Below are 144,179 nucleotides of genomic sequence, written 5' to 3'. Positions count from 1 at the left end.
AAGCTGAATCCCGTAAATTATTTTATACTGGGTTGCCTTTTGGGTTTTATAATGTAAGTGGGGATCTCACGATAGAAATTTAATGGGGTATAGTTTTAAGTTATTTTATTGGTATGCTTACTAAATGTTCAGCCTGGATGTGAGTGAATTTTATCTTAAGGCATATACAGGGTGGATTTTTTTTTATCTCAAGACGAGAAAATATCTCAAAAACTGTGCAACGCAATAAACAACGGAAAAATAAGTGATAAATATTTTTAAAAATTCTATCTGGAGACACCAATGTTAACCTCCTGCCCCTGCGTCACTGCCTGGCGGAGGGCAGCTTTGAAATCTTAAATAGGAACAGCCCATTTTTACTATAGAATCGGATTCCTCGGAAAAACAACATAAATTTTGTATTTAGCACTTTTCTCGTTCGATGACAGATGGTGCTGTAATCGACAAATGACACATCTGAGTTCCAAAACGATATTATCTCGAGAAATATTCATTGGATCGAAAATATGAAAACAGACGTGTATGGCAAACGACACAGTATTTTGTATTTTTCTGTCTGAAACTGCTGTGAAACATTTGTTCATTCATTATTCAGCTTGATCTCATTGCGTGCACATCGTCCTTCATTTCTCTAATATTTTCCTTCATTACATGAGTGTGTTAATAATTAGTATATAGGTTATGACAATAGAAGAGAAAATTATGCTCAAAGTTTTCCAAACAAGGTGCGATCACGAGCCTCAATCTGTAGGGTTATTCGACTGTTCTACACCAAGGGATCTATTGAACCATATAAAAGGAACCGTCGAAGAACAGTTACTGGAGAGATTTATGGAACTGCGATATTAGCTGCAGTGAATAACTACCCCCACATTAGCGGTAGGCAATTAAGTTGTGAATCGGGAATTAGACTACGGTTTGCCGAATTTTGAAAAGTAGACATTATCACCCGTTTCATATTTCCACAAACGAGTAACATTTTGCCAGTGGTGTCTTCAGCAAATACAGAGAGACCTCAGTTTGTTTGTTTGCTCGAGTATTGCTCCCCGATCAGGCGAGTTCCACCAACCACTCTCGGTACGGTTAATCGACACAACATGCGCTAATGGAATGTGGAAAACTCATATTGGTTACGCCAAGTTGAACATTACTGTCAGTGGAATGTGAGTGTTTGGTGTGAAATAATTGGTGACAAACTCATTGGTTCATTCTTTATCAATCGCACCTTAAATGGTAGAACATTCTTGGAGGACAATCTTCCAGTAATGCTTACTACTAATGAGATGGTTGCAACATTATGGCTGTTCAGCTCATTATTCTGTAGTGGCACGGGAAGTATTAGATCGCGCCTACAATCGTCGGTGGATCTGAAGATACGGATCAGTGTCTTGGCCTCCAAGAACGCCAGGTCTTACTTCTCTTGACTTATGTTTGTGGGCTTATTTGAAGAGTGGAGTTTATAATGAAGTGCCAAAATTAGTGCATCGAAGAGGGCGGGGTGGCGACACTTTGGACGCTTACTGCGAAATAATTCTTACAACGAGCACCCTGTTGGTGAGAGACGTGAGGAAACTCATCAGACAAGCAACCCGTTCGTAAGAGGTGAGAGGACACACCTCAATCAAACTTTTTTCACGCTATTTACGAACTTCCAGCATGTTGCAGTAGCTTGGGTCAGGACTTCTGTTTTCCTTCTATTTTTTCGCAATTACTGAATGGAATGTAGTCGAATTAAGCCATTGACGCTATGGGAATTAGATTAGGAAATGAGACACTTAAAGTAGTAAATGAGTTTTGCTATTTGGGGAGCAAAATAAATGATGATGGTCGAAGTAGAGAGGATATAAAATGTACAGTGGCAATGGCAAGGAAATCGTTTCTGAAGAAGATAAATTTGTTAACATCGAGTATAGATTTAAGTGTCATAAAGTCGTTTCTGGAAATATTTGGAAGTGAAACATAGACGATAAATAGTTTGGACAAGAAGAGAATAGAAGCTTTCCAAATGTGGTGCTACAGAAGAATCTTAAGATTAGATGGGTAGATCACATAACTAATGCGAAGGTATTGAATACAATTGGTGAGAAGAGAAATTCGTGGCAAAACTTGACTAGAAGAAGGGATCGGTTGGTAGGACATGTTCCGAGGCATCAAGGAATCACCAATTTAGTATTGGAGGAAAGCGTGGAGGGTAAAAATCGTAGAGGGCGACCAAGAGATGAATACACTAAACAGATTCAGAAGGCTGTAGGTTGCAGTAGGTTCAAATGGTTCAAATGGCTCTGAGCACTATGGGACTCAACTTCTGAGGTCATTAGTCCCCTAGAACTTAGAACTAGCTAAACCTAACTAACCTAAGGACATCACACACATCCATGCCCGAGGCAGGATTCGAACCTGCGACCGTAGCGGTCTTGCGGTTCCAGACTGAAGCGCCTACAACCGCACGGCCACTTCGGCCGGCCTTGCAGTGGGTACTGGGAGATGAAGAAGCTTCAACAGGATAGAATAGCATGCAGAGCTGCATGAAATCAGTCCCTGGACTGAAGACCGCAACAACAACTGAATACGTCTAGTTTCCTTTGTTTGATACAACGCCTTTTTCTCGAGGTAATGCCCGTGGGGGGAGGGGGGAGGATGGGGTCAAAACTGGTATCGCTGGTTAACATTTTTAAAAATACTGAAACAGTATTTTTCCTTTTTTTAATCCGATGCACAGTTTTTGCATAATAATCATTTTAAGGCGTATGGTTTGTAGATATTTTTAGTGTATTCTGGAGAGTTAATTTCGAGTTGGGGCTGGGTTATAATAACCGCATCTGGGGCCGAGCTGGAAGGATGTTAATAGCCATAGGTGCTTCTGGCTTGGCCAGTGCTAATATTGTTTGTTTTTCAGATGCCCAAAGTCATTTTCTCATGTGAACTATAATTGAGAACCCAGTGTGGAGCGTAAGTGTTAACGTCTTGTATCCTGTGGATGCAGCCTCTGTCTAAGTAGCTACCAGTGCTACTCATTGTATTATTGTAAATTGTTTTGCTATATTCCATGGCTCATAATCTTTGTTTCTTAACAAAAATGTTACTGTCAAACTGTATCTGTTTAATTAATTGATGTTTTGAGTTGTCATCCTGCACTTTAATAATCCAGACTTAGCTCCGTTATACCCTATGGAACAGTCTCAAGACGTTAATGCTGTGAAAATTTCCTAGGATACTGAAACAGATAATTAGAGTTATACATTTATGAGCTTGTCATCTTAGAGAAAAAGCTACTGTTTTGATGACGTAGTGGTTCTTACGTTGCTCCGTCTTCGCCGCTCTGCAAAAACAATGGGAAATGCTATACTCTGGCGCCTTGGATAATACCAGCATGATGGAAGAAAAGGTCGTATTACAGAATATTCAAAGTACTTGAGCAGTAATTATTAACTGAAAAAAACCATGCTATTTTGCTCAACAAACAAAACTCAATTCTTGTATTACGAAGATTTTGTAGCGTACACTGTGTATAATTCACTCAATGAAATGTCTTTTATAAGTCATCGGGCCGCATAATGTGAAGGCTAGCATAAGGAGGCAGAAAGAGAGAGAAAGAGAGACAGTGAGAAAGAGAGAGATTGTACATAATCAGACATCGAAGACGAAAATGGGGAAATTTAGCAAGGGGAAGACCCGTCCATATTTACTTCTTATTTGGATTTCATAATGTTATTACTCAAATTCCATAATTTCCAGCCATACTTTAAAAAGTTAATATTCGTAAGCGTTAAGTTCGTCTGATGCTTCCTGGACATAATTTTTCTGCCGTACATACGGGAGTAAGCCTTTCAAATAGAACACGCCACACTTCGCATTTTCTCAGCCGTTAAGAAGTAACAGCCGAAGGAACGGCTCGATTTGCATACACATCTAGACACGAAACACGAACCAAACTGCTTCCGCGACGTAACGCGGTACAATTTGTTTCCGCTGCGGCAGCCATTATGATGAATAATTCATGGTGTTTGGAAATAAATGCGCAGATATTTAATACCGACGCAACAACTGAATGAGGCAAATAATGACCCAAGAACTGTTGAGCTTAAAACGAGACACGTTTGCTATTTGCGGTTTATGAGTTTTAAGAGAACAGATTGCATTTTGGAGTGCTGTAAATTTCAGGTCTGTACGATGTTGCAGCGTAAAAACACAACAAAACTGTTTTCACAGCCGCGTTATTCAAGTTGAGTCCATGCTGGATATTCGTGCAGTTAACTATGTCATATTTCAAGATTCATGGGTAACCGTGCACTCTGTCTTGATTCTACATTTTCATCTATGTTTCTACTTGGTATACTGAGTGGTGGCGGCTGCACTATTATTAACGTTTTTAAGTTATGCAATCTTTGAAGAAGCAAAAACTTGATCGATGTTGTCTGTCTTGTCCAATTTTGCCTTTTTATACCTATAGATATGCTCCGCCCAGTAACCTTGACAATCTGTTACGCATATTCAAAACTTTATCTGCCCTAGAATATTATCCCACTCTTCCGTGTCATCTGTATCAGAGCCACCTATTACTAGATACCGTAGCAGATGGTCTCAGTAATAAACATCCCTTCTCCTCCTACGGACTTCATTGCCAGCCTGTTCTTTCCGCTAGCTCTTCATCTCAAATTTTATCTAGCTACTTGATGTTTAAGGTTCGCCTATGGCACTGGGCAGCCTGTCACTTACTTCTACATGCTCTATCAGAGTTTGCTGTTTCAGTACTACACTATGTGATCAAAAGTATCCGGACACCCCCAAAACATACGTTTTTCATATTAGGTTCATCTACTGCGAGGTACTCCATATCAGCGACCTTAGTAATCATTAGACATGGTGAGACAGCAGAATGGGGAGCTTCGCGGAACTCACGGGCTTCGAACGTGGTCAGGTGATTGGGTGTCGCTTGTGTCATCCGTCTGTTCGCGAGGTTTCCACACTCCTGAACATCTCTAGGTCCACTGTTTCCGATGTGATAGTGAAGTGGAAACGTGAAGGGACAAATACAGCACAGAAGCGTACAGGCCGACCTCGTCTGTTGACTGACAGAGACCGACGAAGTTGAAGAGGGTCGTGAAGTGTAATGGACAGACATCTATCCAGACCATCACAAAGGAATTCCAAACTGCATCAGGATCCACTGCAAGTACTATGTTAGGCAGGAAGTGAGAAAACTCGGATTTCGTGGTCGAGCGGCTACTCATAAGCCACACATCACGCCTGAAATGCCAAACGACGCCTCTCTTGGTGCAAGTAGCGGAAGCATTGGACGACTGAACAATGGAAAAACGTTGTGTGAAGTGACGAATCACGGTACACAATGTGCCGATCCGATAGCAGGGTGTAGGAATGCCCGGTAAACGTCATCTTCCAGTGTGTGTAGTGCCAACAGTATAATTTGGAGGCGGTGGTTTTATGGTGTGGTCGTGTTTTTCATGGAGGGCGCGTACACCCCTTGTTGTTTTGCGTGGCACTATCACAGCACACGCCTACATTGATGTTTTGGTTCAAATGGCTCTGAGCACTATGGGACTTAAAATCTGAGATCATCAGTCCCCTAGAACTTAGAACTACTTAAACCTAACCTAAGGACATCACACACATCCATGCCCGAGGCAGGATTCGAACCTGCGACCGTAGCGGTCGCGCGGTTCCAGACTGAAGCGCCTAGAACCTCTCGGCCACACCCGGCCATTGATGTTTTAAGCACCATCTTGCTTCCCACTGTAGAAGAGCAATTGGGGGATGGCGACTGCTTCTTTCAACACGATCGAGCACCTGTTCATAACGCACGGCCTGTGGCGGAGTGGTTATACGACAATACCATCCCTGTAATGGACTGGCCTGCACAGAGTATTGACCTGAATCCTTTAGAACACCTTTGGGATGTTTTGGAACGCCGACTTCATGCCAGGCCTCACCGACCGACATCGATACCTCTCTTCAGTGCAGCACTGCGTGAAGAATGGAATGCCATTCCCGAAAACCTTCCAGCACCTGGTTGAACGTGTGCCTGCGAGAGTGGAAGCTGTCATCAAGGCTGAGGGTGGGCCAACACCAGAGAGAATTCCAGCATTACCGATGGAGGGCGCCACGAATTTGTAAGTAGTGTTCAGCCAGGTGTCCGGATACTTTTGATCACATAGTGTATGTCACGACTTGCAGCTCCTGCGGCTGACCGCAGGTACATCGCTGACACAACCGACCTGAAACCTGAGCTAGAAACGGTCAGACAATTCCTTCTTTGGATACCAGGTCGCTGATAACCGGTCCTTTCTGCTCTTTCACCGTTCAGTATTTATTAGCGGGGTATGTATTTATTCCACTTCTATTAGTCCCCCTTTTCCTCTCTCCTCTCTGTCCATTTGCTCCTCTCCCATTTCTCTGTCAAACTCCTCTTCCCTCCTCTCTCTGCCCACGTTCTCCTTCTCCTCTTCTCTGTCCACTTCTGCATCCCCCTTTTTCTGTTCATCTCCTTCCCCCTCTCCCCCACATCTCTGCCCACCTCCTACTTCCCCATTTCTGTCTGTTCATCTCCTCCTCCCGCCTTCTCTTTCCACGTTACCACGCACATCCCAATAGGGGGTTGCTGGCTCTTACCCGTACAGTATTTATTTTCGGATAGTAACAAATATGTGTACCGAGTCTAATTGAAAGTACCGAGTTTGAAAAGGATTTAGGAGGGTCTCATTGCTCACAGCTATGTCCCCACACGTACATGTTACATAGATTTCATATATATTTAACACATTACACACATATTTGTAAAATATTTCACCTGTATCTATAGCGAATTTCGTCTTGCAATTTCGTTTCAATGCAGCTCAGTGTTTATGACGTCATCTCTCTTGAATGATGTGTCGTACAATGATATATCTTTGCACGTACATCCAACGGTATATATGAATAATTTCTGGAAACGTGTTGCGAATAGCCGGCCGGAGTGGCCGAGCGGTTCTAGGCGCTACAGTCTGGAACCGCGCGACCGCTACGTCGCAGGTTCGAATCCTGATTCGGGCATGGGTGTGTGTGATGTCCTTAGGTTAGTTAGGTTTAAGTAGTTCTAAGTTCGAGGGGACTGATTACCTCAGATGTTAAGTCCCATTGTGCTCAGAGCCATTTGAACCATTTTGTTGTGAATAGAGTTGTCAGTAAAGAAGTAATAAATTAAAAGGTCATATCAGATGCAGCAGTTTTACTGCATGAACAGCGAAAATGCAGTAAGTGACAATCTTGTTTCCTTTCAACATTATGTGGAAAGGGGGAGGGGGGAGGGTGATGAGTGAGAAAAAGTCTCGTAAAGGTATGAAATTATGTGTAAAGTTTGCTACAACTCACTAAGTGCTTTCATACTCAAATACGGCATGAATAAAGTCTGGCTATTTACCAGTCGCGAGCTACGCTTCTTTTCACCCACACCCCCACCGCTTTGAGAAGTAAGTGGTTTTTATCCCCACCTATTTTTGACATATTTTTTATCTGTATATTTCTATGTCAATTTGTAGTATTGCTTATGCATAATATTTTATCTGCCATGGAAATTCTTTTACTATGTATACATTTTTCAGGTATGTGAATTTTTGAGCGATGTTCTTTAAATTATGCTTGTGAATTTAAATAATTACTGAAATTATTGTCATGTAATGTTCTGTAAATGATTTGGTCCATAGTTAGATAACATATGGTTGGATGTAAAAGATGTGGGGAAGCCCAGCGGCTACGGAAGTAGCCTGGCGAAGTGGAACAGGTGTGGTTGGCGCGCAAGTGGCAACTCGTCCTTTGTGACGGGCAAGGAGTCTGGACTGAGCAGTGCTGTGGTCAACATCTCGTTAGCAGTAGCAGATAATTGTGGCTCATGTTCCTGGAGTTTTGAGGTCAGAAGAGCTTTACGGGCCTCGGATGCTGCATTTGGTGATACCATTATCATTGCATGGTTTTTGGCCCTATAAAAGTATGATTTCAACGCCAAGAAGATATGTGACGGGGCAAGACCAACAGTATTACTATGACTGCATCGCTTCCATGACAACAGCCACTGCAAATTGCGCCACTAGTGGCACCAGCCCTGTTTATTGTTTATATTGGGCACTCTGTAAATGGACCAGGTATTTGTGAAATTTTATTGCTTTTAATAATAATCGTGGTGTTACTAAAAACTCTAACCTACACCCGCGATTATCACAAACCGGCACAGGACCGAGCGAGGTGGCGCAGTGGCTAGCACACTGGACTCGCAACTCGCATTCGGGAGGACGCCGGTTCAAACCCTCGTCCAGCCATCCTCATTTAGGTTTTCCGTGATTTCCCTAAATCGCTTCAGCCAAATGCCGGGATGGTTTCTTTGAAAGGGCACAGCCGACTTCCTTCCCCATCCTTCCCTAATCCAATGAGACCGATGGCCTCGTTGTTTGGTCTCTTCCACCGAATCAGCCAACCAACAAACCTGGACAGGAATTCTATCCCAGTGAATTTAATTCCTAGTGTCCTAATTTATTATGAGAAAGTGGTTGAACTTGAATTTAATGTTGTGTTGTCAGCTGCACAACCAATTATATCTTTGATTAAGTCAAAAGACTGCTTACGACAGCACATTTGCTTTGTATCCCGCCTGGTAGGCGGCGCGTAGGTCTCCTCCTGAAACTGAAGGGTAGGTCGAAAGTAGGAAGTGAGTAGGACCAGGAAAAGGTGAAATGCTTCGGTACTGCGTATAGGTCATAGCTCTTTACTGGTGTATGAACATATCCAATTGATAATACTTAACTTCGGCTAAGATGAGCACGTAGGCACGAAGTTGTACATCAATCAAATCTAACAGCTACTAGTAGTTGGACAAACTATCAGTGAAGTAACTGAAGTAACAAAGTATACAGTGGCTAGCCCCTTATGAAGTAGAAACAATGTTGCTAGGTCGTCTCCTCGGAATCAAATGGGCTGAATCTGGAGCGGAGCTCGTGGATCTGCAAAGAGCCGGCTAGAGGGCGCTGTCGTCTGTGTCGGTGTCGTAGTGCCAACTTACGAACTTTCACCTACGCCGTGGCATCGTAGCTATCGATACCAGAATTTGTTGTTTAAAGAGTTGTGTGCTTTACTTAATTAATGATAATAATACTTACCATTTATCTTACATACTGGTGTAGTTTCGTTAATAAGCATGGTTCTTCAAACCATGAAAGTTTAAGGGTCCTCATGTACAAGGCTAGTTAGTTAATGAAGCAATGCAAAAGCTCCTTCAGAGTCAGTGTAGTTAGATTTCAATTCTGTTTAGTTGCCTCAAGCCTAGTTTAAGAAAGAACTATTTACTGTGTTGTCTTTTCTAATGCAAGCTGGTTAATGCATAGGCATAGATACCCTGTACCAAGCAATGAAGTAACAGACTATTATCATTAGCAGACCCCCTGACATAAATTTGGAATCATTTCAAGCTTTTTCCTGCTCAGTATTGCTACTAGTTTCATGTATGTTGGTAATTGGTTTTATAAACAATTGCACCTAGTTCATTTAAGGAACGTGTTGTTGAGAGGCATATGTTGCTGTTTACTATCTCATTGGCCATTCGTTTATATGACTTGCTGGTTAGTAACACATTTATCTGCAAGGTTAGGTTACTGTGTGAACAGATATAAGTAAAGAGTCTAGCGAGTGTGTCAGGGAAGGTTAGGTTTGCTTTAGCACTGCCTTCTGCTTTATCATTCTGCTTGACACAATATGCCAAATTAGGCTGGTGACCGATTTTAATATGTAATGTTACAACTTGCATTTGTGCTGGGAGAACATCTGTTCCTGACCCACCTGTTTACTGTTAGTTATACTCTGCTCGAGTATTTCGGAAACTAATCCCAGTTCGATTGTTCTGTTTCCATTAGATTATCTCACGGTCACATTTCAAACATTCCTAGCAGAGGTTAACATCGATTGCCGTTTGAAGGTGATCGGTGGTACCGTTACAGGTTCTGTTCAAAGTGTATAAAATTCGGCTGAAATCGATGCAGTGATTTAGGGGGAGATGTGGAACATATGTACATACACAAACATATATACGTTCTTATAGTGTGTATGGATGTAATACGTGTGGCTGTAACAAACTTTAATTTATTTTCATACAACTAGTTAGAAATAAACAGGCATTATTATTATTAAATTTATTTAAAAACTCTGGGTTAATTAACATGCCCATTTGTTAATACATGTGTAATTTAAATAAAAGTAAAATACAGTTGCTACTAATGAGATTAGATTCCGGCGACTTTACGATTAAACATCTGATTTACATTTTTTTGAACTACCGCTGACTATGTTGATAACTTTTAAATGTTTTGTAATTAACAGCGCTTGGAAACCCACCAAATTTAAAGTCGATTACCGAATTTTTTGTGTGCTGTGCAGTCCTATTGTTAGATAAATATTGCTTATATTGAACCTCTTTCTGTTGAATTGAATAGACAGATTTAGCAAAGTGTGGATGCTGAATGGCATACACAAATAACTAGAGACAGATTTTGAGAATGGTTTGAAACTGAACAAGAACAGGCGAACATAATGAAAGAAAGATATTACGACTCAATAATGACCGATGGCGATGGGGCGATGAACGAGTGACCACCCGAAAAATAACAAGGCTGATCGAACAGGACCAAGGCGGGAACGACGAACGGCAGAAGTAGAACGGAACTGAATGAACTACAGCGCGACAGGAACGAGGAATGGCGAAGCTGAAGGATGTGGCGGAACCGGTTTACAGTACTTCGTGACTTTAATAACTCATAAATGATATTTCAGGTAGATAAAAAAAAACCAGTTACCTATTGGCAGCGTAACAATTCGTTTGATCTCAAAAATAATTATCCCGGCTAATATTTGTCACTCCGCTAAAGAAATCTCCACTTGACGTTGTGTAGAAATGTCTGTAAAGTCGTGTGAGTGGGACTAAATTGCATATCATTTATCAGATTTTACACAACTGTTATTTAAGGTGGTAGCAATTTTCTCTAGCAAAAGGAACATTTAGTCACAAAATACTACCCGCACACAACACTGATGTATGTCTCCTATTAAACTATTTCATGTAAATTGCCCGAAATAATTAGGCTTCATACATCAGCAAATAAGAAATTGATATTACGTAACGTGCCGTGAGCACTATTTTTAAAGATTCAATCTGAGTTGACTACTGTCTTTTAAAGTAGATTCGGGACCACCGGTGAACATTTATTTCCATTCATTTATATCTAGCAACATTTATGTTGGTTAAATTGCCCGAAATAATTAGGCTTCATACATCAGCAAACAAGAAATTGATATTACGTAACGTGCCGTGAGCACTATTTTTAAAGATTCAATTTGAGTTGACTACTGTCTTTTAAAGTAGATTCGGGACCACCGGTGAACATTTATTTCCATTCATTTATATCTAGCAACATTTATGTTTGTTAAAATTCTAGAATCAAAACTGCTGCAGAGATAATTTTGCTAAGATGGCGGCAGACAGACGATAGTCAATTTGACTATTGTTACTCTCGATTCCTTTTATATCAAGTTAATATATTTAGATAAAATTCTTTAAGCCTTTTGCTTTCTATTCTTTACCATTTAAAATTATTCTCAATGAAAATTACTTCATATTTTTTATTCCAGCTACCAGTAAACTTCGCTGTAAGTTACTAGCGCTAATGGCTGTTCTCCTAATTGCGGAGCTGAAGATTAACACTTAAAAACATTAATTAGATTGGATAACAATTGAAATAAATACAAATCCATGTCTAGACATTAGCGAATCTATTTTTGAAATAATAATTAACAATATAGTTACAGGTTTTCTCTTTACAGACCTCACACGTCTCACGTCAGAGCAGTTCATCGGTTAGCACAGGAAGAACAACTGAACCACAGTTATCACAGATAACAAAAAAAGATTAGAATTGTCGTTGTCTATGAATGTTGTTCTCTGATAATAGTTTTAATTCATAGAGAAATAAAATTATTACAAAAATAATGAAATAGTTATCGTCATACGATACAGTTTTTTTATACGTAGTATCGATAATATCTGTTGAAGTTTGTACACTTAGTTCATTTTAACACCTTGTGGCTAGAACATAGTGTCGTGGATATTACAAGGAAGAACGAGACTGACCGAACGAGATGGAGGTGGGGATGGGGCATGGGAGACTCGAAGAGGAACGAGACCGGCCGAAAGAGACCGAGGCAGGAACGACGGACGACATAACGTGAACGAGGAAAGAGACCAACTACAGCGAACCATGAACGACCAATGATTACAAGTCGTTCTCTAGTCCTTCCATTCAGTTTAGCGAATCATTCCTTTGGACTCGTTCCTTCGCGAGCAAAGGAACCACCTCTATCTTTTACGCCACTTCTGAGAAATCCATAATGGATCAACGAAGACTTCTCAGAAACTCTGACCATCTCACATCTGTTCGTGGCTCGTGGCTGCTGCCCATAGCAAGCAGATGGCGTCCATCTGCTGTACAGTCGTGTGGAGTGGTATAGAACTGAAGAACTGAGCCTTTGCAGGTCTTGCTACATATACTAGTTACCACATAAGAAGTAATTCAAATCTCTTCAGTCAGTCTTGTCATAGGTGCAGAGTTACGTTGCAGAAAGTAGTGAAATCGCCATTGTGTCGGTAATTTACTGGACTAGCCTATCTGAGCCTGCGGAAGGTGGCTGTTCTCACTGCATGCAGCCATGCAGGCTCACAGTTGTAACTTCCCACATTGCAGCTCGTTGGATGTATGCTAGGCTGACTATCCTGACAGCACTGTCTAAACGACTCTTTACAGCCGTTGCAGGAAGCACAGCAGCATCCAGTGGGAGAAGCTGTCCAATCGACGCCAGTAGCTGATTTCGTTCAGGAACTAATGGAGCGAATGTTAGCGGGATGTGTAACCTGTCTGAGGACTTCTGTCCCCATCCATAATATCCAACAGTCACAAGATATCGAGAAAGTTACCACACAAGAAGCAGTGCAAATCTATTAAATGGCGTCTGCTGCTTCGCGCAGATAGCCGAAGTTTGAATGGGGAACACCTGATCCATGCTGTCCGTTTCCCCAACACTGGATTTCATAATTTCCACTTTGGTAACACTTTTTGGGGTGGGTGGGAGAAGGAGGAGATCAAGGTTTTCTTAGGGTTGTAGCGACCTTGGATAAGTGGTTCCATTAATTTCTGAATGACCCGGGCTAATTGTGTCGATTGGACAGCTTCTTCCACTTGATGCCACTGTGCTTCCTGCAACAGCCGTAACGAGTCTTGTAGACACTGCTGGTAGGTGACGTGCTCCTTTTTCTAATGCGTCACGAGAATCTAAGGCGCGTGAGAACTTTTATGGGTTTGGAAATTAGACAGCATGAGCGCTATCAGGTATCTCTAGGGACCACCGAAACTTAACAAAATCTCGATAAAGCGTGAGGAAAGGTCGAAGAATTCGTTGATCCCAATCGAAGAGTCAATAAAAGTACATACGTCCTAACCATGTGTGTAGAAACGGATCTCTCCCAGATGCCGAACAGGGCACACTGTTCGCGTTTATAAGTAGACTACCACTCGAGATGTTGAGGAAAGTGAGAATGGATTTTCCAAATGGTTCAAATGGCTCTAAGCACTATGGGACTTAACATCGGAGGTTATCAGTCCCGTAGACTTAGAACTACTTAAACCTAACTAACTTAAGGACATCACATAAATCCACGCCCGAGGCAGGATTGGAACCTGCGACTTTAGCAGCAGTGCGGTTCCGGACTGAAGCGCCTAGAACCGCTCGGCCACAGCGGCCGGCTTGGATTTTCCAACAAACTTCAGGGAGTGGTGACAGCGACCTAGCGTCCTTTGAAAAGAGGCAACAACACTGCTTGTCGGACCACATTAAAGGCCTCCAATCATTTGCGATCCAGTTTCTGTGTTGTTTGGACTGTTGAAGACGTGAAGCCTTATGTGCCTCCGTGAACGAAGTTTCCGTTGCAATGTTCGCTCGGTATATGGTGGAAGTGGACTTTTACGGTCTGATGTCAGCAATTCCTGTTTGAGCATAGGAATCACGCAGCGAACCGGTTTTGACCTATATACGGTTGCTGCCATGTTTAAAAGTGTAATAATTCCTGTCTGGTTTGAAAGCGACTGTCGTCGAAAAGGCGTCACACTCGTTTCCGGTGCCTGTCGGTTAGGATCTTTGTATGACCACTGTTCTCAGGCTATGCTAAATGGCTGTGAGTGTTACACCATTCTTGGAAGGCACCTTGTAGGATCAGCATTGATACACCTAAAAGTCGGGCACCTTCTTTCTCTACCGTATGTGTTCTTGGGCACATCCTCACACGAAAGCTGCTTTTCCCCATTTCTCGACGGCAAACTATTTTATTGGGCTGATGCCATACAGGATGTCCCAAGACTGTTGCGATAAATTTAGAGGGGTTGAAGAGGGTATCTTGAGAAACAGCTCAAGGATAGGAACCCGTATCCGGAAACCTTATCCAATGACACTACAGAGTGTCGAAGTTTTGGCGTCTGCCTCTGCCACTAGGGTACCCCTTCGGGAGCAAACGTGATTTTGTACGCTGGCGGACCATAGGCGGAAAGTGTCTCAATGTTTGTTATTCAGTGATCGCGATTGACTGCCACGAACGCCAGTGAAGAAGGTGGAGCTAGTTGCTGCATAGAAGGGCTCTGTTGCCTCGGTAGATGACATTGTCGGACAACAGTTTCCATCCATAATCTATTTTTCTCCTGGAACCCTATAAAATCTTCATTGTTTTCCGGTATACAAAGGTAACAAGGCATTGCATTCATAGGAGACAAGCTGCTACGCAGCAACTAGCTCCACATTCTCCATCGTGATAGTGGCCATCACTCGCGATCACTCAATAACGAATAACATTTCCAAACGTTCCGCCTGTGGTCCGTTACTATACAAAGTCACGTTGGGGTGGTGTAGTGGCAGGGGCCAGTGACTGCAACTTCGAGACTGTAGCGTTTCCACACAAAAGTTCCTATCCTCAGTTTCTTTCCCAAGACACACTATACAACCCCTCGAAGTTTGTCTGAATATCCTGGATGCGGCACTTCACTGCTATAACTTAAGTAAACTGTGACTGGTCTCAGGACCACCTGGAACCATTTCCATATCGTCTACAGAGCTCCAAAGCGATTAGCGAACTCTTTTAAGGTTGTGAGTTAACGAGCATTGCGCTCTCATTTAACTATATGGCTGAAAGTGAGCCTACAGGAATTGTGAAACGAACCCTGTCGTCCATTCGAGTGAGACAGAAGAGAACCTACGTCATAGGGAAACCCAATAGAAGCCGTTTGTGGCCGAGGAGACGTAGCAGTGTTAAATGTGATGGACCCAAGATCGGCCATAAAGGGTAAAATTTATGAAAATTATTCAATTCTGTAGTAACGCAGGGAATCAAGCCACAGTAATTTTAATCACCCATTGTCTATAAATTTCCATGGTGATCCCAATAAAACTTGAATATTGATCATATCTATAGCAGTTTAGGACTTACTGTTAAAGTGAAATCAACAAGTTTTGTAACGAATACCTGAATGTTAAAATCTGAACGCTTTGGTCGATCTTAACGATTGACATTTCATATGGAAGCGCATAATTAAAATGACAAACGTTGTAAATATCAAATGTGTAACTTTATTTGTTTAGAAGATATGATAAATTAATTTATAAGTATTTTCAGTTAAGCATCAGATCATCCTTTCCTCCACACAAAACACATTGAACGATGACAGCATGACACTTTGTTGAATCATTAGGTAAAAGAATATTTGTTGTAAAGTTTAGTGCATAATAGTTACTTTTGTTCTGTATTTATTTATAAGAAACCACATTGGTGCAAGGCTACTGGCCATGGCATTCAAAGCTAAAAAGGAAATTGTAATGGTTTTATGTAAAAGAATTTAACGTTTATTATGTAATGGATATTATTGTTACTTTATTTAGAACGTGAAAGTGGTCAAGGTATGATTATTTAAATACCTTAAAATGTAAAATAATGTAGAACAAGCTGTAGCCAATCAGATGGACGGCTTCAGGAAAGGGAACTGCCCTAGTCAGTTGAGCGAGGATATTCGGCGCGCAGGAAACGCGGTCTGGGCCGGCAGAGGGAGTGCTGGTGCCGACGCGAAAGCGGACAGTTCGGTTGGAGACACCAGAGGGTTGTTTTTTTTTTTTTTTAGTCCTCAGTCTACTGACTGGTTTGATGCGGCTCGCCACGAATTCCTTTCCTGTGCTAACCTCTTCATTTCAGAGTAGCACTTGCAACCTACGTCCACAATTATTTGCTTGACGTATTCCAATCTCTGTCTTCCTCTACAGTTTTTGCCCTCTACAGCTCCCTCTAGTACCATGGTAATCATTCCCTCATGTCTTAGCAGATGTCCTATCATCCTGTCCCTTCTCCTTATCAGTGTTTTCCACACATTCCTTTCCTCTCCGATTCTGCGTAGAACCTCCTCATTCCTTACCTTATCAGTCCACCTAATTTTCAACATTCGTCTATAGCACCACATCTCAAATGCTTCGATTCTCTTCTGTTCCGGTTTTCCCACAATCCATGTTTCACTACCATACAATGCTGTACTCCAGACGTACATCCTCAGAAATTTCTTCCTCAAATTAAGGCCAGTATTTGATATTAGTAGACTTCTCTTGGCCAGTAAAGCCTTTTTTGACATAGCTAGTCTGCTTTTGATGTCCTCCTTGCTCCGTCTGTCATTGGTTATTTTACTGCCTAGGTAGCAGAATTCCTTAACTTCATTGACTTCTTGACCATCAATCCTGATGTTAAGTTTCTCGCTGTTCTCATTTCTGCTACTTCTCATTACCTTCGTCTTTCTCCGATTTACTCTGAAACCATACTGTGTACTCATTAGACTGTTCATTCCGTTCAGCAGATCATTTAATTCTTCTTCACTTTCACTCGGGATAGCAATGTCATCAGTGAATCGTATCATTGATATCCTTTCACCTTGTATTTTAATTCCACTCCTGAACCTTTCTTTTATTTCCATCATTGCTTCCTCGATGTACAGATTGAAGAGTAGGGGCGAAAGGCTACAGCCTTGTCTTACACCCTTCTTAATACGAGCACTTCGTTCTTGATCGTCCACTCTTATTATTCCCTCTTGGTTGTTGTACATGTTGTATATGACCCGTCTCTCCCTATAGCTTACCCCTACTTTTTTCAGAATCTCGAACAGATTGCACCATTTTATATTGTAGAACCTGAGGGTACAGTTCGGATTATGCAGCTAGGAAGTGAAACGACTTAGAAAAATTCTTGTTGTGTGGTATTGCGGGACTTTGTCTCTGAGCGGTGAGTAACCGCGCGCCTGGTGTGAACTCTAACTTTTCGCGTAGATGACTTCTGTTTCGCGATGTGATTGTGAATGATCGAACTGTGCCAAATGGATATGCGCTCGAGTGAAACAGTAACTCTAAATACGACAACTTTCGCAATTATATTCCCTTCTGAATAAACATTATTCCAACCAAATCGCAAATGTGGCCTACATAATTAATGGGTCGTTAATTTAGTTCCCCATATTATTATTAGTGTTATTATATGCTATGTTAACTTTGTATTTCGCAAACTTGCCATCAGCCAGACAATTTAACCAAAGGGTCACAAGAGTCTAATTTAGGGCGTGTAATGCGACACGTGCGGTACAACCCCTAGACGACATTTCGATGAAGAGGAACCGCATGTGAGCCCGAACATCTTTGGGATGTTAGCTAGCAAGGTGTTGACCAATATTTAGTCCGGAAAGGTTATCTGTTTAATGATGAAACAAGGATTAAACTATCCTACAAATACATGCAGTAAACAGTGGTGAAGTTCCAGTTGTGATATCGACGTAAGTATGGGCAACAGAAGGCGTTATGCCTTCCTCCATTTTTCTGTAGATACACGCCTGTTTCAATATGAAATCGAAAGCGCGATGTAGCCTCTTTACCCGTAGCTAAGCGACCGGCTCTTCCGCGTCCCAACAGGGGGCTATTGTTTACCACCGACAGCTGGGAGACAGCCATCCATGGGCAAGTTCTGGCGCTAATGGGATACATGGACGCTATGAACTGGAACTGAATACTATTTCGAGCTAGTTGCATCTCTCAACTTGTATATGCCCAAGAAGCAAGTCTCTCAGATTTGGTGAATGACGGACCTAGAACTTAACCCACTGTTTATGGCTACAGATTCACGGGAAAAGTGAATTTTTATATCGTAAACATTGAGGCCCATTGTACTTGATCGATGCGCACGGTAGTATCCAGGATGTACAGAAAGTAGTAGCTGTCTGCTGGGTCGTAAGGATCATTATGTGTTTTAAGTTTGAGTTAATTTGATTTAAGACGTTTACCGGTCACTATCCTACAATGCTAAAAGTTTTCGTCGTTCATGGCACAGCCATTTAGGTTTAGGGGGTTTGAGCCTGGTTTTTAATTTACCGATATCATTGTGGTCCTTGTGTGGTCTAAGTTTGTACTCTGGATTCATTTAACTTCTTGTTGTTTTAATAGAAGCCTTGTAGGCGCTGTTGCTTACATGTTATTTACACATTCTTCTACACAACAATCCTGAGCCATTTCTGTAGTATAGGCAGTTATCGGGCCGGCCGCACTTTCAAATACGTGCCTCGGCGGTTGCGTAGCCGCGTTTCTTACAGCCGCCACCGCGGCGAGAGGGCGCTGCCACAAGCGATTACGCCGCTTTTAATATTTCTTAAATTTAAAGAACCTCTCTCACACCGGCCTGATTTAGCTTCACTGATCAGGATAGTAAAAACATGCATATATTAAGGGAATTTTCATTGACAAAGCAGGCTTATCACGTTCACACAGTTCAATACTGTTCTGTCCTGATTAAATTAAGCTTAACTTAAATTCCATAAGGCAGTGAAGCAATTTCGAAGTCTCGGTGCGACGAAAATTGTGAGTCGATCTCCTGGAAACATTTGTAATAATTATTAACTTTCGGTGATCACATGGGGAAGACCGGAGATCTGCTGGTAAGACCGTGTTAGCCTATTTATTTGAAGTAACTGGATATCTTGAGCATTCAAAACGGCAGGTTCCTCCAGTGTAAAACAGACGTTCCCGACTGATCCCGTGCATCACAGCGTAGTAAGTAGACACTGTCAATAATAATAATCCGTTAAATAATACGCGAACACACTTACTTTAGTTTAGTTCATGTATTAAACTCCTTCCCATACAGAATCTCATCAAGATGACGACTCGCTCAACAATACATACATATATACCTCCTTCTTTTACGACTAATCGGCAAGAAGTTCCTATTCTTTTCATAAGAGAAAACATAGATAGCAGAGAAGCTATTCCATGGAGTAAATGGACGCTCCAAGGAATAATTGGGCTTGAAACTACTTTGCATTGATAATCGGTAAGATAAGAAGAGATATTTCGAGATATGTACTGAGTTATATAATTTCTAAAATTTCTGAAAATATCGTGGAGAGACCGCTGCAAGAGACATTACACGCTGCCATTGACATGCATGCGTCGCCTTTCCCGAGTTTCAGCGACGGGAGTGCTTAAGTTCGCACATTCATGGACTGACCCCTAGCGTTTGTGCCTCTGGATCACGGGGTCCTGGGTTCGACTCCCGGTCGGGTTGGGTATTTTCTCTGGCCAGGGACTGGGTGTTCGTGTTTTCATCATCATTTCATCAAATGGTTCAAATGGCTCTGAGCACTATGGGACTTAACATCTATGGTCATCAGTCCCCTAGAACTTAGAACTACTTAAACCTAACTAACCTAAGGACAGCACACAACACCCAGTAATCACGAGGCAGAGAAAACATCATTTCATCATCATCATCATTCGTGACATTGGCTAGATTCGACTGTGAAAAAAATTGGACAGCGTAAAAATTTGGACTTTGTAGCGGCGCTGATGACCGTGCAGTTGAACACCCCACAAACCAAACATCATCATCAAGGACTGAGCCCATTCTTGCGTGTTTGCCAGATGAATAACATTTACAGACTTTCATAGTGACCAGGGGCCGACATCTTCTGAACTGATATTGTACTGTAGAGTGACAGATCTTTAAATCTTTTGTATCTGTTTATAATTCTACATTCAAACCTACTGGTAGCAACTGACGTTGCTACTACAGCAGCAGGGCGAATGGTCGACTTCAGTTTATTGGGAGAATTTAAAGAAAGGGCGGTTCATCTGTAAAGAAGACCACATATAGGATGCTGGTGCGACCTATTCTTGAACACTGCTAAAATATTTTCGATCCGTACCAGGACTGGAGGAGGACATAGAAGTAATTCAGAGGCGGGCTGCTAGATTCGTTGCCGATAGGTTCGAACAACATATAAGTGTTACGGAACTCAAATGGGAATCCCTGGAGAGAAAGCGATGTTCCTTTCGAAGAACACTATTGAGAAAATTTAGAGAACCAGTATTTGAAGCTGGCTGACGAATGATTATATGCCGCCAACATGTGTCGCGCGAATGACGACGAAGAGAAAGTAAGAGAAATTTGGGCTCATGCGGAGGCATGTAGAAAGTCGTTTCCTCCCTCGCTCCCTTTGATAGCGGAACAGGAAAGGGAATGACTAGTAGTGGTACAGGGTACCCTCCGCCACGCATCTCATGGTGGCTTGCGGAGTAGCTATGTAGATGTAGATAACATTATGTACTGTTTTTACAATTTGATACTGGATGTAGAATAAATTAATATATGAATTCTCTGTTCACAAACAGCACGTATTCCTAACACCTCTATCAGCTACAGAACCACACAGCGTGCAAGGAAATCATATTAATTTCTGTTTTACCTACACAAATTAAGTAATATTTCCCTAATTTAGATAAGTTTATACTTTTACGACTGTCCATTACTTCTTTACATTCACTAGGGTTACAGATCTCAATTGATGTGATAATTACTGATGTTTTTCTTTCTTGGAATAAGCGTTAATTGAAATCTTCTTGGTGTATTCTACTAAGGCCTCGATTTGATGCTGTGTTATTTGACATTGGTTTGATAGAAAGTCCACAGTATCAGGCATCAGCTGAAAAGAAAACGGAATCAGCAATCAGTTGCAAATCCATTCTGGATTTTTACTGCAGATCTAGATTTCTGCTACTGAAAAGCTATCTACTGTGCACTGAAATCGAGTCATATAGACTGGCGAAGTTTTTGATCACACATATATGACTTTACGGCGTACATCACTAGATTCTAACTCAAAATGGCAACTTCCGTTGTACAGTAGTATAACAACAAGTGTAGTTAAAAGCTTCACAAGTCTATATAACTCGACTTAAATGCACTGAAAAAAGCTATTTAATAGCTGAAATCTTTCAGATCTGCAATAAAAGAATAGAATGAATTTCCGACGTTTCGTTTTTTGAAATTTACTACTGTCTTTGTGCTGTTAATTTTTTTTTTGTTTTCTAACATTTAAATGGAATTGTTAAAGTATTTTCAAATATTAACTTAAAGATTCCGAATAGTCAATTATTAAATTTTTGCTTATTTTCTTACATTTAACTAGAATAAAATTGTTAAAGTGCTTCATATATCATTCAATTTTCAATTATTAAATATTTTATTTGTTTGCTTGTGTTTAACTTCAATTAAGACACAAAGAAATGACTGGCATTGGCTGCTAGTGGGCATTGATTTCAATCAATTGCGTAGGTTGAAAATTTGTGCCACACTGGGATTTGAACCCGGGTCTTCTAACTATGCAGATATGTTGTTCGCTGTATCATCCGGTCACAGTGGTCATCGTAGCTGCACGGACTCCCTAGAACGAATCCTATCAGACCCAAAATCTCAACTTATTTACACATTACTGATGCAGTGTCCCTTGCCCATTATCGTCATTACTCACGGCATTTTGCCGGTCCCCGTAAGAGTTCGAGCGTGGTGCGCTTCTGCTCTGAAGTGATCAATTGGTCGTACCCACTTTAATTGTATATGTTGAAACACGTATGTTGTGTGGCGGCGATGGCGAGGCATTGCAGGGTCTCTGAGCAGAGAGCTATTTGTCGTTCCTAGTCTGCGCTTGACCGCGCGAGAGTTGCGAGCAGTAGTCTGTCGGTAGCAGTAGGCCAGTGCAGTCTGTGAGTACTCTGTCGGTAGCAGTAGTCGAGTTCAGTTGCTAATGGCAGTCTGTTAGCAGTAGCGGTCTTATACGGTCGCGAGAGAGTCGCGAGCGGGACGCAGTCCGCGGGCGTCGACATGGGTCTCTGGTCAAGATGCTGAATGAGGTATATTGTTAATTAAGGTAACCAAGCTGCATTGCGCACATCAGATAATGTAAAGTCTATTTATTGTAATTAATTTTCAACAAGTGCCCCAATAATAATTTTGATTTCAAAGCAATTTTTAACAAAAGAACCATTTAATTGAACCAACGATTTCCTTCCATTTCCTTTAAAGAAAAGTTTCAGTTAAATTTCAAAAATAAAAAAAAAAATAATACTTGCAATGCATTTCCTCCAAGCCGTGGCCAACAATAAGAGCAGAACTTTGACATGCAGTTTCGAATGAGGTAAGAAATTAATTATGATTTTTTGCACAGGGCCAAAGACCGATATTTCGGTTTAATTGAGTTTACATTGTCACTGAAGTCTCATTAGCATTGAATTGTTTTTCATTATTTTTGTGAGAGCTTACACCTTGAGTCAGATTGCGATTCTCATTTTTATTGTCATTAAATTTAACTGCTAGGGAGGTTATGCACGGCTCCCATTTATTATTTCTGTCATTTAAAATTTCTGTGGGGAGGTTACACTTGGCGACCCTGCCAGGATCGTATTTCGTTGAGAATCTTTTGAAAAACAGTCAGATATCTGCTCTTATTTGCTTAGATATAATTAGGATTTGGCGCAACGCTTTTACTAATATTGTGACTTTCTTTCTACAGGTCAACGGCAATTCATTGCTCTGTTGTATTTGTGTGTTGTTTTTGCATTGTGCTTATTTGTTTTGTGAATAATTGTGACTATTGCAAAAATGCCGCAAAAGACTGTGAATAGTGTATCGCGAGGTATTATGAATGAAATCACCGACTCAAACAACTTTACCGATAGGACTTGTGACACGCAGTGTAATGATGACAATCCTGCGTTCACTGACAATCAGTGCATTCCAACCAATAATGATGACTTTTACCTTAATAATGAACAAACGAACTCAATTGTCTCTTCTGTTAATTTGACGACAATTGATGACGCGGGATGCTCTATTGTAATGAGCGCTGCCCAGCTTAACACACCCAGTTCGGAAAATTCAAATAATGTACAGACAAATTTTTCTAATGAAAATGGACAATGTACTGAAAGTACGACGGATCCATTTAATTCCGAAATAGTGACCGACAGTGTAAATCCGACTGGCAAACCTTTGTGTAAGTCTCAGAATAACCAAATGGTTACAGAAAGTGAGACAATTCCAGATCCACCATTAAACAGCACAGAGAATAGAAATGCTAATCTTGTGTCGGATCCAATTATGGCATTGTTGCTACAAATGAGTAAACAACTTAATGAAAATAGGGAAGATTCCAAACAACAGAGTGAAGATCTCAAACAACTTAATGAACAGGTCAAACAACAGAGTGTAGATAACAAACAAGATAACGAAAAACTGAAACAATACTTAAATGTAAAATTAGACAACAATTCCAGACAGCTTAGTGAACAAATTAGAGCCATTGCAGCGCAATGTCATGACACTAAGGAACAGTTACGCGAAGAAATTGAGGCTTGTTCAAAGAAAACTAGCGAAGAAATTAGATCTGTTGCTCAAGAATTAAGGGAAATGCAAACAGCCGCAACAGAAACACTTAGAGCGGAAATTAGTACAGTCGCTAAACAATGCTCGGAAAAAGCCACACAATTACGCGACGAGTTTAAAGCAATGACAGCAGAACTTTCGCGCACAATGGATGAAAAGATTGACGCGAAATTCGACCAACAGAACACTCAAATTGATGAGCGCTTTAATCACCACATACAAAACAGTGATACGCGTTTCCGCAAATTTATTCAGGATCAAAATAAAGTAAAACGTCAAGTCATGGAAACAATCACTGCTCAGAGACAGGAAGACAAACGTAAAATGTTTTTGAAGGCAAAAACATATGCAGACAACAATATTGCTACGGTATCGGACAAAATTAATACCATCGAACAGTTGAACGCGGAATTACGTGATGAGATTTCTGACCTTAAAACAAAAACAGATACATACACAACAGATTTTCAAACAGTGACCGACAGATTCGAACAATTAGAACTACACATGATTCAGATGTCGTCAAAGTTGACATTAAAAAACTGAATGTAACTACACGTAAATTGCAAAAACAGATTAATGCGTCTGACACTAAGTCTGATGAGCAGGTAAAAATACTGACTGAAAAATATGATGAATTGGCCAGTCGTATTGATACTATCGAAAATACTAATGACAATAAGTCAAACGATACTTCACCGGTTTCATTTAACCAAACACCTGAATATCAAAATTTACAGCAGACAATTAATGAGATCGATTCGTCTAATAATACGTTGCGTAGGAAGTTGTCAAGTTTACAACAAGAAGTAACAGAAATGAAAAGTATTTCAGTTAATAACACATCACAGCAGACGCCACTTTGCGAACATTTGTCAGACTCGCGCAACGCGTATAATTTGAGTAATCTACAGAGAGTACGGGACCTAGATGCCGAACAACCACAGTTCAATAGATTCTCTTACGATCCTGAACCTGTTCCATCACACAGAGATGATAATTTCGATTACAAACATTTTCTGTCAGTGAGAAAGTTTAAAGTATTTAAAAACGATAGAACGCAGATTCACCCACTGGATTGGATTCAACAATTTAGCTTTGCTCTTCCACCGACTTGACCCGTTACGCATAAACTTGAATTTATTTGCAGTTTTTTGGAAGGCGAACCGGCAACTCGTATGAGACCGATCGCGAGACAATGTTACTCAGTAGAAGAGTTCCAGAATGCTTTTCTGTCAGCGTATTGGTCGAAGACGACACAGCGCGGAATTAAAGACCAACTAATTAGTTTGCCAAATTATGAGAACTCAAATTTTCCCGGTGTAACGCAATTTTTTGAGCACATGGTCCAACAAAACCAGTAATTAAGTGAACCATATAGTGAATCCGCACTCATACAATTATGCATTTCCAAATTACCACGGTCATTACGAGTGTCACTTTTAACGGGTCAGCAAAAGGAAAACATTTCAGCATTCAGAGATCTTTTACAGCTTTTAGAAGTACAGCAATCAGATTATTCTTTCGTAAACAAAAATTTTTCATATAACAACTAAGGCCAACAGACGTACAGCAATTATGATCGGACACGTACTTTTAATAGGAAAGGTAACAGACGCTTTAGGAATGACAACCACCAAAACTTTAATAACAGACAAAATTCTAATTATCAATATCGTCAAAATTTTGAGCAACAGGAATCACATTTTGGTAACAATAGACGTTTTCCACCACAACAGCATGAAAGTCAGCCGGTTGGAATACATAACCAACAATGTAATGCACAAGGTCAACCTAACTTTAATGTTTCGCCGCATGCACGTATAGTCCCAGATCCAACAAATGGTAACGCATGGCAGCAAAGGAACAACTACGTACAGAAAACGCAGTATTTCAATTCCTATCGCAATGCACCGTATAGGAATGACTATCACGACAAACGTAAAAATGATGAGCACATTTATCAGCGTACATATAATAACAGTCGATCTTACCAACAGCAAAATCATCCGCAAGAACATATTCTCATGAATGAACCCGACAGTAGGTATCATCCAGAGCGTAACACGTCTGGAAGAAGTGCTAGAACAGCTCAAATAGTAGAAATGCCACAACATCCTCCTGATAATAGTAACACGTCAAATAGAATCTGACTAGATACTGTACAGATCGCATCTTCCAATAATACAAGCACTACTTTAGACACGCAAAATGTTGTTCACGAAAATGTTATTACCTTTGACGACATCCGAGACACTCTTTTGCAGGAAAGACCATTTGTTCAGAAAACTATTTCACATCCTGTCATCGAAATTAAAGTAGGTTCGTCAAAATTTTCAGCAGTAATTGATTCCGGATCACCTGTATCAGTAATAAATGAAGAAACTTTTAACGAGTGTAACAAAGAGAATACCTATCCGACATTACCTTTAGGCAAAACAAAAGTGAAAGGAGCGGTACCGAGTAAAGGAGTAGACGTTAAATTACAGACGCATTTATCATTCTGTGTTGGAGGTCATACTTTCCATTCAAATTTTTGGATTGTTCATTTATTGACAACAGACGTTATTTTAGGTACGAATTTTCTGGTACAACACGACGCAGTCATTGATTTTCAGAATTCTTATTTAATGTTAAAGGATGAAAATGTACAATTGGCTTTAGAATTTCAGCACTCTTTATCTGCGGAAGAGCAAACAATTAACCGCACAGAGGTCATTTCCGTATCTCGTAACATAGACTGTAATCCCACATTGTTCACAGATACGTACGGACATAACCATAATACTCCAGATCAAGCTGACTACGACGTAATGCAAATGATTTCTGATAAGGTTAAACAAAGCAGTGCAAATACAGACGACGAACGCACGCAGCTACACAAAATTCTTTTACAGCAAGCTCCAGTTTTCGACAACATTCCTGGTACTATGTCCGGCTTTATGTATGAATTTCAAGTCAAACAGCACGACACATTTAAAGCTAAGCATTATCCTATTCCATATATTCATAGAGAACAAGTTAAAAAGGAATTGCAGAATATATTTGACCAAGGAATTATTGAACCGGCAGTTAGTCCGTACATAAACCCGCTGCATATTGTTAAGAAAAAAGATGGCTCACTTCGCCTTGTACTTGATTCACGTCACATTAATGACATTATTATTAACGAAACTGATCGACCACAGACATTAGAGGAACTTCTACAGAAATTTCATGGTACAGCTATTTATTCTACACTAGATTTGAAATCGGGATTTTGGCAAATTCAACTTCATCCGAACTGCAGAAAATACACAGCTTTTCTCTGTTTTGGCGACTGTTATCAATTTTGCAAATTACCATTCGGCTTAACTATTTCTTCTGCAGCTTTCATTCGCGGTTTGAACACAATACTTCCGACAGAACTTAAAGACAGAATTACGACGTACGTAGACGACATTCTTATTGCAGAAGCTAACTGGTTTGAACACAATCTGATTCTAGAACAACTGTTGCAAACTTTTCGTGCACAAGGACTCACAGTTAACCTGAGTAAATCGCACTTCGGCAAAACTTCTATAAAATTTCTTGGACACATAATTTCAGCAGAAGGCATTGCGCCTGACCCGGAAAAACTTCAAGCTCTACGTGATATTACTGTTCCTAAGACAAAAAAGCAATTACGCAGTTTTTTGGGCTTAGTTAACTTTTTTCGTAAATTTATTCATCACTCCGCATTAGACACACCTAGATTATGCCAATTAACAGGTAAAAACAGTATTTGGTCTTGGGATAAGCAAGCACATTCTGAATTCGTGAACCTGAAACATGTTTTGTTGAATGCTCCACTTTTATCGCACCCAGATCTTACCAGAAATTTTTCCATTGCCACCGACAGTTCTAACACCGCTTTAGGCGTACACATTTTCCAGGAAATTGAAGAAGATGGTTCTACAGTAATTAAAAACATCGCATTTGCAAGTCGCATTCTGTCACCTGCTGAGCGAAATTATTCTGTTACAGAACTTGAAACATTATGCGTTGTATGGGCTTTCACGAGATTTAGGCACTTTCTTTATGGCAGACATACCACCGTTTACACAGATCACAGAGCGATACAATTTTTACTTTCAGCTAAATTTACGCACGACAGGTTAAGTAGATGGAAACTTTATTTACAAGAATTTAATTTTACGATTGTCCACATTCCCGGCACACAAAATGTTATAGCAGACGCACTATCGCGTTCTCTCAGCAACAATCAGCAAGACGTAGCAGCCAACTTCTGCAAAGCAAATTTCAGTGTCATGTACATTCAGCAAGTTGCATTTGAAAATTTTATTTCGTCGTCATTACAGGACATAGCAAAAGAGCAAAATAATGACAACGTGTGGAAAGAAATTAAACACCTCTGGCAAGATAAGATTAATGTTACGATTAGAAACCATTACACTGTACGCAATGACATTTTGTTTCGCCGCTCTCATCCTGACAGCAACAATTGGTTATTATGCATTCCTGACGAACTGATTAACAAATTGATTTGGTACACTCATTTAAGTTACGCACATTACGGAGCAAGAAAATGTTTTCTTATTCTGAGACAGAACTGTTATTTTACCAACATGGAAAAACGTATACGACGAGTTTTAGCGTCATGTAAAATTTGCCAGAAAGCTAAGTCAGACACCTCTTCACATATTCCTCCATTACATCCAATTGTACCTGTTAAATTAAGACACATGGCCGCTGTAGACATTTTTGGTCCGATTCCGAAACTAACAGAGGTTTTTGCTACATATTTGTCGCTGTTGAGCTCACTTCAAAATTTGTTACTTTCACTCCGTTACGCAAAGCTACAGCTAAAACTGTTTCGAAAGCATTTGTAAAACATTTTCTATTTCATGTAGGGCATGTGATGAGAATAATTTCTGATAATGGATCACAATTTCGTTCTGCTACATGGACACGTATGTTACGAGTTAGAAACATTTCTCCGATCTATATATCCAAGTACCATGCTTCTTCGAACCCTTGTGAACGATTAATGAAAGAAATTGGTAAACTGTGTAGAATATATTGCCACAAAAGACATATTGATTGGGACACACACATATTCTCATTCCAAGATGTAATTAATTCCATTCCAAATGAATCCACTATGCTATCTCCGTCTGTTATACTGAAAAATGTTGAACCACCTAACAAAATCACAAAATTAGTAAACTTCCCTACAAGTCGTCGCCTACGTCACCATGAAATAATTAACATTGCGCTGAACAACATCAAACGTGCCGCAGAGCGCCGGAGAAGACAGCAAAAACAGGTTTGTACACGCCGTGACTTTCACGTTGGACAGAAGATATTAGTACGTACACACTATTTATCCAGCAGAATAAAAGGTAAGTGCAGTAAATTTGAACTTCTATACGCAGGTCCATATCGGATTCGCAGCATTCCTCACCCCAATGTTGTACACGTGGAAACTTTGAGAACTAGAAAATCGAAAGGCAATCACCATATCTCAAACATTAAACCGTTTATTGAATGAAACCACTTTATGATGTAACATGCTATGATGCCATTTACTAATCTTTATGACCACTTATGCAATTATAATTACATAGTTAACTACTGATGATTATCGTATTTTTCTTGGCAAGTGCCCGGCGAGGTAAGGTTAGCGGTAGCTTTTCTTGTCGTCATATATCAGACTGTGCACATTTTTTTTTTTTTTTTCAGAGACACTTACGTATTTTATGAATAATTATTCAATGCTATCTAATGACATGTTAATTTTGTTACATTTTTCTCCATTAAAGGCTTTAATTCTCGCCTCTATTAACTACACTACATACAAACTGAACACAACGAACGTCGCATTTTTTTTTCTTTCTTATGGATATACGATTTTTTCATGTTTTGTTTGTATGCATTGTGAAATAGTTAAGATATAACACGCACCAGTTGACTTTGACATTTTGTTGCCCTATGACATCTCAAGATCGTGACTGTTTAACATTTTTTTTGCTGCTGCATTGTGATATTCTGTGTACATTTTTGCATCTGAACACTGTCAATGTCTTTGACATATTACGTTTTCTGTCATGTTATGCTGTATGCTTAATTATGTTACCTTAAACCAGTCATTATTTAGTGAGTATATGATGTAAATGCACGATATTGATCTCTGTTCATCATTTTCAGAAAAAAATAACGTGTAAAGGAAATAAATTACACAGAAATGGGAACTTCACCTACGGAATGATCGAAAGAAGATGCAATAACTTTATGAGGAAGAGTAAATGGATCAGGATTAACAAGCATTAACAAGAATATACTATACACATCGTAGACTAGCAGTCTTAACTAATTTTTTCTTTCAGAATACAAGGTGACTGATGCAAGCTGTCAGACAGAACTACACATCTTAGTTTTAAGTGATGAAATATGCTAGAGATAAGGAATAGTTGTGTAATGAATAATGAAGTGATTTTTGCAGATGATAATGAATGCTGATGAAGAGTAATGATGAAGGATATGCTACTTTGAATAATGAAGTTTTTCTTTACAGGTGATGATGATAATGGAGTTATGATGATATGGATACTGAAGTTTTCTTTGCAGATGAGGATAATGTTGAAGTTATATTTATGCTATGTAGTTATTTAAGTATTTGTTGCAGTTCGTTTTGACAGCAGGTGTTATATTGCATAGTATAATGACTGAAGGTTTTGGAAAGGACAGCTATGGAACACATTTTTTATACACATTTCACTACCTGTTAATTCGAAGTTCACTACTTTTCAGCATAGTCTGTGTTTCTTCTTTCAGCTCAATAATCCATTTTGTAATTTTTTTTTGCAGGAGAAGCCTTTCATGATAGTTACTAAACTTGTTACTTATTAAACCTATACTAGTACTTGCATTTTTTTTACGCACTTGTGTCACAACCTTGCTACAGCTGACTCATGACGAATGATGTTACACATTTTTCATTTACAGGAACAACCTAGAAGCAATTTTTTTTCTTTTTTTCTTCTTGCTTTCCCTTATAATTACCCAAAGCAATGCATTGCTAGCACAAAAACAAAATGTATTACTAGTCCCAAATAATGTTACTAGTTTAAGAGAATTCTGAATAATACTGATCAGCTCTGAATAGTATGTCACTTCAGTAATGACTTCTTAATGATACAAAAAAAATATAAAATAATGCTTTGTAACTGGCTAATAACTGCCACTGTTTATTGTAATGAGACTACTTATAATGCCCATGATTATTAATGCTATGACTGTAATTAACTGATTGTTAATAATGACTTCTTAATGATCTGAATAATACTGAATGATGAACAATGTTTAATGCTATTCAATACTTGCTGGCCACTGAGTGCCAATAATTAATGTCACTAAATGAATTATGTTATTAATTATGCCATTAATTAGCTCCTGTTTTCAATGATGATTTTTCATCTTCTATAACTGGCCACTGAGTGCCAATAATTAATGTCACTAAATGAATTATGTTATTAATTATGCCATTAATTAGCTCCTGTTTTCAATGATGATTTTTCATGTTCTATAACTGGCCACTGAGTGCCAATAATTAATGTCACTAAATGAATTATGTTATTAATTATGCGATTAATTAGCTCCTGTTTTCAATGATGATTTTTCATGTTCTATAACTGGCCACTGAGTGCCAATAATTAATGTCACAAAATGAATTATGTTATTAATTATGCCATTAATTAGCTCCTGTTTTCAATGATGATTTTTCATCTTCTATAACTGGCCACTGAGTGCCAATAATTAATGTCACTAAATGAATTATGTTATTAATTATGCGATTAATTAGCTCCTGTTTTCAATGATGATTTTTCATGTTCTATAACTGGCCACTGAGTGCCAATAATTAATGTCACTAAATGAATTATGTTATTAATTATGCCATTAATTAGCTCCTGTTTTCAATGATGATTTTTCATGTTCTATAACTGGCCACTGAGTGCCAATAATTAATGTCACAAAATGAATTATGTTATTAATTATGCCATTAATTAGCTCCTGTTTTCAATGATGATTTTTCATGTTTTGGTACCTGGCCAATGAGTGCCAATAATTTGTATAACTCAATGTATTATGTTAATGCTAGGCCAATAATTGACTCTTTTTTTTTATTCAATGAAGACTTCTGATGAACATTATTCTGTCATACTAAATATGCTTTGTAACTGGCCAAAGACTGCCGCTGTTTATTGTAATACGATTACCCATGATGCCAATAATTTAATTTTATGAACATTATTCTGTAATACTAAATACATGGTACAGAAATGTTCAATAACTGGGCTATGAATGCCGCAAACTACTACTGTAATTCTCAATGAAGCCTATTATGTGACTTAATGTCCTTCATCTTATGAGCTAACTACCCTGAATTACTGCAATATCCATTTGTCCTGTCCATCCTCATGATCATGGAGCACTATATTTGGTTTTTGCACTAATTCTACGTTGGTGTGCCTTGTAAGAGCGTGGTGTTGACACGACATGCTGTCCACCACCGTGAGCGATGAAGACGTTATTATGGTCCCACTGTTTGGTGTACCTGATGTACTGCCAAAATGATAACAGGAAATATTACTACGACATTTCAGTGTCTTGGCTACGCTGATAGATACTAATGGAAAAAGAACTTCAAATTGTGTCACTTGGTGTTGTACTTCTGTGGAAAGATATGGACTTTCAGAGCAGCTATGTGCAATCTAAAGTGCTACAACCATGATGCAATCCTTCCCTTTCCTATCCTAATTCTTGTCACATAGCGAAAATCATTTTTTTGCTAACATCATTTATGTTCATGGCCTATACATTTTTTTCGATTTGCTGAACTCCAATGCAAGTACACTTCAGAGCTTACACCTTGAGTCAGATTGCGATTCTCATTTTTATTGTCATTAAATTTAATTGCTAGGGAGGTTACGCACGGCTCCCATTTATTATTTCTGTCATTTAAAATTTCTGTGGGGAGGTTACAATGTGGTCTCTGTTCGACACCATTTGCACATCTAACTGGGACTGTTAAGGTGCTATCAAATAACAACTGAAAGTTTCTCGATTTTAAGCTGTTAAATTTTTTCCTTACATTCAAATGCAGTTGTTAAATTTTATGCCTTGAATAGAAAAAAAGGATATATATATATATATATATATATATATATATATATATATATATATATATTCATTCATTCATTTCATTGTTGCCCTTATGGACAGTGTTTGAACTCGAAAATCACATGATGATACAATTTTCACTTCTTTCCTTTCTTCCTCTTCTCTTCCCAAAATCTCTTCATCCTTTGGCTGTGCTCCTGTTTCCTTTGCTCTGTCCATAATGTTCCTTTCTTCTTTCTCTCCTTTACAATAAATTTTGCACTCCTAACTTTGTTTCTGAAGTATTTCCTGTCTCCTATCATTTGCCTGTTCATCCCTATCTGCCTCAAGTCTTCGTCTATTTCATGATACCAATTTGTTTTCTTGCTTGAGCTGTTTACTACATCAAAAATTTTCTTTGTAAGTCGGTTGTTGCCCATTCTCTGTATGTGCCCATAGAAAGTTAATCTGCGTTTTCTGATCGCGTCTGTTAGTCTGTCAGTGTGCTGGTACAGCTCTTTGGTAGGTCGCTTCATCCATATGCCATCTCTGTGAATTGGTCCAAATATTTTTCTGAGAATTTTGCGTTCTATTTTTTCTGTGTCTATGATGCCTGATGCTCCAATTGTGGTTGTTTCTGACGCGTACAATGCTTATGGTAATACAACTGTTTTGTAGTGCCTAAGTTTGGCCTGCCTCGATATGCTTTTCTTATTATAATGTGACCATGTGAGTTTGTATGCCTTCTGGAGTTTCTTCGTTCGTTCCATGTTAGCCGCCTTGTTTGATCTTCCCATTTGTATGTACTCCCCTAAATACTTAAATTTTTCGATTCTTTCTACGGATCCACATACCGTATGCATGGTGTGTACATTGTTGGTCTGTCGTTCCATATATTGTGTCTTCTTGTAAGATACCTGCAGACCTGTTTTGGCAGCTATTTCATGCAAGCATTCCAGTGCTTCCTTTGCCTCCTGTGTATTATTGCTGAGTATGGCTATATCATCTGCAAATGCCAGACATTTTATGATTGTTTTGGTTTCACGTGTTCTTCCCAGCTGTATTCCTTTAACTTGTTCCTCCCACTGCTTGATAATTTTGTCTAACACCATGTTGAACAGGATTGGTGAGAGCCCGTCTCCTTGTCGGACACCTGTGTGTATGTGGAAGGGTTCCGAAATTTCTCCCATGAACTTAATCTTGGAGGTAGTGTCTGTAAGCGTCTGTTGTATAAGTGCCCTGGTTTTTCTGTCGATACCATATTCTTCCAGTACGTCAAAGAGTGTCTGTCTGTCTATGGAATCATATGCTTTTTTAAAGTCCACAAAGGTAACTACAGTGTTTCTTGCCTGTCTGACTTTCAAAAGTGTTCTCAAGTTCCAGATCTGTTCGATGCATGATCTCCCTTTTCTGAAGCCTGCCTGGTATTCCCCAATTTGCAGATCTGCTTGTGGTTTAATAGCACCTTAGAGAAAATTTTGTATGTAACTGGTACTAGCGAAATGCCTCTGTAATTGTTTGGATCTGACTTATCACCCTTTTTATGTAATGGGTGGATCAATGCACATTTCCATTCCTCTGGCACTTTCTCTGTGATCCAAATTTTGGAGATAATCTTATGGATTTTTTTGGTGATGTTTTCATCTTGGAGTTTCCAGATCTCGGCGATAATACCATCTTCTCCGGCAGCTCTGTTATTTTTCATTTGTTTTATGATTTCCTCTATCTCTTCTATTGTGGGTGGATCAGAATCGGCATTAGATGTGGTCTTTTGGAATGTTAATTTTCCTGTAGGTTTTTTGCAATTAAGAAGTTTATCAAAGTAATGTTTGAGAATTTTACAGTTTTCTTTTGTGTTTGTTTCCAGGGATCCATCTGTTCTTCGGAAGCAGAGGCTAGGGGGTTGATAGCCCTTAATATTTTCTTTGAAATTTCTGTAAAAATTTCTTGTGTTATTTCTTATATATATATATATATATATATATATATATATATATATATATATATATATAACGTAAATCCTTTTCCAGATGGCGTTCTTTGGTTTTATGGTCTGATACCTTACCATTCCCAACTCCTTGCCGTCGCAAAAGGAACAGCCATATGGACAGACTGGAGTATTGCGATATGATTTTTAATAATTAATAAAAATTAAAATAATTTTAAAATTCAACATTTGTTTAGAGGTGCACAGGAGGGGAGGTTGAGAAGCACCTATAAAGATGTAGTTGTTTCAAATAATAAAATTTTTCGACACGAGTAACATTTCAGTATACTAAAGCAAAGCTCGCCCGGCTAGCCCCTCGGGCTAATACGGTGCTTCCCGAGCGGGAAGGCGTGCCGGTCCCCGGCACGAATCCGCCCTGCGGATTAGTGTCGATGTCAGGTGTCCCGGCCAGCCTGTGGATGGTTTTTAGGCAGTTATCCATCTGCCTCAGTGAATGAGGGCTGGTTCCCCTTATACCGCCTCAGTTACACTGTTTCCATGTACGCGTACACCATAATTACTCTACCACGCACACATCTGGGGTGCACTCGTCTCTCGTCTCGTACGAGACGTTCCGGGGGGGGGGTCCAGTGGGGCCGACCAAAATAACCCTGGCTTCTGTGTGGGGTGGCGGCAGCGGGGTCGGTGGACTGCTGTGGCCTGTTGTGGGGTTGTGAACATACGACGAGACGAAGCCTCTCCGTCGTTTCTAGGCACCCAATTCTAATACACAATACAATACTAAAGCAACGTAGAACATGAGGAGAAAAATTAGCTGCATTTATGTTTGTTAATAGAAACGTAGATCCCCATTTTTCTAAGTTGTCTGTCTAGATGTCATTAACTGAAACCCCATAAACTCCCTAGCCTTGACATTGTGTTATGGGTAACAACATCATAATCGGAAGTACGGGGACATGAAAGATGGATAGGCCGAGATGGTCCAAACGCATGGCCGCCGCGATCGCCATATTTAACTTCCTGTAGAGATAGAGGACGATCTGCTGGCACGAATTCTGGCCTCTTTACAAGAAACTGAAGAAGCACCTGGTGGGATAGAGAGTGTGCACCAGAACATGCTTCGTAGGTACAATGTGACAACAACGTTGGTAGTCGTGACATCCAAGCCGCCGTTGTTAATGCATGAGTAGTGTCCTGCGAGTACAGCATGCTGGGTTCTTTTTTGTTTTGGAATAATGTCACCAATTAATGTTTAAGTGTTAATACAAACAAATGTGGCTAAGTGATAAGTGGATGTTTCGCTATGTTTCCTTTCGAATTGTTACTTAACAATTGTACTGCGTCAAGCCTAATTAAATTCCTCAAGCAGAAGTGGATGAGTTAAATATCTGATCTGAAACCGTCATAGAACGGAAACGGTACATTTCCGGACATGGGTTCCCGTTAAAAATACTATGTTCTCACTCCCCTCTATAAATCCTAGAGGTCTTTAGCGAGTATTTCCAAACACCCTACATAGGCAGTGATAACTACAGTATCCTGGGCCTACATTTCCTGGCTTCGCATCGCGGGTAGTTGACTGAAAGAGCGTACTATCGAGTACGATAGGTTTCCACCCGTGAAGATGCCAAATTGAAGCGAGATAATGTTAAAAGTCTTAACACCATCGCTGAACCGCCATCATGGTTCCACAAGCTCCACGCGCGTGACGGGATTCCGGAAGGAAGAGGAAAGATAAAGAAAGGTAGAGGAAGCTGGTTTCCCGGCCGACGCAGTGCTTGGTTCTCAAAAGCGTGATGGGCTTAGTGTAATATCTCTCGTAGTGGATAATTTGGGAGAAATGAAAGCTGACTTAGTCGCGGAACGTTCTTTACCTGTTTTTATAGTCAAAGAGGAGTTGAAAAGAGTGTGCGAGATTTGGACTCAAAGGTAGACAACTATAGGTCATCTGAGGCGGATAATGGTCCCTTAGGATGCAGTTCCCACACTAAGAATGAAGTAAAACGTTAATTCCTACGTGACATGTTTTTATTGAGTCGGATACTGAAAAAGTACTGTAAATAATACAAGACAAAGGATAAAAAAAATTATGTGGTGAAGTCGCACTATGGACAGAATATCATACTTAATCCCAAGACGAACGCGAGGAAATGACTGCGCTACTCTAAGGATAGGAGAGTGTTAATCTGCCTGGAAGAGTCACAGTTTAGGTGTTCTCTAACAGAAAGGACATACGCGGTTCTGTCCTTGATTGGCTTAACTTTACGACCACGCAGCGACCGGGATCATCAACAGTACTGCTGTAGCTGCATAAGATCGCTGACCGCGACATGCAGTAATTACACATCGCGTGACTGCAGTTGTGTTAGGACGTGACCTCGGCTTACAGCCGAGCTTTTATAGTATGCCACCCACGCGACGAATGCTGTGAAAGTCCCCCGGAAAACACAAATATAACAGCACTTTTGGGAGGACGTATTGTACCTATACCGCTGATAGTCTCGCAACATCATGTGATGTGGCAAACGCCAAATAACAAGTAGTTTACATCAGGATATAGACAAGAGAACTCGTTTCCTACTGTGTTCCGTAGTTCTCTTATCATCTTTTTGATAGTCTGGCCACGAATATTTTACTGATTTCCTGACGCAGTTCAGCCTCTGTGTATCTTCAAGGAAACGTCAAACAGTGATACATCTTATACTGTCGGTACAAATTAAAGTGCAAACTCAGGATAAAGTTTACACCATTGGTTTGTACCGAGTATATTGGCGAGTTACATTATATAAGTCTATTTTATGTACTTTTGAAGACAGAATGTGGTCTAAACACGTCAGAAAATTAATAAAATAATCTGTTTGTGGTACATACAAATATATAATTATGTTTACATCATTCACTTCAGATAGTTATTAATCTTGTTCTGGCGCCATAAAAATCTGACGTCGAAATGTACGTAATGGCTGATGTAGGAGACATTGTGTTATGGGTAACAACATCATAATCGGAAGACTAAGTACGGGGACGAATACAGCGAGTAATGAACATCAACAGGAAGACAGCGTACAGCAGTGAGTGTTTAACGTTCTTGACAAAAGTAAAATGGCCCATATCTCAACAAGCATTTGTTTTATACCAATATTTGAAAGGCAGAAAAACGGGGAGCTGTGAACGAAAGGATTATACCTAGAAATATTTATGCAAAGTTTTGTCTGTTTTAGAAAAAGAACCAAATTACACAATTTTACGGCCTTGAGTCTTAAAAACAAAACAGTGACTAATGTACTTGTCAAACTAACATTAGAGAATTAGTACAGTATGAGTTAAAGGAGGCAAAATACAATCAGAAGGTGGCCTCTATCAGGAAGACAGACGCATACTCCGTCTGACAAACGTGAGAAAATACCGCAGTAAACTGGCTGCACAACAATATTCAAAAGACAATCTTATTAATATATGGCAAGAAACAAGGTCACACAATAAAGAAATATTAAGCGACATCGTAAACATCCAAAACTCCAGTTTTTCAGTGCTCTGTATATATGTTTTTATGGAAAACCCAATAATATTATATACAACAACTATCAAACTTTAAGAAAACACTAAACAAGCCATAACAGATGTCAATACTAAATGAGCTCCCTAGTGCAACAGGAAAAGATTCCACTGGAAGTTTCACAAGTTAACATATAGTGTTAGACACCATTATAGCTAGATAACCCAACGCTTCAGAAGCCGACAGAGTCTGGCAACAAAACAAGTTTAGCTAACATATCAGATGAATTCGCAATTGCGAATGATGACTACCATCAGCTGTAGAATGGAATGTCGACAGTGAAAATTTATGCCAGACTGGGACTCGAACACTGAATTCCACCTTTAAAAATTTTTTCACTACCCCTCTTTTTTATTGTTTTCAATGTTTATTTATTGTTTGTTATCTCCATTTATTTTTTTCCTACTTGTTTTTTTATTTTATTTAATTAATTGATTTCTTTTTTATTTTTAAGCAGTAAGTAACAGAAAACTAATAAGTACATTCGTTGCGTTGAATTGGGGACGCACATAAGTGACATCATACTTATACACCCCTGCAAATTGAAATAAGAACACCGTGAATTCATTGTCCCAGGAAGGGGAAACTTTATTGACACATTCCTGGGGTCAGATACATCACATGATCACACTGACAGAACCACAGGCACATAGACACAGGCAACAGAGCATGCACAATGTCGGCACTAGTACAGTGTATATCCACCTTTCGCAGCAATGCAGGCTGCTATTCTCCCATGGAGACGATCGTAGAGATGCTGGATGTAGTCCTGTGGAACGGCTTGCCATGCCATTTCCACCTGGCGCCTCAGTTGGACCAGCGTTCGTGCTGGACGTGCAGACCGCGTGAGACGACGCTTCATCCAGTCCCAAACATGCTCAATGGGGGACAGATCCGGAGATCTTGCTGGCCAGGGTAGTTGACTTACACCTTCTAGAGCACGTTGGGTGGCACGGGATACATGCGGACGTGCATTGTCCTGTTGGAACAGCAAGTTCCCTTGCCGGTCTAGGAATGGTAGAACGATGGGTTCGATGACGGTTTGGATGTACCGTGCACTATTCAGTGTCCCCTCGACGATCACCAGTGGTGTACGGCCAGTGTAGGAGATCGCTCCCCACACCATGATGCCGGGTGTTGGCCCTGTGTGCCTCGGTCGTATGCAGTCCTGATTGTGGCGCTCACCTGCACGGCGCCAAACACGCATACGACCATCATTGGCACCAAGGCAGAAGCGACTCTCATCGCTGAAGACGACACGTCTCCATTCGTCCCTCCATTCACGCCTGTCGCGACACCACTGGAGGCGGGCTGCACGATGTTGGGGCGTGAGCGGAAGACAGCCTAACGGTGTGCGGGACCGTAGCCCAGCTTCATGGAGACGGTTGCGAATGGTCCTCGCCGATACCCCAGGAGCAACAGTGTCCCTAATTTGCTGGGAAGTGGCGGTGCGGTCCCCTACGGCACTGCGTAGGATCCTACGGTCTTGGCGTGCATCCGTGCGTCGCTGCGGTCCAGTCCCAGGTCGACGGGCACGTGCACCTTCCGCCGACCACTGGCGACAACATCGATGCACTGTGGAGACCTCACGCCCCACGTGTTGAGTAATTCGGCGGTACGTCCGCCCGGCCTCCCGCATGCCCACTATACGCCCTCGCTCAAAGTCCGTCAACTGCACATACGGTTCACGTCCACGCTGTCGCGGCATGCTACCAGTGTTAAAGACTGCGATGGAGCTCCGTATGCCACGGCAAACTGGCTGACACTGACGGCGGCGGTGCACAAATGCTGCGCAGCTAGCGCCATTCGACGGCCAACACCGCGGTTCCTGGTGTGTCCGCTGTGCCGTGCGTGTGATCATTGCTTGTACAGCTCTCTCGCAGTGTCCGGAGCAAGTATGGTGGGTCTGACACACTGGTGTCAATGTGTTCTTTTTTCCATTTCCAGGAGTGTAGTTGCAGCAAAGGACAAAAAGAAAGAGAGCGAAGTGTGTGGCAAAGGAAGCCATTAAATAAAACCTAATGGTGGAATCCGTACCACCATTAACCGGTACTACACCTTGCACCGGATGGGAAACGAAAACTGCAAGGAACCTTTCGCACTGTGGACAAAAAGAGGAAAGGGGGCAAAGGCTGCTATACAGTGCGAGGGGTCAAGACGAAACTCTCCATCTGCCGTATCATCCAGGTATGACTTCTCGCAATGACCAAGGTAGATACCACGTTGTACCGTGTAGTGTTCTGTCATCGTCTTCTCTTACCCATGATGATCCAGCTGCGTGGAGGGTCGTAGAACGCAGTCCACAAATAATTGGAAAAATGTTGTGAATACTTTGGGTTACGGAGAATATGGCAATGTCGTTCCTGCAAATAGTTCCAAAAGTCTAAACTGTCCTTAGTTCCGTCTTGAAGCAAATAATGGACCGCATGTCTACGAAGCCACGCCATGGATTTAGTTTCCGTGCGTGGGTAAAATGTCTCATCCGGGAATAATATAGTCTTGGGTTCGATATGATTCGGCGTCACTCGAAGGAAGTACCCTGACATTTGCTTCACTAAGTGCCACTCTGCCGCAGACTCGCCACAGCTAAGACGGTGTTCATTGTTGTCTTGAACGCCACAGCTCGTGCACGTGGGTGAGTCTACCATGTGGATCGCATGTAGCCTCGATCTGGTCACCTGCTTACCGTTGACAGTGATATACCACATCGCCGTGACGTCAGTGTCCAGTGTTACGCGGTGAATCATCCTCCACACCACTCGCCAGTTGACGTTCGGACGCTTCCTCTCCACGACGTCATCGGGTCGTCCACGCAGCAGGACACGATAAACCGTCCGTGCCGTTGCCAGTCGAGTCACTGGTAAGGTAAATCGAACGTAACTGAGTTCGAGGTAAAAGACACCGATGAAGAAGACTGACGAGGGGACTTGATGTATCGGCACAGGTGGCGAGAGGGAGGGCAATGCTAGTTCTCCTAATAAGAAACTCGTCAGACTGTCCAGACGGCGATGCCATAGTTTGACTGACGCACTCACAAATAGGGCGACCGCTCTATCATGAACGTGACAAAGGCCAAGCTCTCCCCGATCCGGGGGAAGGGTGAGAGTATCATATTTGATCTTGAAAAGCATTCTTGAACTCACGAAGGACCCAAAAGCCGCCAGTGTACGGCGAGCTAACATTATCGGAATAGGCAATATCTAGTCGATGTGCGGAATGCGGGACACTAAATGTGTGCTGACATACTGTGCTCGTAGGCGGTTGTTGGCTATTCCAGTCCGAACATTTCGTAAAAGTCGTCGAAACTTGTGAGCAGCGGTTCGTCGCATATCGTCGGTGAAATAAATGCTGAGGCATTTCAAAGTATCTCCGACTGTAAGGGGGTGACGCTGTCCTCAGCCAGTCCGACCCCGATGTTCATCGCTACTGATTTTGCGACTAGCAGTGGCCAAGCTATACGTAGCTATCCGATACAGTGCGATGGCCGTGTCGTCGCCGTTGTCGATGACAATCACCATGTCGCCAGCATATGCTTTATATCGGAAAGTGTGGCCTCGTAATGTTATACCCGTAAGGCGTTGGCTCAGGCAGCATAGGAATGGCCACAGCGTAAAGTAAAGTGGACAGAAGGCAGCCTTGGCGTATCGATCGAGAAATGGTGAGGGGCTGCGTAGGTCGGCCGTTGACGTTCACCTTGGATGTCGCGCCACGGAGTAGTCGCATGACGACAGTGAAAAATGGCTGTGGGTATCACATATGTTGGAGGACCGCTTCCAAATAGTCGTGGTCCACGCGGTCGAAAGCCTGACAGAAATCGATTGCCGCCAGCGCACCCTTCAGATGACATGCCCTCGCCATTGGGATCAAATCACGATATTCACCTAATGCTTTCTGAATATTATTGTCACCTCCTAATAACGTTTGGTCAGGTGAGATGACGTATTGTAAGGTATGGTGTATCCACGCCGCCAACAGCCGAGAAAACATCCTAAAGTCGCATTCAACAGCGTCAGTGGGCGGTAGTCCTGCATCCGTGAACAAGAAGACGGTTTGCGAATAGGAATAATCATCCCTTCTACAAGGGCCGGTGGGAGCGAAACTTCCGGGGATTAGTAGTTCGCGACAGATTTCGGTCCATCGAGTGGCTAATAAATATTGACAAGTCTGGTAAAATTCCAAGAGGAGGCCATCAAGACTCGGAGACTTGTTTACAGCTCCTTTTCTAATGACGCCGATCACGTCTTCTTCCGTAATTCCTTCCATCAAGGGCACTTCCGTTGCCGGGATGACGGTGCCGTAAGTCGTCTGAGAGACGTCCTCCAGTGCTGTCGGATCAGGGGTCTGAGCTGAATAGAGCTGGGAATGATGATCGTAGAACGCTGTGCTTATGTCGTGTTGCAGGGAGAGGCGACGACCGTCCTCCGCGTCGATGAAGCATATCAGATGGACGTTTGCCCGCTGTCCTATCCACGCCCTCTAGGTGGCGTCGCATATTAGCGATGATCTGAGCATTAGAACGGTGGTCCGCCGTTTGTCGTTCCGTAGACGGTGCCATAGCATCGCAGTCTCGCAGTACCCTGAGGTAAAAATCGAATGTACGAGATCTACACCAAGCAACGTGGTCGCGATCGTAGGTTATCAACGTTCGACTCATTGCCGGTTTGATGCAGTCCAACCACCAGTGGATCGTTGTGGGATATGCACGGGGGCGATTTTCACACGAATGCCAGGTATCCTCAACGGCTTGGCGGCAATTCGGGTACGACATGCGAGCGACGTTTCATTTCCACGGTCTGCAGCTTCTCCAAACTTGTTATCATCGTAGGGTGATGGCAGAGATGTAACCTCTGTGGCCCGAGAAAGCTGCAGGCCACAGTTTCACGTCCTGTGTTCCAGCGGCAAGGGAACGTGAGACATGAATCCGGTCGATGCGACTGGAAGAGTGACTCGTGAAATGTGTGAATCCCGGTCGGTGGACGTGAAGATATTCCCAAGCTTCCACAACTGCAGGTCTCGGATTAGTTCCGGACACGGATTATGTCGTGGGAGCTGGTCTCTAGGTGCCAGCACGCAATTGTAGTCACCCCAAAACAACAGATGGTTGTGGCGGTCTTGGAAGTGTTGGGCAACGTCTTCAGCAAAGAATCGTGAGCGTTCGCGACGTTTGTCCTTCCCGAAAGGTGCATAGATATTGAGAAGTACACCCAGTACTGTGAGTGCCATTTCTCTTGCCCCAGGCAGAAAGAGGATATCGTCCGCCACGATCCTTTCCCGAAAAGTACAGTGACGCCGCTGCCTGTGGGGGAAGCTGGAGAGACCCATGCGTCATAACCGTACATGCCTGGGAAGTCGTCGATGTACATCGATGGATGCAGAACTCAACATATCCTGAAGTAGGGATAACATAGTGCGTGCCCGTATAGTGTTGATGTTTATAGCCGCAACACGCTGAGTTTGAGGTCCATCCATAGCACCCGTGTTGGCCATCAACACCGTTGTAAACGGTGTGTGCACGTGACGTCAGTCCGTTTCATCGCTATCACTGATGGTGGAAAAGGATCAGCACTGGTGGACAGAATTCCCCCGCGTTTCGTCTGACACGATGGGAAAGGAGTTTTCCTCACCGTCGTCCGCCCAGTCGCCTTGAAATACCATCGGCTGTTCATGGCTGGTGCGGCACTCGGCGCAGACGCCTTCCGGGCTGCTGGCTGGTAATCAGCAGCGGTTCTCTGCATTTGATCCTGCTGTTCTGTGGGGTCGGAGGGACTGAAGCCGTCACCATGGATGGGACGTTACTGCTCGCCTCTGTACCGCCGGTACCGTCGTCGGATTGTCTACAGTCCATGTATGACGTTCGCTGCAAGGACTCTTAGGATGGAGACGCTGCCGTCTCTTGTTTTTCCGCTTGGAACGCTGTTTACAGGACGTGTGTTTCGGTAGCAGAATGTGGGTGGATCTCTTCAGATGTTCCGTTGTCTGGAAGAAAGGCGGCTGTCGGCACAATTCGTGGGTCAATGTTCATCCTGTCATCCGTGCTTTCTTGGAACGTCGGTAGGTGACTGTCCTCAGGAATGAGCGCCTTTGTAGTTGCTGGATTCGGTACTGTAGAATCCGTCGTGGCTTCGCTATCGGGGCCGTCGACATCGGGAAGGGTGGCCGCGAGTGCAACCCCGCAGTAATTGAGAGGAAGGGTCGTCACCGTAGAAGGAGTCATAGATTCACCTGTCGGGATTTGAGCAAGCCGTCTTCGGAGGCAATCAGAACTGACGTGTCCTTCTTGACCACAATCGGAGCAAATGCGTGGCTGTCCATCATACATAATAATCACCCTACATCAGCCGATGACTAAATAGGATGGTACATGTTTTGTCAGCTCAATTTCGATCTAACGTATCCCGTTAAGAACCTGGTGCATTGTAAATGTGGTCCATTTTTCGGTCATGTGGCTGACAACTCTGCCGTAAGGCTGGAAAGGCGCGGTGACTACTTCCGGTGGTACTTCGAACGGGTGTTCGAAAACTAGTATCGTGCGGAGGTCAAGCCCGCGTAATCGATAGAGACCGCCCCAGTATGGCTATGAGAATGTTTGAATTTAAGATGGTTCGCATGTGCGCGCACGATTCTGTTGCACACCTCGTCACTTACTAACTCGACGTAGACGATACTGCTCGTGATACAGAGATGGATAGCAATTATGTTGTACGGATCAATTTTAACGTCGTCACGTAGAAAACGTTCCATTTCAAAAACTCGCGGCCTTGCGTGATCTGGTTGAAAACTGATCTTGGTGGCGATTTGCTGAGAATATACGCCATTAGCATTACAGTATCCCCAAGCAAGCGTATTTGTAAAAGATGACACTTACAAGAGGAGGCCGCCAATTGTGAAATTCAGATTCGATTCATACTGCGCATAATAAAAACTCATGGCCAGAGGTGTAATGTGGCAAAGCACCGAGATGCACTTCTCAGCCGTTGTCGAGAAAATCGACAGTTAAAAGAAACCGTCCCGGTGAAATACTCTCTGCGATTAATAATTCTACACAGCGTCGTGGCGCAGCGGTAAGCGCTCGGGTTCGTAATCCGAAGGTTGCCGAATCGAATCTCGCCCTATGCAACTTTTTTTTTAGTATTTGTTTTTCATAATTCAAATATATATATATATATATATATATATATATATATATATATATATAATTCCCGGCAATCAGTTGCAACAATTATGCATATAATAAGTTGTTGAAAGTCGTTTGTCGTGGAAAACTGGCGACTTCGAACATCATTATGTTTTCCGCAAACAAAGTTGTATTTCACAAATGTTATTAATTGTCTTCATAATGTTAACCACGTATAGTTAACGGAAGACGTAGAAACGATATTCCGAAACGAATACGTATAGAGTAAATCAAACGTTCGAATTAGAATAGAGTCCCACGAACACAAATTTGCTGTGGCAGGTATGAAATATAAACTCCGTTACTCGCTCGTTACACTTGAATGACAGATGTTGAATGGGCCGAAACGAGCCGCCGCGTAACAGCGTAGTTGCCTGCTAACTTCGAAAGAAGGTAGATGCGGTCCTTAGCGCAACTTATAACATCGTCGAAAATTAGTGCGGACGGGAGAGCTTTGGTACACCCTGTTAAAAAAACGGAAAAATGGAGGCGGTACAATTGGAGAGCGATCCGCCTTCACCAACATGCATAAGTAATTCATTAATATATATATATATATATATATATATATATATATATATATATATTTGAATTACAAAAAACTAATAATAAAAAAAATTTCATGGCGCGAGATTCTATCCGGCGACCTTCGGATTACGAACCCGAGCGCTTACCGCTGCGCCACGACGCTGTGAAAAATTATTAATCGTAGAGTGTATGTCACCGAAACGGTTTCTTTTAACTGTCGATTTTCTCGACAACGGCTGAGAAGTGCATCTTGGTGCTTTGCCACATTACACCTCTGGCCATGAGCTTTTATTATGCGCAGTATGAATCGAATCTGAATTTTACAATTGGCGGCCTCCCCTTGTAAGTCCTAGGGGACTGATGACGTCAGATGTCAAGTCCCATAGTGATCAGCCATATAAACTTATAGACTTCTTCCTCACAACATGCCAACGGCCAACTTGCTGTGGTAACAGCGGTTTCTGTGAGATCACCGAAGTTAAGCGCTGTTATGCTTGGCTAGCACTTGGATAGGTCACCGTCCGTGTGTGCCGAGTGCTATTAGCAAGAGGAGTGCACTCAGCCCTCGTGAGGCCAATTGAAGAGTACCGGTCTCGAAAACCGACAACGGCCGGGAGAGCGATGTGCTGACCACTTGACCATCCGCATCCGATGACACCTAAAGTCTGAGGATGACACGGCGGCCAGTCGGAACCATTGGGCCCTCCAGGCCTCTTCGGACGGTGTTTGATTTTTCCTCAAAGATAACAAGGAAATTACTATCAAATCCATTCCATTTTCGTCCGTTTTGCACGGAGGCTACGTACCGTCACGCCGCTGCAGTTCAAATGCGGTATACTAACTAAACACATCCACGTCGTGCCGCGCCGCTCTGTTGCAGAGCAATTCCGCTCAGTGCGGTCCCATCAATCTTCTGACTGGTTTGATGTGGCCTCCCACGTCTTCCTCTCCTGTCGCAACCTCTTCAACTCAGAGTAGGACTTGCAACCTACGTCCTCAATTATTTGCTTTATGTATTTAAAAAAATGGTTCAAATGGCTCTGAGCACTATGGGACTTAACATCTAAGGTCATCAGTCCCCTAGAACTTAGAGCTACTTAAACCTAACTAACCTAAGGACATTACGCACATCCATGCCCGAGGCAAGATTCGAACCTGCGACCATAGCAGTCGCTCGGTTCCGGACTGCAGCACCTAGAACCGCTCGACCACACCGGCCGACTTTAAGTATTTCAATCTCTGTGTTCCTTTAGAGCTTTTGCCCTCTATAACTCCATCTAGTACCAAGGAAGTGATGCACTCATGTCTTAACAGATGTCCTATCACGCTGTCCCTTCTGCTTATTAGTGTTTTCCACATATTCGTTTCCTCTCCGATTCTGCGCAGAACCTCCTCATTCCTCACCTTATCAGTCCACCTAATTTTCAACATTCGTCTTTGCACCACATCTCAGATGTTTCTATTCTCTTCTGTTCCGGTTTTACCACAGTCCATGTCTCACTATCGTACAAAGCTGTGCTCCAAACCTATAATCTCAGAAATTTCTTTTTCAAATTAAGGCTTTTTTTTATACTAGTAGACTTCGCTTCACCAGGAATGCCCTTTTCTCAGTCCTATTCTGCTTTTGATGTCCTTCTTGCTCCGTCCGTCATTGCTTATTTTGCTGCCCTGGTAACAGATTTCCTTGACTCCATCTACTTCGTTGCCATCGAGCCTGTTGTTAAGTTTCCGTTTTTTCTCATTTTGCTACTTTTCATTTCTTTCGTTTTTCTTCGATTTATTCTCAATCCATATTTTGTACTCATTATACCATCAATCAGTTCATCAGGTCATGTAATCCTTCTTCACATTCTTTCGGGATAGCAACGTTATCGGTCGCACGGGATTAGCCGAGCGGTCTCAGGCGCTACAGCCATGGACTGTGCGGCTGGTCCCGGCGGAGGTTCGAGTCCTCCTTTGGGCATGGGTGTGTGTGTCTGCCCTTAGGATAATTTAGGTTAAGTAGTGTGTAAGCTTAGGGACTGACGACCTTAGCAGTTAAGTCCCATAAGATTTCACACACATTTGAACACAGCAACGATATCGACTAATCGCATCATTGATATCCTTTCACCTTGAATTTTAATCCCACTGCTGAAGCTTTCTTTTATTTCCATGATTGCTTCTTGGATGCACAGGTTGAACAATAGGGGCGAAAGACTGCACCCCTATCTTACGCTCTTTTTTATGCGAGCACTTCGTTCTTGGTCGTCCACTCTTATTATTTCCTCTTGGCTCTTGTACATATAGCTTACCGTTGTGTTTCTCCGCTTTTCCAAGATCGACAAATTCTATGAACGTGTCTTGATTTTTCTTTAGTCTTTCTTCCATTATCAACCGTAACGTCAGAATTGCCTCTCTGACGCCTTCACCTTTTATTTATTTATTTATTTATTGCCAAATTATAGACCTGTTACCTGATGTTTAAAACAGGTCGTACAATTTTCGTTTTTCATCTTTTTACAGTTTTCTTTCCTTTCGTTTTATCTAAAACATTTACAAAGAATGATACCTTTCAAAATAACAATAATTTAAGGTTGAAGAGTACCGGTCTCGAAAACTGACAACGGCCGGGAGAGCGATATGAAATATAAATAATATTTTGTTGTTTTTTAAGAAGAATATAAAAAGAAGATAGGATAGATGAGAGATTTGTTAGTACCATCACCGAATGTGACTGACGGTGAATACCTCGGAATGGTTTCTTCGAGCCATTGGCCGCCAGTCACACACACACACACACACACACACAAATGATTATTAGTAGAGAAATACTGTTGCTTATCCTATTTATTACTAATCCTAAGTATTAACTACTTTCGGTGCCCATCCATGTACAGCATTTGGTGTTTTCTTGGCTAGATTGCCAGCACTTTTGCTTATTTACTGTCACATCTCAGCTTCCTCCTCTTGTTCCTCCTCAATGTCACTATTTTTTTGAAGTACTGTTTGTCAGTGCGTTTAATTGTGCCCATTGTTCTTCCTCTCTTATTGCTGTGTATATATCTATGTCTGTATCTGTGTAATCTAAGTGTAGTGTATGTCTATTGCTCGCGTATTGCCCGCAGAAAAAGACAGTGTGTTCTGGGGAACCTTCTTCCCCGCATGTGCATGTAGGTGTCTGCCTCAGACTCACGCGGTTTAAGTGCGTGGGATAAGGTCCGTGTCCGGTTAAGAAATGTACCATACCGTGGCTGGGATCGATATGTCTCATTCTCAACCGCTCCCTTTTGTCAGGGAGGAAGTCGTGCAGTCTACGTCCTTTATCACATACATTCCACTCACCTTGCCATGTATCCAAATTTTTAAGGTGACGTATCGTCTCTATGGGCACACCGGTTATTGTGTGTACCTTATCTAGTCTCCCCACCTTTAACGAGTACCTTGCAGCTCTGTATTTGATCGTGATATCTATGGGGCATATTCCGAGCACCACAAACAGTGCATCCGCTAAGGTGGTACCTAAGGCTCCAGATAGACTAAGTAGGACACTTCTCTGCCTCGTCTGACGGATGCTTTGTTGGTGACCACGTTCAGTCTATGTGCCCACGTGCTAGCTGCGAAGCTGAGTACTGATTCGAAGAGCGCACAGTGGTAAGTACGTATGACTGGTAGAGGTAGTCTGTACTCTTTTGAATTTAGCCACACCAGTTTGTGTAGTATTTTTTCTGCTTTGTCTGTTGTTAGCCTTATGCGTTCGTGGAAATTCAATTTTTCATCTATGTGTACCCCAAGATAGCGCGTAATGCGAACTCGTTTGATGTTTGTGTTCCCAATTTTAACCGAAGGATTCCGTTGGAGCGATCCTTTCAGTAAAGTGTATGTTGTTTCGTTTTCGGCTATCCTGAGTTTGTTGTTGTGACACCACTGAGTTGGTTCAGATGGCTCTGAGCACTATGGGAGTTAACTTATGAGGTCATCAGTCCCCTAGAACTTAGAACTACTTAAACCTAACTAACGTAAGGACATCACACACACCCATGCCCGAATCAGGATTCGAACCTGCGACTGTAGCGGTCGCGCGGTTCTAGACTGTAGCGCCTAGAACCGTTCGGCCACCCCGGCCGGCACCACTGAGTAATTCCACTGGCTTTCTCTTCTAACTGGGCTCTGTTGTTTGCGGTGACTACAACTAATAGGTCATCTGCGTAGGCGACAATTCCGTCTGTCCTGTCATCCCCATCCAGAAGTTGTAGGAGGGGTTCGATTGTTATGTCCCAGAAGATGGGGCCGCAGATCGACCCTTGAGGACAGCCTTTGGTAATTCTTTTAATTACTTTCCGGCTGTCCACCTGCCATTCGACTACTCCGTCTTTACAGTTGTCTAGAAAACTGTTGTACAGTGATTGCGGTACATCCAGATGTCTTAGCCTCTGAAACAGTGCGGGCCACCAAAGATTATCAAATGCTCCGACAAAGTCAATCATTATTGCCACGGCGTATTTCTGTTTTGTGGTGTTAACTATGTGCAGGGCCTGGTTGATGGCATCATCTATTGATCTGCCAGATCTGAAGCCGAACTGGTGTTGGCTCATACCCCTGAGAGCACTGTGTGTTTGCAGGTGCTTACACAGTAGCTTCTCCTGAATCTTTGCTAGGCATATTGGCCTGTAAGTCTTTGGATCTGAGGGTCCCTGTCCGCTGATTTCTTAATAATGACTGCTTTGTAGGTTTTCCGTACTGTAGGTACCCTGCCCAGCCGTAAGGCATCGTTCAGTAACGTTGTTAGGAACGGGGTGATCTGCGGTGCTTTCCTAGAGCCAAACTGATCGTCAGCTAACACATCCTCAATTTTCTTTTTCATTCTTCTCTATATTGTTCTTGCCAAGTGGGAGGTGACCACGAGAAAAAAAGATTTAATAACATCTTTTATAGACAGCACAATTGCTCGCTTTGCGTCTGGTTTTCCAACTTCAGTCAGTGCAGTCGTCAGAAGTGAAATGAGTCTTACGGGCAACTGCAGTGGAGCAATGTTTTCCGGAGTGTGCAGCAGTGCCGCACAGAGTTGTGAAGCGGGCACAGCACCTCCTCCCACTGCTCTGCTCGTCTCGCCACTCGAGTCTGTCCGCGGCGAGAGCATCAATCACCAGAGTGTCACCGTGGACCGCCCATCCCTGAGGGGTAGCAGTGACAGCAGCAGCACGAGCGGCAGAGGCGGCACAGCCGCGGACCCCAGCCAGGCCGTCTCACACAGCGCCGCACCGGCTCTGGTTTTTACCGATCGCCCCCGCGCCGGCGTTCCTTTCCGAACGCCTCTCTCCATAATGTATGCATCTTTTGAGGGCAAGAAAACGGAACGCCCGCGCCCGGCGGGGTGGCGGTGGCTGTGGCAGCCTTGACATCGATCTGGCGCGCTGACAGCTCGCGGGATTTACTTTTCCTCCGGCCTGTCCAACCCCATCCCGGCCACCCCGCCATCGTCGCGCCATCCACCCCCTTCATCCCTCTCACAGCCGCACGGGAACTTTCCGGAAGCGATTGCTATTCAAGAAGAATAACCTTTCATCGAACGGCGTGAGAGAGAGGAAGTCGAGGGAGGAGGAGGAGGAGGAGGAGGAGGGGAAAAACCGATTCGGCTGTTGAGAGCAGCGCGAAGTGTTGAGGCAGGCGCCGTTCTGTTGTTATTACTTTGGATTCGCGGGCATGTTCGGTTGCGGCTGCATTGTGACATCGCGCTGTATAAGGCTAATCAATCAGGATCGGACTAGCACCACAACAGCAGGCATCGATCACTATTTATTTGCCAGCTCAAGGCGTTTCTGTTCTAAGGAATTTCCCAAAGTGCTGATACAGAAAGAGCGAAATATCAGCCTCGACAACTTAAGTCATTGCCATTAGTACGATTTCATTCTTCATTACGTGTTTTTTTCGTGTCTTTGCTTTATTCAAGGAAAAGAGCAACGGATTGGTACAAGTGCGCTGGTGTGCAAAACATAAGAACGGAAGCAATTTTCGGGTGACGTATCAGTTGCGACATTTTTGTACAGTGTCGACAATACCTGTGGAGGGCAGCCGGCCGGAGTGGCCGTGCGGTTCTAGGCGCTACATTCTGGAACCGCGCATCTGCTACGGTCGCAGGTTCGAATCCTGCCTCGGGCATGGATGTGTGTGATGTCCATAGGTTAGTTAGGTTTAAGTAGTTCTAAGTTCTAGGGGACTGATGACCTCAGCAGTTAAGTCCGATAGTGCTTAGAACCATTTGAACCATTTTTGAACCTGTGAAGGGCAAATAATGGCCCGTGGGCCACATGCGATCCGCTAAGAATTTGTGCTGCTGCCCACCAAGACAGAAAAATGCGCCTTGAACCGAGAGTTCCTCCCCACATGCGGCTGAAGATTTCCACTAGGACGACCACTTCAATACACGTGCGCAGTACTGATTCTATTCGCGCAGATCAAGTTGAACCCAGCGCGGTGACTGATGAGAGTGTCTGTAAAAGCATTTCCCATTTACGGTACTTGCCATCAGCCACCACGCCGATTACCGACTTCGTTAACGGGAATATTTCTATGACCAAATCTTTCTTGGTTGATCTGTTTCTCTTGCATTTTGTCTATGCAGCAGTAAATGTATAAATTTCCAACTTAGTGAGATCATGAACTCACCGAAAAACCGTAAAATCAGTGATGAATATTGTATTTTTAATAAGCAACGAAGGAGAACTTGTAAGTAGGCTGTTCAGTTTTTTATGTTGGTAACGCCACGTAGCGCTCTGTATGAAAATCACTGATTGTACTCTGTGCAGTCTGTGACTGGTTAAACTCATTGTTGGAATATACGCTTGTGTAGTGTTGGGCAGTTGGCTGTTAACAACGCGTAGCGTTGCGCAGTTGGAGGTGGACCGTCAGAGCAGTGGTGGATGTGGAGAGAGAGATACCACAGTTTTGAGAGGTTATTATAAGCGGACGATCTGGACGTGTGTCCGCCAGAAAAAGGAAATTTGTAAAGATGGAGGTTTTATATGTGATACAAAAAGGTACGACCGAACTTTCAGGAAACATTCCTCACACACAAAGAAAGAAAATATGTTATGTGGACATGTGTCCGGAAACGCTTACTTTCCATGTTAGAGCTCATTTTATTACTTCTCTTCAAATCACATTAATCATAGAATGGAAACAACAGCAACAGAACGTACCAGCGTGACTTCAAACTGTTACAGGAAATGTTCAAAATGTCCTCCGTTAGCGAGGATACATGCATCCACCCTCCGTCGCATGGAATCCCTGATGCGCTGATACAGCCCTGGAGAACGGCGTATTGTATCACAGCCGTTCACAATACGAGCACGAAGAGTCTCTACATTTGGTACCGGGGTTGCGTAGACAAGAGCTTTCAAATGCCCCCATAAATGAAAGTCATGAGCGTTGAGGTCAGGAGAGCGTGGAGGCCATGGAATTGGTCCGCCTCTACCAATCCATCGGTCACCGAATCTGTTGTTGCGAAGCGTACGAACACTTCGACTGAAATGTGCAGGACCTCCATCGTGCATGCGCCACATGTTGTGTCGTACTTGTGAAGGCACATGTTCTAGCAGCACAGGTAGAGTATCCCGTATAGTGGTGAATCGAGGAAGTACAGTACATACTGACGAAACTAAAATGAGCTCTAAGATGGAAATTAAGCGTTTCCGGGCACATGTTCACATTCCATCTTTTCTTTATCTGTGTGTGAGGAATGTTTCCTGAAAGTTTGGCCGTACCTTTTTGTAACTTTTGAATATTATTAAGGTAAATACATTGTTTGTTCTCCATCAAAATTTTTCATTTGCTAACTATGCCTATCAGTAGTTAGTCCCTTCAGTAATTAGAAATTCTTATTTAGTTAGCAGTATTGGCGCTCGCTGTATTGCAGTAGCTCGAGTAACGAAGATTTTTGTGAGGTAAGTGATTCATGAAAGGTATAGGTTATTGATAGTCTGGGCTATCCTTTTGTAGGGATTATTGAAAGTGAGATTGCGTTGCGCTAAAAAAATACTGTGTGTCAGTTTAGTGATGATCAGAATAAGTAAAGAGAGAACTGTCTGAGTACCTTCAGTTTTACTCAACCGTCTCTGTATCAAATAACGTAGAAGTTTACCAGCGCAGTAATACATAATTTTCCAAAGGGGAAGTTTCAGACTTATTTCTATATTACTACCGAAAAGAAAGCAGTGTGTTCATTGTGTCAGGAACCGCAGCCGCCGGCCGTTGTCGCCGAGTGGTTCTAGGCGCTTCAGTCCGGAACCGCGCTGTTGCTACGGTCGCAGGTTCGAATCCTGGCTCGGGCATGGATGTGTGTGATGTCCTTAGTTTAGTTAGGTTTAAGCAGTTCTAAGTCTAGGGACGATGACCTCAGATGTGAAGTCCCATAGTGCTCAGAGCCATTAGCACCATTTGAACTGCACCCGTGGGTAAAAAGTACAATTACGAAACAAAACATAGCAAATTTGGGTGCAAACTTTTCCTGGATGAAAGCAAAATTAAAGCCGCGGAATGTGTGAAAAAGCTCGGAAGAAGCAACAAACATTATTTACAAAACAATAAATACCTCATAATAGCGCCACAGAAGCAAGTTTTATTGTAGTCCATAAACTTGCTTAGCACACCGCGCATAGTTTATTAAGCATTGTATGGTGCAAGCATATTGTATCTTGATGTTAGAAGCAAATTTGAAGCATTTCATTGATAAGAAGGACTATACTGATGCGCATTGACTTAGTGACGTACTGACGAACTCACAAACAGCTGAAGTCTGCAATAAAAATTTCGTTTGGTTTCCTTTGGTAATAGATGAGGACACAGACCACGAATACACTGCAAAATCACTCATCTTTATCAGAGGAAAATTTCTTCATCACACAGGAATTACTTGGCCTAGAATCAGTGGCGGATAGAACCGCTGGTCTAGTCTTGTTCGAATGTGCTGTGATTTGTGTGGAAAAAAATGTGGCTTGTTCTGGAACAAAATAGCATGCATTATAACAGATGGGACCAGAACATTCTGTTGGGAAAATGTAGGCATTTTAAGCTTTTAAAAAACCATTTACGAGCTTTGTGATACACTATCTTTTTCATTGCATTTTGCATCAGAAGAACCTTTTTGAAGATGCACTGGTAGATCCTACATTTGCTGTGGTGAATATACGAGGGTCGTACAATAAGTAATACACCACATTTTTTCCTCAGAATATATTTATTGTTAAGAATGAGGATTTGGTGACAATACACGTCAACATGTCTTGTCCATGTCCTATTTTTCTACGTAGTCTCCATCACTTTCCATGGCCGTACGCCAACGTTGTGGAAGAGCATGTATTCCTGCTGGTAAAAGCTCTTTTCCTGTGCACCTCTTTGTATATCCGAGAGTCTCGATCATTACAGACGCACTTCCAATGCTGACTGACAACTGTAGAGACAACTGTCGAGTTGTGGGGAGCTGGTCGGCATGAATAATGGCATCCGCATGATTCAGCATGTCTGGAGCAGTGGCTGTGACAGGACGTCCCGAGCGTGGCTGGTCATGGAGCTATGTTTCTGCATTTCCTGAGGCTGTAACTTTCCTTACCCATCGCCCACCTGTACTCCTATCAACTGCAGCATCGCCATACACTGCACAAAAACGTTTATGTATGTTCACCACGGTTTCTTTTTCTGCACACAAAAAGTCAATAACAGCAAGCTGCTTGTAACGTGAGTCGTATGTAGACCCCATTTTGACGCTGCACTACGGCTTTTCCATCTGCCAGAACGGTTCCAAATTTCACCGGCGCACGGAAGAAACATCAAATGTAAAGCTCCAACATGGACGTTTGTCAAAGTATATTAATTACTTCGTAAAGACATGTGGAGCATTACTTATTGAACTACCCTCGTAATATGTGAGAGAGTAAGGGCACTCCACCATACATTGTACAAAGTTGTTCTTATGGAGGCAGGACATTAAGACGTAATTGACCACAACAGTGTGACGTGGTTGAGCTTCGACAAAGTGTTAAAATGAGTTTGGGAGTTTCAAAATGAACTCACCTGGAAATGGAGGGAGATATCTCATGGTTTTCGGCATTTTTAGAACGTTTCTCGTGGAGAACAACAGTCTGGCAAAAAGTGCTTTAAAAATTTACATCCCACGAAGTTAAAGCGTTTACGTTCGTGGACTTACAACAAATGCTCCTTTCGCTGCCACTCCGTACCATCGCGGTATGAGGATCTGAGAATGGTCAAGAACTGGTCGAAACCGATTACCATCGAAATAAATGCTTCTGAGCCCGAGACTGTGTCCGTTTTTAAGGTCTCATAGTTTTGTTACGAGAATAGAATGTGAAGAGTGGAAATATGAGATGATGTTCTCCCTAATATATTTGAGAAACTGAATGAACTGAATGTGACACTGCAGGAAGCAAGTAAGAGTATTCAAAGCAAAACTAGGTCTATTTGCAGGGTCAACAGGTGAAGGCAGTTTTTGTCATTCCACTTCGTTAGCAAAACAGAACGTGCCTGGAACAGTTTAAGTTAAATTTTTGGAAGACGAGGTCACTAAAAGTTCTTCTCATTGAACTGATTCTAAAATTAAATGTGCTTGCAGCTACAGATGATCTGAAACTGGCAAAATTAATAAATTTTATTAAATGCCACAGTTTTATTTAATTTATATTTATTGATTTTTATTATATAATTTTTATCCTTCTAGAAATGCAAAGTTAACTAATGAATTCAATCATTTTAAAAGGTGCGACCCTCATCAAATCTCTGCTTCTATAAAGTGGCCTCTTATCCAAAACCATTGCCCACTCCTGGACTATACATCACGTAATCTCTTTGTCTGCTTATGCTTAATGTGACATATGTGTCACCATGTTCTTTGGTGTAATTTACATGTAAATGTTTTGTTCATATTTCATGTCAATTTATATCACTGTATTTAATGTATGTATGTAATTTCAAAAGTAATGTTCTGCCACAGTATTGAAATGTTAAAGTAACAGCTGTAGAACTAGTTCAGGCGTAGGACCAGTATGTCTGGGATTAAGGGAAACCTGGAGGGAAGTCCCTCCGCTACGGAACCCGCATGGCGGGAATTGAGAAGGTGGATTTAGCGGCAGAACCGCAAAATGCCTTTCTGGCACAGAGTGTCAGTAGCTGGCTTGCAAACGGTTCACATCGAGCGTGCTGAACGAGGCATGGAAAGCAGATACATTGAACAATAGTGCCTTGGATGCGGCTGATAACTGGTTACTTATTCGTGGTATTTATTAGCTGACTCTGAATTACAAAAATCCAGTGGCAATAATACAATTTCTAGAGCCTTTTATATATCGAGAGCCATGAGTACGTTTGCCCCCTTAATAGTTGCCACGTAAGGTTGCCGCAGCCACCACCTTCATCTCAAGTCCATGCAGTCTTGCTGGACCAATTATTCGCTTTATTTGAAATGAATAACACCTTTTCGTTTAACTTTGTGTTGGAAACCTTGTATTAATCTTCCGTAATTGTACCTAGACAACATCCTCTTCCTAGTGATGCAATACATATGAGTATCCTCTTTAATTGAACTGCAAAAATATTTATTGCCTTAAGAATGATCATTAACTTTTCTGGAATAGTAAATTCCATACGTGTCCAGTTAGTTTCTTTTCTGAAAACTCCACGTAAATTCGCATAAGTGAAGAGCTTAAGTTTTACATAAGCGTAGATGCAAAGAAAAGAGCTAATTACTTTATTTAAAAGCCATTGTTGTTGTAATCTGTAACCAGTAACAAAAGTAGTGGTCATTCAGAGTAGTTACTGGCCAGTAAGTCAGAAGGGCCTAGATAATGATTAACTACTGTACAGGTTTGTTATAGTGTATGTATTTTCATGTTTTTGCTTAAAAGTGTTTTCATGTTGTGTCTTGACAAAAATGTTCAGCCTGACGTTTTTTCAACAGATAAAATAGATTGTGGGTTCCCATGCTAATTGTCGAGTCAGCTTTTCATTCCCTATAACAGTAAAAGTACTTACAAAGTGTGGCAATCATTTTAATAGCTTTTATGTTTTTTAAAGGTGAACTGGCTGCAACTATTCAGGTTATAACAGATTCAGGGACCTCTTGTTTTTTATATATACCATACTTAATTCAGAGAAGGAAATGATACTAAAGTAAGCAGATATTAATCATTTCAACCCTTATTCTGTGTAAGTGTTTTTCATAATTAATGTGTAAAAGTTCCTAATGTCCAATGTAGTTGTGCTTCCTCGTGTAGTGACTCTATGTAATGCACATTAGCTTTCTTGAGTTGAATGCAGAAAGGATATATTAGTGTCCAAGCCAACAATTTCAAAGCGTTACCCTTATACCGCGAGACGTGGGAATACGTAATGCACCTAGGAACATTGTCTGAATTGATCGTATCGGTAGTCGAGGTATTAATGTGCGGGGAGGCAAATGTGTCATGGGAGTACTGATCTCCACATCTCTGAACACGGTACACTCACAGAACGTCGTCATTCTGATATTGTATTCGTTTCTTCTTTTCAGGGGTACGTTTGGCACTGACTTCTTTTTTATAGATGACAATACGCGACCTATGCAACTTGAGGAGCGCTTGGAACGAGAGGATATTCGGTGAATGGACTGACCTGCCCAATCCCCCAATTAAAACCAATCGAGCACGTGCGGGTACGTTGGGGAGATGCACTGAAGCACGTCCACATGCACCAACGACCATACAGCAGTCGCCAACCTCTCTGGTCCAGGACTAGGACGCCTAACACAAGAAATCCTTACCAACCATGTGGCCAACGTGGAAGCAGATCATCACTACCGTCCATAGTGATCACACACCCTGTTTCTAATGTCCAGGGAGCCTCAATAAATCGTAGTGACTACATAACCATTTCTAGTCAATGATTGGCTCAGTTGTACCAGATGATCCAGTCCATTCCCTGTAAATACCGCCCATACGATTATGAAGAAACCACCAGCTTGCACAGTGTCTTATTGACAAATTGGATCCAGGTTATAGCCAGCCTGTGTGGCCGAGCGGTTCTAGGCGCTACAGTCTGGAACCGCGCGACCGCTACGGTCGCAGGTTCGAATCCTGCCTCGGGCATGGATGTGTGTGATGTCCTTAGGTTAGTTAGGTACAAGTAGTTCTAAGTTCTAGGGGACTGATGACCTCATATGTTAAGTCCCATAGTGCTCAGAGCCATTTGAACCATTTTTGAACCATTTGGTCCACGTTTTCGTGGGGCTGCGCCACGCTCTACCCAGCCATCAGCTCCTCCCAACGAAAATCGGCACTCATCTAATCAGATCAACCCAGCCGATGCGATCACGAGCCCAGGAGAGGAGTTTCAGGTGACGTCGTGCTGTTAGCAAAGGCATTCGCGTCGGTCGTCTGCTGCCATACCAGTTAACGCCACATTTTGCCGCACTATCCTAAGGGATACGTTCGTCATATGTGCCATACTGATTTAGGTGGTTATATCACGCAGTGGTGCTTGTCTGCTAGGACTAACAATTCCACACATACACGCTGCTCTCGGCTTTTAAGCGAGCTGTTATTCGTGGTGAGAGGTAATGACAGAAATTTGGTATTCTTCCTACACTCTTGCCACTGTAGATCTCGTAATACCTTATTCTCCATTTCCAAAATGGAATGTCCCATGCGTCTATCTCCAACTGCTATTCCACATTCAAAGTCAGTTAGTTCCTGTTGGACGCCATAATCACATCAGATTTTGTACATGAATTGCCTGAGTAAATATGACAGCTCCACCAATGCACTGCTCTTTTATAACTTGTGTATGCGATACTACCACTATCTGTATATTTGCACATCGCTATCCCATGACTTGTGTCACCTCAATGTATAACACTACCAGCTACTAGTACATAAGCAGTTCTGATAATGTTACTACTATGAAAAGAATTTAAAATGACCATGGTCATGCGTTAATGGAAAAGACTCTAAGGTCGTGCCGTCTCCGGACCTTCATTTATTACATATTCCGACCTCACCATCGTATTCTGCGTATCAAGACGTTTCATTCGAGCCAAAACTCGATAGGGTTTCCATTTAATCGGTATGCAAATCTGATAAATAAATCGCAAGTGTGCACCGAGATTAAAAAGTCGAGGCTGGCGTACATAAACATTCAAGACACGATAGCAACAGGAGGTTTTGTTCGGTGGAGGCAACCAGCCCGCTGGAAACTCCGTTGGAGGGTGAGTTAGCACGCAGCTGCGCCGGCCGGCCGACCACCCAGGGACCAAAACAGTTTTTGCCGGAGAAATGGGATAATAGCCTGTGTGTTCACCTTAAAAGCAAAACCCGCTGTATTGTTTAGGGGGAGCCACAACATATGCATTTTTTTTGACGGACTTAGTGCGCAGTTTCAGAGTTCTCACAGGTGAACAGTAAACGCCTAACGCAGATGCTACATATTTCCAGATTGGTCGGCTTAAACGGAGCGCGATTCTCCCGTTTGTAAGAGTAACGCTGATTGGCGGACTATTTCTGATGCAATGAGCCGGAGGAGTGAGGGAAAAACAGCGGATGATATACCCTTTTTGCATGGAGAGGTGTCGTTCCGGTGACACTCTTTGAAGTGTGAACACGTTGTGGGAGCGAGTGTGCTCGTGCAGAGAGCAAGGAACAAAGTCTCTACTGAGTATTGCACTGAGAGAGCACCTCTGTCGCTAGCGAATCGGAGTCATACTCTACATTGAGCCGCTCGCGATTAAGCGTTTGTTTACTGTGTCGGCCGCGACACTTAATGTGCGGTGTGAACATAGACAGAGTATTAGTTAGCGCCTGCGAGTGAACATTGAGTGGCATGGCGATGGACTGGTTATGTGACCGGTGTACCACACCAATAGTTAGACTAGGGGCAGATAGGAGTCCTTGACTTCATCAAGGGGTAGTGAGAGTTCGATTGGCGAAGGTCAATCCAGATAGAAAGAGATAGTTTTGTTATTTTTCAGCGGCAAACGACGCAGGCATCAGTCGTCGCAGCTCACGGTATTTTGCGCAACAGCGTAGGCGAGCCCCATCTTTCCTCCATTAGAAATAACATACTTCATTCACGTCACTCCATTACATTTCTCACGCGACAGCCTCAACTGTATTTAGAAAAATTCAATCGGATAATTATTCAAGTTGAGTAGCGAGGCTCTCAGCTATTCTGCCGAGTCAATAACATTCTTAAAGAAAAGGGATAAAAGAGCTTTCCCACACTTTGTATATAAATTTCATTAACAGAGTTCCTATCCATAAGAGGTAACCTCCTATTCCGAAAAGAACCTGGAAATTGTGTATCAGTTTATAAATAAAAGTTCACTTGATATTCTCAGATTTTTGCAATAAATAATATTTTCCGTTCGTTTAATGTTTTTCTTACACTAACTAGCAACTAGGAGCGTCTGTCTGACTTCTGTAGTAGTGTGGGGTGGAAATTGCCTCTTGCAGCAGCCAAAGGGTACTTGTCAGATCAATCCGTTGCGCAATTCGTCAAAATAACATCCACATACTGACAAGATCTCGGACTATTTTGCGTTATCCAAAAGTTTATGTTCCATAGCGACCGCTAGCTGAACTAGCGGGACTCGAACCAAGGTTCTATTAGTTATAAAGTGAAATGTAATTATGTCAAAAAATAATCGTCCGTTTAATTAGATAAAGTGGTACCAAGTAATCATACTGTTTATAAAAACGTTTAACTACTGTACAGTGTGAACATGAATAGAACCGACAAACAGCACGGTCGGATTCCTGATTTGAAATGGAGGAAAAAAGTTCCTATGAAATTTTGTCCGGAAATGGACGGTGTATGTGCAACGAAAAGTTCAAAAAATGGTTCAAATGGCTCTGAGCACTATGGGTCTTAACATCTGAGGTCATCATTCCCCTATAACTTAGAACTACTTAAACCTAACTAACCTAAGGACATCACACATCCATGCCCAAGGCAGGATTCGAACCTGCGACCGTAGTAACACCGACAAGTAATCGTCCCGGAACGCATTACAGAGCTGCATCGCATCCAAGTCACAACAGATGTTCAAAGTGGCCTCTGTGAGATGGCAGGTGATATGGATAGTAGAGACTATCACGCAAGGTACAAATAATCATACTGTGGCTTACTCCATGTTGGTGGGCCACTTGCCTGGAGCTTTTACCAGAGTTCGTCTCAGTATTCTGTAGAACTCGGTCCTCCAAATATGGTGTACGCACAGTCATCCGCCTCCCCGCATGTTCTTCTGAGAGGACCCATGCAAACACAAATGCCCAAAAAAGAGCTTGAAATGTTATGTGATGTAGTTGGTCTCTGCGAGGGAACTTGTTTTGGTGTAGCCGTGCTGCTTGTCGACGGTTTCCATCTACCTGGCCGTACACAAACACCATTCGTATTCAGAATGAGATTTTCACTCTGCAGCGGAGTGTGCGCTGATATGAAACTTCCTGGCAGATTAAAACTGTGCGCCCGACCGAGACTCGAACTCGGTACCTTTGCCTTTCGCAGGCAAGTGCTCTACCAACTGAGCTACCGAAGCACGACTCACGGCCGGTACTCACAGCTTTACTTCTGCCAGTACCTCGTCTCATACCTTCCAAACTTTACAGAAGCTCTCCTGCGAACCTTGCAGAACTAGCACTCCTGAAAAAAAGGATATTCCGGAGACATGGCTTAGCCACAGCCTGGGGTATGTTTCCAGAATGAGATTTTCACTCTGCAGCGGAGTGTGCGCTGATATGAAACTTCCTGGCAGATTAAAACTGTGCGCCCGACCGAGACTCGAACTCGGTACCTTTGCCTTTCGCAGGCAAGTGCTCTACCAACTGAGCTACCGAAGCACGACTCACGGCCGGTACTCACAGCTTTACTTCTGCCAGTACCTCGTCTCATACCTTCCAAACTTTACAGAAGCTCTCCTGCGAACCTTGCAGAACTAGCACTCCTGAAAAAAAGGATATTCCGGAGACATGGCTTAGCCACAGCCTGGGGTATGTTTCCAGAATGAGATTTTCACACTGCAGCGGAGTGTGCGCTGATATGGTAGAGCACTTGCCCGCGAAAGGCAAAGGTCCCGAGTGCGAGTCTCGGTCCGGCACACAGTTTTAATCTGCCAGGAAGTTTCACCATTCGTCTTGTTCCCAACATGAATACCGGGCCATTCTGCTACTTACAGTATGCTGCTTGAATCACACAGCCTGCAACACTCAAAGAAGACACAGCAGGTAGTCAGAAGAACTGTCATTCGTCAGCGCCATCTACCCTGGCAACGGTGCTTTTCCGGACACATGTTCAAAGCACTTCCAGTCAGGAGTCCGTGCCTGCAGCTAGTCGGTTTTGTTAATGTTCTCTCTGTATATCTCTTTACTTGATACTAAAATCTGTTTGGCAACTAGCACATGTGACAGCAGCACAAGCTAACAAGCCCTGGAGCAGAAGTTTGCCATAAGCAACACAGGTGCTATTACACCTGGTACAGTGTAACTGATATACTTGATTGCACAGTTAGAATTGCTACACAAATAATACTGACAGTTCACAGAAACCAGTCCGCTATAGCAAACAAGAGAGTTGCCCAGAGCGTCTGTTATTACGCCAGGTCTTTCAGAAGCAATGTGTTAGCGGCCCTGAGGTCATCTAAAGAGAAGGGCACCTAAATTGCGATAACATAAGCGCAGCGTCGGCGAGATCATAGGAGCAGAGCACAGTACGATAAAAAGTGTCAGTAGAGAATACCACGATACGAAGAGTCATCCTCTTGCCGAGCGATCACTTTTACCCGATGAATGACGTCAGGGGACACGGATTTGCAGCAATGTGGATTGATGATAACGATGCATTTTAAAAACAACAGGCAACAAAGTACAAATGATTAGAACATGTAAGCAGAAAGTGTAAATGTTCAGAATAGTTTGATTCAAGCAGAGAACACGCAGAAGAACCCTGGCTCAAGTTCAGATGCGTAGTCTAGAAAAATACGTATCTCATTACATACCGGTAATATGAAGAAAGTTATTATGAAACAGTACTCAATTTTTTGTTTCATGATCGTGTGTTATGATCTTTCTGGAGACTAAAAGTATCCTCTGTAGGAATGAACACGGATTCCATGAAATCCATCTCACTCTGTTCGTGGCAGTAGATACCGCCACCAATGCTGATGCCGTCTTCCTTGAATTTCCCAACACGTTAAATACAGAATGAGATTATCACTCTGCAGCGGAGTGTGCGCTGATATGTAACTTCCCGGCAGATTAAAACAGTGTGCCGGACCGAGACTCGAACTCGGGACCTTTGCCTTTCGCGGGCAAGTGCTCTGGTAGAGCCGTGCTTGGGTAGCTCAGGTGGTAGAGCACTTGCCCGCGAAAGGCAAAGGTCCCGATTTCGAGTCTCGGTCCGGCACACAGTTTTAATCTGCTAGGAAGTTTCACGTTAAATACAGTTTTGCCCTGTCGTCTAGTGACCAAAATACGAGAGTACAGAATAATGGATGAATTTCGTGACTGCACTCAAGAGTTCGTACAAAATAGAACAAAATATTGTTCTTAAAGGAGAAAAATGTTCTAAAGAAGGAGTATTTTCAGCGGTGTCCTTCTAAAGGACCATTACTGTTCTCAATATACATAAATTATCTAATGAAGGGGCTCAGGAGATCCATGAAGTGGTTAGCGTATGATGATGTTGTACAAGTAGAAGTCGCAACGCTAGCAAATAGCAGCAAAATTGAGAAAAACCTGCAAAGGACCGACGCTTGGCACATGAATTGAGAATTAATCATCAACATAAATAAGTGTAACGTATTTTATGTAAATAGGTGAAGAAGTGTAGTCGACCTAAGGAGGAGATGAGCCACAAAACTCCCTTTCAATTAATCTTGCTTACTGCTGGCTCACAAGGTTCAAATGGCTATGAGTACTATGCGACTTAACTTCTGAGGTCATCAGTCGCCTAGAACTTAGAACTACTTAAACCTACCTAACCTAAGGACATCACACACATCCATGCCCGAGGCAGGATTCGAAACTGCGACCGTAGCGGGCTTACTGCTGTTCAGCCTGGAACTGTTATTAGTTACGAATAGACATAGCAAACAGGGAAGATCCAAAGATCAGCTTTTTTCGTTACGAGTTTGTTTCACAAACACGAAAGTGTCACGGGGATGATCATCCGACTTTAGTGGCAGACGCTACAAGAGAGGCGTTTTGTGATGATGCCTGTGTTTTTTAATAGTTATAGTACGGAGTGATCTGTTGGTCATTTAGTTGTCTGTGTTTCTGGTAAAAATGGGCAAAAATGTGACGTTAATACGTTTAACTGCTAACCCCTGTTATTGTTTCATCAGAATCACTGATGCTGGTGTTACACACCGTAAATGTAATGGCCACACTATGATTAATTTAAGTAGGTAAGCAGTGTCGAGCGCAAAGAACAAGGAAGAAAGTTACAGTTACTCATTCGCAGTAATTTCTGATGCTGATAATCTTAAAATTTCATCAACAGATTTGCACGGGACAAGAGTAAATGGAAAGTTGATGTTAATTACAGGCATTGAAACAAGAGAAAGAACACACTGTAAAACCTGAAACAGTGCGGGGGAATCACTTTAGCTTACAATACACGTGGCGTAGACCAGCAATTCGGAAAGATATTGGTACGAAGACTTGTGACTACTAATAAGCTCTGAACGCGACATAACTAACAGTACGCAAGCAAGCAGCTGGATTGCGTCTCACCAGCATTGTCTGGTGGTACAGCTCCGCAACGTGTCCTCACCGGTCAGCAGCATCTCCAACGCGTCGCTCCTCTACACTCGCAAGAGGACGCACCTGTTTTCGCACCTTCAGGCCAGTCACAGTTTAAGCTTCCTGGCGCAACATGGCGGTCGAATCGGCTCGCTTCAAAAGCTCCCTTCTGTGGATTCCTCGGTCGCCTATTTTAAATGAAAGGCTCCTTCGAAAGATCTCGAAGCTTCCACTGCAAAATTCAGCAACCGATGGAAGCACACTCCCACGACTTCGGAGAGAAAGATCGTTTCCACCTACGTGCTCAAAGTCACGTATGCCAAGAGAGAGAGATATATAATTGACTGGATTTTAGAAAAGCTGAGTAGTCGCAAAGAAACAGGTACCAGTTTTTTATTTTGGTGCATTTATTCCAAACGACATGTTTCGTGCTCTGCCCACCATCAGATTTCCTGGTATAAACAATATAACACATAATTAGTTGGCCGGCCGGAGTGGTCGTGCGGTTCTAGGCGCTACAGTCTGGAACCGAGCGACCGCTACGGTCGCAGGTTCGGGCATGGATGTGTGTGATGTCCTTAGGTTAGTTAGGCTTAACTAGTTCTAAGTTCTAGGGGACTAATGACCTGAGAAGTTGAGTCCCATAGTGCTCAAAGCCATTTGAACCATTTTTGAACATAATTAGTTATACATTTTTAAAACACCAAACGTTAACAAGGAAGCTCAAAATCTACTTAAGTTCTTATTGTCATGCAATTTTTCATCAAGGGTTTTTACATTCATTTTCACATTAGTTGGGTGTGCTTTCTTACAGATAATTCTCCTAACTATGTTACCATTTCCAACTGCAACGGTTGCTTGTGGTGCTGTCGGGAGTTTAGCCTGTTCACACCCATTCTGCACTTCAGCGCCGGTCGAAGTGGCCGTGCGGTTCTAGGCGCTGCAGTCTGGAACCGCGAGACCGCTACGGTTGCAGGTTCGAATCCTGCCTCGGGCATTGATGTGTGTGATGTCCTTAGGTTTGTTAGGTTTAATAGTTCTAAGTTCTAGGGGACTAATGACCTGAGAAGTTGAGTCTCATTTGAACCATTTTTGCACTTCAGCTATAACTTTTATCGTAACCCTACTATCAATGTATGTTGGGAGATTAAGCTATGATCCTTCTCTCAAGATGTTCATTTTCTCGCCTGAAAAGTCTCCGTCAGTCAAGTTGACCACCTCATCTGCAAATTTGTGTTTACTTGCTTGACAACCAGGTGCCGTTACTTTGAAGATACTTACTGTGGGTAAGCGATCGAAGTTATACCACTGTTTACGTCGTATAATATCTAGTTCCCAGTTTACGTTGTACTGAACAAGATCAGCAATTTCTTTGAAGAGCATTGCGTTAAAATGGCTGCTCAGTCGAAGACGGAACGTTTCTGTTTTGCGGCTGGCCAAATATTTTGCTTTGTAGGCTGCCCTAATTTTACTTTTAACCCAGAACTTTAACTCCTTATTTTCTGTACTTTGTGCACTACACGAACGATTTTGCAACTTAATTCTTGCATTCACTGGTATCTATTCACTATTCAAACACGTATTGTTGGGCAAGATTTTCATTTGATTTTACACAATGGGTTTTTTTTGTCTGATAACAATTTTTCACCTACTGTTTTGCCGAGCTAGTCGTTATTTTACGTATGTCGCCCTGAAACTACCGGTAGAGGTGTGCGACGATTATTATTGATATAAATGACTGGATTTCAGAAAAGCTGAGTATTCGCAAACAGATACTAATTGTTTTTTGGTGCATTACTCCAAATGACATGTTTCGGGATATGCCAATCATCACATTTCCTGATGTAAACAATATAAGACATGATTAAATGTACATTTTAAACACCAAATGTTAACAAGAAAGTTGAGGACGAGACCCCTAGTTTTTCAGATACAGAAATAACCAGGTAAAATTCAAAGCTCAAACTATGTATTTTGCTGAACCCAACAGCATCAGATCTTATGATCCCAATAGATTCTTGCAACCCCTAAAACCAAAAAAAGTAGTTTCTTCTATTATGTTCTACGGATTAGCAAGGTTTGATTTGTACAAGGATTTGAGAAATAAAGAAACAGGGACAGTTGTACAGCTCGGTCTCTCAAATGGGTACGATGAAGCTAATATTAGGAGGCCAGGTGAAAAGTTTTTGTTAAGGTTGCCGCAGGCAAAATGGAACGTAGAGAATAAGTAAAACATGTCGCGTTAACGTTCTTTGGACCATTTTCTCAGAATATTGTAAACTTGTACAAGAACTTTAACGTCCTGGTAGGATTCCAAACGGTTAACGATTTGGGGAATCTGTTGAGACACGGTCCGGAACCCAAGCAAAACAAGTTCCGTAAAACAGGAGCATGTAAAATTAAATTCCGACCACGTGAATATTTTTACGTGGGATAAACAGGACGAGAGTTCTAAACGAGGTTTAAGGAACATGGGTATACGAGCAACAGTAGCGCATTAGGTTGCCATGTAAAAGGTAAAAGCCATATGCTGGCAGAATTAGAAAGTAGCCCGCATCTCGTGGTCGTGCGGTAGCGTTCTCGCTTCCCATGCCCGGGTTCCCGGGTTCGATTCCCGGCGGGGTCAGGGATTTTCTCTACCTCGTGATGGCTGGGTGTTGTGTGCTGTCCTTAGGTTAGTTACGTTTAAGTAGTTCTAAGTTCTAGGGGACTTATGACCACAGCAGTTGAGTCCCATAGTGCTCAGAGCCATTTGAACCATTTTGAAATTAGAAAGTAGCATGACAATTCTGCACACAGAGAGGAAGGGAAATGATCTGGACGTCTTGGAGTAACTGGAAATACATGCATTCAGTCAAGTGTCTCCGAACTGCTAATCAACGAGCAAATCAGTAGTGGTAGGAAATGGGGTTTTAGCCTCTCTCACGACTGGTTGTGAGAGACACGTAAAGACTATAACCTTCGTAACCACGCTTCTGAAATTGGGTATATAGACAACCACCTCTCCCTTTACTATTTATTGTGCCCTGCAGTGGTTAGTGATTTCCCCTTTAGTTAGGATCATCAATGGTTCAAGACGAAAACGTCTTCGGTTTCTACGTTTGTCGTTCAGCTGGGAAGCGCAAGGTCAAATCAAAACAAGTCTTTTGTAATTATGACATGTTATCTTTTTAATACAAAAAAGAAAAATTTTGAACGTTGGAATGTACAGTTCCTTCCCTATGTACTATCCCGATCAGTGAATCAAGACAGTTTTTCTGTTATTTTGATACGTTATCCTTTTAAGGTAAATAAATGTATGTAATACAGTAATGCTTCTTTTATTGTGCTTAAGTGCAGGCAGGCAACCACCTTTCCCTTTACTACTTTTTACGTGCAGGCACACTACGGATATTTTTGTTCTTGTTTTTTACTTTTATAAAAGGCAGTAAATATTTTGGCATATGGATATCGGCAATAATAAACCATCGGATGGGACAAATGTCTTAACATTTTATGTTTGACGAACAGTTAAGAAGAGTAATTGCAAATCTAAACAAATCCTTTTAAAATCTTCGAAAAGTCATGTGTTTCCAAGACAAAATATTTTTTCTACTATTTTGCAGTGTACTTTCGTGTACTTTGTACTACTGAGATGCCTATGAGGAGGCACACGACATGTACTTTTAGTTGTTATTGGTTAATGTTTTGATTGCTAGTAAACATAGCGGTATTTGCACAGCGGCAATGCCGTGAAATGGTGCCCTTTTGCACTGCGTTGTTTACCTAGCAACCGCACTGAAGTAGCAGTTTTTCGTAATTCTTCTAACGACCAACATTCCCATTTTCCAAGTTTAAATTATATGTCACACCTTTTGGTTCTTGAATTTATAAGTAAGGAACAAGAAGCCAAAGTTATTTTTTGCTATGCAATAGTGTGTATTGGTTCTGACACTTAGTTCCAGTTTGCTCTTTCTTGTTAACATTTGGTGTTTAAAAAAAAGGTATAACTAATTGTATGTTATATTATTTACGCCAGGTATTCTGATGATGGGCAGAGCCCGAAACATGTCATTTGGAATAAGTGCACCAAACAACAGCTAGTACCCGTTTGTTTGCGACTTTTCAGCTTTTCTAAAATTTAGTAAATGATATTAATAACAATGGTCGCATACCTCTACCGGAAGTTTCAGGCCGACATACGTAAGACAGAGAGAGCTGGTGTCCTCTGCCACCATCTCTGTCTTAGTTCGTCGATGACCTCCTTCCCCCTACCCTCAACCCACGCTGCTGTTGTCCTGTGCATTCGAACTGTTCAGCTCTCCATTTTAAGCTTGAAGAGAGCAGAAAATTCGCCTTAGCCCACAGCCAAACTAACAGAATGGATTCCATCCAAGACAGGAAGTGTTCATAAAATAGAGGCTACTGACAGAGAGAGAAAATCAGTATTAAAAAAAAATACTTGCCCCACTGATCACTTCTCATAAGCATTAGTCAGAGTAGAGTTTGATAAAGATGGGACATTAAAATGATAATATACCAGATCTGGTTGATACTCAAATGAAAGATTACTCAAATAAAGGAACAATTTTGATCGTTGTTTATCGAAATGTGATTTAAAGCTGAAAGAGCGAGAACATAAAATCCTAAGGCAATCAGTCAACTTACTGCTTCCTCCCAAGTACATCTTGCGAAAACGCCCAGAGAGATTCGAGCTCATACAGATTCTTCCGTACACCATTCGTGACTGGAACAGGAAGGAGACAAGTAACAGTAGTACACAAAGAACCCTTTACAATACTTTGGAAGGTATCTTGAGTATAGATGTAAATGCTGATCTAAATGAACTAGTACTGCTGAAATCCACCTTAATCTGACGGAACTCTTATAATAACCCAGGGCCTGAATAAGTTCGTATCAAGTTCTGTACAGTGTTTGGGAGTAAATAAGCTTTACTTTCGATAGTGCTTTACTGTAACTCCCTCGAGCAGAGGTATTTCGCTGTGATTAGAAATGAGCAAGAATCACAGTCAGCTACAAAAAGAGAAGTATAATTTACCCACAGAACTACTGTCCTGTACTACTAATATTGATTTTGAATTCCAATACTGTGACCTGCCCGGAACAAAGTAACCTTCTCTGTGGAAATCAGCATCGGTTTCTAAGATATCAGTCATGTGAAGCATAGCCTACGCTCTTCAGCGCCATGGATTCGAAGTTTTTCACTCTCGAAAAGCTTTTTGCCTCTGTAGCACAGCTAGACCCGCTAAGGAAAATGCATTCCTGTACGACATCTAACTGGCTTCCATCTCACCTAAAGTTTATTTACAGGCAGAAAGCAGCTCGATATCCTCCATAGGGAGTCATCTACTGACAGTGAAGGAATCTTTCATGTGCACCAGGAAAGTGTAATAGGACATTACTGTTCACGTCTATGACTTATAAGCCACTATTAATTGCAAATGATATTCTATACAAGTATTATAAAGCCAATAACAGCTTACCGATGCGGGTGCTGGGAATTTACTGGAAAAAATAAAAACAAATCGAGAGTTGTAGAATTGGATTATCTCAGAAGAGCGGGTAGAATATTTGGTCGAGAGGTAAAAGAAAAAAGAAAAGTCGTATGACTAGGGCCTCGCATCGGGTCGACCGTTCGCCGGGTGCAAGTCTTTCGGTTTGACGCCACTTCGGCGACTTGCGCGTCGATGGTGATGAAATGATGATGATTAGGACAACACAACACCCAGTCCCTGAGCGGAGAAAATCTCCGACCCAGCCGGGAATCGAACCCGGACCCTTAGGATTGACATTCTGTCGTGCTGACCTTTTTTTTTTTTTTTGCATTTTGTTCGTTGTTGATCGTTGCGTTTAGCCGTTTCGGACGTCACATGACATCCGCTAAAGTTCGTTTGTTGATCCTTTCACTCAGTTTTTTTATTACAGAGGGCAACCAGCTCTCTGGCCGAACACGCTGAGCTACCGTGCCGGCTTTTTTTTTTTTTTTTTTTTTTTTTTTTTTCAAGTTCGTTGTTCATCCTTTCACTCAGTTTTTTTTTTTTATTACAGGGGCCAACCAGCTCTCCGACCGAACACGCTGAGCTACCGCGCCGGCACCACTCAGCTACCGGGGGCGGACGGCCGAGAGGGGAACAGCGATTGGGCAAATGCCGCAGACTCAAGAAATCATCACAAACAGAACAGAGTGGCAGCTCCGTTGGTATGGACACATACTGAGGTGACATAAGTCATGGTAGTGACATGCACATATACAGATGGCGGTAGGTATAAAACCTTTGAACACGCATTGGTAGTAGGAATCAGGCGCATGGGGCATTTCGGAAATCGTTAGGGAATTCAGTATTCTGAGACCCACAGCGTTAACAGTGTGTCGAGAAAAGCAAATTTCAGGCTTTACCTCTCACCAGGGACAACGGTGTGGCCGACAGCCTTCACTTAACGACCACAGAAATGAATGTGGGACGTATGACGAATGTATCCCCCGGGACAGGGCGGCGAAATTTGGTGTTAATGGGCTATGGCAGCAGGCGACCGACTAGAGTGCTTTTGCTAACAGCACGACATCGCCTGCAAACGCCTCTCCTGGGCTGGTGACCAACATATCGATTGGACCGCAGACTGGGAGACCGTGTCCTGGTCTGATAAGCCCAGATTTCAGTTGGTAAGAGTTGACGGAAGGATTCGAATGTGGTTCAGATCTTACGGAGCCATGGACCCAAGTTGTCAACGACGCACTATGCAAGCTGGTAATGGTTCATAATGGTGTGGGATGTGTTTACGTGGAATAGTCCTCTGATCCAACTGGACAGATCATTGGCTGGAAATGGTTACGTTTGGCTACTTGGAGATCATTTTCAGCCATTCATTGAAGTCACGTTCTCCAACAGCGATGGAATTTGCCACAACTTTTGGCGATTGATTTGAAGAACATTCCGGGCAATTCGAGTGAATAAGTTTGTGGGACATAATCGAGAAGTCAGTTCGTTCACAAAACCCTGCATCGGCAGCACTTCTTTAGTTGTGGATGGCCTTAGAGACAGCATGACTCAAAATTTCTGAAGGGGCTTCCAACGAGTTGTGGAGCCCACGCCACGTCGAGTTGCTGAACTACACCGGGCAAGAGGAGGTCCGACGCGATGTTAGGGGCTATCCTATGACTTTTGTCACCTCAGTGTACAGTGGAAACGACAGATCGCAAAAGAACACCATGATGTACTACCCTCAGGGAATAACGGGAAGAAGAAGACCAAAGAAAGCTTGGTTAGATGGTGTAAATGAGACCATGGAAAAAAGAAAAACAGAAGAAGATGACGAAAGTAGGGAAGACACAAACCGATGGTGACAATTAGAAGGGATTTGGTGACAGGAAGGAAGGAATATTCCTCGCTGAGCATACAGCTTCGATGAAACTATTTGGTAGAAGATGTAATATTATTGACGTGAATGTCACTACGTATAAAACAATTTTTGTTTGTTTTTAGAATTAATTAGTGATAGTAGAGCCAGTCAACCCACACAAAAACATTTTCAAGGGTATCTAGAGAGATAAAGTAAAAGTTAATCTCTGCATTAGTTAAGCAAAACAGGCTGTGATTTATTGGATGAATACTGCCATATCTAGGCGCTCAGTCAGGAACCGCGCGGCTGCTACGGTCGCAGGTTCGAATCCTGCCTCGGGCATGGATGTGTGTGATGTCCTTAGGTTAGTTAGGTTTAAGTAGTTCTAAGTTCTTGGGGACTTATGACCACAGATGTTGAGTCCCATAGTGCTCAGAGCCATTTGAACCATTTGAATACTGCCATATTGAAGGTCATCTACAAGAGACATCAGTTACAAAATCATTGTTGGACACGTACTGAAGGTTATCTACAAGAGACATCACATATAAAATCATTTTTGGACACGTATCTTAATTTTGCTCAAATCACAGCCTAAGAAAATGAATCTCAGAGAAGGAAAGGAGGAAAGGAAATGAAATTTCGCAGGTTGATAGGGTAGGTTGTGTTATTTCAGAGACTGCAAGTTCGAGTCAAGTATACAAAGAATTTGGCAGAATGAGATCACTTATATGATGTTACACCCCCTCTGGCCTTGATATATGCGCTGATACATTTGGAAGGTTGCCATTAAGCAGTTACATCTACACGTGAGGCAACCTGGCCATATCTGTTGTAAATGGTCCTTGCTATCGCGTATACTGGGAGTGGAACGGAGTTGACGTCCGACACATATCCTATCGGGTACAGATCTAGAGATCTTGCTGGCCGCGGGCGTACCTCAGCGTCATGCACAAAGTTCATAGGGTCACGTGCCATGTGTAGACGAGCATTGGCTTGTTGAAAAATGGCACTACGATATTGTTGTACGAGAGGTAACATATGGCGACGAGGGATGTCGGTGACGTACCTTTGTGCCGTCAGAGTTCCCTCAGTCTCTACCAGCCATGACCTGAAGTCGTACCCGAAGGCTCACCACACCACGACACCAGGAATAACGCCGCTGTGTCCATCCAAAACCTTGGCAGAAATGTGGTTCTTCCTAGGTGGTTGCCAAACTCGTCGGCGATGGTCATTCGTGCTAGTGCAGAGCCGCAATGTGACACCATTCGTTAGCAGCCCATGCTTCCCAGTCACGGTACCATTCCCAATGCAGCCGTTTGTGTTGTGATTTTAACGGTAGCCTACGCGTGGGATGGTAAATCCAGAATCCGACTGCCTGTTAGTCTCCGATAAATGATGCGGGATGACAGAGTGTTGCAGTGAGTGCATTACATGTTCTCGGATGGCAGGCGCAGATGTGAAGTGGTTATGATGTGTTTGGTGCACAATTGGGTAATCATTCAATGTGACGCTAAGACATGATCGACCGGAACCTTGACTAGTGTATGTCTGTCCTCGAGAGCCCATGCAGTCCAACATCGAGCCACTACGACATCCGAAGCCCAACAGATATACGAGCCAAATGGAGACCCATAATGATGCCTCTTTCAAACTCTGTCAGAAGCTGATAGCGCTGACGAGTACAAGGCATCTTTGTGTTCTTCACAGAGATCAATCAACCTCTGACACTGTTCACGCCTCTTAGGTTTCTAACTAGACGTGGTAACAACACTAAACACGCTCTGCTTCTACAAGTACATCCATACTGGGCAAAGGGGAGTGTAATTTGTGTACCAGTGTCACGTCCCCACTTTCCTGTTCCAGTCGCGAATGGTTCACTGGAAGCACGACTGCTCGTAAGCCTCCGTGTGGTCTCGAATATCTCTAATGTCATCTTGATGGTCTTTTCGCGATGTATACGTGGAAGGAAGCATTAGTTGATTTCGGGAACCCACACTCTCGGAACTTCAACCATACCGTGATGCAGAACGCCTCCTGTGTAATGTCTGCCACTGGGATTAACTGAGCGTCTCCGTGACGTTTTCGCTCTTGCTAAATAAACCTCTAATTCTTGAGTGATCAGTTTTTTATTTATGCTGTTGTCTGTTACGAGCGTTTCTATCATGCAGTTCTATTTCTATAATTTTAAACACAGAATTTACGAAAGAAGAAATTGATTTAATAAAGGAGTAAAATATACCCTACAACCACAAGTAATACATCAAAATCTTCTGTTTATTCTATCGTTCCTAGATGGTTCGCATACCAGACAGACAAGCAATAATCAAGTATTGGTAGAAAGAGTGTTTTGTAAGCTGGTTTGTTCGTTGATGGACTGCTTTTCCTCAGGATTCATCCAACTAATGTCAGTGAGGCAGCTGCCTTAATCGCGATTAATTTTATGTAGCCGTTCCACTTCAAATTTACATCTACATCTACATGATTACTTTGCAATTCACATTTAAGTGCTTGGCAGAGGGTTCATCGAACCTCAATCATACTATCTCCCTACCATTCCACTCCCGAACAGCGCGCGGGAAAAACGAACACCTAAACCTTTCTGTTTGAGCTCTGATTCCTCTCATTTTATTATTTTATTTTGATAATCATTCCTACCTATGTACGATGGGATCAACAAAATATTTTCGCATCCGGAAGAGAAAGTTGGTGACTGAAATTTCGTAAATAGATCTCGCCGCGACGAAAAACGTCTTTGCTTTAATGACTTCCATCCCAACTCGTGTATCATATCTGCCACACTCTCTCCCCTATTACGTGATAATACAAAACGAGCTGCCCTTTTTTGCACCCTTTCGATGTCCTCCGTCAAACCCACCTGGTAAGGATCCCACACCGTGCAGCAATATTCTAACAGAGGACGAACGAGTGTAGTGTAAGCTGTCTCTTTAGTGGACTTGTTGCATCTTCTAAGTGTCCTGCCAATGAAACGCAACCTTTGGATCGCCTTCCCCACAATATTATCTATGTGGTCTTTCCAACTGAAGTTGTTCGTAATTTTTACACCCAGGTACTTAGTTGAATTGACAGGCTTGAGAATTGTACTATTTATTGAGTAATCGAATTCCAACGGATTTCTTTTGGAACTCATGTGGATCGCCTCACACTTTTCGTTTTTAGCGTCAACGGCCACCTGCCACACCGTTCCAAACGCATCTTAGATGTTTTATGGAGGTAACTGTTTCCTGTAAGCGTTCTGCAATTGCGTAATCATACATTAAAGGGTCATTTTGTCAAGACAAATGCATTCTGATGGCCTTTCTGTCACAGAGAATTGGAACTCTAATCATCGTTTACGTGTACGACGCTACACTGACATGCGACTGTGTTTTGTGGATGCTTCTCTCTTTTAAGGAGTGCACATTATACTCGTATCAGATTTGCCCCTTATCACATTTGATTAATAGAGGACTTCTGGAGTACGCAAAGAAGGACCGTGGGGATGATCACATACTTGTTTGACTGGAGGGAGAGTGTAAACGAAACATTCGACAACCTTAAATTGAAGATTCTCGAAGATGCCGTATATCTCGTGAGAACCTGCTCAAATTTCAAGATTTGTTTTACAGGGCAGATACTGTTGATTCCTAGTTATCAATCCGGTAGAGATCATGTTGATAAAATGAAAGAAATAAGCCGGCCGCGGTGACCGAGCGGTTCTACGCGCTTCAGTCCGGAACCGCGCGACTGTTACGGTCGCAGGTTCGAATTCTGCCTCGGTCATGGATGTGTGTGATGTCCTTAGGTTAGTTAGGTTTAAGTAGTTCTAAGTTCTAGGGGACTGATGACCTCAGATGTTAAGTCCCATAGTGATTGGAGCCATTTCAACCATAGCAATAGTTCATATTTATATCCACAGTTCTCCATCGTGAGTAAAGATTCCTTTCTGTAATACATCAGTCCTTTCTGTAACACTCCACGATATTTTTCATTTTATATTTATATTTATGAATTTTGCTTTCATTTTCTAATGATGGCAAATTGTTGACATGTAAACATGAGTGACGGCATAAAATGCACAGTTGGCATCTGCTGATGGTTTCTAACAGATTACACAGAAACTTCAACAAGGCATTTATTTCCTTTTGATATCATAGTGTAACACCACAAATAAGAATACAATATTATCGAAGAAGATGTGGAAATCTTCCAAGTTTAAAGAAAGAACCCTACAATGACACTCGTTCTATTTTATGTATGACTGTTACCAGAACAGGAGCTTTTCTGAAATTCGAGGGCTATGATGACGATGCGCAGAGACCATACAGGCAACAATTCTAGCAACTAGGTCAGGGTTATTTCGATTACAGATTACAAAGATAATATCCTCCTATGAAGCGAGAAAGAAAAGTCAATCCATGTTACATCTGTCGAGGGGATGGAGATCAAACATTACAATGAACGCATGAATAACGATTGTGCCTGGTCTTCCAAGACAGCCGTCGTAGCAACACTGAAGGGGTGGAAGAGAGGATGGAGGCGGTGAAATTTTCTACGATTTTTTTAGTACCACTTCTATACATTAACGTTATCAATTAATTTGTCTACTCTGGTGATCTCATTCAATTACAGAATCCTCTTTACGCATTTACTGTTACTCTCTTAATCAGGGCAGTTAAATTTCTTTCATTCTCGCGTTTGATATGAATATTTTAAGTATTAAAAACCATATCGATGTGCTTTATCATAAGTGCCTGTAGCCAGACTTTCTATTGTGTCATGGTGGTGGTAAGTTGCTATGGGACACCACGTAATCTAGCTTAAACTAACTTACACTAAGGACAACACAAGCAAGCATACCAAAGGGAGGACTCGAACCTCCAACGGGTAGAGCCGCGAGAACCGTGGATAGGCTCCTCAGGCGGCGCGGTTACACCGCGCGGCTCTATTATGTCATGAAGACAATCACTGTGCTCGCAATGTAAAAAGACCATGATTATAATTCCATTGATGATTGCGTTCAGCTCCAATGAACCATGGACCTTGCCGTTGGTGGGGAGGCTTGCGTGCCTCAACGGTACAGATAGCCGTACCGTAGGTGCAACCACAACGGAGGGGTATCTGTTGAGAGGCCAGACAAACGTGTGGTTCCTGAAGAGGGGCAGCAGCCTTTTCAGTAGTTGCAGGGGCAACAGTCTGGATGATTGACTGATCTGGCCCTGTAACACTAACCAAAACGCCCTTGCTGTTGTGGTATTGCGAACGGCTGAAAGCAAGGGGAAACTACAGCCGTAATTTTTCCCGAGGGCATTCAGCTCTACTGTATGATTAAATGATGATGGCATCCTCTTGGGTAAAATATTCCGGAGGTAAAATAGTCCCCCATTCGGATCTCCGGGCGGGGACTACTCAAGAGGACGTCGTTATCAAGAGAAAGAAAACTGGCATTCTACGGATCGGAGCGTGGAATGTCAGATCCCTTAATCGGGCAGGTAGGTTAGAAAATTTAAAAATGGAAATGGATAGGTTAAAGTTAGATATAGTGGGAATTAGTGAAGTTCGGTGGGAGGAGAAACAACACTTTTGGTCACGTGAATACAGGGTTATAAATACAAAATCAAATAGTGTTAATGCAGGAGTAGGTTTAATAATGAATAAAAAATAGGAGTGCGGGTAAGCTACTACAAACAGCATAGTGAACGCATTATTGTGGCCAAGACAGACACGAAGCCCGCGCCTACTATAGTAGTACAAGTTTATATGCCAACTAGCTCTGCAGATGATGAAGAAATTGATGAAATGTATGATGAGATAAAATAATTTATTCAGGTAGTGAAGGGAGACGAAAATTTTATAGTCATGGGTGACTGGAATTCGACAGTAGGAAAAGGAAGAGAAGGAAACGTAGTAGGTGAATATGGATTGGGGCACAGAGCATAACTTAATCATAGCTAACACTTGGTTCAAGAATAATGAAAGAAGGTTGTATACATGGAAGAACCCTGGAGATACTAAAAGGTTTCAGATAGATTGTATAATGGTCAGACAGAGATTTAGGAACCAGGTTTTAAATTGTATGACATTTCCGGGGGCAGATGTGGACTCTGACCACAATCTATTGGTTATGAACTGTAGATTAAAACTGAAGAAACTGCAAAAAGGTGGGAATTTAAGGAGATGGGACCCGGATAAACTGAAAGAACCAGAGGTTGTACAGAGTTTCAGGGAAAGCATAGGGGAACAATTGACAGGAATGGGGGAAAGAAATACAGTAGAAGAAGAATGGGTAGCTTTGAGGAATGAAATAGTGAAGGCAGCAGAGGATCAAGTAGGTAAAAAGACGAGGGCTAGTAGAAATCCTTGGGTAACAGAAGAAATATTGAATTTAATTGATGAAAGGAGCAAATATAAGAATGAAGTAAATGAAGCAGGCAAAAAGGAATACAAACGTCTCAAAAATGAGATCGACTGGAAGTGCAAAATGGCTAAGCAGGGATGGCTAGAGGACAAATGTAAGGATGTAGATGCTTATCTCACTAGGGGTAAGATAGATACTGCCTACAGGAAAATTAAAGAGACCTTTGGAGAAAAGAGAACCACTTGCATGAATATCAAGAGCTCAGATGGAAACCCAGTTCTAACTAAAGAAGGGAAAGCAGAAAGGTGGAAGGAGTATATAGTGGGTCTATACAGGGGCGATGTTCTTGGGTACAATATTATGGAAATGGAAGAGGAGGTAGATGAAGATGAAATGGGAGATATGATACTGCGTGAAGAGTTTGACAGAGCACTGAAAGACCTGAGTCGAAACAAGGCCTCGGGAGTAGACAACATTCCATTAGAATTACTGATATCCTTGGGAGAGCCAGGCCTAACAAAGCTCTACCATCTGGTGAGGTATGAGACAGGTGAAATTCTCTCAGACTTCAAGAAGAATATAATAATTCCAATCCCAAAGAAAGCAGGTGTTGACAGATGTGAAAATTCGCGAACAATCAGTTTAGTAAGTCACAGCTGCAAAATACTAACGCGATTTCTTTACAGACGAATGGAAAAACTGGTAGAAGCTGACCTCGCGGAAGATCAGTTTGGATTCCGTAGACATGTTGGAACACGTGAGGCAATACTGACCCTGCGACTTATCATAGAAGATAGATTAAGGAAAGGCAAACCTACGTTTCTAGCATTTGTAGACTCAGAGAAAGCTTTTGACAATGTTGACTGGAATACTCTCTTTCAAATTCTGAAGGTGGCAGGGGTAAAATAAAGGGAGCGAAAGGCTATTTACAATTTGTACAGGAAGCAGATGACAGTTATAAGAGTCGGGAAGCAGTGGTTGGGAAGGGATTGAGACAGGGTTGTAGCCTCTCCCCGATGCTATTCAATCTGTATATTGAGCAAGCAGTAAAGGAAACAAAAGAAAAGTTCGGAGTAGGTATTAAAATCCATGGAGAAGAAATAAAAACTTTGAGGTTTGCCGATGACGTAATTCTGTCAGAGACAGCAAAGGACTTGGAAGAGCAGTTGAACGGAATGGACAGTGTCTTGAAAGGAGGATATAAGATGAACATCAACAAAAGCAAAAAGAGGGTAATGTAATGTAGTCGAATTAAGTCGGGTGATGCTGAGGGAATTGGATTAGGAAATAAGACACTTAAAATAGTAAAGGAGTTTTGCTATTTGGGGAGCAAAATAACAGATGATGGTCGAAGTAGAGAAGATATAAAATGTAGACTGGCAACGGGAAGAAAAGCGTTTCTGAAGAAGAGAAATTGTTAACATCGAGGATTGATTTAAGTGTCAGGAAGTCGTTTCTGAAAGTATTTGTATGGAATGTAACCATGTATGGAAGTGAAACATGGACGATAAATAGTTTAGACAAGAAGAGAATAGTTGCTTTCGAAATTTGGTGCTACAGAAGAATGCTAAAGATTAGATGGGTAGATCACATAACTAATGAGGAGGTATTGAATAGCATTGGGGCGAAGAGGAGTAAGTGCCACAACTTGACGAGAAGGAGGGTCCGGTTGGTAGGACATGTTCTGAGGCATCAAGGGATCACCAATTTGGTACTGTAGGGCAGCGTGGAGGGTAAAAATCGTAGAGGGAGACCAAGAGATGAATACACTAAGCAGATTCAGAAGGACGTAGGCTGCAGTAGGTACTGGGAGATGAAGAAGCTTGCACAGGATAGAGTAGCATGGAGAGCTGCATCAAACCAGTCTCAGGACTGAAGGCCACAACAACAACAACAACGAGGCGTAAGGGGCAGTCGTATAGACTCACTAATAGTATCGAAGGACTCCATATCGATGCTACAACGGAAACCAAATCATTAAAGAAACATAATGTGAACACACAGGACATGTGGCCTGTAATTGAAAAACTATCATGATGATCTCACCATTCGCAAAAGATCCCGGACTAGTCCCATATTTGGATCTCCGGGAGGGGACTGCCCAGGGAGAAGTGACCATGAGAAAAAGAGGGCATAACCAATGACGGAATAACTTTCTACGGATCGGGGTGTGGAACTTGAACGTGGCAGCGAACCTTGAAAATCTGAGAAGAGAAATTCGGTGGTTCCATCTAGATATAAGAAGGGTCAGTGAAATGAGATGGAAAAAAGACAAGGATTTCTGATCAGATGAGAATAGGGTAATATCAACAGCAAAAGAAAACCCTATAACGGGAATAGGATTTGTTGCGGGAGATAGGGCAGAGGGTGAGTTACTGGCAACAGTTCAGTGATAGGACTCTTTTCATCTCAATCGACAGGAAACCAACACTGACAACAAAAGATCAGGTTTCCGTGCCGACGTCGCAGACAGAGGATGAAGAGATAGAGACGGTATATAAAGATGTTGAACGGGTAATTCAGTACGTAAAGGAAGATGAAAATATAATAATCGTGGGGGATTGGATCGCGGTTGTAGGAGAGGGAGTAGGAGAAAGGGTTACGGGAGAATATGGGCTTGGGACAAGGAATGAGAGAGGAGAAAGAGTAAGTGAGCTCTGCAATAAATTTCAGTTGGTCATAGCGAATACTCTGTTCAAGAATCACAAGAGATGAGGTATACTTGGGAAAGGCCGTTAGATACGGGAGAATTCCAGTGAGATTACTTTATGGTTGGTTAGGACTTAAAACGTTGCCACTTGTAAGGCACTGTTTGACGGAGATATTTAACTTTCCGCAGCCCAGCTGCCCAACTTGTGATGTTTCTTTTCACACTAGTGTTTTATTGCGACGGCCAACATAAAAATACGTTGCCGAATCTCTCTTCTCAAATCGAGTTTACTGCCTCAGCTATTTCTTTTGATTCTAACCAGGATCTCCGGAGCGGGATGCTAGAAAAAAGACAATTGTCAATTGTTCCGTTTTTCTGGCCTGCACCGCAGAAGGAGGACGTTATTGTTCTCGCTGGAGCATATCGTCTCATAGGCTACTGTTTCTTCTGCAATGCATGTCAACCAAGGTGCCCTTCACGATGAACGTATCCTGCCTTTCCACCTGATTAAATAACGCAGGAGTATGATCAAGCTCCGAAATGGTAGCACATTTTAAAGGAACACAGGCAGTAAATGTAATTTTATTCCGCACTAAATAACACTGTGTGATGGACCACAACTAAAATCTTTAAACAAAAAAGTCGTTTACGTTGAAAAAAACTACTCACAAATTAGCCGCACTGAAGTAAGTGCTCTCCGAGTTGAAAAGCAATTCAACTTACAACGAGTATCTGAAGATAATCGTCTTACTTAACGAGTATCATTATTAAATCATGATACCCGCACGAGTCTTAGAGAAAGTGTTGGCAGTGCCAACTGAACGAAACCACTGGTGACCTAATGACAGTACCTTAACATAGCGATGGCGATTCTTATAAACATTAACATTTTCAGAATGACATTTTCATTCTGCAGCGGAAGGTGCGCTGATATGAAACTTCCTGGCAGATTAAAACTGTATGCAGGACCGAGACGCGAACTCGGGACCTTTGCCTTCGCCGGGCAAGTGCTCTACCGTTTTTTTGTGCAACAAAATATAACATATCCTGTTTTCTTCTTTTTGTATTTTTTTAATAATTTTTATTGAACAAACTAAAAGTACATATACAGGGCGTTAAAAAAGGTACGGCCAAACTTTCAGGAAACATTCCTCACACACAAAGAAAGAAAATGTTATGTGGACATGTGTCCGGAAACGCTTATTTTCCATGTTAGAGCTCATTTTATTACTTCTCTTCGAATAACATTAATCATGGAATGGAAACACACAGCAACAGAACGTACCAGCGTGACTTCAAACACTTTGTTACAGGAAATGTTCAAAATGTCCTCCGTTAGCGAGGATACATGCATCCACCCTCCGTCGCATGGAATCCTTGTTGCGCTGATGCAGCCCCGGAGAATGGCGTATTGTATCACAGCCGTCCACAATACGAGCACGAAAAGTCTCTACATTTGGTACCGGGCTTGCGTAGACAAGAGCTTCCAAATGCCCCCATAAATGAAAGTCAAGAGGGTTGAGAGCTGACAGTCAGGGCAGAGTGGGGAGGTGGCCAGTCCTATGCGATAAAGTCGACTATTAGTCGGGAATTTGCCGTAGACTAAAACATACCAGAGTGCAGACACAGACGACGGTAAAAAGGGTGCATGCACACACCCCCAAACCGTTCGCCAGTTAATGCCAGGATGCTGTAGCACCATGGGGTCGGAAGGGTTGGACAGCATAAACAAACGATAATAATCTTTTGTACGGGGAGGACGGGTGACTGGAAGATCGCCCGAACGTAGCTGAGTTCTACGAAACAATTGGCGACGTGGTACAATAATGGAGAAATAGGTGCCACATTGATCGGTGGATCGAGACAAGCTGGTCGGAGGGTGTCTAAGAGACTGCGTCTTAAGGACGGGACCGGCCCCTGCCAGTGCCGCAACAGAGTGTGGACAAAGAGTGCAGAAGATCGTGCCCGCACGTTGACGAGTCCGAGGCCACCTTTTGCAGGAGGCAGTGTTAGAGTGTTGTAGCGGACTTTGAAAAGTGCCCCTGCTGACACGAAATATCCAAAGGCTGATTGGATGCGGCGGCCAAGGAGTAACGGCATTGGGAGGATCTGGGCGACGTGTACCAATTTAGGGGCGACATAGATGTTGACATAGGACACACGTTGGAGTTGGTTTAAGTTACGGTGCACTTGACCGCGGACATGGTGCCGAATCGACTGCAAAAGCCGCCGGTAAACCAGGGCCACTGTCCTGTGTGTGGAGCTCATAAATTCGATACCCAAGTAACGAAGGGTGGTACTGACTGGGAGTGGGGTCGGCACCATATCCGGGAGGCCGCGCCCAATGTACATCATAGTCGATTTGCTGACATTAAGAATGCTACCAGAAAGATGTCCATACTGGTGGATCCATTGGATGGCGTCATTGAGTTCCGTGGAGGAGCAGGTGAGAAAGAGGATGTCGTCCGCATAAGCCCTACAGTGAAAGGTGTAGTTACGCAAAGTGAGACCCTGCAGTCTAGAGGTAAGACCAGTGATGAGGGGCTCAAGTGCAATGACACATAGCCGCTTGAGCTACCGTAGCACGACTCACTACCTCTCATCACAACCTCAATTCTGGTAGTACCTAGTCTCCCACCTTCAAAACTTCACAGAAGCTCTCCTGCAAACATTAATCAGCTGCGGACCTCGTAGTGATCAAGTTCATATCCAAAGATCTCGTTGCTGACAGGACGTTAAACTATAAGGACGTGCTGAAAAGTTCTGCCTTCGAATTTTTTATCTGAAAACTTTAACGTTCTTAAATAAAACAAGCGTTATTAACATTCTACATCTTAAGTCTACGTGTATACATACAGGGTTATTACAAATGATTGAAGCGATTTCACAGCTCTACAATAACTTTATTATTTGAGATATTTTCACAATGCTTTGCACACACATACAAAAACTCAAAAAGTTTTTTTAGGCATTCACAAATGTTCGATATGTGCCCCTTCAGTGATTCGGCAGACATCAAGCCGATAATCAAGTCCCTCCCACACTCGGCGCAGCATGTCCCCATCAATGAGTTTGAAAGCATCGTTGATGCGAGCTCCCAGTTCTGGCACGTTTCTTGGTAGAGGAGGTTTAAACACTGAACCTTTCACATAACCCCACAGAAAGAAATCGCATGGGGTTAAGTCGGGAGAGCGTGGAGGCCATGACATAAATTGCTGATCATGATCTCCACCACGACCGATCCATCGGTTTTCCAATCTCCTGTTTAAGAAATGCCGAACATCACGATGTAAGTGCGGTGGAGCACCATCCTATGGTACGTTTAGCTCCCTGCTTGCTTTATTCGTCGACTTCCGCGGGCTACGCGTGAAACTTGCCCGCACGCGTTCAACCGTTTCTTCGCTCACTACAGGCCGACCTGTTGATTTCCCCTTACAGAGGCATCCAGAAGCTTTAAACTGCGCATACCATCGCCGAATGGAGTTATCAGTTGGTGGATCTTTGTTGAACTTCGTCCTGAAGTGTCGTTGCGCTGTTATGACTGACTGATGTGAGTGCATTTCAAGCACGACATACGCTTTCTCGGGTCCTGTCGCCATTTTGTCTCACTGCGCTCTCGAGCGCTCTGGCGGCAGAAACCTGAAGTGCGGCTTAAGCCGAACAAAACTTTATATGAGTTTTTCTACGTATCTGTAGTGTGTCGTGACCATATGTCAATGAAAGGAGTTACAGTGAATTTATGAAATCGCTTCAATCATTTGTAATAGTTCTGTATTTGCAACCCTCTCCCGCTAGAGGACTCCGAATCGTAAAGTGTAACGTGGCGGTGTGTAACGTAACTTTGTCGGTGCGTGAGAAACAACGTTTCGAATTAGAAGAGTTCGTCCGTGCCTGGAGCACTTTCTCCTTCATTATGGCAATGCCAAACCACACACGAGTGTTGCGACGCCTGCAACAGGCCGACGCCTTGTGTTCAACTGCCATCGATCATCCTCCGTGCAGTCCCGACTTGGGCCCACACGATTTTCCTCTGTCTTCGAAGCTTCAAGAACATCGTCGAAGACTTAATATTGGTAGTTATGAAGCGGTACAAGCAGAGGTAAGGTTGTGGCTCCATCATCAAACACAGACATTCTACAGTGACGTTACCAACAAACTGGTCTCTCGTTGGGAGAAATGTGTTCATCAGCCAAGTCCTATTCGCTTTTTCAAAGAGTGCTCTACACCATAGTTCCCACACTTAGCCTGCATTTATCGCTAATCTCTCGCCCAGCGCTAAGTCCCTAGTGACTGGAAAAAAGTGAAGGTGGCTCCTGTATATAAAAAGGGTAAAAGAATGCATCCGCAAAATTACAGACTAATATCCATAACATCCGTTTGCTCCAGAATCCTTGAACACATTCTCAGTTCGAATATAATAAATGTTCTTGACAGAGCGAAGCTTATGTCTACGAATCAGCGTGGTTTCAGAAAGCATCGCTCGTGCGAAACTCATCTTACCCTTTTGTCACATGATATATTGAAAACTATGGATTAAGGGTACAGGCAGATCTAGATTTCCGGAACGTGTTTGACTCGGAGTTTCATTGCAGGCTGTTAAAGAAGGTACGAGAATGTGGAATAGGTTCACGGATATGTGAGTGGCTCGAAGACTTCTTAAGTTACAGAACCCAGTATGTCGCCCTCGAAGTAGAGTGTTCATCAGACACTAGCGTATCGTCAGGAATCTTCCAGGGATGTGTGACAGGGCCGCTGTTATCCACTACAAACATAAATGATTTGGCGGACAGAGCGGTCAGCAACGTCTGGTTCTTTGCTGATGATGTTGTCGTGTAAGGTGAAGTGTAGAAGCTGAGGATAGAAGATGACTTAGAGAAAATTTCTAGTTGCTGTGATAAATGTCAGCTAGCTATAAATGTAGAAAAATATAAATTAATGCAGATAAATAGAAAAAAAACACCTCGTGATGTTTGAATACAGCATTGTGTCCTGACTGACACAGCAACGTCATATAAATATCTGGGCGTGATGTTGCTAAGCTGCGTGAAATGGAATGTACATTTGAGGGTAGTAGTAAAAAAAGGCGAATGGTCGACCTCTGTTTATTGGGAGAAATCTAGGAAAGTGTGGTTCACCTGTAAAGGAGACCGCATATAGGACGCTAATACGAGCTGTTCTTGAATAATAATCGAATTTTTGGATCCGTACCACGTCGAGTTAAAGGAAGACATTGAAGCAATTCAGAGGCGGGCTGCTAGACTTGTTACTGGTAGTTTCGAACAACACGCAAGTGTTACGGACATGCCTATGGACCTCAATAGGGAATTCCTGGATGGAAGGCGCCGTTCTTTTCTGGAAGCGGTATTAAGGAAATTTAGAGAACCTGCATTTGAAGATGACTGCAGAACGATTCTGTTGCCTATAACATACATTGCGCATAAGGACCACGAAAATAAAATACGAGAATTTATGGGTCATACGGAGCCATATAGACAGTTTTTTCCCTCGATGTATTTGCGAATGGGACAGGAAATGAAATGCCACGTAGTGGTACAGAGTGCCCTCCGCCACGCACTGTAAGATGGATTGCGGAGTATCGACGTAGATGTAGTTGTAGGACAGGGTGACTATGCTGAGAAACAAATGTGCAGACATGAAGAATCAGGATCTGGAATCGTCAAGTTTTATTCCATAGATGCAGTAATCTGAGAATAATGACCTAGTTATGATGAGTAACCTGATAGATCGCATAATAGTACAAAGTTTCTGGAGAGTAATGTAACATAGTTCTCACGTAATTACATGATGTAGTTGACAATTTATCAGTTTTAACACCAAACTGTTTAAATTATGAAGGATTTGTTTTCGAAACTTATAGGAATAGGTATTTTAAAACAGAAATATTCCTGGACTTTCGACATTGCTGATATTACGATGACTTGTAGCACCACTCTTGTCTGTTCCAATTCCTTTAATACTTAGTATGTAGCACAGTCTTAATGAAAACTGTATTAACTTAGGTATCTGAACACAATGTTTCGTATGTTTCAAACCACGTTCAGCAGTAAGTGACGCCACTCGTTAGTTGACACTGTTACCAAGATGTAAACATTAGCGGTTCTAGGCGCTGCAGTCTGGAACCGCGCGACCGCTACGGTCGCAGGTTCGAATGCTGCCTCGGGCATGGATGTTTGCGATGTCGTTAGGTTTAAGTAGTTCTAAGTTCTAAGGGACTGATGACCTCAGATGTTAAGTCCCATAGTGCTCAGAGCCAATTGAACCATTTTGTAAACGTTAGTCACTGGTTTCAGTTGCAACCACCTCATTTCTTTTATGTACAAAAGTTAAATGTATAAAATAATAAATAAAATGATAAAACATACGAATTGTAAAATGAAGTTAGTGCTGCAGTCATGGACTGTGCGGCTGGTCCCGGCGGAGGTTCGAGTCCTCCCTCGGGCATGGGTGTGTGTGTTTGTCCTTAGGATAATACAGGTTAAGTAGTGTGTAAGCTTAGGGACTGATGACCTTAACAGTTAACTCCCGTAAGATTTCACACACATTTGAACTTGTTTTTTTAAGTTAGTGCTTGTTGTAAGTGCATAACACACGCAAGGAGGGCGCTGTACAGTGGAGCCAGTTGCGTCGTAATTGTAAACAGCGGCCTTAGTGTGAACTAAAAGTCTGACGTGAATACCTAGTTGAGAACATAAAGTGTTTTTAATGTTTTAAGTTACATCCGCTGATATAAATTTTAGAAGTGGCTCACATTTAACGCTTATGCAACTATACATTCAATAAGGTTACGTTATTGTAATTGGTCCTTCACATGTTTAGCAGCACTGATGACGGCCACGCAGTGATCGAAATCTATACCGCCAATAAACATCATCTGCGGCAGATTGCCGTACCCTTTACTACTTGACCATGTAGAATCTTAATAGCGTTTGTTTTATTCAAAAAACTTTAAGAGAGTAAGTATAAAAAATTCAGGGCATTGCCTTTTAGCACACAGCCGTGTAGTTTTCCTTCTTTCGTCAAAGTACACAAGGCAGCTTTTCCTGTGCGGATACCTAGGTTTCTCAAAGAGTACGCTACGGAATCAGTTTCTTTCTTAACATACGTGGATCGAAAGCTTTTGTGAGCGGTATTGTCCAAAGGGCTATAATGAAACACATGTCAGTTGGATCAAAACACGGGCAAATGAGCAGATGCGTAAAATAATGTACACTATCTGATCAAAGGTATCCGGACATAGCTATGTAATGTGGAAATTACCTCAAATGTCACGACAGGCGAACCCGCCGTTATAAACGGACGAAGGGGGGCGGGGGGGGGGGGCGGCGGGGTACTGTATTGTCAGCTCATCAGTGGCTTCGAATGTGGATTACTAATTGAATGTCACCTGAGTAACAAATCCATCAGGCACATTTGAGCCCTTGCGAAGCTACCCAAGTCGACTGTTGGTGATGTAACTGTAAGCTACAAAGTGCTATTAGCAGTCCAAGTAGCGCAATTACTGTGCGCAGTGATGGTCGAGCAGCTTCTCGCATGTCAAACATTTCTGCAGCCAGTGTCAAGCGACGCTTGAGACGGCGCCACTAGAGGGTGTATAACTGGAAACGAGTGATTTGGAGTGATGAACCACGCTACAGCGGTAAATGCCGTTAATACGAGGGGAATTTGAAAAATAAGTTAATCATTATTATGGCTAGCCAACTACCTGTTGCTGAATTCTGCACTACACTTCATAACGCCACAAATACGTGACACTTTCCTACATAGTCACCAGGTCTTTGTAAATGACGGCCGGAACGTTCTACCAACCGTTCAATTCGTAGACGATATAAATTCTCTCCATGAGAACCGCTTTGTGAAAGTCCTCATCGCCTAAAAATATCTCTCCCCTCAGATGGTGTTTCATTTTACAGAAATGCTGGAAGTCGCATGGTGCAAGGTCTGGACTGTATGGTGGATCAGCGTCAAGCACATTTTTGCGACCATGGTCAATTTGGTGGCATCGTTTCAACACGTACGGACGCGACTTTGTTTTTGTTCCGCATTCGGCCAGTATTTCACTGTGAATCTGTGTAAAAGTCAGATGTTTTCCCCGCAAGAATCGTAGTGTCACGCATACTTTAAGTTTTGAGTACTTTTCCAGCTGGTAAGGCATTTCACACAAACGCTGTGATGCGCCCGTTATCCATACCACAGCAGAGCTGTGTAATCAGGAAACCAGGAGCATGAACTATGTTCTTCTAAAGGACAACTTTTGATGCATAATGGTTCAAGTGTGGGGCGACACACGTCACTTACGAGGGTAATCTCAAAAGTAAACTCTCCTATTTTTTTTATAAGTACATAGACCTCTTTATTTCTACATCAGTTTACAGCTTGAACATTTAGCTATTTTTCGGCATAATCACCATTTCTGTCGATGCATTTTTGTAGACGCTGTGGCAGTTTTTATATGCCCATGTCATACCAGCTCGCCGCCATGCTGTTAAGAAAGTTATGAACCTCTTCTTTCACCTCGTCGTCGGAGCTGACTCGCTTTCCGTCCAAATGTTCTTTTAACCTAGGCAACAGGTGATAGTCAATGAGAGCCAAGTCAGGACTATAAGGTGGGTGAGCGATTATGTTCCACTGAAACTGTTGCAGGAGAGTAATAGTTTGCCGAGCGATGTGTGGGCGAGCGTTGTCATGGAGAATGTATGCCCATGCTGAACATTCCTCTTCTCCGGTTCTGAATTGCCCGTTTGAGTTTTTTCAGAGTCTCACAGTACCTGTCAGCGTTAATTGTGGTCCAAGCGATTCAGCTCCGACGACAAGGTGAAAAAAGAGGTTCATAACTTTCTGAACAGCATGGCGGCGAGCCGGTATGCCATGGGCATATAAAAACTGCCATTGCGTCTCCAAAAATGCATCGACAGAAATAGTGATTATGTTGAAAAATAGCTAAATGTTCAAGCTGTAAACTGATGTAAGAGACCCTACTTTTGGGATTACCCTCGTATTTTGTGAAGTCAATAAATATGACTTGTTTGTGTGTACAGTGCCGATTAAGCCTTATTTTAAGATAAAAAATGAAATTTTGATTTAGATTAACGTAAAGGTCTATCATGTTGCCCCACAAAGTCTGTTTCCCTGAGCACAGTGTACGATATTCCACGTTCTTCTTCTTTACTTAGGTCTTTGTACGACAGGACGTTCGCCCAAACGATTTGTGACTTCTGCGAGGCCCTCCGAAGAGACTCGTGTGATGAACACTATGAAGTAGTTCGTATATGCCATGCGTCATCTTCGTTTACCCTCGACGGGCGAGAACGATGCTTGCCATGCCAGCCGCCTGTCGGTGTGAAATTGCCATACCATTGGCGCATTTTCGGCCGTGACGGTGGTTTTCTTTCCCATGGCGCTTTTACAAATTACTTAGGGTTCAAATGGCTCTGAGCACTGTGGGACTTAACATCTGAGGTCATCAGGCCCCTAGAACTTAAACTTAACTAACCTAAGGACATCACACACATCCATGCCCGAGGCAGGATTCGAACCTGCGACCGTAGCGGTCGCGCGGTTCCGGACTGAAACGCCTAGAACCGCTCGACCACTGAGGCCGGCTTTACTTAAGGGACCGTCACATGTTCAATCACATTGTCAAACTGCCACTAAATTGACCGTCTGAGGACGCGTGTTGACATATCGTCAATACTAGGAATACTGACGAGCAATGCTGATGGACCTCAAAATATTCACAGTACTGCCAATACATACTGAACGGATGAGGTCAAGTATTAAGGGTTTAACAATATTCAGATATTGACACAGCTTCAGGAAACAGCCATGCGGTATTAGTGTACACTGTTTATTTTTCGATACGCCATCATATCTCATATTCAGTTTTTAAGGGGTGTTAACACAAAAGAATTTTAATAGGGCCTGTGCAAGGGTAATCATTGTATATACTACTTTAGGGTGGTTAACGGGCGATTCCCTATGAGATTGCTTACTTCATTAATTTGGAAATATAGTACAGATTAGTGCATTACATAGCAGTTTGGAAAATCGCTCCCATTTCGAAAAAGATGTCATACATCTGCAATGACTTTTAAGAGGTCTGCAAAATGCACGCCAATATCACGGAATTATCACAAAGTGTAAAAGAACTGTTTTACGTTAATTGCCCGAACAGGTCCTTACCAGCCAGATACAATTGCTTCAAAGGTTTCCACAGAATTTTACCAACTGTGCGAGCTGATATTACACAACTAAACTGAGAGCATGGGCAGTCTGTCGGCAGAAATCTCTAACTTACTTGTAATCTCTTGTCGACGGCGGATTGCCTCTCTCATTAACGTAATTTGCTTCTCTGTTTTTATCTCGTATCAGCGCTAATAAGTTGACGTACGGTGCAGGGCTCTTCGGAAAATAATTTATGAACTCTTACTGCTCCGTCATTCGGACTTCAGTCAGTAAATTAACATGTGATCAGTCGCTTCTTTTTTTCCTTTTTTTTTAAATCATTCTCGGAGCCATGTCATATTTTCCGTTATTTTCTGTTGCTTGTAAGCTGTATCTAATGCAGCTGTAACACACGCTTTCTTTTGGGTGTTCGATATCTTAACCTTGTAAAATCGCCTGGTCAACTGACAGATTTTATCAGCGTTATTGATAGCATGTGGCCGCTTCAATACATTGAAGATTTGAAAAACTAGAATTGTCAATAGGTACTGAACGTGTGGTGGCCCCTTTAGTACCTGAGTGCGGATTTGTTTTGAATAAAGCGTTCATAACGCTCCGTTAGTGAGTTATTAGGTTAGTGTTGTTTAACGTCCCGTCGACAACGAGGTCATTAGAGACGGAGCGCAAGCTCGGGTTAGGGAAGGATGGGGAATGAAATCGGCCGTGCCCTTTCAGAGGAACCATCCCGGCATTTGCCTGAAACGATTTAGGAAAATTACGGAAAACCTAAATCAGGATGGCTGGAGACGGGATTGAACCGTCCTCCTCCCGAATGCGAGGCCAGTGTGCTAACCACTGCGCCGCCTCGCTCGGTCATAACGCTCCGCAAATTTGCTCATATCACTATTATTTTCAACTATTTTGAAAGAATAAAAGGGTAGAAATGGTATCTCGCGAGGTGCAAATTACGTGAAGCAATCTTTTTTTGTTTAAAAAAGCTGCGTATTGCTTATTTCGACAGTCTTATACAGTCACTCTCGTAAACTGACTTCGTGAATGTCCTTCTATAACACAGGGACTATGAATGTGAAAATTTACCCCTATTGCTGTTTAGTAGAAGAAGCGCTTATCCATCAGAGAATGCTATAGCCATCTCTGCAACTTTCTGCAATGACGCTTTCTTGTGTATGCAGTTCCCTGGAGACGCAGCTGCTTGTTGACTTTTACCGAGATACGTCACAATGCATAACGCGTCATTAGTGCTGCAGACGCGTCACATTTGCTCAGCACTGACACCTGCGCACACTGATGAACAAACGCAGCGACTGCAAACAGCGGAACGCATTATAAAGATCGCGCAAGCCATCTGCTGCCGCGACAACTGCGTTTACGGAAATCAGCCGTCGCTTTGTGGAGAGGGTTCGGACCTCCTTCCTCCCTTTCATAACCGCCCGCAGGCGATCTCGCGGCATACACTGACTGCGGGCGCACGGAGCTTAAAATTGCATTCAGAATGGGGACGCGGACGCACTCTGCATAATATGCGGGGGTTATGGCCGCCGCCGCCGCGGCAGGGATAGGGTGCGTGAAGAATGGCAAAATAATGAAACACGCACTCTGGATTATTCGAGTGTCACTCAGCATCGGCGTGCAAATTTTTTGAACGGATAAGGCGGAGGAGGCGATGAAAAGAGACGGCGGGCGCATTAAAAATGCAGAAACATAAATCATGGTTTGACAGCGCTGGCTCAGCGCTAGGCGACTCCGAGTGCACCCCACTGCGGACGGACAGCCCTCCGTCGCCGGAATGAGATGAGTTTCTCTTTCTCCCGATCTGACTTTGTGTGCGGGCCGCGCTAGCGTAATTAGCTAATGCAAACTAGGCCCCCTTTGCTTTGAAACGTGATATCATTTTTATTTTTTAGCATCGACTTGTTTGTGAACCCTAAGCAGCAGCTGCTGCAACTGCATTTTCCTCTCCCAGGCCTTGTGGTCTCTAACGGAATCACGCCATCGACAGTCGACGGAATGCCATTTAAGAGAAAAAGTGGTTCATGTAAGGGGCAGTGAAACGAAAACTAGACGGATGGAAAACATGGAAGTAAACTGTTTATAAAAAATCAAATAAAAACAGTCTCGATCACGTTTTTAAATTTTTATTCGTTAGCAACCGGTTTCGACCCTTTTCTCAGATCATCTTCAGGCTTTTCCCCGCTGCAGTACAGTAATAATACATATTGAGTATGAGAGGTGAAAATATATCAAAAAACGTCTAAAATATAAGCTGAAACAATTAAAAAGTATGACGTTATATCAGTGGCGGCAGACGGAGCGAGAGCCGTAGAAGCAAGCATGTCACTGCCGAATAAGGCGGTTTTTCTCGGTGGTAGTAGCGAAGAATGACTGCCACAATACGAAGCACGTAGATCGACTTCCAAGCCACCAGACATCTGCTGCCTTGTCCGCGTTCCGTTCTCTGCCGTGGCATCTCTGGTGGGCCTCGCTGCAGTGCAACTATCGATACTGGCAAGCCATTGCCATAGCAACAAAATGTAGCTGTCTTTGCTGCAGCGAATATATACAAATGCCCACAGAGGGCAGACTGCACACAAAAGCGATTACAACATGCCTGGCATTTTGTCCTTTTACTTAAGGTAATTATGACTGGAGTAGAGACGTAAAATTTTATGTGTGTAATTTTTGTATTTGTATCTGTATCTATTTTTCTTATAAATTCGACAGAACTAATCAATGTAGCATATCTCATGCATGATTGGTTATCAATTATGTAATGCTGTAGGCGATGGGCGGACTTTACGTAATATAATCTCGACTAAAGCTCCCTTCTATGGATCTCGATCCGTCTTTCACCACCAGGAGCCATAATGAGTATAACATAGTGCTTTTCAATTATTTTAGATTATATTTTAGAAGTTGTTTAGCCATATTTTCATCCCTCTATATTGAATACGTATTATTACTGAATTGCAGTGGGGGAAAGCCTGACGATGATCTGAGGAAAATGCCTAAACCAGTTGATAAATTGTAATTTGAATAACATTTGAAAACGTGATCGCGACTGTTTTCATTTGATTTTGTATCAATCGCTGTCCAATTACAGAATGATTTCTAAAATTTTAAACTGATTACTATTTCAAAATTAATTACTGTAACAATACATTTATCGCACTGTAGGTGCACCCAGATGCTGCCAAAGTTGTTTCGACTGTGCCACAGAAGTTTCACTGGGACGCCGTTAAACATCCTCCATACAGTCCCGATATCTCTTCATGCGATTACCATATTTCTAGAGTCCCGAGAAAAGATATTCGTGGCCGTCGATTGAATTCGGAAGAGATACACGCCTGAGTACAGTCATGGTTCCGTAGGCAAACGGAAACACTTTTCCATAAACCCATCGACCGTCTTGTATCACATTAATATATATATATATATATATATATATATATATATATATATATATATATATATATATATATATACAGGGTGAGTCACCTAACGTTACCGCTGGATATATTTCGTAAACCATATCAAATACTGACGAACCGATTCCACAGACCGAACGTGAGGAGAGGGGCTAGTGTAATTGTTTAATACAAACCATACAAAAATGCACGGAAGTATGTTTTTTAACACAAACCTACGTTTCTTTAAATGGAACCCCGTTAGTTTTGTAAGCACATCTGAACATATAAAGAAATACGTAATCAGTGCCGTTTGTTGCATTGTAAAATGTTAACTACATCCGGAGATATTGTAACCTAAAGTTGACGCTTGAGTACCACTCCTCCGCTGTTCGGTCGTGTGTATGGGAGAGCACCGAATTACGTAGGGATCCAAACGGAACGGTGATAGTCCTTAGGTACAGAAGAGACTGGAACAGCACATTACGTCCACATGCTAACACCTTTTTATTGATCTTTTTCACTGACGCACATGTACATTACCATGAGGGGTGAGGTACACCTACACACGTGGTTTCCGTTTTCAATTACGGAGTGGTATAGAGTGTGTCCCGACATGTCAGGCCAATAGATGTTCGATGTGGTGGCCATCATTTGCTGCACACAATTGCAATCTCTGGCGTAATGAATGTCGTACACACCGCAGTACATCTGGTGTAATGTCGCCGCAGGCTGCCACAATACGTTGTTTCATAACCTCTGGGGTTGTAGGCACATCACGGTACACATTCTCCTTTGACGTACCCCACAGAAAGAAGTCCAGAGGTGTAAGATCAGGAGAACGGGCTGGCCAATTTATGCGTCCTCCACGACCTATGAGACGCCCGTCGAACATCCTGTCAAGGGTCTGCCTAGTGTTAATTGCGGAATGTGCAGGTGCACCATCATGCTGATACCACTTACGTCGACGCGTTTCCAGTGGGACATTTTCGAGCAACGTTGGCAGATCATTCTGTAGAAACACGACGTATGTTGCAGTGCTCTCCGATACACACGATCGAACAGCGGAGGAGTGGTACTCAAGCGTCAACTTTAGGTTACAAAATCTCCGGATGTAATTAACATTTTACAATGCAACAAACGGCACTGATTACGTATTTGTTTATATGTTCAGATGTGCTAACAAAACTAACGTGGTTCCATTTAAAGAAACGTAGGTTTGTGTTAAAAAACATACTTCCGTGCATTTTTGTATGGTTTGTTTTAAACAATTACACTAGCCCCTCTCCTCACGTTCGGTCTGTGGAATCGGTTCGTCAGTATTTGATGTGCTTTACGAAATATATCCAGCGGTAACGTTAGGTGACTCACCCTGTATATATGTATAAGGTACGGCCAAACTTTCAGGAAACATTCCTCACACACAAAGAAAGAAAATATGTTATGTGGACATGTGTCCGGAAACGCTTACTTTCCATGTTAGAGCTCATTTTTTATTACTTCTCTTCAAATCACTTTAATCATGGAATGGAAACACACAGCAACAGAACGTACCAGTGTGACTTCAAACACTTTGTTACAGGAAATGTTCAAAATGTCCTCCGTTAGCGAGGATACATGCATCCACCCTCCGTCGCATGGAATCCCTGATGCGCTGATGCAGCCCTGGAGAATGGCCTATTGTATCACAGCCGTCCACAATTCGAGCACGAAGAGTCTCTACATTTGGTACCGGGGTTGCGTAGACAAGAGCTTTCAAATGCGCCCATAAATGAAAGTCAAGAGGATTGAGGTCAGGAGAGCGTGGAGGCCATGGAATTGGTCCGCCTCTACCAATCCATCGGTCACCGAATCTGTTGTTGAGAAGCGTACGAACACTTCGACTGAAATGTGCAGGAGCTCCATCGTGCATGAACCACATGTTGTGTCGTACTTGTAAAGGCACATGTTCTAGCAGCACAGGTAGAGTATCCCGTATAAAAACATGATAAAGTGCTCCATTGACCGTGGGTGGAAGAACGTGGGGCCCAATCAAGACATCACCAACAATGCCTGCCCAAACGTTCACAGAAAATCTGTGTTGATGACGTGATTGCACAATTGCGTGCGGATTCTCGTCAGCCCACACGTGCTGATTGTGAAAATTTACAATTTGATCACGTTGGAATGAAGCCTCATCCGTAAAGAGAACATTTGCACTGAAATGAGGATTGACACATTGTTGGATGAACCATTGGCAGAAGTGTACCCGTGGAGGCCAATCAGCTGCTGATAGTGCCTGCACACGCTGTACATGGTACGGAAACAACTGGTTTTCCCGTAGCACTCTCCATACAGTGACGTGGTCAACGTTACCTTGTACAGCAGCAACTTCTCTGACGCTGACATTAGGGTTATCGTCAACTGCACTAAGAATTGCCTCGTCCATTTCAGGTGTCCTCGTCGTTCTAGGTCTTACCTAGTCGCGAGTCATAGGCTGGAATTTTCCGTGCTCCCTAAGACGCCGATCAATTGCGTCGAACGTCTTCCCGTCGGGACACCTTCGTTCTGGAAACCTGTCTCAATACAAACGTACCGCGCCACGGCTATTGCCCCGTGCTAATCCATACATCAAATGGGCATCTGCCAACTCCGCATTTGTAAACATTGCACTGACTGCAAAACCACGTTCGTGATCAACAGTAACCTGTTGATGCTACGTACTGATGTGCTTGATGCTAGTACTGTAGAGCAATGAGTCGCATGTCAACACAAGCACCGAAGTCAACATTACCCTCCTTCAATTGGGCCAACTGGCGGTGAATCGAGGAATTACAATACATAGTGACGAAACTAAAATGAGCTCTAACATGGAAATTAAGCGTTTAACATCTTTTCTTTATTTGTGTGTGAGGAATGTTATATTATACCTTATAGACTGGTGTTCACTTTCACCATGGTCCGCCCCAAGTAGCTGAGTGGTCAGCGCGACAGAATGTCGATCCTAAGGGCCCGGGTTCGATTCCCGACTGGATAGGAGACTTTCTCCGCTCAGGGACTGGGTGTTGTGTTGTCCTAATCATCATCATCTCATCCCCATCGACGCGCAAGTCGCCGAAGTGGCGTCAAATTGAAACACTTGCACCCGGTGAACGGTCTACGCGACGGGAGGCCCTATTCACACGACGTTTACATTTATTTACTTTCACAAGTCATTGTTACCTCGAACAGGATACTAATCCATCTGTCCTGTATTATGAGTATCATGCTATGCTCGTGTAAATGATAAATGTTCAGAAAGAAAATTTTCTCAGTTTTAAAGTTCATATAGTTTCTAAGTAAATTACTCTTTGTTCAAAACATGAATAATAGCGCTAATAACAGAAATTTTGAAGGTTACAAGAAGAGTTAGAAAAGTACAACTCCCAACACCTTCCTTTTGTTTTGATGACAATCATTAATTCTGTGCTTTATCTAATTATACTAATCTGTGTCTTGGCTTTGCACTCCTTCGTTGTGTTTTTATGAAAAAAGTACTAATATCTCAGTTGGTGACTACTAAAATGTGATAGTTTGATGAATAAAAAGTTTCATTTGAAAGAATATATAACAAGAAGAGTTACAGAGTGCTCACACAGTGTCATCATTAACTTATTACAAACAGCAATTGGCGATTTATTCAGCATTATGTTTATCATCACATTAAGTGTTTCTAAATTTATGGTTCTGAAGGCTGTCGTAAGTATATTTATACACCACCTACGTGGAACCGTGCGCGGTGGCGTAGTGGTTAGCACACTGGACTCGCATTCGGGAGGACGACGGTTCAGTCCCGCGTCCGGCCTTCTTGATTTAGGTTTTCTGTGATTTCCCTAAATCGCTCCAGGCAAATACCGGGATGGTTCCTTTGAAAGGGCACGGCCGACTTCCTTCCCCGTCCTTCCTTAATCCTATGAGAGCGATGACCTCGCTGTTTGGTCTCTTCCCCAAAAATAACCAACCAACCAACCTACGTGAAATTTTTTTGGCACATGTCTTTCTGACAGGTGTCATTAGTATGAGTGTAACTGTTCCATGAATCGAATTATAATAATAACGAATTGGTTCATATGCATGTAGTCCAGTTTTAGGAATGGCGACCATATTTTTGGCAGTTCAATTAATTAAATTCACTTAAATACGAATACTGATTATACATTCTACCAAATATTCGGAGCCGGCCGCTGTGACCGAGCGATTATAGGTGCTTCAGTCCAGAACCGCGCTGCTACTACGGTCGCAGGTTCGAATCCTGCCTTGGGCATGGATGTGTGTGATGTCCTTAGGTTAGCTAGGTTTATGTAGTTCTGACTCAGAGGAATGATGACCTCAGATGTTAAGTCCCATAGTGCTTAGAGCCATTTGAACCATTTTGAAATATTCGGATGTACTAAAAGTGGACTACAGTCAAGATTTCTTAATTCTGTGTTTACAATTAAGGATAATAAATTACAATTCTCGTGTTTAGTTATCCACTTCTACATTTTGTTTCGGCTGAAGTATTTCGGAATCATTGCATTTTCGTATTTATTAAGTAAAGTAATCACAGTCTACTTAATTGATTAGGCAGACTGGAATGAAAGTGTTATGAAATGTTTTCCTAACAAAGAATGTACAGATATTTCCGATTAATATACATTTCGACGACAATTGTTTAAGACACATGTTTATGAATTACAGAATGACACTTTCCATAGCATCAGCAGCAGGGACACAGCTCTGTTGATGAAATGTCATGGGACATACGTTGACGTCAGAACAACTTTGGCACACATCTAGAAAAGTGGCCTGGCCTCACTCTTTAAACAGAGTGCCCACAGTGTAATCCTGGGGCTCAAACTGCTCTTCCCGTAATACAGGAACGACTGCAATAAATTCTGCACTGCTGCAACATAATTCTAGGGATTCCAGTACACGGTACATGGGCCACATTGACTAAAGCCGGCCGATATGTTCCATTGTATTGTCAAGTGTTTATCGGCTTCGTATGCACAGTAGAGAACAAAGGCTTCGAACAGTATTGTCGGTGTCAGAACGGAACATACTCTTGAAGCAGTAAGCATGACCCGATGCGAAGACTTTACTGTTTTTCTATTGAGTTTTAGCTAAAGATCTTCCAACGTCAAAACCTCCACCTTCATAATCAGATTATTACGCCGGTTTTGTTAGTTAAAATTGTACCTGATGAAGTGCTGTATGGGATGAACTGTAAAACGAAGAGTGCTCTCACAGAAAGTTTATTTTTTCGTAAGAGATCGGGAAGTATTATTAATGAATCATAGGGAAGCAGCGAAGTGTTTCGTATCGCTCATAACAGTAAGTTTATTTCCTTCCGTTTCCGACCAATAAGTACGTAACACTGAACGGTAAATGTACAGCAGAAACGAAAATAACAACGGGTGTGGTCCAAGAAAGCATAACAGGACTCTCGAATGATATTAATATACGTAAACTATCCATTAATTAATATTGGCAACATTATTGCACTGTACGCTGAACATGTTGTTGACTATTGGCCGGCCGGAGTGGCCATGCGGTTCTAGGCGCTACGGTCTGGAACCGCGAGACCGTTACGGTCGCAGGTTCGAATCCTGCCTCGGGCATGGATGTGTGTGATGTCCTTAGGTTAGTTAGGTTTAAGTAGTTCTAAGTTCTAGGGGACTGATGACCTCAGAAGTTGAGTCCCTTAGTGCTCAGAGCCATTTTTTGCTGTTGACTACAGAAAATTATCGTAGTTTGATGAACGTATGTAAACGAAAAACAATTTAAACAGTACTGCTATTGATGCGAGAGATCAGGAAAATTTCTGCAAACGTAAAGGGAGCTAACTACAAGATGCTAGTGCTGCCAGTTCTAGATTACTGCTTCAGTCTTTGAAATGTGTATCAATTTGGTGCGACAGTTGAGACTGAAAGAATCGAGAGATATGCTGCTAGGTTCGTAACAGGTTAATGCAAGAACGAATTTTTCACTCTCCAAAGGAAACTTCCTGACATATTAAAAGTGTTTGCCGGACCGAGACTCGAAACCGTGAGCCGTGCTTGTGGAGCTCAATCGCAGTTCGCCGTCGATGACCAAATGGTGCGGACTCAGCTGTTTACTTCTTCGCCACAGAGTGCCTCGCGATTGTTCACTTCACTGCGTTTATTGCGCTTGTTACGATCAACGACAGATGGTCAATGTTATGGTAAATCCGCATTGAAATGCACGTTTTCGAGCGAATATGCACGATCAAGATCATTCGCCGGTCATCAGTTCCTACGTGACGAAGTGAAAATCCCCCGTGAAGATACGATAGGAACACACCTGCCCATCGCTAGTAGCGTGGTATATCTCAGATTAACAAACGACGAAGCTTGCGACAAGATCACAGAACGGACAAAAGATGGTCTCAGATTCCAGCTTTCTGACGCCCGCATCGGCCTGGGATTATGCACGATTCGTACCTTCGAAATTCCGTTCGAAACGCTGGCAGAACACGTGCTGGCGGCACTGCGCCCTTACGGAACAGTACTGGGGCATTTAGCAGAGAAATGGGCACACTTCGCTACATACCCAGTTTTGAACGGAGTGTGTTAAATCCGCTAATGAAACATGTCCCGTCCAACCTCTCCATTGGCGGTTGCAGGGCCATAGTCATATACGATGGGCAGCCAAAGACCTATTATACATGTGGTAAAGAAAGACATGTGAGTAATGAATGCTTCCAACGCAGAATTATGCAGCTACGAACCGACGTAGCTTCTCCCCTTCCGACTATGAAATCCATTCTACATACCTACGCCGAGGCAACGAGACCCGATAACCTTCAGATGCCTGTACAGCAACTTCCACACGATCTTTCACAGCCTACAGAGACAGGACGAGGCTGACCGTCTACAACGGCAACCGACCCCTCCCTCGGAGATCCCGATGCCAGATGAAGATCTTGACAGACGTCAAGGAGATACCATGGTTCTGCCTATTGCCACCTTCATTTCTGAACGTCGCGATCCCATCCCGTCCTACTGTAGGCGCACCGGTGGTCCCGGTCGCCTGCGGTGGACTGGAAGCCGAGCGGTGACCTCTCCAGTTGACAGGATGCTAGGAAGTGACCGTGGACGCGTCAGAAACGCCAAAGAAACATTATTAATTAATGACACCTTCATTCCCGCCGAGTACAATGTGGCCTGCGTTACACAGGCTGGCTGAGTTTGGTGATATCAACGACCTTCCCCAAGTCCTCGCTGACTCGGAGCGATTACACCAGCTCCGAGCCGCACCAGTCTTGCTAGCGCAGCGCCGCGTGCTGTGACGTAGCAGTGGAATGCCCTTACTTCGGCCGCGTGTGACTGGCAGCGCCCGGCTGGCTGGCCTGCTCGGCGGCGGACAGCAAGCCGCTGTGCATAGGAGGCTCCGGGTTGGAGTCCCGGCGCTGTCGACACGAGAAGCGTTCTCGTAGTGTGGAGTGTACCCTATCCCACCCCGTCTTCCCCTGCTCTTCCTGGTGGCTCGTCAGCGGTGGACGGGCGGAACAGGCTGCAATCCCCCAGCGTCATCGACTCACCCAGTTGTGACGGCGGATGCACAGGGCCTAGGCCCCGCACAATCTCGGCGACGGCTAACTGATGTGGTCAGCATTGGCGGCGAGCGAGTCTGCCACGATGTCAGCTAATCCTGGGTTGATGATTGACAGCGGCAGCAGAGAGGACCAGAGCTGGTACTTTTCTCTCGCGTTTGCTGCCGGAGGGGCCGCCCTTACTGTAACATCTCCTTTATAAAGACTAAAATGTCGATCACCGAGCTGAGCGCTACGCAGCGACCAGTGCACATCTAACTGCAATTCTAACTCCAAGTGCCTTGTTGCTATCAAAGCTGGCGTATTTAAAGGAAGCATGAGCGACGTCCTGACGTTATGCTCGTTTGTAATGAACGCATTCGTTCCACTTACACTGCTGATTTATCTGTCGTACTCGCCCCTTAGGTGATCTTGTGACAGAGTTACGTGTTATTACGGCAGACTTACGCGAAGTTATGAAATGCAGTACAGCTGACGCTATACCTCTGTCTTGCACTCCACGAAAGTCTCCGTCTAACACAAACCCGCGTGCTAAGCAATTCTCTCTCGCCTGTTGTGTGTAACCAGGCCACTGCCCCTGCGTGACGACACATTCCGATATATGTGCAATCTTCTTACCTCTTGGCTAACCTACTGCCTCTGGCTCTCGGCATAGGTAACGAAACTTTGACAATAATCCACGTTTCCAACTCTTTACTATTCTGCAACAGTACAGTACGACTCTGAACCACATCCGCACAAATAAAGTTATCTCCAGTATTAATAAACCGCTTCAACTAAATTTAGTCCTCTGCTGTTGGATCACTACCGGTTTCCTGGCATTAATGGCCACGTCTTCCTGTGAACATATAACTAAAACATTAGAGCGTTATACACACACATCAAAAAAAGTTTTGCATCACCTCAGTTCCGAGAGTTCCGGAACCTGTACTGAAAATTGGAATAGCGATCAACATAAACATTATTTCCGTCCTTTTTACTGCTCATGAAAACCACACATTGCATCTTGTACCACCATACAGCGAGACCTTCAGAGGTGTTGGTCCAGATTGCTGCACACACCGTTACCTCTAATACCCAGTATCACGTCCTCTTACATTTATGCATGCCTGTATTCGTCGTGGCATACTATCCACAAGTTCATCAAGGCTCTAGTCGAGCGATGTCATTGTCCTGAAGGAAGTCATTCACAAGACGTACACGATGGGGGCGCGAATGCCTTGCCAATATGCAGCCGATATTGTTGCACTATCGGTTAGAGGGTGGCATTCAAGTATTGTACTGTCGTTACGGCGCCTTACATTACCACCAGCAGGGGCGTACGTGGGCCCCACATAATGCACCTCAAAACAGCAGGGAGCCTCAACCTTGCTGCTCTCGCTGGACAGTGCCTGACCGGGTTGCCTCCAAACACGTCTGCGACGATTGTCTGGTTGAAGGCATATGCGACACTCATCGGTGAAGAGAACGTGATGCCAACCATGACCGGTCCATTCGGCATGTTGTTGGGCCCATCTGTACCGAGCTGCATGGTGTCGTCGTTGCAAAGACAGACCTCGTCATGGATGTATGGAGTGAAGTTGGGCGTCTTGCAGCCTATTGCGCACACTTTGAGTCGTAACACGACGTCCTGTGGCTGCACAAAAAGCATTATTGAAAATGGTGGCGTTTCTGTCATATTCCTCAAGCCATAATCCGTAGGTAGCGGTCGTCCTCTGCAGTAGTAGCCCTTGGGCGGCATAAGCGAGGCATGTTATCGACAGTTCCTGTCTCTCTGAATCTCCTCCACGTCTGAAAAACATCGCTTTGGTTCACTCCAAGACGCCTGGACTCTTCCGTTGCTGAGAGCCCTTCCTGGCACAAAGTAACATTGTGTACGCGATCGAACCGCGGTATTGACCGTTTAGGCATGCTTGAACTACAGACAACATGAGCCGTGTACCTCCTTCCTGATGGAATGACTGGAACTGATCGGCTGTCGAATCCCCTCCGTCTAATAGGTGTTGCTTATGTATGGTTGTTTACATCTTTGTGCGGGTTTAGTGACATCTCTAAACAGTCAAAGGGACTGTGTCTGCGATAAAATATCCACAGTCAACGTCTATCTTGAGGAGTTCTGGGAACCGGGGTGATGCAAAATTTTTTTTGATGTGTGTATTATGTTATATTATAGAGTTATATGTTCACCTGAAGACGTGGCTTTTAGTTCCACGAAACCGGTAGTGATCCAAAAATAAAGGATTAAATACAGCTGAAGCGGTTTATTAGTACCCAACACGAGTACACAAAGCTATAGCCGCCCTACCTACGACGTTGTCTGCACAATTACCAAAACGACGCAAGAAGAGGAAGATGACATCGGCGTCAGAGCAGGAGTCGTGCTTCCAGGAGGAATCAGACACGTGCCCAGTAGATGATTCCCAGAAGGAGGTGACATGCGCTGTTGCCGGTACCCACCCTCATCACGGGCAGGAAAATTTACTGAGTGAACACAGCAACGGCCTGAAGACCCCAACGGCAACGTTCCCCACGCCGCAGCATGGACACCCTGATAACAACGGCTCTTCGTGTATCAGCCCCGATTGAACTTGACTGCCCCGTTTTGTGGGCGAATGACGTTGTTCCTGAACCTCCACCAGACGAAGAAATGCCACAAGCCGTCCCGGTGAACCAGGCATAATAAGGACACCGACAACGCTCAAGACGCTACTACATTCGTTCTTCCTGATATGAGAGCTCACGGCACCGTGCTGCCCCAACAGGCGTATAGAATTGTCAGCATCAATTTAAATATGATCCGTTCGTGCATGAAACTTCAGTTGTTACGTGAAACGTTACGACCAGCGGACTTAAACATTGCCCTGTTCCGAAAGCTACAGACGGAGATTTGGTCCGATTTTTACGGTTGTACTGCATACGTCACTACCGCCGCCAACGTAGATAGTAGAGAAGCGATTTTCGCACCCGACAGCATTGCGGTAGAAGACGTCACTTCATTCCACCCAGCAGGAGGCCTATCACTATTAGTGCACGGAATCACTGTAGTGAATGTCTATGCACCTTCCGGCACAGTCCAGCTGCTAGAGCACTGAAACGACATGAGAACATAATAGTCGGCGGAGATTTCAACTGGAAGGACCAACATCCAAATTTTACCATCTGCCCCGATATTCATTATTTAGCATGTCGACACAATCTCGTAGACACCTGGGAAGCCACTGAAGACTGAATCGCGTCTACGTGACTTCCCCCCTCGCTTCGGACGTCCTGAGCGTGGAAAGATGGCCTTATGGTCTTCGACTTTCACAGACCGTAGCGTTTATGTGTACACGATCACCAAAAAAAAAAAAAAAGCAGTGTAACACATCTATATCTCCTACCTTAGCCGGCCGCGGTGGCCGTGCGGTTCTGGCGCTGCAGTCCGGAACCGCGAGGCTGTTACGGTCGCAGGTTCGAATCCTGCCTCGGGCATGGGTGTGTGTGATGTCCTTAGGTTAGTTAGGTTTAAGTAGTTCTAAGTTCTAGGGGACTTATGACCTAAGATGTTGAGTCCCATAGTGCTCAGAGCCATTTGAACCATTTTTCTGCTACCTTTTCCAAATGGTTCAAATAGCTCTGAGCACTATGGGACGTAACATCTGAGGTCATCAGTCCCCTAGAACTTGGAACTAATTAAAGCTATCTAACCTAAGGACATCACACACATCCATGCCCGAGGCAGGATTCGAACCTGCGACCGTAGCTGTCGTGTGGTTCCAGACTGAAGCGCCCAGAACCGCTCGGCCACGCCGGCCAGCTGCACGATTAGCCTCCGACGAAAAACAATAAGGCGCAGTCGGGGTCCGTGGAAACTTAACGTTGCCTACTTGCAGGAAACAGAATGTCGACGAACGGTCACGACCACATGGGAATCCCACGATGGGCGCATCACACAGTACTCGTCCTCACTTCAGTGCTGGCTACAATGTGTAAAGCCAGTCCCACGCCGCGCGCAGGTCCAAAATGGCAAGGAACTAATGCAGCGACACCGAGACACAACAGTATTTTACTATATGATCCTTCAGGATATGGCACATTAACAGTGCAGTAAAAATAATATCACCTTCTTCACAATAAAGTATACAAATCAATCACGGACACTGCGTGTAATTAACAAAATGAAAACAGCTCTCGCTTTTAGAGAACACATTCTCTCGCCCAGTGTGTCACCTTACAACAACCACAACATGTCTCACTGTAACCATGGTCTTTTCGTGCCTCATATTATTTGTTAACCAGTACACTCAATGACGGTCTTCACATCGTGCCTGTAGAAGTATAACGATAGTGAGTAGCTTCAGGCCTAGATGAGTCATGGTTCTGTGGTGACAGGTATCCTCTCGTGCACGCTCAGTTAGTGATAGTAGCAGCCATAACCAAGAGATGTCAGTATCGTACAGATGTTAAATTGTAATCAGTAAAAACAATGATTGTTGCAAACTAAATTTTATGTTATGTGAATATTATGTCTTATATTAATTATTCCTGGCTTTATATGTTTAGTTATTATTGTGAATGAAAATAAGGACGTGAAGCAACATGACAAATGTACATAGCTTTGTCTGTTATGTGAGTAAATGGTAGCGTGGAAATTGCATCGGTATAGAGTGGATGAGTCATATACTCAGGGGAAAATACACTCCTGGAAATGGAAAAAAGAACACATTGACACCGGTGTGTCAGACCCACCACACTTGCTCCGGACACTGCGAGAGGGCTGTACAAGCAATGATCACACGCACGGCACAGCGGACACACCAGGAACCGCGGTGTTGGCCGTCGAATGGCGCTAGCTGCGCAGCATTTGTGCACCGCCGCCGTCAGTGTCAGCCAGTTTGCCGTGGCATACGGAGCTCCATCGCAGTCTTTAACACTGGTAGCATGCCGCGACAGCGTGGACGTGAACCGTATGTGCAGTTGACGGACTTTGAGCGAGGGCGTATAGTGGGCACGCGGGAGGCCGGGTGGACGTACCGCCGAATTGCTCAACACGTGGGGCGTGAGGTCTCCACAGTACATCGATGTTGTCGCCAGTGGTCGGCGGAAGGTGCACGGCCCGTCGACCTGGAACCGGACCGCAGCGACGCACGGATGCACGCCAAGACCGTAGGATCCTACGCAGTGCCGTAGGGGACCGCACCGCCACTTCCCAGCAAATTAGGGACACTGTTGCTCCTGGGGTATCGGCGAGGACCATTCGCAACCGTCTCCATGAAGCTGGGCTACGGTCCCGCACACCGTTAGGCCGTCTTCCGCTCACGCCCCAACATCGTGCAGCCCGCCTCCAGTGGTGTCGCGACAGGCGTGAGTGGAGGGACGAATGGAGACGTGTCGTCTTCAGCGATGAGAGTCGCTTCTGCCTTGGTGCCAATGATGGTCGTATGCGTATTTGGCGCCGTGCAGGTGAGCGCCACAATCAGGACTGCATACGACCGAGGCACACAGGGCCAACACCCGGCATCATGGTGTGGGGAGCGATCTCCTACACTGGGCGTACACCACTGGTGATCGTCGTGGGGACACTGAATAGTGCACGATACATCCAAACCGTCATCGAACCCATCGTTCTACCATTCCTAGACCGGCAAGGGAACTTGCTGTTCCAACAGGACAATGCACGTCCGCATGTATCCCGTGCCACCCAACGTGCTCTAGAAGGTGTAAGTCAACTACCCTGGCCAGCAAGATCTCCGGATCTGTCCCCCATTGAGCATGTTTGGGACTGGATGAAGCGTCGTCTCACGCGGTCTGCACGTCCAGCACGAACACTGGTCCAACTGAGGCGCCAGGTGGAAATGGCATGGCAAGCCGTTCCACAGGACTACATCCAGCATCTCTACGATCGTCTCCATGGGAGAATAGCAGCCTGCATTGCTGCGAAAGGTGGATATACACTGTACCAGTGCCGACATTGTGCATGCTCTGTTGCCTGTGTCTATGTGCCTGTGGTTCTGTCAGTGTGATCATGAGATGTATCTGACCCCAGGAATGTGTCAATAAAGTTTCCCCTTCCTGGGACAATGAATTCACGGTGTTCTTATTTCAATTTCCAGGAGTGTAGTAACGGAGGTATACTATGGGCCTACAGAAATTTCATTTGAAGACATACCTCGAAGAAGGCTGTATATCACAATTACTTCATAATTTTTCGGTAATTAAAAATAATTGTTGTTTTACTTTGGTGCTATGTATTTATACATTTTATTATGTGAGATCAAGTGACACAGTATGTATTACAGAACAGCAACATGTATTATGTGTTTAGAAAGTTATCTTAAGTTTTATGTAGCTTTCCGTGTAAGAACGCTGCATGTGCTGTAAAAGTAGAGGTTGAGGCCAAAATGTGGACACACCCCTGCGAAAGTCGAACGGTGTGAAGATCATACTGGCGTTGAGTATGGGGTGTCTGGAGGTCGGGATGCGTCTTGCAGGAGCTAAGACGACAGAGGCGACCATCTGGATTTGAGTTAGGTGTTTCAGATGGGAAGGGGTTCATGTGGCACATCATTTGGAACTGCCTCTTTCCCAGGTATACACATATGAAGTCTGTTAAGATATCTTTATTTGTGTAGGAGTTGTGACCTGTTAAAGTATAAGGTACTTTACAGAGTCGGCGTCACAGCATGTGATAGGCACACGCCTCCTCAATACGCCGGCAAAGATGGCCTACATTGTTGATTTTTACCTCATATACAACTGATTTCGAACGTTCTCACAGATAAAAGTCAAGAGGTGTAAGACCAGGGGACCGTGGTGGCCATTCGATAGCACCCCTCCTACCTATCCAGTAACCTCCACAATGTTATCCTGAAACTGTTTGACATCAATAGCTTAGGGGTGGGGGTACTGTCTTCTTGGATGAAGAAGGTTGGGAAATCGCCCTGGAGTCTCAACAGAGTTGGAAGCACATAATCATGAAGCACGTTAAGATACCTCTCCCTATTCAAGGCTCCATCAACGAACACTCAATCTTCCATCTTTGTGTCCCAAATCCCACACCAAACCATCACTTTTTCACCACAATCACCTATACAGGTATCCACCCGCGAGGGGTTTGCATCCGACCTGTAAGGATAATTCTGTTTGCTTACTTCTCCTTACGCATAAAAATTAGCTTCGTCACCGAACAACACCTGTCGTATGAAGTATGGATTCCTGTTACACTGATCCAGAACCCATTCTGCAAACCGCATTCACCAATCAGTGTCATCTTCTGAGAATGATGCTGCAGCTGTAACTTGTACAGGTGCCAGTGATGTGTGTGCAACACACGCAGGACAGAACGCTGACTGACACCGGATAGTGCTGATAACTGACACGTATCACGATGTGGACTTTTCACAAACGACTGTTCCAGTCTCCTCGTCGACGGCTGTTCTTGTCCACCACAGAACCTGATGTACTAAATTTGTCCAATAACTTGGATACTTATGTGAAAGGACATTTCTCTTAGGATGCCGGCAGCTGAAATCAGCAGCAATCACTCTGGTAATTTGCCCACCGCTCATTAACACAATTTCAATGCGTTCCTGTTGTGCAAGTGCCATTGTGAACAACCTTGTAAGACGTATGCTTTGCCGGCGATGGGCGAGGCATGACAGAATCTCTGACCAGAGAGTAGTTTATCATTAGTTCTTGCTTGTCGCTAGTCTGCGCTTGACTGCGCGAGTGGACAGTAGTAGTCGGTAGTAGTCTGCGTGAGTCGGCGGGAGTCGGCATGCGTCGGCTGTGCGCTCTGCTCGCCCGACGCATGCCGACTCCCGCCGACTCACGCAGACTACTACCGACTACTACTGTCCACTCGCGCAGTCAAGCGCAGACTAGCGACAAGCAAGAACTAATGATAAACTACTCTCTGGTCAGAGATTCTGTCATGCCTCGCCCATCGCCGGCAAAGCATACGTCTTACAACCTGCAACAATAAATAGAATTGATCACATTCTCTCAATTTCTAACTTTAGCATGTCATAACTTCTGCACAAATAAAGATAGCGTAAAACAGATTTCACATGTGTACTTCTGTGAAAGAGTCAGCTGAAAATGATGTACCACATGACCCCTTTTCCATTTGAAACACATAACCTAATCCAAGACGGCGGATTATAAGATAGCTGCCGCTGTCACCTTATCTCGTGTAAGTTGTCCCCCCCCCCCCCATGTACAAACACCCCATATTAGACGCCATTATGATTCTTCACACCGTTCGTCTTTTATAGGGATGTATACAGAATTTTGCTTCATTCTGTGCATTATGGAATAACCTAGTGAATCAAGAAAATATAATTTTATCTTACAGTGGCAAAAATATTGGAAAGTATTAACTGAATATATTACCTGCCACATTGAAATAATATAGTTCATTCATGTAACCTCCAACCTAAAAGAAGAACTAGTTATACAGAAATAGAAACAGTCACACAGAAAAAATTAAAGAGAGGAAAAATAAACGGAACTGCTCACTCAGAAGTTAACTACACATAAAATTCCCTGTAGCCTACATCAAGGTATTTACACATATCCACAAGTCTCGCATTTTCTCTGCCGGTAGAGCAAGAAGCTCTTTATACAAAAAAGGAATTTAGTATTGACGGAGACATTGAAAAAGTTGAAAACAGAATAATTCGTTTTGTGTTATAACGGTATAGGGGGAGAGTGGCACAAATACGATACGTAAGTTGGGTTGGCAATCATTTTTTTTTAAAAAAAGGTATTTTTTATTGCTGCGAGAACTTTTCACGAAATATGAATCTCCAACGTTCTGCTTCGAGTGCGAGAATATTTTCCTGACACCCATCTATAAAATAGCAGAGACTTACGTACCCAAGAGTGAATGACAATATGGCTGAGATACCTTGAATTTGGATCATCTGCATTGATGCTCAGGCATGTAACTAGAAATTTTCAAGTTTGGATCGCCCTTCCTAATTCCTGCAGGAACATTGACAGCAACAAAGCAATTCTGGCTCATTTCGTTTATGATGCAAGATGTACTTAAACAAAAAATTATAAATCCGTTCATAAATAATCATGACATAAATTATTATTCTTTTTCCGATTAACGCCGACTTTCAGTCCCAGGACAAAATGCTATGTCTCGAGACAACTTTTGCTCTACTGCTGTAAAATATCCAGTCAAAACAAGGTAGTAGGATAAAAGTGTCACCGTCCCGTTGTCGATCTGCCGGAACCAACGTCCGCACCAAGCAAATTACTGTAATGTGTAATTTTTAAGTTATGATGATATACAACGTTCCTGCACATTCCACATTAGATACACATTCTTCAGCCATGTTTTTGTAGCTGCAGAAATATAAAATATGCCATTGTTCCTCCTACTTTTCTAGACATTCGGCTTCCAGTTTCATCGATTTATTTTCCTTTCTACGCTTTTATTTAAAGATACAATATCCTTTGAAGTGAAACTTACATTGACCACACCTGCCGTTTTCATTGATATACGACGTTTTTCCAGGATGGTCAACTTTACAGCTACAAACAGCTCAACTTATAAACAGAAAGAAAGAAATATATTGCTATGGTAGGACGTCTCGTGTAATGTAACACTTTATTATAGTGAAAACTCAATTTTGCCAATATTATGATACACAACCGTCTTTGAAGGAGGTCTTCATTTGTTGGGACGCAAAGTGATCGCCTTATAGCGATCACAGGGCAATGGCTTTCTTACAAGCATGTAAACTCAAGCACCCAACAATAACAAAGGTGGAGTTAATATTTACGACGATATGATATTGAAATTAAATTCATCAAAGGGTCAGAAAATGTAGTTGGAGATGCTTTATCTAGGAGAGTAGAGGAAAGTGGTGAAAATAAAAACCCGTTGTTGTATTAGGAAGGAGTACACATTTTTCCTACAGTGCTTAAAATAGATGAGAAAGGTCAACTTAAAGGATACGCAAGGAATTATGGCAGGAGAAAAATCAGAAAGTTAATCTTAAGTTAGTTCGAAGTGATTTAAGCGATCCTGCATATCTAAAAGTTGCTAAATATTATTCGGAGGAATCTTGTTCAGAGGTAGAAAGGAAAGTGAAAGCCAACGGAAAATTTACTTTACTGGGCAACATATCGATTTATTTATTTACTAACTACATACACAAAAAGTTTGGGCACTATGGAGCATGGAAATGTATAGCAAAGCTCAAAGGTCATATTTAACAACATGTGACAATATCTACAAAAAAGAGTAGAAATGGGTGGCAAACGCTAAAAAGGTGGAGCCAGTAATCAAATAATACGAGGCCAAACATATATTGTAGAGCCACAAAACAAACTTGACTTAGTCAGTGCCAATCTTTTTTGGCTGTTACCATATCTACAGAGGGATGTGAAAATGTTTTTGTGCTGGTAGACTGATTTATCAAGCGTGTTAAAATGTGCCTTGTTAAAAAATCCAATGTGAAGGTACTGGAGAGCAAACTACAGAAAATTGCTTTGTTACAATGGGTGTACCAAAGCCATATTATTAGACAATGTTCCTCAGTGTGTCTTGAAAGTGTTTAAAGAATGTTTGGAAAATAGAAATATTGAACATGTCAAAATTTCAGCAAGTTTTTTCCAAGGTAATATGTGTGAACGAATTATGAAAGAGCAGATTATGTCGAACATATTGCCATGGAAGACATGCTGCATGGTCACAATATTTAGGATACTTTGAGGAAGTAGTTAACAATATTAAGCATGTAGCAACTTTCTTTGTTCCATATGAGTTGATGTATGGAATAATCCCTGTATTGTCTGATCTGGTGCAATTTCCAGCTATTTTTGATTAGTTTGGAATATTGAAAATCGGGAAAGCCGTTAATGTTATGAAATATTATTGATCCAAAGAGATATATACATAAAGAGTATGAGCTGGGGGTTAATGACCTCTGAGGCCATTGCACTCTTTGTAACGGTAGGTTAGTCAATGTCACCAGACACTTGAGTTATTGACAATATTCCGTAATTTTCCTTTCTTATTGTCGTTCTTCCTCTTCCGTCATTCTGAACTGTATCTATTATCTTTAATCTTCTTCGCTATCAAGAGAAAAGTAGAATTATTAGTGGGTGTTATAGTATTGAATTTAGCAGTTGCAAAAGTGCAATGAAACTAAGAGAGAAAATAGTAACTAGCTTTTGGACAATATAAATAAATAAATAAAGAATGTAGCTGGTGAAAAAATAATGTTGTATAAGAGTGTGTCGTTGTGTTGAAAAACAGGCAACATATATTGAAGTAGTGACATGAACAGTTCCAAATATCGTTAATAATAAAAATAATTAGTAGTGGAATAAGGTGACTATTTGTGAAAGAGTGTGTTGTGAAGAATCATGATTAATAACTTTTGGAATATTGATGTAAAATGCCGGCCGGTGTGGCCGAGCGGTTCTAGGCGCTACAGTCTGGAACCGCACGACCGCTACAGTCGCAGTTTCGAATCCTGCCTCGGACATGGATGCGTGTGATGTCCTTAGGTTAGTTAGGCTTAAGTAGTTCTAAGTTCTAGGGCACTGATGACCTCAGAAGTTAAGTCCAATAGTGCTCAGAGCCATTTGAACCATTTGATGTAAAATATGACTAATAACGGAAACTAAATAGCGTATGAAAACTAATGAGAGAAAGGTAACTAACTGCAGAGGGATACATTGTCATGATGAAAAATAGATAAAAGATCTTGAAGTATGTTTAAAGCTTTCCCGGTGTACTGATTGTTCCATAAAAACACGGGAGAACTGCCGGATATCAGTAACGTCCTGCCACGATATTTCGGCGCAGAGTCTTCTGGCCATCTTCGGGTGAGTGCCACTGTAGTAGTACTGGCGAGTATGCTTTTTTTTTTTCTTTATTGTATTTCAATTCCCCATCGGGGCGGGCTGGCACCAGCAGCGAGTACGCGCTGAGCTCCGCTATTTAAAGCCTTCTGAGGTGACATTGCGCATGCGCTGCTCAGAGTGCGCGTTCATAACGGCTCCGAGCGCTGCGCCTCGCGCCCTCCACTGTGAAAGCCTGGCGGTACGTTGACGACACTTTTATAGTGTGGCCTCATGGTCTGGAACGTCTCCAAGAATTTTTACGTCTCATGAACTCCATACATGTAAACATAAAGTTTACCATGGAGATAGAGAAAGATGGTTGTCTGCCATTTTTAGACGTCTTGGTGCGACGGAAGAGTGATGGCACACTTGGTCACTCGGTGTACAGAAAGCCCACTCATACAGACCTGTACCTACAAGCTACTAGTTGCCACCATCCAGCACAAACAATGGGCGTTCTCAAAACCTTGATCCGCCGTGCCCATACTATCTCTGACGCCGACAGTCTTCAAGCGGAACTGGAACACCTGCAAAAAGTATTTTTGAAGAATGGCTTTTCACCGAGGCAAGTGAACAGAGTGATGAAGACCTACAAACGACGGAACAAGGAAGAGGAAGAGGCCTTCAGGTCGACTGTTTATCTTCCATTTATTGGGAATATTTCTTCACAGATAGGCAGAATATTGAGAAAGCATCAAGTGAGAGTCATCTTTCGCCCTCCTTCCAAAATTTCATCACTGGTGGGATCCGTTAGAGACGACCTGGGCCTGCGTAAACTAGGTGTTTACAAAATTCCGTGTGAATGCGGAAAATCATATTTAGGGCAAACAACACGAACTGTGCAGGAACGCACTGTGGAACACCAACGGCATACTCGCCTTGTCCAACCCACCAAGTCCGCAATCGCCGAACATTGTATTTCCACAGACCATTCCATGAATTACAACGACACAAAAATTTTGGCCCATACATCAAAGTTTTGGAGCTCGATTATCAATGAATCTGTGGAAATAAGATTGTCTGACTACGAGACTCTCATCAGTGGAGATAGCGGTTATCAGCTAAACTCTGCTTGGAATCCTGTTATAGAGAAACTTCGTAGTCGACGTAGTTATCTGCCTTTTTTTTTTTTTTTGGTCATCAGTCTACTGACTGGTTTGATGCGGCCCGCCACGAATTCCTTTCCTGTGCTAACCTCTTCATCTCAGAGTAGCACTTGCAACCTACATCCTCAATTATTTGCTTGACGTATTCCAATCTCTGTCTTCCTCTACAGTTTTTGCCCTCTACAGCTCCCTCTAGTACCATGGAAATTCCCTCATGTCTTAGCAGATGTCCTATCATCCTGTCCCTTCTCCTTATCAGTGTTTACCACATATTCCTTTCCTCTCCGATTCTGCGTGGAACCTCCTCGTTCCTTACCTTATCAGTCCACCTAATTTTCAACATTCGTCTATAGCACCACATCTCAAATGCTTCGATTCTCTTCTCTTCCGCTTTTCCCACAGTCCATGTTTCACTACCATACAATGCTGTACTCCAGACGAACATCCTCAGAAATTTCTTCCTCAAATTAAGGCCGGTATTTGATATTAGTAGACTTCTCTTGGCAAGAAATGCCTTTTTTGCCATAGCGAGTCTGCTTTTGATGTCCTCCTTGCTCCGTCCGTCATTGGTTATTTTACTGCCTAGGTAGCAGAATTCCTTAACTTCATTGACTTCGTGACCATCAGTCCTGATGTTAAGTTTCTCGCTGTTCTCATTTCTACTACTTCTCATTACCTTCGTCTTTCTCCGATTTACTCTCAAACCATACTGTGTACTCATTAGACTGTTCATTCCGTTCAGCAGATCATTTAATTCTTCTTCACTTTCACTCAGGATAGCAATGTCATCAGCGAATCGTATCATTGATATCCTTTCACCTCGTATTTTAATTACACTCCTGAACCTTTCTTTCATTTCCATCATTGCTTCCTCGATGTACAGATTGAAGAGTAGGGGCGAAAGGCTACAGCCTTGTCTTACACCCTTCTTAATACGAGCACTTCGTTCTTGATCGTCCACTCTTATTATTCCCTCTTGGTTGTTGTACATATTGTATATGACCCGTCTCCCCCTATAGCTTACCCCTACTTTTTTCAGAATCTCGAACAGCTTGCACCATTTTATATTGTCGAACGCTTTTTCCAGGTCGACAAATCCTATGAAAGTGTCTTGATTTTTCTTTAGCCGTGCTTCCATTATTAGCCGTAACTTCAGAATTGCCTCTCTCGTCCCTTGACTTTTCCTAAAGCCAAACTGATCGTCACCTAGCGCATTCTCAATTTTCTTTTCCATTCTTCTGTATATTATTCTTGTAAGCAGCTTCGTTGAATGAGCCGTTAAGCTGATTGTGCGATAATTCTCGCACTTGTCAGCTCTTGCCGTCTTCGGAATTGTGTGGATGATGCTTTTCCGAAAGTCAAATGGTATATCGCCAGACTCATATATTCTACACACCAACGTGAATAGTCGTTTTGTTGCCACTTCCCCCAATGATTTTAGAAATTCTGATGGAATGTTATCTATCCCTTCTGCCTTATTTGACCGTAAGTCCTCCAAAGCTTTTTTAAATTCCGATTCTAATACTGGATCCCCTATCTCTTCTAAATCGACTCCTGTTTCTTCTTCTATCACATCAGACAAATCTTCACCCTCATAGAGGCTTTCAATGTATTCTTTCCACCTATCTGCTCTCTCCTCTGCATTTAACAGTGGAATTCCCGTTGCACTCTTAATGTTACCACCGTTGCTTTTAATGTCACCAAAGGTTGTTTTGACTTTCCTGTATGCTGAGTCTGTCCTTCCGACAATCATATCTTTTTGGATGTCTTCACATTTTTCCTGCAGCCATTTCGTCTTAGCTTCCCTGCACTTCCTATTTATTTCATTCCTCAGCGATTTGTATTTCTGTATTCCTGATTTTCCCGGAACATGTTTGTACTTCCTCCTTTCATAAATCAACTGAAGTATTTCTTCTGTTACCCATGGTTTCTTCGCAGCTACCTTCTTTGTACCTATGTTTTCCTTCCCAACTTCTGTGATGGCCCTTTTTAGAGATGTCCATTCCTCTTCAACTGTACTGCCTACTGCGCTATTTCTTATTGCTGTATCCATAGCGTTAGAGAACTTCAAACGTATCTCGTCATTCCTTAGTACTTCCGTATCCCACTTCTTTGAGTATTGATTCTTCCTGACTAATGTCTTGAACTTCAGCCTACTCTTCATCACTACTATATTGTGATCTGAGTCTATATCTGCTCCTGGGTACGCCTTAAAATCCAGTATCTGATTTCGGAATCTCTGTCTGACCATGATGTAATCTAATTGAAATCTTCCCGTATCTCATGGCCTTTTCCAAGTATACCTCCTCCTCTTGTGATTCTTGAACAGGGTATTCGCTATTACTAGCTGAAACTTGTTACAGAACTCAATTAGTCTTTCTCCTCTTTCTTTCCTTGTCCCTTTATCTGCATAAAGATGGAAATCGGCCTGATACCGATACGCCAGGCTTCCACAGTGGAGGGCGCGAGGCGCAGCGCACGGAGCCGTTATGAACGCGCACGCTGAGCAGCGCATGCGCAATGTCACCTCAGAAGGCTTTAAATAGCGGAGCTCAGCGCGTACTCGTCAGTACTACTACAGTGGCATTCACCCGAAGATGGTCAGAAGACTCTGCGCCGAAATATCGTGGCGGGACGTTACTGATATCCGGCAGTTCTCCCGTGTTTTTATGGAACGATCTTGAAGTAGTTTTGTAATTTTACTGGATGTGATCTATAAAATGAAGTAATTAGTATAAGAAAACTAATAATGGGGTTAACTTGAGAATTATATGGTGGACTGACGTAAGATGTTCAACAGTAGACAATGTAGATGTTTCAAAGAGAATACATAATAAATATCCTAATATTGAAATAACATTCCTGATCTTGAAGTGTGGGAGACTAAGAATGAAAGAAAATGATATGAAGAATTTTGTAAATAAGTTCATGATTCCCGATATAATATATATTCTTTTATAGTAAACAGTGTGAAAAGCGTCGTGACCCCACTGTAATATATGTGACTGTACATAAGCTTTGGGGAAAAAGTGGTAAAACAATTGGTAACCAATTTATGAAGTGAATCTCGCAAAAAGTTATTGGTGCTAGATTTACGACTTTTTGAAAAATTTTGACAGACCTATATCAGAAAAACAATTTTAATCAGTTAGGTAAATTAGAAGATGTTTTCACTAGCAACGAATTTTCGCTAAAACTGTGGGTTTTTCTCATTTTGAAAAGAATAATAGTTTTTCCAAGTACTGTAGCTTCAGTCTGTGCCAATTTAATCACCAGTTAGAGGAATTTCTCTGTTAATTTACTTTCGTTGAGGATAACTAGTATAATATTTTAAAAATATATAAGTAATAGTGTAAAAACATGGTAAATTTAGAGAAAGGATATGTTCTAATAATATCTTTCAGGCAGGTTCCATATAAGTTAGTAGTCTTAAACTAAACTATGTTTGCAGGAAAATCGATATGTAGCTGAAGTCTGGACTAAAGTAAGGGTGGATTTTTATGGACACCATATGAATAAAGTGCCATGAAATCTAAGAAAATAATTCGAAGTGTAGGACACAACTCTAGTGCCAATATGAGTCGGGAATGGATACTTTAAATAATTTCAAGTGTTCTGAAAACAGAAGTAAATTTGTTGTTGGAACGAGAACTTGTATATAACTTGATTTTGTAAAGAATATTGAACAAAAATGAGATTTTATTACACTATAGTCTCAGTTAATTTTATAACTGCCATATCTGAACTTAGCATAATGTATTTCATTTTATTAGTTTCCAGAATTTTGAAATAATACGATTTAGTATAATTATTAAAAATTTGCATCACACCTACAGTAGCTTAACGATAGCAAATAGCTTCAGCCCTAGACGTGCCACGTTTCTATCACAACGGATGTACTCTTGCACTCCAGCAATTGCTAACAGTTACAGCCATAGGCAAGGGATGTCAGTCTCGTACAGATAGTTAAATCATAAGCAGTCAAAATTATGTGCTTTGGAAACCAAATTTTATTGCTTGTGAATATTACATCTTTTATTAATTATAGTTAATTTAATATGTTTATTTATAAGTGAGAATGAAGGCGAGGATGTGAATTAATATGATAAATAAATATAGTTACGTCTATTATCTGAGTAAATGGTAGTGTGGGAACTGTATCTCTGCATAGTGAGTGAGTCGGTATGCTAAGGGGAAACTGGTACTGTAAAATACGCCAGTTTATGGTATCGAGGAAACACGAAACATATTGTGGGTTAAACAAGGTTAAACAACTGAGAAAGGCACAACGTTGATTTGATTATACAGTGCCGCTCACAAAGTTTTTTCAATATGATTGCCAACGACATCTACGAGATGCTATACAGCGTCATATTTGTACCTGGGTGCAAAATTAGAACTACTTTTTTCCAGCGCAAATCGGTTCCACATTAACAAATTAGCATATCTAAGTAGCCTCGCTGCCATACGAAAATTACAGCCCACACTGGACCTCTGTGAGTAGCCGTAAATTAATTATGACGACGCCGTATGACTCCATGGCTGTGGGCAAGACAAACATGCCGCTCAACACGGCACAAGTACATGCTTAATTTTTTATTGTAAGAAGAGAAACATAAAATAAAGTTTTACTTCGTACAATACCTTGGATAGAAGTCTAAATCCGTTTTCAGATGCACGTTGTGAAATTGAAGTAACAACGAAAGGAAAAGCAAACAATGTACTGATAGTGAAATGTATATCAAATCTCATCAAGCCTGAGAGTACATCTCGTGCGCGGGAAAAAGGCTTCCAATTCCTCAGATTTTTCCGGTCTGGTCATTTCGCAATACGTGTTTTGAAGACAATATTATGTTATCCGCCTCTTCTTGGAATATTCAGTCATGGAATTTTAAAGTTAAAACTATAGTATTTGGAGTTTGTTGAGCAAATCCGTAAGACTCCCTATAATTCTAAGCGAACTCGTGACGAAACGCGAAGCTTTTCATATGTTCTTATCTAACTCTTCCATTAATTCAACCCGGTAAGGGCTAAAGGACGAAAAATACTCAAGAACTGATCAAAGAAGTAATCTGTACGCCAGTTCTGGAGTACATAATTTACGTTTCCCTAAGAGACTTCCAATATGCTGATTGGCATCGCCTTTTTCTATAATTAGTTTTATATGATAATTCTACTTAAACTCTCTGGCGACAGTTATTCTCGATAGGAGTATTTTGCGGTCATTGTACAGACTCAGATCACAATTTAGTAGTGATGAAAAGTTGTCTGAAGTCTGAGAGACTAGTCAGCAAGAATTAATGCGCTAAGAAGTGGAATGGGAGCACTAAGAAACGAAGAGAGACGCTTGAAATTCTCAAAGGCTATAGATAGTGCGATAAGGAATAGCTAAGTAGGTATTTCAGTTGACGAGGACTGCACGTCTCTCAAAAGGGTATTCCCAGAAGTCGGAAAGATAAACATAGGTAGAAAGAAGGTAACTGCGAAGAAACAATGGGTAACAGAAGAAATACTTCATCTGATAGATGAAGGGAGGAATTACAAAAATGCTTAGGGAAATTCAAGAATACACAAATACAGGTCACTTAGAAACGAAATAAACAGGAAGGGCAGGGAAGCTAAGGTGAAATGGCTGCATGAAGAACATGAAGAAATCGAAAAAAGAAATGATTATCGGAAGGATTGACTCAACATATAGAAAAGTCAAAACAACCTTCGGTGGAATTAGAAGCAAAGAGCGGTAACATTAAGAGTGCAACGGGACCTCCAATGTTAAATGCAGAGGAGAGAGCCTCTATGAACTGGAAGATCGTGTGACCACACGATAGAAGTCGACAGGGATGCAGTAATAGAATCAGCATTTAAAAGAGCTTTGGAAGACTTAAGATCGTATAAGACGGAAGGGATAGATAACATTCCATCACAAGGAAAAATATCATCCACACAATTCCGAAGATTGCAAGAGCTGGCAAGTGCGCCATTTATCGCACTATCAGCTTAACAATTCATGCATCCAAGTTGTTGACAAGAATAATATACAGAAGAATGCAAAACAAAACTGAGGATGTGTTAGATGATCAGTTGGGCTCTAGGGAAAGTGAAGGCACCAGAGAGGTAGTTCTTGCGTTGCGGTTGACAATGGCTGCAAGAATGAAGAAAAATCAATACACGTTCAGTGAATATGTCGACCTGGAAAAAGTGTTCGACAGTACAAAATGGCGGGAGTTGTACGAATTTCTGAGAAAAATAGAGGTAAGTTTTAGGGAAAGACAGGTAATATACAGTATGTACAAGAACCAAGAGGGAAAAATAAGAGTGAAAGCGTGTAATGATGCGCTCGGACTAAAAAGGGTGAAAGGCAGGGATGTAGTCTTTCGTCCTTTCTGTTCAACGTATACATCGAAGAAGCAATGACGGAAATAAAGGAAATGTTCAAGAGTGGAATTAAAATTCAGGGTGAAAAGAAATCAATGATAAGATTCGTTGATGACATTGCTGTCGTCAATGAAAGTGAAGAAGAAATACAGGATGTACTGAAGGGAATGAATAGTCTTAGTACGCAATATGGATTGAGAGTAAATCGAAGAAAGACGAAAGTAATGAGGAGTAGCAGAAACGAGAATAGCGAGTAACCTAATAACAGGATTGATGGTCAGGAAGTAGATGAAGTTAAGGAATTCTGCTACCCAGGCAGCAAAATAACCAGTGTGGGTCGGAGCATGGAGGACATCAAAAGCAGACTAGCACTGAGGGAAAAAAAGCCGTTCCTGGCCAAGAGAAGTCTACTAGTATCAAACATAGGTCTTAATTTGAGGCAGAAATTTCTGAGAATGTACGTTTGGAACACAGGATTCTATGGTAGTGAAACATGGATTATGGGAAAACCAGAAAAGAAGAGAATCGAAGCATTTGAGATGTGCCGCTGCAGAAGAATGTTGAAAATTAGTTGGACTGATAAGGTAAGGAATGACGAGGTGAATAAAGGAAATATGGAAAACACTGACAAGAAGAAGAGACAAGACGGTAGGAAACTTGTTAAGACATCAGGGAATAAATGCTGTGGTACTAGAGTGAGCTGCAAAGGGTAAAAACTGCAAAGGATGGCAGAGATTGGAATATATAGAGCAAATAATTGAGGACGTAGATTATAGGTGCTACTCTGAGTTGCAGAGGTTGGCATCGGAGAGGCAATCATGGCAGACGTCGTCTTACCAGTCAGAAGACTGATGACTCATAAACAAATGTTTTCAGATACTTATCATCAACAGCGTAAGTAAGCAGTAATACTATGCATATTTAAAAGCACCAACCATCGGTCCTCTTCATGCATTCCTTCATTTCGCTGAAGTCTTTTGTCGGAACGGTTTTCCTAGAGACAAGAACACCGTCAACAAGTAACCTCATGGAGCGTTTCACATTACCCACCGGATCTTTTATTATATGCTTTTGCAGTTTGTAGAGGGGACTTGCTATATATTTAAATTTTTGTTAAGTTATAACAAGCTGCCGTTAAATACTTGAAAAGTGCAGATTATTGACCATCCGCTGTTTATTATTAACCTGTATGTCTGCTGGTTTAGGTCACAGACCTTCATCACAGAACGTAAGGTGAAAGCAGATCAGGTGAAACAATATTTCATGTTTCTTTTAGGCTCACACAACATCTAAGTTGACATAGTGAAGGTTCACAACCCCACAATCAGTAGTCAGATACAGGACTTCCAGTACTAACACAGTATCACAGTGATTAATACGAAAGGGAAGAAAATCATGAAGGAACATTTATATTTCAAACAGGCAAAGACGATCCTCTGTAAAGTACCATTACATTCAGTAGTGGCTGAGATACATAACTAATTGTATTACTTGCTGGATTTATTTCAGTTTGTCTTCCGCTACAGATTTTGTCCTCTGCAGCTCCTTCTAATACCATGGCGGTCATTCACTGATGTCTTAACAAATGTCTCATAATCCTGTTCCTTCTTGTCAGTGTCTTCCATATAATTCTTTCCCCGCCGATTTTGCGGAGAACCTCCTCAATACTTATCTTATCAGTTAGGCTACAGGACAATGCTGTGCTCCAAACGTACATTCTCATAAATTTGTTCCTCAAATTAAGGGCTATGTTTGATACTAGTAGACATCTCGTGGCCAGGAATTCTCTTTTTCCAAAGCCAGTCTGCTTTTTTTGTTCTCCTTACTCCGTGCATCATTGTTTATTTTGCTGCCTAGGCAGCAGAGTTCCTTAGCTTCGTCTACTTCGTGATTCCAAATTTTGACATGACGTTTCACTCTCTTTTCATTTCTGCTACTTTTCATTACTTTTATTTTTCTTCGATTTACTCTCGGTCCACATTCTGTACTCGTCAGACTGTTTATTCCATTCAGCACACTCGTAATTCTTCTTCACTTTCACTGAGACTACCAATGTCATCAGTGAATCTTATCATTGATATCCTTTTACCTTGAATTTTAAATCCACTCATGAACCTTTCCTTTATTTCCATCATAGCTTGTTCGATATACATATTGAACAGTAGTAGCGAAAGTCTACGCCCCTGTCTTACACCCTTTTTAATGTGTGGACTTCGTTCTTGGTCTTCCAGTCATATTGTTCCCTCTTGATTCTTGTACATATTGTATATTACCCGTCTCTCCCTGTTGTTTCTTCCTATTCCTCATACAATTTCGAACGTCTTGCACCATTTTATATTGGCGAACGCTTTTGCCACGTCAATAAGTCTTACGAGCGTGTCTTGATTTTTCTTCAGTATTTCTTCCATTATCAACTATAACGTCAGTACTGACTCTCTGGTGCCTTTACCTGTCCCAAAGCCAAAAGGTCTTGATCTAACAGATCCTAGATTTTCTTTTTCAGACTTTTGTGTATGGTAAAGTGGGCCTCAATGTACCGGTTCCATGGAAATTATTTTATAAAGTAGCCTAATTCCATTTAATTTCGTAATATCAGTTTACATTTGTACTGAACTTCAATATTGGTCTAATTTAGTTATTTTTATGTTCAGAATCAACAGCCTTCGTTAATATTAAATTTAATTTCTACTTAACCATCCTTTTGTTTTCTTAATTATAATGTGTGAGCGTATTCAAATCCAAGCAGCCGTCGTATAATGGAATAAGAGCGATTTCGTGACAAAATTTCGGATATACGTCTAATGCTCCGTTGATGGAATTCATCTGGTCCTTTGATGGAAACGAGTATGCATCACTGCACCTTTATGGAAAAAAATTCAGCATTATTCATGATGGTGAAAGGTACTTCAGGAATAATGCAGTATAGGTCACCTGAAGAATTCCGACATTCGGTTGCAGAACTTCTGAAACATTGGATTCACTTCAGTTCGAGACTAAAGTTAAGTGGTCCATTGACGCAGTTTGGACGCTTTAACTGTTAATCTGATTGTGCAATAATTCTCGAACTTGTCGGTTCTTGCTATCTTTGGAATTGTGTGGATGATCTTTTTCCGAAAGTCTGACTGTATATCGCTAGTCACATATATTCTACACATCAATGTGAATGGTCGTTTCGTTGCCACTTCCCCAAATAATTTTAGAAATTCCGATGGAATGTTATCTATTCCTTCTCCTTACCTGATCTTAAATCGTCCAAAGCACTTTTAAATTCTAAACTGGATCCCATATTTTTTTCCCTGTCGACTCCTGTTTCTTCCTCCATCACGTCATCATACAAGTGCTCCATCTCAGAGATGCCTTATTGTACGCTTTCCACCTACCCACCCTCTCCTCTGCATTTAACAGTGACCTTTCCGTTTCACTGTTAATATTACCACCCTTGCTTTTAATTTCATCAAAGGTTGTTTTTACTTTTTTCTGCCTTCAGACCACCACTTCTTTTTAGATTTCTTCGCTCTTTTCATGCAGCCATTTCGCCTTAGTTTCTCTGTGCTTCTTGTTCGTTTCACTTTTAAGTGACTTGTATTTCTGAATTTCCCTGAACACTTTTATACATCCATCTTTCGTCGAACAACAGAAATATTTCTTCTGTTCCCCGTGGTTTCCTCGCAGGTACCTTCCTTGAACCTATGTTTTCGTTTCCAACTTCGGTGACAGCCCTTTCTTAGAGATGTCCATTTCTCTTCAACTGGCCTACTTAGCTATTCACTGATGCAGTGTCTACAGCCTCAGAGAATTCAAACGTCACTCTCTACTCCTTAGTACTTCCGTATCCCTCTTCTTTGCTCAATGATTCTTCCTGACTACTCCCTTTAACTTCAGCCAGCTCTTCATCATTGCTAAATTGTGATCTGCGTCCATATCTGCTCCTGTGGACGCCTTGTAATGGAATATCCGGTTCCGGAATCTCTGGCTGACCTTGATACAATCTAACTGGAATCTTCCCATATCTCCCGGCCTTTTCGAGTATACCTTCTCCTCTTACCCTTCCTATTGGGAGTTATCTAGCTGATGGTTATAGCTGAAAGGTTAGATTCAGTGAATAGTAAATCATCTCAGATCTCAAAGAATATCCGTTGTGCTATTATGTGTGTCTGTATAGAATCATAACTCAAGGGCAGCTAGATTGGTAATTATATTCGGGATGGGTTTGAAAACATTTTTCGACACAAGCGACTTACCATTTGTCCCTCCTCCACCTTCCCACCTTTCCTCTCATGCACTTTCACTAACTGTGATACGCACTGCATAGATATCTCAGTTTGGCACCGCAAGCGGCAGCTAGTACTTGTGATGTGTCCTGTATAGAAAGGTATCTACACCCGAAGGCGCTACTCTGAGCTTGGCCTCTAAAGCGGCTGCTGGTGTTGATGGTGCCTGAAACTGGACCCGATTTCAAGCTTCATTCACTTACAAGGGAACCTCCCCATCGCACCCCCCTCAGATTTAGTTAGAAGTTGGCACAGTGGATAGGCCTTGAAAAACTGAACACAGATCAATTGGGAAAACAGGAAGAAGTTGTGTGGAACTGAGAAAAAATAAGCAAACTATACAAACTGAGTAGTTCATGGGAAGATAGGTAACATCAAGGACGCTGGGGCAGCAGGAGCTCTGTGGTCTCGTGGTAACGTGAGCTGCTGCGGAACGAAAGGTCCTTGGTTCAAATCTTCAATCGAGTGAAAATTTAAATTTTTTATTTCCAATTTATGTGACAAACTCTTATGTTTTCATCACTTTTTTGGGAGTAATTATCACATCCACAAGAAAACCTAAATCGGGCAAGGTAGAAGAGTCTTTTTACCCATTCGCCAAGTGTACAAGTTAGGTCGGTCGACAACATATTCCTGTCATGTGACGCACATGCCATCACCAGTGTCGTATAGAATATATCAGATGTGTTTTCCTGTGGAGGAATCGGTTGACCTATGACCTTGCGATCAAATGTTTTCCGTTCCCATTGGAGAGGCACGTCCTTTCGTCTACTAATCGCACGGTTTTACGATGCGGTCGCAAAACACAGACACTAAACTTATTACAGTGAACAGAGACGTCAATGAACGAACGGACAGATAATAACTATGCAAAAATAAAGAAAGTAGAAGTTTCACTTATGGGAAGACTTGAACCAAGAACCTCTGACCTCTTCATCTGCAGCTGCTCACGCTACCACGAGACCACGGCGCTCCTAAACTCATGAACTCCGTGATGTTGCACATCTCACCCATGGACTACTCAGTTTGTAGATTTTGCTTATTTTTTCACAGTTTCACACAACTTCTTCCTGTTTTCTCAATTGATCTGTGTTCGGTTTATCAAGGCCTATCCACTGTGCCAAGTTATAACTAAATCTGAGGGGGGTGCGATGGGGAGGTTCCCTTGTTAGTAGAGCTATCATCTCTAATAAGGATAATTATTTTTGCAACTTAATAATGGTTACTACAGAATATAAGGTTTTCAACCTTGCACCTACCATAAAATGCATCAGCAAACCGTGACTCCGCCACGTACCTGACACCTCCAAATGTTACAACAGGCATCAACATAACGCATGGCGAAATAAAGGAAATGCTTTTCACAGTGTCGCGAAAAAACAGAAAGGGATCAGATACTATAGAGGAACACAGTAATGGCGTAAGGATTTAAACGCACACAGTAGTAACTCGGGCAAAGGAAACAATTTAATGTAAGGAAAATACACAAGCCAAATTGTGCTAGAAAGATATTCTAACACTCAGAAATTCTGTATGCGTGTGTGAAGATAACTGGTTTGAAGCACCCTAAACATCATCAATCATGTCAGTATATCACATCACCAGGAAATAATGTAATAAAACTGCTCTTTATATCTTTAGTTGAGAGAGAGAAATTGTATTCTGAAGTGTGATTATTCCATATGTATGTGGCCACGTTGTTCTGATCTCATTCAAAGGAAACTGGACTTTCGTCAAAATGTGAACAAATACACATTGCATATATGATTCAGATGTAACACGATCAGTAAGAAGCGATTATGATGAACGTGAAATGCATTGATTAACCCAAAAACATACAGCGACCACAGACAAATGTGTGAAACAGCGCACTGAAGCAGCTGATTTGTGTTGCCAGTCCGCAAAATGTGACTGAAACGTCCACAACACGCCAAAGCCGGCCTAAGAGTACCCTCCGTTTCAAACACGTCTGAGCTCGTATTTTGTAGCAAGGTCCCTAATTGGCTCTCGCAGGGCAAAGACTGTAAGCTATCCTAGACAAATAACGCGAGACTGGCCAGAGATACTAAGTGAGCCCGTAAGAGTAGGAGTGTCTTGTAGATTATGATGAATTGGCGTGAAAACTGAAGAAAAGCGCGTGTCGGGCTTGAGCGCAGAATTAAAAGAAGGCAGCACAAGCAGTCGACGCCTTCAACCCACTGCTAACCATTAATGGGCGGAATTATAAAACAATAAAGACGAAAAATTCTGAGTGCTATGTTTGAGCCAATTAAAGATGGCAATAATATATTGATAAAAATACATTAAGTCACGTTTATTATACGTATATTGCAGTGTGATATATTTATTACATTGGATGCAAGAAAACAGAAGAATTACATGTTGGCTTGTGAACAATTACATATATGCTTTTCTGACATTTGAAAATATTTAAGAATTTGAAACTTTTGATTATCATACTTTTTATTTTTTATGAAAGTCCATAAAACGATTCCTTTTCTTTACAATGCACAAATTAAAATTACACTTTTGGCAAATAACTGATAGACTTCTTTTGCTGTTTGTCATCTTGCATCTACTTCCCTATTCAGCCACAATCTGCTAATGTCCAGCACGCTGGTAAACAACCTTTTGGGGAACTGGCTTTGATCCATGCCTCACTTTCTTATTATTGCGTACTGAGTGTCTACACTTGAAAAAGGTCTCCCCCCTGTCTTCCAATTATGTTCTTCTTCATATTGCATAGGGCAATTGCTATTTCAGCTTTGAACGGACCAAGTAGTCTCCGCTTATATGTGGATAGACAGTCCCTTCTGTTATTGATTCTGTATAATGCAATCAGTGAATCTCAAAGACCTACTCCTCCCAAAAGCTAATTGTAGGGAAGTCTATTTGGTGAACTTTCTTTGGCCTTCTTATCGAATCGAATCACTTTGTTGTTGTGATTTTCAAAGACTGATTTGATGCAGCTCTCCTTGCTACTCTGTCCTGTGCAAGCCTATTCGTCTCCAAGTAACTACTGCAACCTATATCATTCTGAATCTGCTTAATGTAATCATCTCTTGGTCTCTCTCTATGATTTTATACTCCCCTCCCCCCCCCCCCCCCCCCCAACGACGTTTCCCTCCAGTACTAAATTGGTGACCCCTTGATGCCCCAGAATGTGTCCTACCAACCGATCCTTCTTCTAGTTAGATTGTACCACAAATTTCTCTTCTCCCCAGTTCTCTCCAATACCTCCTCGTTAGTTACGTGATCTACCCATCTAATCTTCAGGTTTCTTCTATAGTACCGGTCCGGTCAACGTACTTAGTGCTATCAGTTGCGGAGGCCCTCGTGGAATAGTCTCTCCGCCAGCCTCACGAGCGACAACACTCCTCTTCTCTCCATAAAATTCTGCAGGATTCATTGTCTTAACAAAAAAAGATCATTTGGCTTGTGAATGCCGAAGTTGAAAAATTTGTAATGTTTAATATATGTGCTCACAAACACTAGGAGTAATATCTTTCATAACCAGTTTTTAGCCAGATATATCTCAAAATTACCTGTCTCACGTAATGCTTATTTAAAGTTGCTGCATTACCTTTTTCAGTATCAGTAATAATAAATATCAACAGCTGAAATTCACCCGCCCACGCTACGCAGAACTCTCAAGATGCAACTGTTCAAGTAGCTGAGGATATTCTCACAGTGCAGCGCGACTTCCTACACTTGAAGTCTGGAGCGTTACGAATCTGCTACGCAAGGTGACTGCTTGAAAATGCTTCTCGCCATGCAGGTACAGCTTTGTATTGTAAACGTAATAAACGTTTTGGTCTCGTCCATAGATGGAAAGCGGATCTATATACTCACAAAATTATGTTTACAGATTAAGATTTCTTCCCGTAAGAATGATGTGTTGCGTTCCATCTACTAAGACGTCCTCAGTCACAGCCAAAACTTTGGTCCAATACTCCTTAAGTCCATGTTTTGTTCACTAAACAACAGTGGGGCACTGTATCGAATGCCACAAGAAGTCAAGTAACACGGCATCAGCGTTGCATTTGCTGCTGGGATATACCTTTCGGCTACATTAGCTACACAGTTCTGTCAGCGCATGAAGGGCACATCAGCCCCTTCGCCGCGCAGCCCCTGGAAGCAGCGGTCCTGCAGACAGCGCGACGCTGAGTTTGCATGAAAGGAGCTTTTTACAGGGGGATGAATTGGCTTTTCGCCATTGTAGAGGAGGACGACTGTTGGGTGTAATTACGTGTGGGAGCTCGGTGGGAAGGACTCGCCATAGAGTTCCTTCCGTTCCCCACCTGACTGCGGCAGCTGCGGCTCGGTGACACTGCACATCCGCCGCCATCCATCACCCTTGCCTCACAGAGTTCGCCGACTCTGACAGCCACTGCACGTCCTCGCTGGGTCCTGCTCTGTCTGCATAAGTGTCCCCCACACTGAATCATAGCACGGTCGGCCCTGCAACTGCGTCCAGCACAGGCGTGGAAGCTCGTCAAAACAATAGAACTACACTACTGGCCATTAAAATTGCTACACCACGAAGATGACGTGCTACAGACGCGAAATTTAACCGACAGGAAGAAGAGGCTCTGATATGCAAATGATTAGCTTCTCAGAGCATTCACACAAGGTTGGCGCCGGTGGAGACACCTACAACGTGCTGAAATGAGGAAAGTTTCCAACCGATTTCTCGTACACAAACAGCGGTTGATCAGCGTTGCCTGGTGAAACGTTCTTGTGATGCCTAGTGTAAGAAATAGAAATGCGTACCATCACATTTCCGACTTTGATAAAGGTCGGATTGTAGCCTATCGCGATTGCGGTTTATCGTATCGCGACATTGCTGCTCGCGTTGGTCGAGATCCAGTGACTGTTAGCAGAATATGGAATCGGTGGGTTCAGGAGGGTTATACGAAACGCCGTCCTGGATCCCAACGGCCTCTTATCACTAGAGTCGAGGTGACAGGCATCTTATCTGCATGGCTGTAACGGATCGTACAGCCACATCTCGATCCCTGAGTCAACAGATGGGGACGTTTGCAAGACAACAACCATCTGCACGAACAGTTCGACGACGTTTGCAGCAGCATGGAATATCAGCTCGGAGACCATGGCTGCGGTTACCCTAGAAGCTGCATCACGGACAGGAGCCCCTGCGATGGTGTACTCAGCGACGAACCTGGGTGCACGAACGGCAAAACATCATTTTTTCGGATGATCCCAGGTTCTGTTTACAGCATCATGGTGGTCGCATCCGTATTTGGCGACATCGCGGTGAACGCACATTGGAAGCGTGATACTGGCGTATCACCCGGCGTGATGGTATGGGGTGCCATTGGTTACACATCTCGGTCACCTCTTGTTCGCATTGACGGCACTCTGAACAGTGGACGTTACATTTCAGATGTGTTACGACCCGTGGCTCTACCCTTCATTCGATCCCTGTGAAGCCCTACATTTCAGCAGGATAATGCACGATCGCATGTTGCAGGTCCTGCACGGGCCTTTCTGGACACAGAAAATATTCGACTGCTGCCCTGGCCAGCACATTCTCCAGATCTCTCACCAACCGAAAACGTCTGGTCAATGGTGGCCGAGCAACTGGCCCGTGACAATACGCGTCACTATTCTTGATGAACTTTGGTATCGTGTTGAAGCTCCATGGGCAGCTGTACCTACACGCGCCATCCAAGCTGTGTCTGATTCAATGCCCAGGCGTATTAAGGCCGTTATTACGGCCAGAGGTGGTTGTTCTGGGTACTGATTTCTCAGGAACTATGCACCCAAATTGAATGAAAATGTAATCACATGTCAGTTCTAGTATAATATATTTGTCCAATGAATATCCGTTTATCATCTGCATTTCTTCCTGGTGTAGCAATTTTAATGGCCAGTAGTGTACCACGAAGACCACCTACTAGTAAATTTTTACAAGTAATTGCTACTTGCCAGTAATGAGATGTGAAGTTATCATTGTTTTAAAATCTGTCATTTGTTATTGTTAGACAGTTGGGCCAGATGGTTTAGCGGCAGAGCGCGTGCCTGGACATCGAAATGTCGCAGGATCGAATCCCGGTGGGAGCACGGAATTTTCAGTCTGCTTTTCACCCAGAGCCGTTACTTCTCAATGATGGAAATAATTGCCAGAAACGACATCGGGTTCGAATTTCATGTCAAATGTAGGTTAAGGCATGCAGGTCACCGAAATTTCATGTAGTTAAGATACTTGTACCAGCTCTTCGACCCACACAAAATTATCATTGTTATTATTCTATGTTCAAATTTTTTCTTCATATTTTCAAGATTTCCTCGTTACGTCTCGTTTCCCAATCACCTATAGTTTGTATTGCAATCATTATTTTTCTGATAATAAGTCATTCAGATACCGCTATTCTATTCCACTTATAGTTCATCATCAAGAATTCACATGTGTATAAATATTCTGATAAACATATAGTTACAGTGTACAGACTGTCAGTCTTATACGCAATTAATTATCTTACATGTATATGAAATCTTGTCCGAAGACAAAAAAAAAAAAAAAAAAAATTTGTTCAAATGGCTCTGAGCACTATGGGACTTAACTTAGAACTACTTAAACCTAACTAACCTAAGGACATCACACAGATCCATGCCTGAGGCAGGATTCGAACCTGCGACCTTAGCGGTCCCGCGAATCCAGACTCTAGTGCCTAGAACCGCTCGGCCACCCCGGCCGGTGAAAACAAACATTTCTAGAATTATTGGTCCTTTATTCGATCTCGGAATTAACGTTTTTTTTTTTATTGGCAGTGTTCATATTACTATAAAGTTCCTGATACACGTTGTCTCCCAGTGAGAAATTATAAAGTAGGGAATGTTAGACAACGGAGTATCTTCAAGTAATAAAGGAAGTTTTTGATGTCTAGGCCCTGTCTTATTCGTAGTTATCTCGTCGTTTAAGTATACGCGTATCACAGGTTTATTTCCTATTTTCTGTGTAATCCTGAAAGCTTCTTTCTGAGTGTTCTGTAATACCTATGAGCAATTTTCAAAAAGTGCAATGACGCTCTTCTTTCAGGACTAAGTTCAATTTTGGAAAAAAATAGCTGGCGTCCAGTGAGGTGAGAGGAATGGGGTGGTCTTAAGAGGACAGCCATCTGATATTCGGGACAAAACGCAGAATTTACAAACCTGTATGAGTAGCGCTCTACCATGACTCAGAAAGCATGAGATGTCTCCTGAATACTGTAGTCCTTTTGTGATGGTTGACTGTCTGTCCACGACGCAAAACGAATCGAAATGCACAATTCAATTACACTGACATAAAACAGCTGTTGACCTCTTTGACACTGCTTATTTGGGCACGGACATACTTGACTAAATAACTATCACCAACAAACTTTTATTTCAATGCCGTAGCTGCTAAACTAACACTTATTTCCTGTGACGATCCTTTGCCTCAACGTCACATCATCATCAGTTTGCTTATACGGTTCCTGCGAAAGTTCACTGGAGGCTGTTTTTTATTCTTCGGTCAACAAATGAGGAATAAACGTCGACACATAAAAAGCTTTTCGTTTAAAATCTCATGACCCCATCTAGCTGAGATTTCAGCCTCTTTCACAAGTTCTCTGAGAGCAATGTTTGCCAAATACTGGATCCCTTATTTTCTGAATATGAGAGCCTTCCTCTTCTCCGGTTACCTTCAATTGATTGGCGAGCACTTCTGAATTCGACCTCGAGCCTTATCCTCGTAAGTTTGCATCAGATGCTCAAACTCTCTAGTAAATGATTTTTCCCGCGTCCACGCAAAAGTTTTCTCTCCATCATTGGTACAGCAAAACAGATATTTCAAAAACTCGCAGCATACGCTGTACCACTTTTTTCTGAAGTAAAAATAACTCGAAAACTTAACGCGTTATCGATAGCATAAAAAATGTTTGTCGAGATGAAGTAACATCTGAAAAAAAAAAAACAGCAGAAACAGCCAGACAAATCTTGATAAGATTTCATTGTGGTGCAAAGACGGGAACTTGCTCAAAAGCGTAGAATACTATGACAACAATAGCAATGAATAGATCAGGGCACAACAATATTTCGAGCAACAATTAGGAATATGAAACGCGATGGTCACGTAGTCTTAGTTGCTGGTAGGGCAGGTGGCAGATGTCGGTTCACTGACACCGGATGATTATAATTAAAGTGTAGCTAGTTGCAGAGAACCAATGCGGACTGTAATTATTTATGGTAGTGAATCTTGGTAGATATTCTAATGCGTTAATGCTGAACCGATTTGCGCTCTAAAAACATTTAGTTCCAATTTTGGTCACCTAGTGCCAACTTGGCGCTGTGAATAGCAAGACAGACGTATAGAAATGCTATGACATCTAATGGGTTAGGAGCGTGGGCAGAACTGGTCAGACAAGTGAGAAAGGAGCACTGTCGATTTTATTATTAACCGACGCTTACACAATTTTTTTCAATACGAGCACGGAGACGTCGACGAGATGTTGCATCCGTAAAACGATCGGATCAACAGTTGCTCTCAGCAACGCTTCCTGTATACTGGCCTTCAGATTAGGTAGAGGCCGAACGAATTCCTGGTAAACCCGTTCTTTTAAATACCCCCAGAGCCAAAAGTCACGTGGATTCACATCATGTGATCTTGCAGGCCATGCATTTAGAAAACCTCTGGAGACAACAAGTGCTTAGAAGTTTGCATAAATAGATCTTTCACTAGGCGATCGACGTGAAGTGTTGCCCCATTTTGCATGAAAACAATGATTTCCACACAGTTGCGTTCTTCCAAAGCAAGAATCAAATGAGGCACAAGGAGGTCTCGATAACGCGCCGATGTCATGGTACACCTGACAGGCCCTGTTCAAAGACTAACGGAACGAGAATAAAGATATTTACCATCAAAAACAGCCTTGATCACAAATTATTTGTTCCCATGACCGCTTTCGACCATAAATGTGGTCATCTTCAGACCAATGAGTAAGAACCACCAGAAGAAGGTTCTTACTCGTTTGTTAGACAAAGAAGTTTCAGTACTGAGCCAATTTTTTCCTTCTTGTGCTTCTATTATTATATCTAATTTATGTGAAGAAACGCTGAACGTAAACATAATAAGCGATGAATAATAATGATTAGTAATAATAATAATAATTAATAAAGACAATAATTGCCCAAATATAATAAATTATAAGTATTGTGAAGTAGTAAAAATAAGTAATTTTTTCCGTAAATTCTCACTTCACCAGTTATCGATTGCCCTTAAAAATTACATTATTTCATCGAAAATATATAATTACTTGAACAATGCATTAGATAAGGAAGTTTCACTTACTTAGCAGTATGACAAAATACTCTCCTTTTTCTGTGCTACCATTTGCCAAAATCTCATTTGCCTTTCTCAAACCGCTTGTGGCTTCATCACTGGTGCACGTTACCAGAAATCTGTGTGCTGCATAAAATCCACTTTCTCGAGATTGGAAATAGAGATTCCCTTCCAAGTCTAAAGAAAAATTCAATATGTTAGCCAATTTTATACACAGTAACATATGCTGTCATATGCACCAAATGCAAAATCATAGCGACTCCTATTTTTCGTTGTGAACTTTTCAAATTTCGTGCAATGTCTTACTTAAAAGGGAAATATCAGAGGAACTGTCACCATTGACAAAATGATGTGCACTTCACCATGACTCTAATATATACAGCTACAAGTAACGAAAACAATCAAATTTTGTTACCAAATGGATTCTGTAAAACGTGTAAGGCTGGAGAGCTAATGCATGTGACACTCTGCAGGAAATGGCACTGCTACATCTTGACTAGCAAGGTAACCACCATCCACGATGTGTACTCGTAGGCACGTATAGCTGCACTGGATGGACCGACGAGTTGGCATGTAGATTACTGACTTTCTTTACCTTCTAAGTCTTAAGCAGAGTCTGAAAATTTAAGTAGCAAACCGGCGATTATAATTTGGTTTGTGGCATTATCACCAGTGCTGGTCACTGTTGCCAGCGCAGGCACGATGCAGTCAGCATGTGTCGGGAACCACATGAGCATCTAGACAGTACCATACTGTACTGCAAATCGTGTTATGCGGTAAGTGATAATACTCTTTTATTCTTGTGCCTTTGTCCTACATAGTCTAAGTGTTGGCGTTGTGTCGCTGAGGTGGGACAGGGGTACCAACCTGGTATTCACCTAGTGGGATGTGGGAAACCACCTAAAAACCGTATCCAGGCTCTCTGGCGCATCGAACCTCATCATTAATGCGCTGGGCGTATTCGATCCGGGGCTAGTGCCCCTTCCTGTCAGGGAAGCGGTGCTTAAAGCGGCCTGCACACTTCCAATATTTATTGACAATACTAGTTTGTCAAACCTTAAATATATTGACAGGCATATGTTGTAGTATTTTAAAACATAGAATGCGATGATGACAGCGTAGCTCTGTCGAAACCAGCCATCCAATACAATACTTTTTAGCGATCTTGGATTGTGAAGTTTTCTTCAGTTACCGTACGAGTATTGAAGCAATTTACACACCACCAATATTCTTGTCAATATTATCAGTTGGTAACGCTGTTTTACCAGGTTAAGATGTCTGTCACCCAAAGAAATTGGGTGCCGCAGTTACACAAGGTTACCAATTAAACGCGATCGCCTGGTTGGCCCTTTTTGCGGTGCTGCGATCTCTCCGCTCTGAGGCTTTTGTTTGTGTAGAACTGTTGAGCAGGTAGTACATCTTTGTTTGGCTAAGGAATATTTGGTATGATTCATACTTGTGTACAGAATCAGCGCATACTGTAAGGACATTATTCCAAGAGGAATTTCCTGATGCTTACGTTCCTAAGTGGAATACTACAAATACTGATACATAAATTTCGTGAAACAGTAAGTCTTCTTGACAGGTAATATAGACAACTACTTACAGCATTCACAGAACAAACATTGGGCACACTTTGAAAAGGTGTCCTAGAAAATCAGTTTGAAGTCTTTCCCAGGAAATGCGAATTTCCTATGGCTCGCTTCAAATGGCTGCAAAGAAGCTAACTGCGAAGAAACCATGGGTAACAGAAGAAATACTTCAATTGATCTACGAAAGGAGGAAATACAAAAATGTTCCGGGAAACTCAGGAATAAATGCAAGTCGCTGAGTAATGAAATAAATAGGAAATGCAGTGGAGCTAAGACGAAACGGCTACAGGAAAAATGTGAAGACATCGAAAAAGAAACGATTGTCGGAAGGACAGACTCAGGATACTGGAAAGTCAGAACAATCTTCAGTGACATTAAAAGCAAGGGTGATAACATTAAGAGTGCAACGGGAGTATCACTGTTAAATGCAGAGGAGAGAGCAGATAGGTGGAAAGAATACATTGGAAGCCTCTATGAGGGGGAAGATTTGTCTGTGATAGAAGAAGAAATAGGAGTTGATTTAGAAGAGATAAGGAACCCAGTATTAGAATTTTAAAGAGCTTTGGAGGACTTAAGATCAATTAAGGCAGAAGGGATAGATGACAGTCCATCGTAATTTCTAAAATCATTGGGGGAAAGGGCAACAAAACGACTATGCACGTTGGTGTGTAGAATGTATGAGTCTGGCAACATACCATCATATCATCCACACAATTCCGAAGAGGGCAAGAGCTGACATGTGCGAAAATTATCGCGCAATCAGCTTAACAGCTCATGCATCCAAGTTGCTTACAAGAAGAAAGAAAATGAAAATGGAGAATGTGCTAGATAACGATCAGTTTGGCTATAGGAAAGGTAAAGGCACGAGAGAGGCAATTCTGACATTGCCGTTAATAATGGAAGCAAGACTAAAGAAAAATCAAGACACGTTCATAGGACTTCTCGACCTGCAAAAAGCGTTCGACAATGTAAAATGGTACAAAATGTTCGAAATTCCAAAAAAATAGGGGTAAGCTATAGGGAGAGACGGGTCATATACAATATGTACAACAGCCAAGAGGGAATAACAAGAATTGACTACCAAGAAGGAAGTGCTCGTATTAAAAAGTGTGTAAGACAAGGATGCAGCCTTTCGCACCTACCGTTCAATCTGTACAGAAGTGGAATTAAAATTCAAGGTGAAAGGATATCAATGATACGATTCGCTGATAACATTGCTATCTTGAGTGAAAGTGAGGAAGAATTACGTGATCTGTTGAAAGGAATGACCAGTCTAATGAGTACAGAGTATGGATTGAGAGTAAATCGAAGAAAGACGAAGGTAATGAGAAGTTGCAGAAATGAGAACAGCGAGAAACTTAACATCAGGATTGATGGTCACGAAGTAAATGAAGTTAAGGAATTCTGCTACCTAGGCAGTAAAATAACCAATGAAGGACGGAGCAAGGAGGACATCAAAAGCAGACTAGCAACGGCAAAAAGGGCATTCCTGTCTAAGGGAAAACTACTAATACCAAATATCGGCGTTAAACTGAGGAAGAATTTTTTGAGAATGGACGTCTGGAGTACAGCATAGTATGGTAGTGAAACATGGACTGTGGGAAAACCGGAATAGAAGGAAATCAAAGAATTTGATATGTGGTGCTACAGACGAATGTTGAAAGTTAGGTGGACTGATAAGGTAAGGAATGAGGTGGTTCTGCGCAGAGTCGGACAGGAAAGGAACATGTGATAAGGAGAAGGGACAGGATGATAGGACAGCTCTTAAGACATGAGGGAATGACTTCCATGGTACTAGAGGGAGCTGCACAGGGCAAAAACTGTAGATAAAGATAGAGATTCGAATACATCCAGCAAATAATTGAGGACGTAGGTTGCAAGTGTACTCTGAGATCTGAGATGAAGAGGTTAGCACAGGAGAGGTATTCTTGGTGGACCGCATCAAATCAGTCAGAAGACAAAATATATATAAAGAACTTAACCTGGTTGACCCTGCAAAAAGGCAGCAGTTTTGTGATAGATTTTGGATGGGCTGAATGACAGAGAAATTGACTCTCATCTTTCTTTTCGAACAAATCATGGTTACATCTAAGTGAATACATTAATTCCAGGCGTTACTGGAGTTCTGAAAAACCTAACGTGATACACAAGGTATCACTGCATGATCAAAAAAATAGGAGCTTGGTGCATTATGAGAGCGTGGTGTTGAGATAATAATAGGCTTCATCTTTTTTCAGGATGCAATTAACAGCGAGAGCTAAATTTGCGGCACTTTATTGGCTAACGTACTGAGAGCAGGACTCCGTGATGACTCATACAGCCAAATTCTCATTACAGGAAATTCACGAATTGTTTCAAGGTAGAGTTACCACTGATTGTCGTATCACAGAGCCATACCACCCTCACCAGTGTCTCACAGTTGGCGTTGGAAACTCACGTTTCCGACAGACGCCGACAGCGATCATACGGGGGCCTGGTGGAACCAATGGCGCACGACTGCTGAGCCACACCTCCAGCATATCCGAATAAACGCATTTTAGTTGCTTTTTGTAATAACTGGATTTTATTGCTGTTAATTCCTTCGTAAATTATCTTTGCAAACTTGGAGAAAGCTATAAGTAAAACTACTATTTTCTGTATTTATGTGGTCGCTAATCATTTCTGCTTCTATCCAGCTTCCATAGGACAACAGCTACAGCACCATTCTGCAGCCCACCTCTTCTTGCCGTTGTGTACGAAGTAGCACACAAATCTTACAGCCTGCACCCTCTGCGTTACCCCGATTTTACGGCCTTCGATTAAAAGAAAGCCCGTACTAATCAAATCTACACATTTTAGATGAAACTAAAAGAAAATTGTTGCCATTTCTCAGAGGAAATTTAAGAGCGTAATAAGCAGTTTCCTAAGTAGGCGCCAGAAATGCTTGAACAATGAACAGAGGAATTTCCAGCTTAACAAATGCGAGTAATTAATTTTTTTCTGTAAGTGTTCGTGCTGTGTATGTTAGAAATTACTTACACGACAAACCGTACTATACCTGCCTGCGGACCATATTGCCACCCACGCCGCGGGCACAGCAGCCGGCCTCGCTGGCTGCCCGCGTGCCGCGAGAGCGGTTGCGATAACAAGTGATCACCGGGGTATTAGCTGTCCCGACAGAAAACAACAGAGAGAGGAAATTGGTCGTAAAATGGCTGAAAAAGGGGATCGATTTGTTGCATGTTAATTTGCTGACTGAAATCAGATTCACGTCACCGAGAGATTTCATAAAGTATTCTCATAATTCCTGCAACGTATGACAAATTATTGATGTCAATACGTAATAATAAAATAGAGCAGAAAGTGTTTTAATGAGGGACCAGTCACTGTCACGAGAGGTTAGGGATCACTTCGAGATTTCTGGCGACATACACGTCATTCGAATGGTTAAGCCGGCCGCGGTGGCCGAGCGGTTCTAGGCGCTTCAGTCCGGAACCCCGTGATTGCTACGGTCGCAGGTTCGAATCCTGCTTCGGGCATGGATGTGTGTGATGTCCTTAGGTTAGTTAGGTTTAAGCAGTTCTAACTTCTAGGGGACTGATGACCTCAGATGTTAACTCCCATAGTGCTCTGGGCCATTTGATTTCGAATGCTTAAAGTTTCCCTCCCGCCGGAGGATCGAGTCCTCCCTCGAACATGTGTGTGTGTGTGTGTGTGTGTGTGTGTGTGTGTGTGTGTGTGTGTGTGTGGTGTGTGTGAGTGTGTGTGTGTGTTGTTCTTAGCATAAGTTAGTTTCAGTAGTGTATAAGTCTAGCGACCGATGACCTAAGCAGTTTGGTCCCTTAGGAATTCACACAAATTTGAACATTTGCTTAGAGTTTAGTTCTGTAACATCAGCAAAAACAATTAGAAAAATTGTACTGAAATCTGTGTAGCAATGTATCTTCCTGGCAAGTCTACATTCAGCTAATTAACGCAAAACTTTTTTACGTGTTATAAAAATTTGGCGAAACTGTCATACATTTCGCAGGCCTCTTACTAGGCATTCAAGATATGTGGTGCATTGATCGAAGTGGAAGCGTTTTTCGAAACTGGTATGTAATTCACCTACTTATACTACATTTTCAAATTATTAAAGTAAACAGTGTCATAGACAATCCTCCGTTGACCGTCCTAAAGCGGTACATAAAACTACTCCGTTGTGCAGACTTATTAAAATGGTTTTGTGTTTAAAGACAATTTGAATAATTGAATCCCAGATATGATATTCACAAAGGCGAAGTGAAAACACGAACACTGCATGTGGCTGGTTCATTAAGCTCTGTCAACATCTGAATGTGTACTTGAGCTCACACTTTCAGTATGTATTGACAATACTTAGAATACTTCGAGGACCATCCATATTGCTCGTCAATATTTCTAGTATCGACAATATGTCATTAGGCGACCTCAGACGGTCAATATATGGACGATTTAACCAAATTATTGAACGCCTGATAGTCCCTTAACTCGCGCGGCTATCCGTGCGGCTCGTTAGGGCATAAATGCCAACGATTCTACTAATATTTGCTGCAATGTGGTTTGAATATTGTGAAGAATCTGACGAAAGTACTCGCTGACAAATGGAAAGTGTTGCTCGTAGTGTTTATTAACACTCGAAAATGAATTATTATACAGATATTCGTGACTGTATCAGTAAGAGAAGTCAGTGACGTTACTGAACAGAACTGTGATTCTTGTATACAATCATGTTTACCGACAGTGCGACCGCAGTACCTGTAAGCTTTACTGCAGTTCTAGGTGTCTCAAAAATATGCTGAATTTACCACTCTATCAGTGAACGATAGTGCACGGTACCAATAAGCTCAAAAAATCCGCACGCAAAAATTCAAATTTTTCAGCTGAACATATGTCGGATTCTATTGATCACAGAGATAAGGGGTCAAGTGTTTTGAACAGCCCTTGGCCTAGCTGTCATTTGTATACGTATCAGAAGGACACGCATACTGTAGCTATCCCACAGTACAGGGTCACAATTTAAGCATTACACACTTGCTCCAGCCCAGGCAAATTGAGCAATCGGGTGACCCTTTTGCATTAGGATGTGGCTTAGGATGAATCTTGGCGGCTTACAGAACTACTATTTGTTCGTGGGAGATTCCTGAGAAAATGGCGAAAAGCTATGATATTTGGGTACGAAAATCACTAATTGTAGGGACGTACACTTATATAATTTTTGTTCATGGCAGACCGTCGAAATCTTTGCCATATGTTCTTAAGATAATATTCATTGGGAGCTTCGAAACTTTTTACGATATCAGTTTTCGTTATCGAGATTCAAAGGTTGAAAGTTGCCTTACTTATGCACGTACAAATGCTCGCAGTATCCGGTCTGAGGCGTAAATATAATTTTACGTGACGCAGTGAACACGTGGCAAGGGTTCTGCGATCACCTCAAGCGTTCTGAAGTCACTATGGAATCTACTAGGGATTTAGTTAGCATTTTTTCACCTATAAAACTGTATGACGCGCTGACTTCACGCCTATAGAAATAAGCCCAAAGCAGTATTGTAAAGGGGAATGTCCTACTTGCCATTACATTTTTCAGATAACAACTCCACGCACTTACAAACACGAGTTTCAACAAATACAAACGTAACGTAAAATAACTGCCAAAAATTACTTAAAACTGGAAAGATTGCAATTTCTAATAACATTTGTGCTCTGTTAAGATAGAAATCAAATTCCGGGTGTTTTCGATTAATTAAGGACGACAAGAAAAAATGTAAAGCAAGCGATTTTGTGTTAACCTTATATTGTGCTTATTTATTTGTTGTTTGTGTCAATGTATATAAATGTATCGATGTATATAAATAAACTGTCAAAAGTTTATTGGCCAACAGAATTCGTATTATACGAGCAGCACATCCTGCTGTAGAAGGGAAAAGGAGGAAAACAGTGGAAAAATGCTGCTGTCTCAGTACAAAAAAGGTGAGAATGTTCCTGTTGGAAATTTGGAAATTTGTGGTAAGGTCTTATGGGACCAAACTGCGCAGGTCATCGGTCCCTAAGCTAGCACAACACTTAATCTACCTTAAACTAACATGCTAAGGACGATACACACACCCATGCCCGAGGGAGGACTTGAACCTCCGATGGGGGAAGCCGCGCGGATCGTGAAAAGACGCGAATAG

The sequence above is a fragment of the Schistocerca piceifrons genome, chromosome 6 (assembly GCF_021461385.2).
Source record: "Schistocerca piceifrons isolate TAMUIC-IGC-003096 chromosome 6, iqSchPice1.1, whole genome shotgun sequence".
Lineage (NCBI taxonomy): Eukaryota > Metazoa > Arthropoda > Insecta > Orthoptera > Acrididae > Schistocerca > Schistocerca piceifrons.
This window is presented reverse-complemented; position numbering follows the sequence as displayed.